A 144,179-nucleotide genomic window follows, 5' to 3' on the forward strand; every position below is an offset into this window, starting at 1 on the left:
AATACGGAGGTAGTCATCCAATTCAAATCTAACTAGATTTTCTGCAATGCAGTCGGTAACTTTTGAGCAGGTGCATTGTTTTGCAAGAACTGAATATCTTTGGAAATTTTACCACGACGTTCCTCCACAAATTTTTCACGAAGTATAGTTGTTTATTCAACTGTCTGAAGACAGGTTAAGACCTCACAAGCGACACTAATAAGGAATCACTCATAAGGCAACTAAGCCAGGAATTAATGGGATAGGATGATCAATTCCTTTTCCTCTCCATTGCATACATCGCTGACTAGGAACGTTAATAAAGAAAACTAATACGCTCCTGTCACAGTTCTACCACAGTCTAAGCATATACAGTCACGAAGCTCAACACGTAGTAAATATGCATCCATAGATAGTTGCTAACCACTAGGATCGCTACTATCGCCTCATTACAGACAATGCGAAATAGTACCTATACAGTCTATTGTTCCTAGTACCCTCAACAACTCAAGCTTCGTGACTGTATATACTAGACTGTGATTCTACCTTGTTCTATAATTATTCCTTCTCAGAAAAACTGATTCGAGGGCTTTTTCTGCCGATTTTGTCGCCAAACGAACACAAGATGCAACTCCATGACGCATATTAGCACAGTCTAGTATATACAGTCACGAAGCTTGAGTTTATCAGGATATTAGGAACAATAGACTGTGCATGTACTATTTCGCATTGTCTGTAATGAGGCGATAGTAGCGATCCTAGTGGTTAGCAACTATCTAGGGATGCAGATTTACTACGTATTTAGCTTCGTGACTGTATATACTAAATTGTGGTATTAAAGTGTCGATGACCGTCCAGATTAGGACAAAAATAAACGCCCTAGACGAGATTAAAACCCACGACCATGACTTTCACCTAGTGATAAAACTATAACTTAGCCGCTACGTGTGATACGGGCGACTTTTCCAAAATGAAAATTACTATCACAATGTAATCCAAATATCAGTTATTTTATTCTTCTGTGTGTTGCTGCGACACTAATAGAACTTGACTGTTGTTTAGGCAAAACACGGACTATACATTACGTCTTCCTCTTCCGTTATGTTTTATTTCATATTCCACCTGAACACGTTAAACAGCAACGTCAGCTGCACTTCCAACTCATGGCAGTAAATGGCGGTAAATCGGTAACACATAGTCATCCCTAATTTTTTAAAATAAATATGTTGCGAACTATGACAAGCCAGTAAAGTAATAATAAGTTTCTTCTCATACGTTTTTTGAAAGAGCACAAAAAGATCGGAAGTCATACCCGAATTATAAATAATCCTAATTTAATTTTGTATGATTTAGTGGGGAGAAACAACAAAATTTATATTTGCTCCATTGATGTTCCATCAAAAGAGGATTATTAAAATTTGTTTAAAGAAGTCAATTGATGATCCAACACATTCGATTTATTACGATTTTAATGCTTTTTAAATTGAACAAATAGATATATATTATTATTGAAATATTATTATAAAAATCCTAAAAAATATAACAAGAATCGCATTTTTTCTTTTTTTTACCAGAGGAATTTGATATGCCCTTTAGTTGAACCTGTTACACAACCATTGGACTAAACCCCTAAACCGCAGTCAGAGTTACGGACCAAAGTTATGCAAGTCCATATTGATAATAAATCCAGACCTAAGTAAATTTAATTTTCATAAATTTAATCAAGTTGTTTACTATTCACGTCCTCCTTTTTCCTTTTCTCTTTTTCTTAGTATAAATACTGTATATGTATTCATTCAAACTCTATATTCTGTTCTTTATTCGATTATCTTTTTATCTTAGCAATTTCTGTTTCAATTGTTGTTGTTTAGTCAACTGTCCGAAGACAGGACTCAACCTCACACGTGATACTAACAAGGTACCACTTATGAGGCAACTAAGTCAGGAGAGAATGGGGTAGGGTGGCCAGTTCCTTTTCCCCTCCATTGCATACATCGCCGACTACTTACATATTACTAGTCAGAATTCAGATGTACACAAATAATTTGTTCTTCCTCTGACATATTGTAAAGTGAGATGTACTGCCTGATAATAGATGTACATATCAGCCAGAACCTCAATAAGAAGCAGTTTTATAATTATTATATTAAATTTTGTAATTTTATTGTACTTTTGTTATACTGTATTTTAATACAAAACTGATATTAAAAGAACTGTTTCTGGACACGAGCTTACTCAGACGAGAGTGCGCAATGTTTATTCTGTGTATTTATTTGTTATTATAGTACATATATACACTACCGGTCAAAAGTTTTCGATCACCTATCACAACTATGGATTTATAGTTAAAACAGGGATTCCGTTTTAAATATTCTATCATATCATAATGATAGAGAGAAAACATATTTATTTTGTTGGTCTACTTAGTTTTTCAGATCTGTTTGTACACTGAAATAAAGTATATAGTTGTTTTCATAGCTGATCGAAAACTTTTGAACCGGTAGTGTACATAATGTTCTGCCCAAGAGTAGGTCTTTCACAACAAACCCAGCATTCTCCAATCTTTCCTACTTTCTGCCTTCCTCTTAGTCTCCGCATATAATCCATATATTTTTTATTTTTTTTTATTTTATTGGGTTATTTTACGACGCTGTATCAACATCTAGGTTATTTAGCGTCTGAATGATATGAAGGTGACAATGCCGGTGAAATGAGTCCGGGGTCTAGCACCAGCATTTGCTCGTATTGGGTTGAGGGAAAACCCCGGAAAAAACCTCAACCAGGTAACTTGCCCCGACCGGGATTCGAACCCGGGCCACCTGGTTTCGCAGCCAGACGCGCTCCACAGGTGTGGACCCATATATCTTAATGTCGTCTATCATCTTATATCTTCTTCTACCCCGAACTCATCTCCCGTTCACCATTCCTTCCAATGCACCCTTCAGAAGGCAGTTTCTTCTCAGTCAGTGACCCAGCCAATTCCTTTTCCTCTTCCTGATCAGTTTCAGCATCATTCTTTCTTCATCCACTCTTTCCAACACAGCTTCATTTCTTATTCTGTCTGTACATTTCACACGCCCCATCCTTCGCCATATCCGCATTTCAAATGCATAATTAAACCCAATACAAACATACTAAAATGATACGAGTACAGTGACAGTCTTCGAATAAGAACGTCACAGTTTCGTTTTCGGGCAAAGGAAAGTGATCTTTTCCTTTGCAGTGACTTCCAGAATCAGTCTGACGGATGCTCAGGCTCTTATCTAATTAATACCAGAGTTGTTTCACGCGAGCAGGGATGAAGCGACAGTAGCGTGATGCTGACAATTCAGCTCCTAGCGCAGAGGATACAAAATGACGGGAACGCTTTAATTCCTGCACATCTTGGACCTTCACGACCTATACGTGGTATATAATTTGTCTGCGTCCATTTTAAAAGAAATACGCTCAGCCGCGGTGCACGCAAAGACTAAGACGCAATTTAACCTACACGAAAGTTGCAACCATAAGTTCGAATCTCAGCTGGATTATGGATGTTTATGCGTTTCGAAAAGATTTTCTGTGCTCTCTTAGAACGAGGAGCCTCGTGACGTGCCCACTATACGTCGTGGGAGTCCTATCACGTAGTTTAGCATCAGTCCAAATGTACAGGTGAATCGTAAGCAATGTAATTAATTTTAGGGAGTTATTCTTTGAGATATTTCAAACAAAAAAGTTTAATACAATTTTGCTCGGTTTCGCTTTCTTTTCTAGATAAAAACTGCTTTATATGAATCATTTCATAGTGCGTTTTGGGAAAACCATTGATTGAATTCCCAATATGCTTAGTCAGTTTAAGAGAGCAGTGTATTATAATAACAAATGATTGAAAGAGTTTCTGTTTTGTCCTTTAAATGTGCAGAAATTTGATCCGAACAAATGTAACATTTAAAAATTCCTTTGCAGAAAGAAAAGTTACATTTGTTCGGATCAAATTTCTGCACATTTAAAGGACAACACTAAAATTCTTTCACTCATGTATTATTATATATCATAATACAGTGCTCTCTTAAATTGACTAAGCATATTGGGATTAAATTAATGGCTTTCCCAAAACACGCTATCAAATGTTTCATGTAAAAAAAATTGATCTCGAAAAGGAAGCAAAAACGAGCAAAATTACATTACACTTTTTTGTTTCAAATATCTCCAAGAATAACCTTCTGAAATTAATGACATTACTTACGATTCATCCTATATATTGAGCCAACCTTCCTTAGCGACCAGAAACGCGTAGCAATAGTAGTAGTAACAATAGTAGCATTAACAGTAGCAGTAGCGGTAACAGTAGCAGTAACAGTAACAGTAGTAATAGCAATAGTAGCAGCAGTAACACAGGAGTACGTTGGCAAAAGTGCAAAACTCTTAATTCCTGAGAACGTTCTCAGGACTTACGAGGTTTTTCACTTTTGCCAAGTAGTATAATGCTTTCAAGCGAATTAGTTAATATGACCCATCTTCGTGGCTAAATATTCTGTAACAGGCGCATGTAATATTTAACTTACCAAAACTAACAGCGACTGAGTCTTAACATTACAACTAGACACATTGCGTAAGTGCGAATGGCTCATGTTGTTTCGGGCAGCTAAAAAGCCGCGACTTTCGTGAACTTAGTCGCATGAAAAGGGGTATAGTACCAGCAACAGTAACAGTAGCAGTAGTAGCAACTGTACAGCTCATGCATTTTGTCAAGACACTGGCGATGTACAGTACGGGAACAACGTTTCTGTGAAGGGGGTAGGAGCAGAAGGGAAGGTCGGGGGTGTCTACATAGTTCAAGGCAAAGAGTAATCCATTCCCCTATAATTCGTAAGTAGACTCATCCGATCTCGTGCGCAGCTCTGTAGGAAGAGTGGGGGAGTATCTTGACAAAATGCATGAGCTGTAACAGCAGTAGAAGCAGTAGCAGTAGTATCAACAGTAGTAGTAGTAGTAGTAGTAGTAGTAGTAGTAGTAGTAGTAGGAGGAGGAGGAGGAGGAGGATGAGGAGGTAAAGAGATATACAGAGTGTAAACGTTACACGTTGCCAAACTTACATAGGCGATACAGCACAATACACTGGTAAAAAAAGTATGATGCTTTGTTCTAATTGTAATCGTTTGCCAGGAAAAAGTAAAACATGATTTCTGTAAATGACATGTTTCTGAAAACGTAGTTAATAGAATACGATTGAGAAACTTATCCGACCAAGACCATGTGATATGCAGTATAGCAGCGGTTCCAAATTATTTTCCTTCAAAGGCCACATAGTCGTTTTGTCTTTTGCATTTTGAGTATGTGGCCCTTGAAGAAAAATGATTTGAAACCGCTGCTATAGGCTACTGTATATCACGTAGCGTAGGTACTCGAACGAATCTTGACAAGAAACAAAAATGAACAACATAAATTAAGCAAAAGAAATTAAGCTCATAGAAAATGTATTACAAAATCAACATGTCTCACTCAATACGAAAGAAAATAAAACTAAAATTTGCTTTTAATTTACAAGTGAAAACATATACAGCTTTGTTTTAAATCCCTTCAATAGTGAAGTACGATAAGGTTCTTCAATTTCAGGACACCTGACTGTATAACACAGTGCAATTGGTTTCTCACGGCAAAAGAGTTAACAACGTACATGATTGCATTAGCTCAACCGACACAACCACAACATGAAATGGCAGGAATTCAAGCAGCGTAAAGTGGCAACGCTACAACCATATGTTGACCAATTATTGCAGCTTTCCCACTTTTACCACTGTGAGTCAAATACAAGAGCCATAAGGTCTTTCCAATGAACGACCAGACCTGAAATATCAGTTGTACGCGCAGTAACACAAGATGAATGCTTTTTATTTCTGTGTTGTTTGGGCAAAGGGAGATAAGTCATAAAAATGAGTTTTGAGATAAATGAAAATTAAACTTCGGATTCTTATTGTACTTAATTTTTTTTACGCAAATAGAACACATCAAATGCTATTCTTTTGATTTTTGCAGACCCATTTGTATAATTTAACTTGTGTATTCATCTGGGGAACAAAATTCCATCTGCACAAAAAAATGACTTAATCCGCTTTATCCGAACACCACAGATTTATTCAAGAAGTTTTCCCCCACTATTCTGTATACAAATTAATTTAATGCATAAAGGATGAACATTAATTACTAATTCAGAGATTTCAAAGTGGATCATTCCTATAATACAAGATATTAAAAAATAACTACCGTAATTTACTATTCACTTTTTTTTTTCTATTTTCTAAACATAAAATGGCAAGTGTACGAGTATGTGAAACTGACTTAACCACTTTGTCGCGCGACTTCACAGTTTGCCCAACGCTTCGTTAGTATCCTTTCATCTCGTTCCTTTATAGATTTTATTAGGTTATTTTACGACGCTAACCACACCTATAGATACATCAACACAGACAAGGAAATTCTACACATCCAACCAAAAGCCAGAAACTAAACACACTAGAACAAGACGAAATATACAGACACACAAAACACATCCAAATGAAATTCTCAACACACAACTCAATTTCAGAACACATACACAATTATCGGCATTATTTTACTGTTATAGATCGAAAGCGACTGCCTAAGATAGTGTGTACATTTCCCCTGGATGGAGCGTGGGAAAGTTTTGTGTTGCGTTGAGTATAAACAGATAACACAGGCTTGAAGGGACGCGACGTCAATGTCAGAGCATTAGTATACAGCTGACTTACATTCAGTGCAGTTCAGCTTAGTTTGTGCTCATATTAGAACAGCAAATCTTCATTTATGATACGTAACTTATATTACGTAGAAATCGCATAAAAAATGTCGTGTTATATTTCCAGCATTCTACATTTCCAACACTTATTGCAGGTTATGAGTTTATTCATAATGTTCTGCTCAAGGGCAGGTCTTTCACTGCAAACCCAGCATTCTCCAATCTTTCCTATTTTCTGTCTTCCTCTTAGTCTCCGCATATGATCCATATATCTATTATTTGATATCTTCTTCTGCTCCGAACTCTTCTCCCTTTCATCATTCCTTCCAGTGTATCCTTCAGTAGGCAGTTACTTCTCAGCCAGTGACTTAGCCAATCCCCTTTTCTCTTCCTGATCAGTTTAAGCCAATAAATTAGATCTGTAATGTGGGTAATGTATAAGTCGCTGGATTTTATTGCCGAAAGCTGATCCTCTGTATCACCGCTACGAGGACTGTTACTTGCCCATGTTTCAATCGGCGCCGTACTAAACGAAACCTGTTTCCAGGCGTACACCCGTAATTACATATGATGTAAAAATTTGAACCGATTAGCAAAACCTAATTAAAATATGGCATAATTTGACAAAACAACCCCAATTAGGCCTATACTTTGATATTTTTCTGTCAGTAGTGTCCTACGACAAGGCATTTAATAAGTCATTCCGGAAGAATTTACTAGGTATATTACTTTTTTCCCCCTGAAAGTGCACCGTATAATATTTCGTAAGTTAAAGTTGTTTTGTATATCGACAGCTTAGGACACAGATATTGTACAGTATGTCCATTTCTGGTCAAAAGTGAGATATGGTGACAATATAATGAGGCTAATCTTCATTCTACACAAGTATTGTATTGAATTGTAGGGCATTATTAATATAACATTTATATTTTGCTGCATTGTTTCTATAAGATGTATGCAACAGGAAACACTTCTGTCAAGGTTTCCCAGAAGTTATAGAAAGTGAACATACATTATTTGTGCTCTAAGCCATCGATATAGGGCCTACATGTGTGTGCACACATGAATCCCACAACGGTATTGTATTTCCATTATAACATTCACATTGTTTAGTGAGAATTTCTCGGTACGTAACTTAATCTGGGCAATGTATGGGAATTTGAGCCCACACGTATAAACTACTAGTCCCTATATGAGACTACTAATACAAACGAGATTTGTTGATTTAGTGCATTTCACATGAGAATGAATTATTACATTACAATTCTGCTAAATTTAAACACGAACAACTGCGTTTCATGTAAATTACATTTCTATAGTTCCAAGAAAAATTGTGTCATACTTAGGCCTACACAATGGCACAATAGAATGAAAATTAAAGAATGATATCGAATGTATTAGGATACATGATAAGATCTACTGGAGAATAAAAAAAACATTGTAGAATTAGTGTGATTATCAAGTAGGCCAAATCCTTCGCCTACAAAACTTTACACAGTCCATAATTTTCTCCGGTGAAAATGAGTATATATTTTCATTCTGATTACAGTTGAAATGAGATTGGATAGAAATATAAGTATGCCTATTTATATGTTTATTATTACTCTAAAGTCTAAAGATATCACTCCTGGGGCGGAGTTATGGGGGAGGCCCCCCCCAAACTTGGCCGAACACTTTTTTTTTTCTATTAACGTTAGAAAATATTGAATTCAAAAGATTTTTCTGGTGTTTGTTTATGATTAAGTTTCTGTGTTTAAATTAGACCATGTGTCTGGACTGTAATATTTATTTTAAATTTCTGAATGTATAAGAATTTCTATAGGCCTACTTCATCTGAGGATTGGAAGCACTGTAATGTTTTTTGTGCGAGATCGTGCGTATTTGCTTGTTTTCCGCACAGAACCAATACGCGGTAAGTGTGAAATACCACATTCAGTATTCCCAACCTAACACACATAACAATTTCCCTCTTCTTACCGCTTAAGCGCCATATTCATTTTACTGCTTTAGGCTTTTTACATATTATTTTTAGAGACGTTTAACATAGTAATAATTACCCATATAAATTGTAAACTTACCACTGCAATTTCACCTAAATTGCAATGTTAATTATTGTTTTTAAATATTTGCAAAAATTAAGTAAAGTCTACTACTCCACGAAACTTATTGCATTCCTGATACAAGTAACATTAAGGAAGCCGTGAAAAAATCAACAAGATTCCAGATGCCGATGTTATTACTGCAATATGTTATATAAATAATATTGTTAAAATATTAAAATGAAAAATAAATCATTACATAACCTTACCGTTTGTTTTAAGTTCGCAGTTATAGACTGGGGGGGGGGGGAAGACAGACGTATATCACGGCCTGCTGGAGTATAGTAAACACAGAAAACATTTTACAGCAACAATGTTGAAGAAAGATATTTTGGTTTCCCGAAGTTGCCGTCATTAAACAGAAACCAACATGGAGATTTCATTGCAACTAATTAGAAATTCGTCTTTCAGGTATGTAATAAACTATCTTCGCACAAAATAATGTACGATACACGAGCGGTATGTTTGTTTTCATGTTCTCGGAAATTAAAAAAGCTCAACTACGTTTCGCTTTTTCAATCTTTTCCTCGAACATGAAAACGTCAACATACCGCTCTTGTAACGTATATTACTATTTTGTAACACCTGTACTTATGAGTTAGAACTCTGCAGGTGTTCCATGCAGCCATTTGAAGAAATATGAATGCACAACACTGAAGAAAAAAGAAAAGTGATCTCAGTTAAACTTACAGACGAGATTAAATAAAATAATTAGAATTCACATTTCATTTGATATCTTGCTCTTTTAAATCAACAGATAAAGTAAATGTAAAACTGGTCCACCGCTGTGGAGTAATGGTTAGCACGTCTGGCCATGAAACGAGCGGTTTGGGCAAGTTACTTGGTTGGGGTTTTTCCTCAACCAATTGAAGCAGAATTGCTGGGTAATTTTCGATGTTAGACCTCGGACTCATTTTGCCATCATTAATTCACATATCAGCATCCATACAATAGCCCAGGTTATGTTCACGGCGTGGCGTGTTATACTTGTACAAGAGCGCAGCCGTTCGGCTACCCAATCATTCACAGAACAGGAGTGGTAAGCACAATAAGCCTCAGGCTGCAGTGTAAGCCTTCGGGTCCCTCTTCCTTACAAAGGAAGAAAACAAGTAAAATTGTCTGTATATTTTGTTACAATTTCACAATACATTTCTTAAATGATCATATTCCGATATATTGTACTAAGGTCAAGCTATAATGGGGGGAGAAGATAAATGATGTTCCCCATAATCTCGTTATCTCGGGATTCTATAGTTTTGCTTTGCCTCCTCCCCCCCCAAGGAAACGGTTCTCTCTCCGCCTATGATATCACTATCAACAGACTCTGCAAAAATCAGATAATTTAATGCGATTCTATCAACTAATTTCACAACAAAGCTATTTTCTAAAAACTGTAGGCTACTTTCTTTTAACTCAAAAATGCACAGCCCACTGATAATTTTATGTAGGCCTCTTCAATTAGGGCTATGTCGAATTAGAAAAGATTCTTACCTCAAACTGTTAATATAGCCTACCTATACAAATATATAGGCTATACACACATATCAGGCATGCCCGTAGGTTTTTCCATATCACGTCAATAGAAGCAAAACGGTTCCTCTATTCCCAATGGCATTTATTTTTAAGAATAAGTAGTAACTATTACGTGTTGATTATCTATCCAATGCACTTGGAAAATTTACAAAGTCGTGAGTATTACAATAACTTACTATGTTTAAAAAAATCTGCGTAATAAGTTACTATATTAAAAAGTAAAAAAGCCCTAACAGTTCATTAGGGGCGGTTCTTCTACTGCCCTCTCTTCTGCGGGCGTCCCTGATACACATTTACTTTATGTAGTAATATAAAAATATATACACATGGAGAGAAGGGAGAGGGTGAGATGAAAAGGGGCACACAGGGAGAGATAAAGCTCTAGAAATATCCTTCAATAATGAGTACAGATAACTTCATAAAGCTTTATACGGTGTTCACCATTCCAGACGACTGGTAAGGTGACCTTACTCCGATTGAATACAAGCACCGTATGAGACAATTTTTCATGAATCTGCAAGATATGATGTAACAGAATAGAGGTAAAGGGTTATTATTCATATTTTGCACCTGAAAAATCGTACTTTTGTTTTCAATTTAGTAGGCCTACTCATCGAACACTTTAAGATCACATATTAATAGGATAGACAGTCCGACATGAAACTGCCAAATAACTTAATAGAAATTATTTTGATGCCGGTATTAGTTACATTGGAAACGTGTATCTATTTGCATCATAACAATATTGTTTCTCTAGACAAGACTGAAGACGCAAACTGTATTTTTTTCCAGCAACAAATGGCAGTAGCATAGCCTATACATCATAATACCGGTACGTACAGAAAATTATGTGACCTTCAAATACTTAACCGGTATATGACGGGAAAAAAATCCTGACACCTTATCCTGGAATAAATCACTTGTCTTTCGGATCTTGAAGGCTCAAAAAATGCATACACGTTTTAATTTCGTAACAATTTAAATTTTCAAAATTATCCTAATCATCGTTATAATAAGAACGTTTCATTAATTTAAATTTGTCGCACATAAGGAAAATAATAATAATACAGTGACACAAAACTTTTCAATCTATTATAGCCTATGATGAAAATGTTTTCATTCATTGCCACGTTCTTCTTGAGTGAAATATAATCTTCATAGGTCTACACATTATTTATATATTCATTCATTCATTCATTCATTCATTCATTCATAATGTTCTGCCCAGAGGGCAGATGGACCAATATTAACTTAAATATTGATCACATGACATATTTCTTTTTACCATATTAAGTAGCTAGCTGGGCGTAAGTAACTTAGTTTCTCACACAAATGTGCAACTAAATTAAAGACGTCTACAATAATTCTGTAATATGGTATCTGCGGCATAATAAACCGCACATTCAAATATACATTCATGAGTGCGGGTGAGATTGTGAATATATATATATATATATATATATATATATATATATATATATATATATATAGGCCTACCTAAATTTAAAGTACACGTTTTCAAGTCTCTTTCGACCACGGATGAAGAGTTCACATAAGTTACATACAATTATAAAAATCATCATTTCAGGTACCCTATAGGCAAATATAAAGGCACAATTTTGCAACTAAATTTGCTGTTAATTTTTCAACTGCATTAGGCTACTAAAAACTTCAAACGTCTTTCCACCATTTAGCATCCAAAGACGATGAATTCTATGCTTCATTACACAGTAGTAAATACTGTACCTTACTTATTACATTACAACACCAACATTAATTATATCCGCAAGTGATAAGATACTATTAGTTATGTCAATGGAGAACACATCAGAAAGCAAGGAACTGTTCCCCCATAATATGAATTCCACACTTAATAGATTAAAGCAAGTTTTGTAACTCCAGATTTCAATAAAAATTACTATTTTATATGTTTTGGTACCTTTTCTTCCAATCAATATCACTATCAGAAGTAGGTTAAAAGAGTAAAATTGCTAGCATCAAAGAGAACAAACTCCATGTTTACTATTTTCATAAATTTGAATTTTTTTACAATAAATTAATAGAATCTTCCTTCTTAAGATTCAATACCTAGCCTAGATGTCTTTAGTAGCCCAAAATATATTAACTCATGTTAAAATTAAATCCATAACAAGAAAGTTGCAATATTTTCTTAATTCACAAAAAAATTAATTTGGTATCCTAAATAATTATAACGTGATATTAAATAGAAGTACGGTAATAGCCTATAGTAAACTAAATGTAAAAGAGAATTATGAGAAAACAATTTCTATAAAATTAACTGTTTCAATTTAAAATTGTGCTTGAATGACAGTGATCAGTGAGTTATTACATGATTAGTCCTTAATGAAATTTGTTGTGGCAAAGCTCCTCTGCCTTCTCGGTAATAGGCTTGTATGATAAAAATTTAAACAACTTTAAAAGTGCTGTAAAATATAGCAATACACTTAAAAGAATGTAAAGTTGCCATCAACAACTTAAAAAATTCTCCATGTTATTCTGCCTCACCTGTCTTCCATACAATATCAAAAGGGTCAATATTTACAAGCATATCTCTTAATTTATTGTCAAGAGATTGGCCTCAACATTTTTTTCTAAAAATGCTTGTTTGATAAAATTATAATTCAACTATATTTCTGTGAAGGCAGGTCATGTGACAAAGTAAGGTTATGAAATATAACCTAAATCTGTCATGCTGTAAATAAAGCAGCTAAATAAGAGATATATAATGCAAATATAAAAACCAAATATTTACCTTCTATACAGACGACATGATCTCGGATTTGTTGAGCAACTAATGCATCTGGTACCAGTTCTATCAGATCATAAATTGCATAGATGGATGGATGAACACTTTCAAAACGTTGAATTTCTTGCCTAATGGCAAGCGAATTGTTAAGAAATGGTTGCAAATGTGGTCTTGTATTCATTGTTCAGTTCACTAATTGCCATCCCATTACTAGATCATCACTTCCTTCAAGACGACATGCTTGTTAATATTTGTTTACAACTGTTGGGAAACACACCTCCCCACACACTATAGTCAATATGGCGTAGAACAGCCTAACCTACACAAAATCTGACACTACAAAATACACACGCCAAACACACTCCGCAACACGTAACACAACAGGGAACATTTTCTCTATATTTAGTATTAGCGACAGACACAATCATCAACGATCTTCGTCATATTTTTCTTTCGAGAGACGGGAACATACCCTCGAGGTAACACCTCCTCTGTCTTGACACCTCACAGTTTGACCGCGTACTTCGCTGCTGTTTTACCGCTGTTTTACGAATGTCGGCAAACTTAGTTCCTATTCTAACTGAAGATGTCAGCATAATGTACATGCACTCTTCTGCCATCTGTGTGGTAAATTTATCCCTATAACGTGTTCTAGCTGCAAGAAGTATCAATACTTACTTACTTTTACGGAACCCGAAAGTTCATTGCCGCCCTCACATAAGCCCGCCATTGGTCGCTATCCTGACCAAGACCAATCCAGTCTCCATCATCACATCCCACCTCCCTCAAATTCATTTTAATATTATCTTCCCATCTACTTCTCGGCCTCCCCAAAGGTCTTTTTCCCTCCGGCCTCCCAACTAACACTCTATATGCATTTCTGAATTCGCCCAGACGTGCTACATGCCCTTCCCATCTCAAACGTCTGGATTTAATGTTCCTAATTATGTCAGGTGAAGAATGCAATGCGTGCAGTTCTGTGTTGTGTAACTTTCTCCATTCTCCTGTAACTTCATCCCTCTTAGCCCCAAATATTTTCCTAAGCACCTTATTCTCAAACACCCGTAACTTCTGTTCCTCTCTCAAAGTGAGAGTCCAAGTTTCACAATCATAAAGAACAATGGGTAATATAATTGTTTTATAAATTCTAACTTTCAGATTTTTTGAGAGCAGACTGGATGATAAAAGCTTCTCAACCGAATAATAACAAGCATTTCCTATATTTATTCTGTGTTTAATTTCCTCCCGAGTATCATTTATATTTGTTACTTTTCCTCCTAGTTATTTGAATTTTTCCACCTCTTCAAAGGATCAATTTCCTATTTTTATATTTCCATTTCGTACAATAAGTGTCAATAAATGACAAAATAATTATAAATTATTATTGTAACATAACATTTAATAATAGTCAAACTCCCAGTGGAGGTACCCCTTAGGATTCAGAAGCATATACTGCCACATCATTTAAAAAAGAACATTATGACATAGAAATTTTATTGAAAAATGATAAAACAAAAACTGAAAAAAAAAAAATTGCATTAAGGAAATATGTAGCAGTGTTGTTGTTGTTGTTGTTTTCTAATGCCAGGCGTTTGACAATAAAGTCATTTGACCTCTTGCACTCCAATATTTTTCAAAGATATTATCATGACCAGCCTCTGAAGCACAGCAGTGTAAATGATGACTTAAAATCTGGCAGGACTTTTTCAGGACGGTTAAAACAATTTCCTAAGTTAAGGACTTGTCCTGAAATTATTGAAAAGTTTGGAATAGCACTACCAGCCCCAATTAGAGGACCAACCATTTATATGTGATGAAGATGATATTATTGGCTCATAAAATGTATTTAATGTCCTTCTTCTGATGTACTTCATCAGGCTACTTACTGCTTCTTTGGAACCTGATGTTGGGGTGTTTTCGGTTGTCCTTAGTATGATGTCTATATGTCTGATGGAGCCATTTGCTGCTGTACAATAATTTCTTCTACCTCCCAAGATTTTGTCTTCAAATCTACAGCTGTTAAAGAATATTAACAACATTTTGTGGGGACACAACACTGTTGAAATGGTCTTAAGAGCAAGCAGTATAAACAACCAGCAATGTGTGGATGTGTTCGAGCAGGCAGTGGTTTTCCGTTAGCAACACCGTTATTCCATTCATTGTTGCTGACATTTCCGTCTGCATTTGGATAAATTTGTTAGTTGTTGAGTTATAAAACTTTCTTATCAGTAAGTTAATGTTATTCCCAGACACTTTGCACTCACATGATAAAAAGAAGGAACACTTTTGGAGCAGATATTATAATTAAGTTTAAGTGAAATATCAAGTGCATGAAATATTATTCACTACATATGCTTTTAAATAATAAAAATATGCACCAATACTTGAAAGAGATGAAGTAATAATAATAATAATAATAATAATAATAATAATAATAATAATAATAATAATAATAATAATAATCATACTTACTTACTGGCTTTTAAGGAACCCGGAGGTTCATTGCCACCCTCACGAAAGCCCGCCATTGGTCCCTATCCTAACCAAGATTAATGCATTCTCTATCATCATATCCCACCTCTCTCAAATCCATATTAATATTATCTTCTCATCTACGTCTCGGCCTCCCTAAAGGTCTTTTTCCCTCCGGCCTCCCAACTAACACTCTATATGCATTTCTGGAGTCGCCCATATGTGCTACATGCCCTGCCCATCTCAAACGTCTGGATTTAATGTTCCTAATTACGTCAGGTGAAGAATACAATGCGTGCAGTTCTGTGTTGTGTAACTTTCTCCATTCTCCTGTAACGTCATCCCTCTTAGCCCCAAATATTTTCCTAAGCACCTTATTCTCAAACGCCCTTAACCTATGTTCCTCTCTCAAAGTGAGAGTCCAAGTTTCACAAACATAAAGAACAACCGGTAATATAACTGTTTTATAAATTCTAACTTTCGGATTTTTTGACAGCAGACTGGATGATAAAAGCTTCTCAACCGAATAATAACAGGCATTTCCCATATTTATTCTGTGTTTAATTTCCTCCATTTATATTTGTTACTGTTGCTCCAAGATATTTGAACTTCTCCACCTCTTCAAAAGATAAATTTCCAATTCTTATATTTCCATTTCGTATAATATTCTGGTCACGAGACATAATCATATACTTTGTCTTTTCGGTATTTACTTCCAAACCTATCTCTTTACTTGCTTCCAGTAAAATTCCCGTATTTTCCCTAATCGTTTGTGGATTTTCTCCTAACATATTCACGTCATCCACATAGACAAGCAGCTGATGTAACCCATTCAATTCCAAACCCTCTCTGTTATCCTGGACTTTCCTAATGGCATACTTTAGAGCAAAGTTAAAAAATAAAGGTGATAGTGCATCTCCTTGCTTTAGCCCACAGTGAATTGGAAAAGCATCTGACAGAAACTGACCTATACGAATACTGCTGTACGTTTCACTGAGACTCATTTTAATTAATCGAACTAGTTTCTTCGGAATACCAAATTCAATAAGAATATCATATAAAACTTCTCTCTTAACCGAGTCATATGCCTTTTTGAAATCTATGAATAACTCATGTACTGTACCCTTATACTCCCATTTTTTCTCCATTATCTGTCGAATACAAAATATCTGGTCAGTAGTAGACAGTAGTAGTAGTAATAATAATAGTAATAATAATAATAATAATAATAATAATAATAATAATAATAATAATAAAATGTTATAAACTCATGAGAATAATACTTGTCATGCTGAATTACTCGAAATGCATACCAGTACCAAAATTATAGAAACAACAATTACACTAGACATATCATTTCGTTGGAAAAATTTCTTTGTCAGCAACTGGGACATTCAGAATTTTGTCTTTCCCACAAATATTAAAGGTAAATTTGAACAGTATCGGTAACAATAGTGAACCTACATAACCAAATAATTTAATCCTTATCTGTATACTAAAATCAAGTTTACATCCCTCTGATTTATGATATAATCAATTCGACAGGAAACTTATATTAATTTTACCAAGGAAAATAAATTTACCTTTGTAGGTTGGTACGGTATCTGCTTGTTACCTTTGGGGAGGCCGAGACGTAGATGGGAGGATAATATTAAAATGGATTTGAGAGGTGGAAGATGATGCTAGGAATTGGATTAATCTTGCTAAGGCTAGGAATCAAAGGTGGACTTATGTGAGGGAGGCAATGAATCTTTGGGTTCTTTAAAAGCCATTCTTCTTCTTCTTATTTGGTATTACAGCCCAGGTGGGCCTTAACCTCCTCTATGGCTCTCTTCCATCCTTCTCTATCCATCGCCAACTCCCTCCAATTCCTTATTCCTAATCTATTCACATCCACTCGTACACAGTTCCACCATCTTGTTCTCGGTCTTCCTCTTAATCTGGTTCCATCTGGGTTGTTATTGAAGACAATCTTCACTTTCCTTGTTGTTTCCATCCTTGTGACGTGTCCCAACCATCTCAGTCTTTGACATCTTATGTGCGCCTCCAAATCCGATTCCTTGTACAGTTCGTATATCTCATTATTATATCTGGCTCTCCATCCATCCACTGTTTCAATTGCTCCGAATATCCTTCTTAAGATTTTCCTCTCAAATACTGCTAGTTGTTTGCATGTATTTTTATTCAGAACCCATGTTTCTGTACCATATGTTATAATGGGTCTTATTAGGGTTTTGTAAATCTTGATTTTGATTTCTCTAGATATTATTTTATTTTTAACAATTGGTAAAAGTGAATAATATGCCCTGTTAGCCAGATTTATTCTTCTTTGTACCTCATTCCTTAGGTCATTATTTGCTGTCAATATTGATCCGAGATATGTAAATTCTTTTACTTTTTCAAACTTATATGTTCCCATTTTAACTTCCTTCACTTGATCATTTTGTCTTTTGGTGACTGACATAAATTTAGATTTCTTTGTATTTATTTTAAATCCCAGCTTCTGAGTTTCCTTATCCAATGCTATCAAGGCTTCTTCAACATCTTGTATCCTTCTTCCGGTGATGATGACATCATCCGCATAGTCTAAAATCTGTTGTGTCTTATTAAAAATAGTTCCATTAATTTGGACTTCTGATTTTATTATTGCAATGTGTAGGGCTATATTAAACAAGAGAGGTGCCAGCCCATCTCCTTGCCTGGTTCCTTTCTCCAATTTAAATTTTTCAGTTGTGATTTAAAAGCCATTTGTAAGTATAAATAGGTATAAGCTTGTTAAATCTCATAGATTCTGCAGTATTCTTCCTGCAGTATCACAATGAAACTCATGCATTCCCTCTAAAAGTTCACATATTGACGCCGATAGAACATTTGCAAGTCACACTGAAATCTTACTATTAACAATTTATTCTGAAAATGTTCACATGTGATACAATGACCACAAAAGGTATTTCCATTTATTTTGCTACTATTTTTAGATTATTTTTAGTTTTTTAGTATGATTTGCTATCCCTACTTAGCAGATACATGTTTTAAATGTAAATATATCTTCCTATGTGGATTGCAAGGAGTTAGTAGTGAAATGCATTGCATAATCTCTCCTACTCAAATCCTATCCATCCCTTCTCGTGGTGCAATCTGTTTTTAACAAACGAGGCTCTGGGGACCAAATCACAGCGGTATAACTGTTCTATAAAAATGGAGGAAATGGCATTTCAGCATGTAGACTTGTCGTGGCATGTATAAGCTTCTCCTGAGTGGTTTACAGAGGATATGAATCCTTCTGACTAGGTCATATGGACTCACTAACCAAAGACAAGTGTGGTCCTCCAAACAGCTGAGTATAGGTGATACAACCGCCATAAATATGATGCCTACATTAAAACGATTACACTTTGCTACCTTACTCTCCTATAGTGGAGGGCAAGAGAGCTAATGGCTTTATTGCTGAGAACTCAACATTAGTTAACAACATCTTCCTATGTCAAATTTTTATACAATTGAAATTACCTTCCTCCATTTTTCTATCTTTCCAGTCACCATCATGTAATCCTATCGCGTCCATCATGCTAATAACATCTTCCTCTTTGGTAACCTGTTTGCATGTCCAAACCACTGTAATTGTTTAGTTTCCACTTCTGTTTACTGCAATTTTGACTTCATAATCCATGTGTTTGCACTGTAAGTTATTAAACATCTTAATAATGCCTCACTTTACTAGCTTATTCTCTTTTGGATTGGGTTTATTATTTCATTTCTTATGTTTGAAATTGAAATTAGAGAATTACCGGTAATAATTTAGGCCTACGTTCTTCGACAGTTCTCACTCTCCTGAACATAATTTAATATCAGAAATCGTTTGCTTTTGGAGATAGCTACATACCTCAAATTCATCTTCTGTCAGATGGAAATCTTATAATGATTCTTCATTTTACGGCTGAAATTCACATTGGCATTTGTCCCTCATTTTTTAAGTAGTGAAAGTAATGATAAAAGAAAATATTTTGTGAATGTAAACAGTGACGCAACCAGAGAGGGTGGGAGGGCTAAAGGGGCTCAAGCCTACATCATTGACTGCTTGTGAGTGAATCAAGAGAATGTTCAAGACATCGGGAGTGGTCAACTCTCGAACGTCAAGCAACCTTGAATCTTGAATCGTCACAGTTGTTTATACTCACAAACCAGATTGAACTTTTATCTGTTTATATACATATAAACAACCAAGTAGCCTATTTGAAACATCATCTCTGCCTTTCAGTGTATAATAATCCGTTCCTCAACCTTTATTTAATTACTAGGCCCTTATTAAAAAGCTAAGATTTTTTTTTTTTTCGTATGTTTGAGGTAAAATGTGCAATCTCAAGTAAAAAAAAATATATATATATATATTAACGTTTTGTTTAATGCTATGTTTTATGTTCCAAATTTATTTGAGAATTTTTGTCTATTTACATAACCATAGGTAATATCTAATAGATCCTGAACATTTTGGTAACTATGATCTGTTTTGTTTCGTCTTTTTGTATCAATGAAATATTTCTAATGTTATTTATTTCAATTATGTATGTTATTCAAAGTTACGAAATCTTTTCATGTCAACCAAATGCTATTTCGAGAACGATGAGCAAGACTCGAAGCACACAAAAGTGAGAGGAGACTCGAAAGATAAATGCAACAAACACAGCAAGCAAGAGCGGCAGTTAGTTTTGTTCATCTCTAATAATTACCAAAGGGAAATAATTTCATATTTCCACTTATTCATGTGTTATCTATTAATTTCATGAAACCCAAAAACACTACATTTAAAAATCAATACTAATGTAAAGATATACTAGGCTGATATTTCGTGTATGTTTTCAATGATAAACAAACAGTTTTTTTACATTATTTAATTTTGCGTATGAAAATTACAACCTTCAGATATAAAAATAATTCACAATTTTTTTTAGTATATCTTTCTTAAAAACCTACATTTGCAATGTCCCTCTAAAAAGGCGAGAAAGTTTCCACTATATTATGTACTCATAAAATATTTTCAGCTATTTTTGTTTGCTTTAAGTATGTTTATAGAAGACAGAATTCCTTGCAAAAAAAAGTATCACTTTCTATATGTGTCATTGTCTACTGTATGGAAACGTCTGTTCAAGACGACTATAACAACATCAACCTTCATGTACTAATAGGATAAAAAAATCAAACAAATAAGAAAATTTTGAACAATATTACAGTCTGAAAGCAATACTCTAAAGAGTATTCAATTCATCTCAAAATAACTACCTACACAACACAGTATTATATTTTAGAGAGCTACAAATGTTACAATGTTCATAATTGAAAGATGGAACATTACAAATTCTGTTCTTTAATATATTACACTTTATCACATTTTCATAAAAATTGTAGGTCTATTACTGAGTAATGCATATGGCAAGAATATCTTGATGTAATGAGCATTACGAACAATCGAAAGAGATAGTAATGGCAACTTCCAATTTACTTTTTATGAGTCTGGTAGAAATCCTTCATGTACACTGATAATGCTTTAACATTATCCACTGTAACAGCATTATACAGTGATGCTCGTATCCCACCAACTGATCTGAAAAATAAAATAAATGGTATGGTAAGTCATTGATAGAACGCTCAAATATGTCTTATTGTCTTGTCATTTATTATCATTTTGCTTTCCACATTTACTGTACTTCCTTTCTTTTATTCACTCACTCACTCACTCACTCACTCACTCACTCACTCACTCACTCACTCACTCACTCACTCACTCACTCACTCACTCACTCACTCACTCACTCACTCAAGTCCAAATATATATGATACCATACAAAAGAGGCATATTTTTATTTTCAAAATCAATGTTTGTGAGCTATATTAAATAATAATAATAATAATAATAATAATAATAATAATAATAATAATAATAATAATAATAATAATAATAATAATAATAATAATAATAATAATAATAACAATAATCCAATTTATTTACAAAATACATAACACGACTTAATAAAAAGTGCTTAAATAGTACTTGGTTAAATGTTTATTCTGATTATTTTATTTAAAAAGTTATTAGAAAAGACACAGTCGCTTTAATTACAAGGCCATATCGCAACTGTCTGCATCTATCAGTTAGTTCCCAGATATGTTGGCTGGCTGGCTGGCTTTTTGAGGACCAGACTTTATGCTCACATTGGTCTCCATTGTCCGCCCTATATTGTGAATTCGATGCTGACAGGCAAGCCATCCTGCCTCAATGCTGACAGAGCCAGATCCCATTCCTAGATGAGTTGAAACTTATGGATATCTTACTTTACAACAATTTGGGTTTAGAAAGGGTAAATCTATCTTTAGTGCAGTATCAGTATGGTACTTAATAATTTTGAAAATAAATGTAAAACAAGACCTCTCTTCTGTGATTTAAGCAAGGTCTTCGCCATAGATTACCTCACATTCGCCTTACAGTTAGGAAAAACCTCAGGGGGAAAAAGCCCAACCAGGTAATCAGCCCAAGCGGGAATCAAACCCATGCCCAAGCGCAACTCCGGATCAGCAGGCAAACACCTCAGCCAACTGAGCTACGCTGGTGGCTTCAAATATTATTGGACTCTGAATGCATTTAAAAGTAAATTTTATGATTGGTTAATAAGAAATCCTTTTTATTCTATTAATAAATTTTTAATGTGTAAAGATACTGTATTATACATTTTGTATTTTTAATTTGTATTTGCCAATTGGTACTTTAGCTTAAAGGCTCAATAAAATGGATATGAATATGAATGTAGGATACAGTGTGATTTTATTTCTTTCGCAACCGGTAGAGAAATAGGAAGTAACAAAATTAAATGTTATTAACATTATAATATTATGACATACCTGTGACCTTTGAGCTGCAACATTCCCAATTTTTGTGCTCCTGCAAGAAACTCCTTCTCCAAGTCATCATTTCCATTTGCTCCTCCTATACGAAATGGGACATTCATCCTACTCCGAACAGCAGTCTTTACAGGACAGTAGTAGAAATTGTTTGAAGTGTCAATGATGTTATATATAATGTTACTCTTCTCAATTGCTTTTTCCTGCATTCCTTTTACACCGCCATTTTTCTTGATCCATTTGAATACTTCACCCATCACGTATATTCTACATGATAGTAAATAAGCACATTAAAGATGTATAAAATTAAAACTATCAATTATAAAATAAGAATTAATTACATGGATAATATTGTATTATTTTCGCAGTAACAAATGGTCTAGCCTACGTGAGTCAGCGAGAAGAAGAAGACAAGAAGCGGAATCAGGTGTGTTTTACGGGAGATCAAGAGAAGGTGCAGTTAATGTTCAGAGAAGACGTCAGGATGCGAAAAGTATGATGGGTGAAGAGATAGTGATTTCGTCACCACAAGGCAGTATTTTATCGTTCACGGGTACATTTAAGGGCCAAAAAAGTTATGATCTTAGAAGTTGGTGCATGAGCGGTAAAAAATAAATAAAAGGTCTGAATGAAATTACAACAGGAAGTTTGGTGATTTAATGTCGTAAATCGTGTTTTAGTGTGATGAAAATGTGTTTAGGGGATCATAGATATTGAGATCAGGTAGGAAGTTATAAAATTGAAAAAAAGATGTTGGGAAATTAAAAAGTGGCTAGTTAATAAATATAGTTACCGATTGAAGTTTACTGTAAAGAAGTAAATCTTCGAAAGTGATGTAGTGAAATTATGAAAGATGATCTTAGCGATAGTATTTACAATTTTCTATGGTTTTTTCTGTGTTGATTGTGGTTAAGAAATTAATGCTCAAACTAAAGTGAACTAGATACTCATGTCAAGATTTAATATGATTATAATGACGTGTATTAGGTAGAAAAAAGATCCCAATGAGTATAACAGGGTGGAGTGTTACGAGTTAGATGTAATGTAGAAAGACGGAATTATGTATAAATTTAGTTAGCAAGATTAGAATGCTGAAAGGAACGTAAGTGTGTAACGAACAGATGGTGGACATTTAAGGTCATTAAGAAGAAATTGACTGTTTGGAGTTGGTTAATAGCGAGAGTAGATGAGTTATTAGTTTAACAGGCTGTCGAGATTGCATGCTAATTGTAGTTATATTAATAGAAAGTTATGGTGAAACCCGTATACATAAGTTGTGGTACACCATAATGTTGATGACAAATAAATATTTATCTATCTATCTATGGTATTATTTCCAAAGGAACTGCCTCAATTATTTAAAAAATTTCGTACACTTTATCTTCAGAAATAGAAAAAGTATTTACGAGCATCATACTGTCAAATTGTAATTATATATATTGTTATTTGCGGGAATGATTAAACACTATTAAACAGACTCTCTTTTCCTCAAGGGACTACGATAATAAACCTTCAATGAGAGGCAGGAATTTCTTTCAGTCTGAGGAAATGACAACACGAGGTGTAGATCGGACTTTTTCCATTGTTTATTTAGCTGTTTGTAAGGACCCCAATAATTAGGATACCTTACTCACCTCAATTTTCATTCATCTGAAGACGAAGAGAGACAATTTTCGGAAAGTCGTTAATTATTTTTTTCGTTACCAGAAATGGAAAAACCAATCTACACCTCTTCTAAACACTCCACCATTGCTTTCTCCTTTATGTAGAGCAATACAGTGAGCATATACTGACTCATGTTAGTTGTAGACAGACGGAGACATAAATGCCAAGTACCCTAATACATACAAAATAGAGCAGATGTATAAACACTACTGTCAACTGTTACTACACTATCCTAAATGTGTGTGCAGCAGGTGGACCAAAACACATTTAAAAATCTAATAGGTATAAGGAAATTTTCGAAGCGATTCACCCGATGTCCTTATCTTGTCTCCTTTCTTTTCATCTGTAAAGAATATTGAAGAATGTAAACTGTTTTCTCTGAACATTCTTCTCTGTGTTGTTATAAAGTTTCATCTGATACACAACGTACTTCATGGATTCATTAGTAAAATGATCTTGCGCCATTGTGTGCAGTCAAAAGATGTGCAGGCAGTTTATTTATAAAAAGGGGCTGCAGAGAATGTAGATGCTGTATCTAGAGTGCATATAATATCCCCTTCACTTCATAATGAGGCGTGACTACACATTCCAATAATTTCGTTGTGGAAGAAAGCGCAGAACACTTTCTCAGATTATATCCAAGAGCACATAATTTCAAAGAGCTAAGACATCTCCGATGCAAGTTTTTTTTTTAATTATCCGCTGCTTTGTAAGCAAGTCTTTGTAGCATTGGATCGGACATAAGCTGAGAGAAACCAGATGGAAAATTAGACAAAACAATACTAAAATAAAATCCTCAAAGAACTAGAATGAAATAAAAGAGCAAGGACGATGTTACAAAGAAGTTACGAAACTGATCAGAAATAGAGTGCAATGATAAATATTCTCAGATGCTACATGCTTCACATAGAACCAAAAGGATTAAGAATAAAAATATATTTGTAAAACTAAGTATTATAAATATCTACAATATGAGCTTATTATGTCCACCGTCCACTGCTGTGGCATAACGGTCACTGCATCTGACTGTGAAACAAGCAGGCCCAGGTTCAAATCCTGGTTGGGGCAAGTTATCTGGTTGCGGTTTTTTCCGGAGTTTTCCCTCAACCAATTGAAACAGAATTGCTGGGTAACTAATGGTGTTGGACCTCGGACTCATTTCGCATTCATTAATTCACATATCATCATCCATACCATAGCCCAGATTCAGTTCACGGCGCAGAGTGATGTACTTGTACAAGAGCGCAGTCGTTCGGTTACCCAATCATGCACAGAATAAAAGTGGCAAGCACAATAAGCCAGTACAACAAAGGATCACTACCGACACAACATAGGACAATTACAAGATAAGAGATATAATACATCAATAATAGATAGATCAACTACTGACCAGATATTTTGTATTCGACAGATAATGGAGAAAAAATGGGAGTATAAGGGTACAGTGCATCAGTTATTCATAGATTTCAAAAAGGCATATGACTCAGTTAAGAGAGAAGTTTTATATGATATTCTTATTGAATTTGGTATTCCCAAGAAACTAGTTCGATTAATTAAAATATGTCTCAGTGAAACATACAGGAGAGTTTGTATAGGTCAGTTTCTGTCAGATGCGTTTCCAATTCACTGTGGGCTAAAGAAAGGAGACACACTATCACCTTTACTTTTTAACTTTGCTCTAGAGTATGCCATTAGGAAAGTCCAGGATAACAGAGAGGGCTTGGAATTGAACGGGTTACATCAGCTGCCTGTCTATGCGGATGACGTGAATATGTTAGGAGAAAATCCATAAACGATTAGGAAAAACACGGGAATTTTACTGGAAGCAAGTAAAGAGATAGGTTTGGAAGTAAATCCCGAAAAGACAAAGTATATGATTATGTCTCGTGACGGGAATATTGTACGAAATGGAATTATAAAAATTGGAAATTTATCTTCTGAAGAGGTGGAGAAGTTCAAATATCTTGGAGCAACAGTAACAAATATAAATGATACTCGGGAGGAAATTAAACACAGAATAAATATGGGAAATGCCTGTTATTATTCGGCTCAGAAGCTTTTATTATCCAGTCTGCTGTCAAAAAATCTGAAAGTTAGAATTTATAAAACAGTTATATTACCAGTTGTTCTTTATGGTTGTGAAACTTGGACTCTCACTTTGAGAGAGGAACATAGGTTAAGGGTGTTTGAGAATAAGGTGCTTAGGAAATTATTTGGGGCTAAGAGGGGTGAAGTTACAGGAGAATGGAGAAAGTTACACAACACAGAACTGCACGCATTGTATTCTTCACCTGACATAATTAGGAACATTAAATCCAGACGTTTGAGATGGGCAGGGCATGTAGCACATATGGGCGAATCCAGAAATGCATATAGAGTGTTAGTTGGGAGGCCGGAAGAAAAAGACCTTTAGGGAGGCTGAGACGTAGAGGGGAAGATAATATTAAAATGGATTTGAGGGAGGTGGGATATGATGATAGAGAATGGATTAATCTTGTTCAGGATAGGGACCAATGGCGGGCTTATGTGAAGACGGCAATGAACCTCTAGGTTCCTTAAAAGCCAGTAAGTAAGTAATACATCCAGTCTTGTGGTATGAGAAAAAATTTTTCATAACCAAGATACATTAGAAATCGAATGTGGAGCACCTGATCAAAAAGCATGTACTCTATCACTGATACATCACGATGGATTAAAACATATTCAAGAACAAAATATTGTTCAGTCACTTGGTTGGTTCTTGGTAGTCATGTCGTCATGTGATTACCGTGCCCAATATAACATCCAAGATTTGACTTTTATGGACAATGAAATTATTAGCGTAGCCTCCTTTACAAAGGAAGTAAAGCCAGATATATATATGGTATGTAAAAGGAGTTTTTCTCTCCGTAACAAACGTGCAGTTAAAATTTGCCAGTTACTTCATTTCCCACGTCAAAATTTAATTCTGCTAGTCATCATCCTCGTCTATGATCCTATCATCAGGAGTAATGAGTTTCGTCATCAAGATGTACACAACTGCAATTCGACTCTGCTAGATTAGTAAAATTTAGAGAAGTCTTAGTTGACCACATCTGAGTGCAATGGTGGACTACTGATCAAGCTATCAATTTTTTACGAACTTCAAATTGAATGAAACACTCACTTTCTGTGTATATTTTCTTCCTTTTTTCTATTCTTTCCTTTCTTCTCACAGTAATACTTTCAAAATAATTAACTAGAAGACAAATATGAATTTGCAAACTTACGCAAAGGTGGGAGGTGTATTATGAAGAGAGTTATCCTTAGCCATTATAGTGTAATCTAATACAATGGGACATGTAGCAGCAGCTTTTCCCAATAGGTCCTCTCGTATAATGACCAATGTCACTCCTGCAGGACCAATGTTCTTCTGGGCTCCAGCATAGATTACTCCAAACTGAAAACAGAAACAATGTCATTGTAATGTAAACAGCACTTAACATTTTCATAACTTTGACAAAAATGGAAATATGTATTGAAACTCCAGGTATAAATTATAATTATCAACTTCTTTTCCAGCTATACTTAGTAATTAGTTTCCATACATTCTGAAAGACATTATTAGGTGCAATTTAACTTATTAAAAAAAAAATTGGAGTCCTTGTTAAGGAAGATACAACTGAAAATTAAGGCACAGAATGAACTTCGGTTTGGTCTCCAGCACTGACTGGAGTGATACTTGTGATGGGGAAGATATGAGGACTTTTCCCAGGGTTCTCCAGTTTCCCTCAGCATTACAAATTTTATTCCACTAACACTCTCCATTTCATCCTAATCTTCTCTTCATTTCACATTATAAATGTATGGCTTTTGGGTAAAGTGTACGAACATAAAGAGCATAAAGATATTACAAAACATATTGTTACAACTGATCTAATTTTCTATAATACTACACTAACACATAGCATACTGTTGTCTTGACTGGTGTACCAAGAATCTTGTTGCACTTATTATAGCATTTGGTACATTTATATCTTGCTGCATAAAAATAAAAATGTCGTTTTATAACTTATAGCTTTGTTTCAAGTAATATGCAAATATTGCGTCTATATAAAAAAAATGTACAAATATTTTTCAGAAGTTATGGTTTCGTCGGAAAAATATTCGTGCCTTAAAAATGAATGGAGATTAAATGTGAACAAGGAGAAACAGTGAATTGGAATGGGTACCAGGTACTTGCCCCAGTAGCAGAGTTATACTGTAAAATGTGCTTATGGCATAAGTTACACTTCCTCCAAATAACCAGGGAAGTGTGACCTACAAGGTTTTAAATAATGAATAAAATCAATAAAAACTCTTATAATTATAGAATATCCCAAAATGTCCTCTATCAGAATTTGAAATTTCTAACTATATTTATGTTGTTGAAAGATGAATTAACCGATTAAACTTAAACTGTCAATTTTTGGGTACATTTACCCTACTTGGCCTTATAAACTATGCCACATTTTAAGTTAAGAACCATATGGGTGACAGTCTATATTTTCACTTCATGTTAAAACTCATTCAAAGATCATTTTTGTATATTTCTAATATGGGAGAGATACAGAATAAAATGTTAAAATTAAAAATATACCTTAGAAACATCAAATGGCCGCGTTAGCATGTTGGAAGACATGTCGGCCACAAGAGGAACATCTTTTGTGTTTGGGATGAAAGGAAACTCCACTCCTGCAACAATGGCAATAAATTAATGCTATTTACAATTATCTAACTTTAATGTATGTTCTTCTTTTAGTTCCTATGAATGGTTTTGTAATATGCTTACATAATTCATATTACTTGCATTATTCAGTATTTTTAAAAAGAAAATACCGAAACTTATTTCTAAAATTATATGAAATACTGAGATAGAACAAACCATGAACAGTCTCGTTGGCACAATAATAGACGTATGAAGCATCAGGACTGAGATTCCATGTACTTTGATCAGGAATATCCGTATAACTGTCAGTTTTAGGCAAAACCATATTGATTTTCCCGTATTTGGTTGCTTCCTTTGCTGCCTTTGCTGACCATGAACCTAAAAAAATTATTTCACATTTCATTGATATTGCATTAGTTGTAATAATATTCTACAGCTAAAAGAACATCCTTAATTAAATAATATTATATGTTTAGTATATGGTATAACACACATATTATTACTATTATTTTAGCCTTTTTTTCCAATTTGATTTAAGCACCCTTTTAAGGAAAAATCCCTATTTACGGAAAAAAAAAGTAATCCCTCAGAGATTCGTTAAAAAAGAGTTCTAATATATTTCAATTAGTCTTACCTGTTACTATATAGTCTGCACTGCCTGTTCGAGAGATGAGATTTAATGGTACAGCAGCAAACTGTCCTGTGCCACCGCCTTGCATAAACAGGATCTTGTAATTTTCTGGAATGTCTCTAGAATTTCCCGATAATAAATAATTATATATAACACCCACATTTGCAAACTAAAGTTATTAAGTACAAAAGTAGGATAACATAAGGTAAAATGAGATAAGAAATGTTTGGATACATGCAAAGAATAGTATAAATTGAACATGTCAATAAAAAGAACTAACATGATGGCATCCTGAGGCTATAGTAAAACATTTCTATGTTTGCCATCACTGGTTCCGTTGTGGGCAACTTAAGCACCTTAAACACATGCAAAACATTGAGTTTTCTTCTTAAAAACACTAATATTTGTGATAACATTACGTACTTAAACTTAAAAAATAATCAAATAATACATACCCAATTAAACTTTAAAAATAATCAAGTAACACACACCCAAATTCTATGCTTTATTAATTTCACAATTTTTAATACAAGAACATTCAAATTATTTCTATTTATAATCCAACCATTTTTAAATTTTCAATATTTTCTTGGTAGACATTCTGTATTAATTAAGTTGGTTTCAATATGTACAATATGTATAAATGAAACAGCCGTTTAATTTAAATGGATATATAGTCCTACCATCGGATCTGTGCCCTCGTAAAATATGCGAACTGAACCTTAATTCCTTTTCAGCCTCTGCAATTCATTTCTCCCCCTGCATTCCTATCTCTCTCTTTTCTATGCCCCTCTCTTTCTCTCCCCCACTACTCACAATTTTGAGCCTTCTTGCGGGACAGTTTATTTGCACTTGCAGTCCAGTGTTGTCAACTCAACATGAATACTGTAGCACGGAGTGGTGAAAGAAATATTATTAAGCAAGTAATAGCATTTTACATAAGTCAATCAGCGTCATTAGAACTACTTAAATTAAATTATGAATAAGCAATATTCAAGAGACATGATACTGTTTGACGGAAGTTTGGCAACATCCCTATTCAGCAAGGTTCGTGGTCTGGTGTTTGACGTAGTGGGAGAGAAACGGGTGGAATGGTGTGAGTAGAGGCGTTAACTTTTCCAAGAACGACGACAGCGCTGAAGGGGCATAGATACGATGGTCCGACAATAGTGAGCAATAATATTGTATGTCTTTCACCTTGTTAACATGTTTCGGCCTGCTATTGGCCATCATCAGAACTGGTTTTCCAAAGTGATATAGTGTTAAAAGTTGTACAATCAAGATGTACAATAACACTGATTAACTGGTCAACACATTTTAGGATTTCACTGTGTCTTTGGGATAAGTTGAAACCTTCTTTTTCTTTCAGTACCTTCCTAAGTATAAGCTATTGAATATTCCAGAAAATTTCAAATTGTTATTTTTATAGTGATCGATTTACATATTCAAGCAACACAGATGATCAACTTATAGAGAATTTCGCTGGTTCCATAACAATGCCAATAACCAATACAGTTGATCATATTATAGGGGTAGTCGAATTCACAGATTTACTCAGTAACTCTGTATGTATTATTATAGTACAAGTTTCACCACTATATCTTTGGAAACAAAGAATAAAGCCACAGAAGTGTTCTGTCAAAGGAGTAACGTACAGAATTTCCTGTGTGGACAGAACTTCTAAACTTGAATCTGGATCAAAATTTTAGAAACAAAAAATGTTTCTGTAGGTTGAGAATGTAAAGGACACCTGAGAGACACTTCGATATAAGGAACAATTTGTTTACACCACAAAACTTATTCGAAAATAACTCATCTCATTTTAATACTACCAATTTTGTCAGATTGATAGATCGAAAGAGAAAATATTTAATTTTTACTGAAAAAAAAAATGAACGGCTTCCTGAAACAATTAATTGCATTCGATGTATACGATATATAGGCCTACCAATTACCATTTTTGGTGCAGTGGCAATACAAGCATTTTTAATTATTTGAGAAGTCAGAACTTAATCAAGATGGGCAACCTTTCCTTTTTTGTATCCGATTCCACTGAAAATATTAACATAGTACATTATAAGTCAAAGCACATATTTCTAATATTAAATATTAGTAGGCCTGCTGGCTGTCACACGATTCAATTTCCATTTATTCAGCAGAGACGCAAAAAAAAAAAAAAACACTAGATAAAATCTCTGAAGATAAAACGTAATAAAACTTCAACTGATTAAAATATATATACATAGCAATGATAGGGAAACTGTGAAGAAATCAAAAAGGAAAAGCTGTGAAATAAATGGCAATGAATATAGTATAAGCACAGTCTAGTATATACAGTCACGAAGCTTGAGTTGTTGAGGGTACTAGGAACAACAGACTGTTCCGGTACTATTTTGCATTGTCTGTGATGAGGCGATAGTAGCATTCCTAGTGGTCAGCAACTATCTATGGATGTATATTTACTACGTATTGAGCTTCGTGACTGTATATATATTAGTCTGTGGTATAAGTAAAATGGGTTGGAAACGTTTTGAAACAAGTTTCAGCTGCATTTGAAACATCTGTGTGGAGTCTGGAGAAGGCTAGAAAGATGGGTACTATTCCAAGTCCTCCTACTGACATTGTCTTTAGTAAAGTGAGTTCTACACCACCACTTTTCTCAATATAGTAACCATCACTATTAGACTCTTAACTCTCCACTTGTATTTTGAATGGGTCATTACAATCAATATACTTACAGAAGTTCTCTAACTGTTTGCTGTGCTCCATCATTGATGCGGGCATAATCTGCAGAACGGTGACTCATTTCCATGACACTGATGTTGGTTGTTCCATAATGTACCACTTCTCTCTGTACATCTTGCATAACCTTAAGCAACACAACACAGGTAGCGTAAATATTAATATTTAGTAAAATGTAAAGCTTACAACTTCACAATACCGGTAGCTTCAGATTCTTCCACGATCATGAACTAACATTACAAACTATCTACTGTTGCTGCTCACATAAACGTCAACAACAGTAGAAAGGCAAAGAGGTTTAGAATTTCCTTTCTTAGTTTAGGTAAGTAAGTAACGTTTTCACTCCTTATATTTAATCATATTCTAAATTAAGAGTTTGTGGTTTGACAAATAACCAATACTGTACTGTCTCCATAACTAATATGTGGATGCATGCCAGCCAATATAGCTAAAGCTGCTTTTTTCCGAGCAGGACATAATAATATATCATTCGTTATACAACAGGATGGTTCAGGAGAAATAGTAAATATTTTAGGGGTTGTAGTATGAACTATTCTGAGTAGAAAAGTTCAAATTAACATATTTGTCCAATTTTCATTAGCTGTGGAGATACAGCTGTTTGAATATTACGCATAACAAGCCTTATCAAGTTAGGTAGACGGAATTTGTATCAAAAGACAGGTTAGTATAAAGTAAAAATAAAAATAGTATTATAACTTTTCTACAATAAATACAGTAATAAAAATATTAATATTATAATATTACAAAGTGATGTCTTATTTCAGGATAAATGTTCAATTTGTGTAAACAAATACCTCAAACTAATAATTATTTTGAAGGGAGGAAAATGTCTGTAACAGTAGCTGTATTTCAAATTTTCCGCTTCAATCATGTCCCAGACTATTTACTCATCCCTATTAATCTTGCATCCCGTTATCTGTTTACTTTAAAGACACGCCCGAGAGTGTAAGGATTAAGCAACTTTAATTGAGTAATCAAATGATAATTATTCTGATAAACAAAGTCATCTGCGAAGCACGCCTATGTCAGTACTGAAAATGGAAGGAAATGGTATGTCCTACCAGTAATTTTCATGCTTATACGTTTTATAAAAGCATGAACAGTGGAGTAAGAAGAAAAAATCTGTGCAGACATTAAGCATTGCAATCTTTAAAGTTACTGGTTCTGGTACAGATAGTAAGCTATATTCATGAAGTTTTTTCAAGTTTTTAATCTGAGGTTTTATTCCTCCATGTTTCAAGTTTCGTTTCAAAATTTATGATAGTAGTGTTGCAGTAAGAATCCAGGATTCATTACCTCCGAACTTCAGACAGATCATTGGGTTACAAGTAAAACACATTAAGTCAAAAATATTACCTCTGAGAAAAAGGTGTTTTGAAAGCTCTTAACAAAACTGAATCCTCAAAATATTATTTTTAATAAGTTGTTTCTCTTTATGTGTATTTCATTTTCCAATTCTAAGTTTATACACATACATTATGTATATTAGATACGCCTTTTTCTCAGAAATAATATTTTTGACTTAATGTGTTTTGCTTGTAAACCAATAAGATGTTCTCTAATAGTACTGCAGCAAGACTACAAATACAGCAATATATTTTGATGTCCCAAAAGTTACATTTTTCCGTAACTTTAAGGGGAGGCAGAGGTGAAATTTTCGAACAAAACTGAAGAAAAAATGACAATTTGGTTTTTTCCATTTTTATTATCTTTATTGTCATATTCCGATGTTAGTTTTTGATATTGTGCCCTTTAAAAGTATGAAATTAAAACCAAGATAACTGTATTACTATATTATTCCCATAATAAACTAATACTTATTATTATTTATATATCTTCTCTGAACATATAAATAAAAAGAAATATTGAAAATTTCTTACAATATGGTGCATGGAGCATTTTATATCAAATGATATAAAGTTTTATAAAATTATTAATATTTGCAGAACTATTGTACTTAGAAAGTTGAAACTTGGTATGTCCATTACTAATAACATACTTGGAATCCATGATCAATTTGAAGCAAATCGGATAAATTTTGTGGATTTTGAAATATTCACCTCTGCCTCCCCTTAACATCTTTTCGTAACAAATCCAATTTACCAGATGGAATTATTTTATATTTAAATTTTTATTTTTGCTCTTAGTTTTTCATGCATAGTGTTCTGCCCAAAAGCAGGTCTTTCACTGCAAACCCAGCATTTTCCAGTCTTTCCTAGTTTCCGCCTTCCTCTTAGTCACCGCATATGATCCACGTATCTTAATGTTGTCTATCATCTTATATCTTCTTCTGCCTCTAATTTTTCTTCCATTAGCCATTCCTTCCAGTGCATCCTTCAGAAGGCAGCTTTTTCTTAGCCAATGACCCAGCCAATGTTTTTTCTCTTCCTGATCAGTTTCGGCATTATTCTTTCTTCTCCAGCTCTTTTTAGCACAGTTTCACTTCTAATTCTGTCTGCCCATTTCATACACTCTATTTTTAAATTCTCATAATTTATTGTATTCTAAAACTGACATTAATCTACATTATACATAGAAGATGCGATTTGGATGTGTCTACTTGCTAATGTAGCTATCCAGGAAGGAAGGGTAATAGGTTCGTCATAACGTCCATTATTTTAAAGGGTCCTTTTTAATATGTTTCCAATGCAATTAAATAAAAGCAAAGACTAAAATGTTAACAATCCAGCCGATTGATTTCTGAGTACCGGCATTTTAATTATCTTCCAAGGGGGCTAGGTGGAATAGCAAATAACAAGTTGGTGTTCCTATGATAATGCTTTGCACTTCTATTATTATTATTATTATTATTATTATTATTATTATTATTATTATTATTATTATTATTATTATTATTAAAACTGTTCTATGATAATTTAAACACCCCCATTATTTTGTATTAAATGAAAACATATTAAGTTTAATTTTTAAATCGTTACTAAATTTCATATTACTAAGTTTTATTCAAATGTAAATTACATTCTACTCTACACCCTTGGCCAAGGGCCGCACCAAAGTAATGTGAGGAAAAGGGGTGCCCATATTCAAACGAATTGAGAGACAGGGAACGCTCCTCAACAGATTTATTTTCAGTTTGAAAGAAGCAGAAATATTGGCGATAGTATTTTTTTTTAATTATTACTTGAAGATGAATTTTATGATGAAGAAATTTTACTTTAATAATAGCCAATTATCCCACTTCCTACGGACTTGTCCCCTTTCCCAACATGAAAGTAACTTAATAAAATTCAACACCGTCTTCACTTAATTTTCTTTTTCCTCTCCAATCGTTCTACATCACTCCTGTAGAACATTTTACATAACATGATAGAAATATTTTCATTCTATTAATACTGGAAAATCAGCCTGGTTACATGACAATGTTTAGTCGATTTAAACGAAGATTTAAACTCTCCGCTGTAACCTTGGCAACCCAATGTAGCGTTACCTCGGACATGAACCGATGGAATGGGTAAACAAGACACGCAAGATGGACGAGAGATGAGAGTGAAACCCGTGTGATCCTCCCAACAGAGGGCACGTGAATGACGCATGGCTAAGGTTTCTCTACCGATAGTCATAATCTCTTATCTAAAACAAAGGAACAAGCGTTCATTGCCAGTAAATTTTTTTATAAAGTTTTCTATAACGTTTATCACTCAATTTATAATATTATACTTTTATAAATATATTTACCTCCTCTGGAAGTTTTGCCGGTCCGGCTCCGAAGTTAATCACAGAAGACGTAGAGTTCACAGCCATTTTATTTTATTTAAAAGTTGCTATAGGAACGAGAAATTCTGTGTAAAAGTACCGACAGAGGCACAGATAGAAAGAAGGATCCCACAACTTCCCGTTCAACTTCTCTACAGAGACAGACGCCTAGCAGAAAAATATCACTTAATTAATACCGCTTGACGCAAAGCGAATGACGTTCAACCTGTTTGCCAGCTTATGCGATTGGTTGGATTACATGGGAAGCGCGAATTACGAAACTGCGGCAAGGAATTGCAGCATCCTTTACAATTTTGTCAACATCTCAAGAACCGACTGATTCGAAACGAAGTAATTTTTTTCAAGTTGGAAACTAGCAAGACAGGATTGAATCAAGAATATGGGTCCCCAGCGAAAGTAATAATTGGGCCTCATGCGTAAAAAATAAAAAATAATAATAATAGCAACAACAATAATAAGAAGGTCCGCCGAGGTAGCTTTGTGATAGCGCGTCTGCCTCCAGACTAGCCGGCCCAGGTTCGATTCCCGGCGGAGTCAGAAATTTTCATGTAAAATTTCTATCTCGGGAGTAAGAGAGATGGCAGTGCACAACTTCTAATCACATCACTAAATTGTGTCCCAATATGACTGGGTTAAATCCCAAATCTCTCCGCATTGCATATGAAGAGAAGACATATGCTACTGTGGATAGTGATCGTCCGTAGGCTGGGGACGTTAAGCCTGGCGGTCCCCTTGGTGCTATTCGACAGAAGTTACGTGCCGGCACCGGTTTCCCCTTCTCCCGTCCTCACCTTCATCATCATCCTCACCCATTCCCTACACTACACTTACACATACACTCAGCCTAGTACACGACATAACTCTTCACAGATACACATCATGCATAACATGGCCCGCCGAAGTGGTGTGGAACTTGAAAATGGGTCACAGTCCTACCATCTATCCGCAGTTTGCGCAAGTGAAGTGGGTTGGCATTAGACACACACACACACACACACACACACACACAATAATAAGAATTTTAAATATCAGGAAGCATTAGACACACATACACACAATAATAAGAATTTTAAATATCAGGAAGCAGTCTAATGATATCTAAAGTGTATCTCCATTGGATATATTTGATTTAAAATAAAGACTCATCAATATCTTTTATTAAAATTACTATCTTATTGTGCATCATTCTCAGAAAAATTTATTCGTAGACAATGAATGTGAATAAAATCCATGCAATAGTTGCGACATAATCTCTCTACATAGACAAACAGATAGACGGTATGCCCAAAACCACTTTTTGGAATCAGGAATGCTTAAAACGTAAATTTCCGCGAAAATCTTGAATTAGATTTCTGGTACATCAAATTTTACTTTTTGTACTTTCTATATTAGGAAAGTAAAGTTTCACATATGAACACAGAAAAGGTCCATCCCAGCTGTACATGGCATACAGAAACGAACTGCTTTAAGTTAAATTTTAACTTCAAAATTGGTTCAGATATGACTAACGTGTCACCAAGTGTAACAGTCAACTTCTTCCCACATAAATATGTACCTGTAATCTTTAGAGTTAAGTTTCATCTTCGAAATCGACTCTACTACGTGATTCTTTTGGAGGTTGTGGGTTCATGCAAGAAAGCAGTGTTAAAACTCCGAAATGTTCTGCAATATTTGTTATGGACATAGCGTTTTTGGGGCTAGATTTCTCCAAGTGCAATGGTTTTCTCTGTGATTCTAGTTCTATTGTTCAATTACGTATTATTTATTTTTATTGAGTACTAAATTAATTACGTCTTCGGGAGTTTAAAACTAGAGGCTGGTTATTAGTTAGCGGACTCTGAGTTCGAACGCCGGTGTTGACTAAAGTAATACTGTACTTGTGATGAACGAGAATGGAGAGGAGTATTCCGAGGGTTTCTACATCTTTCTTCATTTTAAAATGTCATTCTATCAACAGCCTCTCATTCCCCTTACCTTTCTCGCATTTTATTTCACGCCGTGTAACACAAGGCGACCATAATAACACATGAAAATGACCAGCCAGACACTGTATCCTCTGTGCAATATTCATGATCAAGGAGAGAATCCATTCCTCAAACAGGATTTATCTGTAGATCTGGTGACCGTTAGATTTATCTTTGTGGTATATTCAAGGCTGCAAATAACACTCGTTGAACCTCATCCTTTCTCCAGAGGAGTTTGTGTGCACGGCAAACCGTATGGCCGTAGTGATTAGCTCCCCTCCTGAAAAACAAGAATTTAATTACAAAAATGGTTTAGTTGATTTAAACATTATTTTTTCATAAATATATTACAATTCTGTAAAATAACCAGTGAAAAAATAGTTATCACGAATAGGATGTCCACACCTGTGGAGTAACGGTCAACGCGTCTGGCCGCGAAACTAGGTGCTCCTCGTTCGAATCCCGGTTGGGGCAAGTTACCTGGTTGAGGTTTTTCCGGGGTTTTCCCTCAACCCAATACGAGCAAATGCTGGGTAACTTTCGGTGCTGGACCCCGGACTCTTTTCACCGGGTTTATCACCTTCATTTCATTCAGACGCTAAACAACCTAGATGTTGATATAGCGTCGTAAAATAACCCAATAAAATAAAAAAACGAAGAGGACACATGCTTTCTCTGTTCTCATTATACATCTTACGCGTTTCGTAACTAACACATTGCGAGTAATATCATCGTGTTTATAGTTTATTTTCTTGAAATATTGAAAAATCAGTAATTTAATGTGAACTCAGTTAACAACTGAACTGCGACCGAACATGAGCGCTGCTCATTCGGTCTCAAATTTTGTTAATACAACTGTATCTCCTTTTTTATATTGTTTGTATTATTTTATTTCTATTTATCTTGTTTGTTTGTAATTATATTCTCTATTATGTATATTTAAAATTTAAATAAATAAATAAATAAATAAATAAATAAATAAATAAATAAATAAATAAATAAATAAATAAATAAATAAATAAATAACATGAACTTTCGTCCTTTTGATTACACACAAGAGACATTCTGTGTAATAAAAATTAAGACCTTTGACTTCACTTTCAAATTTTGCGGTTTAAATAGATATATTACAGTAATTAATTTAAAAAAATGCATAAAATAGTCAGGCCTATATGTATATTGTAATCATTTGTAATATTATTTTATGTTTACTAAAATTTACATTTAGAAATAATATGAATGTTAAAATATTTAGGCATTTTTCGCTTCATTCACTTAATAATAAATGTGTTTATGAAAAGATAGACTAATCCTATAACAATAAGAAGATCTTCAGTAATGGTAGGGACAAATTTATTTGGCCTGGGGACTTAAGACTCTCACAAAATTCGAAACGAAAAGTGGAAATATTTCTGCATAAGGAAAAAAAGTTTGAATCTATTTTGAGTTCACTGACATTTTTTTTTATTTTTGTTTAAAATAAGAACCTGTTTTTTAAGATAAAAACTGTTATATTTTTCAATTCCGGATAAATTGACTTCAAAATCCGCCCAATACTTCAGGTGAAATTACTGTATACAAGTAAAACGATAGACAAAAATAGGGCATACTCAAAATTGCTTTTCGGTGTCAGGAATGCCGAAAACGTTTAATTAAATGAAAATATCCTTAGACCTATCGAGCTTTTGAATTATCACATTACTATCTTTAATGAGAAAACGAAATAAAATCATTATGTCTCCATTTCATGGACTCTCATTAACATGCAATTTCAAGCTATATTAAATAAAGATTTGTGTCCCTAGTTTATAACAGATCACGACTGTTTTCTTTGACATTTCTTTCAGTTCGCAGAGATAATAAAATTATAGGTCACTCTCACAGAGTATATTCGGCAGCCCAAGGACCATTAATTGAGATTTTAAACTTTTGACGAGCTAATGAGAAAGTATGTACGTACAAATGGTAAAATTATATCAAAGGAATCGGGAGTCTCTCGAAACAACAACTCAATCTTCACGTTTGTCACCACACATTTCTGTCGGAATTCGAACACAGGTTTCGAGTACAGAAAGATGTCGCTTTATTCAATATACCGCTCTGAAGTATGATACTTGAAACAATTACGTATATCATCGCTGCACCTCCAAAATCCGCTATGTGTTTTTAAAAATAATTTGCAGGAGAAAGAAAAATGCACTGTCTCTTTAATTCCCTTGATTTTCAAAGCTACTTTCGGTATAATTCCATCATTATTTTTCTAATGATTGAAATTATACCGAAGGTAGCTTTGAAAATCAAGGAAATTAAAAGTGACAGTGCTTTTTTCTTACTCCTGCAAAATCTTTTTAAAAACACATAGCGGATTTTGGAGGCGCTGCGACGATATACGGCATTAACAACACATGTGTTCATTCTCGTATGATTCCTAGCGAAAGCAGAAATAAAAAAGTAACGTCCATCATATGACTAACTTGACTCTGGCTATGAACTCTTACATGTATAGATAAATAACTTATCTTGAATTTTGCACAACTGGTAGTAGAGATATTAGAAACATCGTAACCTTGAGTGGCTAACAAAATGGAAATAAAATATCTGGTTTCAAACTTATAAACAATATAAAGCTAAGTAATTTAGTATGCTATCTGTAAGATTTCTTTGTTTCTGAAACTATTGGAAAGTAATTTAATAAGTACTAGTCCTAACAAAATTACAAACAGAACGAATCAGAACGGTTATAATAGCTTTCCCTTATATAATGTGGTAAGTAATTTTTTCATAAACAACTTAATGCCATTATGTGATAGTGACGGAATGTTATTTTCTCACTAACGATAAAATAATCTTAAGTATTCAATATAATACAGTACTATATCACATGTAGGCGTATATTACCAAACAAAACGTTATATTTGTCACTATCTTAATATCCAATTTTTAGTTTCTGTATTATCGTAATTATATTTTACACCAGTGTTATTATTATTATTATTATTATTATTATTATTATTATTATTATTTTCGGACCTTTTCCCAAATTGCACGACGAATGACCTCTCGGATTCATCTCGCCAAAATATCAGTTGTCTATCCAACTTCACCGACGCTAGTTAACCTCGTAGTTGATATAACGCTATGTAATCCACTAAAATTGTTCGAATTGTAGCTTTTTTTTCATATTTAACTACTAGGCGAGTAGTATTAGGCCTAATAATAACATTAATAATGGTATATTTTAACTAAGGTATGTTTTCAATTGCAGATAATATTCAGCTTCGAAATTCAACGTGGAAGAGAAATGACCAACAAATTTTTCCTGGAGCCCTCTAGCAGAGACAGGTTTTTTGCACGCCGTAAATCTACGACACTGATCTCCCAAGATTTTATCACTTTTTAAAACACATCACCCTCGGCCGAGTTTGGCTCTGCGGGTCTCGGAACCAACGTGACCGGCTAGACTACTGAGAATGACGTTACTAGACGAGTGTGGTAATGATGGCATTTTATATGGAACACAATAGACTACTGATGTTCTAATGTTCTTGCCTATTTTGACATCCTGTATGTACCCAGTTTTTGTGATATTATAATAGAAATCAGCTTGTCATTCCATAATTTTTTCTGTGTAAATATAAAGACTTGTTCAGTGTTCACAAACATTCTTAATTGTAGAAACAAATTAGTTATACCATGCGATTGGGTGAGATATATACAGGGGCGGATGCAGGATTTTTTTTCGGGGAGGGATTTGAGGAGATAGTAAAAATGGAGTAATGAGAAATAAGTTTATATACTCACAATTTGTTTCCGAGTCACAAACATTTACAAGTTGGCCTGAGTAGCGTAGTCGGTATAGCCTTCTGTGCTCGAAGTTGCGGGTTCTACCCCAACTCAGCTCGATGGCATTTAAGTGTGTTTAAATGCGACAGGCCTCATATCAGTCGATTTACTGGCATGTAAAAGAAGTCCTGAGGGAAAAAATCCCGGCACACCGGCGACGCTGATATAACTTCGGGAATTGCGAGTGTTGTTAAATAAACCATATTTTTTAAATTTTAATATTTACAATGACTGCAATACAAAAACAATGACAGAATGACATTTACAGAAGAAGGCGACGAGGCTTCTTAGACATTTCATCCAGTACTTCATGAGCTTTTCTACATTTTTATGTATCTACATCGAGGCCAGTCCATTTAATCTGTCTGCGCCCATCGTGCTCCTCAAGTAGGCCTAAGTCTTCAAATACCGCAATGTTGAGAACGACTGTTCTGGTGTTGCTGTAGTTACAGGCAACGTGCAGAAAAGTTTCAGCGCCTTGCGAGTGCAGGGAAAAATAATTTAATTGCACCTGTTTAAAGATGATATAAAATCAGTAGGTATTAGGTGAAGATTTTTCTGATCAAGGAAATTTCTTCTCCACATCTTCAATTCATTGAAGAAAGACTCTGGTGATGCATCAACATCATTGGGACATTGATTTACTACAGCCTCAACAGCAGTTTCTAAATCTTCATCTAATGCTTGCACTATGTTTTTAGGCAGCGAAGTTTGTATGGACTTTAGGATTCCCTTATGATTTAAAAACCTGTCCTTGAGCTGACTAATGAAAATAATAGTCTAAGAAGAGAAGGAAAATTAAAAGGCTAAAATACTCTTCATGACTCTCTGTCTTGAAGTAAGAACGCTGTGTTTGTCTTCCTGCAGTTCTTGGAATTTAACATTTTAGCAAAGAGAATTTAAGTGGAAAACTCTCTAATTCACGAATTAAAATTAATATTATTTTTGTTTCTTGTTTTGTATTTTTCTCAAATTTTCGGGAGGGGATATATCCCCTCAATCCCCCCCTTGCATCCGCCCCGGATATATATATATTATTTATTTATTTATTTATTTATCAATTAAAATTGAACATAAGCGAATTTTACATTGATGGCCTCAGGGATCATTAAATATAATAAAATATAAATGTAAATAATATGACTAAATAATAGATTTTATATCTATTTTGAATTTATCGTTGTCATTTTCTTCATTTTCGTCTTGATCTTCACCGACCTAATTGGCCTGTTCCGACTCCAAAAATTGTTCTTTCAGTCCCTTCTTTGGTCATCCAAGATTTCTGTGGTTTGTTGTAGTGATGAGCAATAGTCAATAGTAGCCTACTATCGATACTGTCGATAGTTATGACTTCAACTATCGAAACTATCGATAGTCAAATTGTTTCCAATACTATCGATAGTTGTGACGACTATCGATAGTATCGAAAAATGGGAAGACATAATATTATAAGGATTTCAAACTGGAGCTGGGCAACACGATTCTTTTTCAGCGATTCAATCAAACATTACGAATCGTTTGTAACGATTCATTCACGGTTTGTTCAGAACTCATCCCAGTCTATGATTCCAAGTATTCTTTTGAATCGTAAACGAGAGACTCATACGATTCTTCACTTTGTAATCATGGGTAGAATAAAAGTGTTCCACATATCTGGTATAGATGACAGAGTAGGCCCGGAAAGGATACAGTCCCTTCATAAATTGAGAATTGAGACATTGGATTGTCTCTTCCTGATTGGCTGGAACCAATTTTTATGGCCTCCATTAATCTGCAAAATTATGGAAGATAGTTATCCTCAATTATGATTTATAAACTCAACCTTACTATCAAGTACCTACATTTTTTACATTCACTCCCTATTTAAATACCACGCAAATTTCAGGCATACACTTATTACTTTTCATCAGTTTTGGTGAAAAGTGCATATTTTAATTTAATTTGCATATAACTGCCTATATCCTCTGATTGAGGTTCTGGCTGATATGTATATCTATTATCAGACAGTAGGTCTACATCTCACTTGACGATATGTGTCAGAGGAAGAACAATTGCTGTTTGTATGCATCTGAAGTTTGATTAGTGTAATATGTAGCTAGAGGATGATGTGTGCAATGAAGGGAGAAAGGAACTGGCCACCCTACCCCATTATCCCCTGGTCTAGTTAACTCATAAGTGCTGTCTTCTTGATGTCACTTGTGAGATTCAGACTTCTCTTCGGGAGTTGACTAAACAACATAACTGCCTATTTTGCCATTTTTTTGTTTCCATTGATTTTTACGATGAAACATTAAAAAGTTCCTTGAGATGAGAGGGATGACTGTTACAACCACGCTCAAAGAAATCGCAACTCTTGGAATGGCCAAACATCCTAATATGTTTGGTTGTTAATGCGCTTGATTTGAGCCAGTCCCCAAGAAGAAGAAAAGAAACAACTTATCAGACTACGGATAGCCGACCCTAAAGTTCTAGCGAGTACCTATAAAGGTCATGGCGCCGGTTTGCCTGTCTGCAAGAAAGCCTGGAATTTTTAGTAGTAAGGTAAACTATTCCTTTCTGTCTAAGGTCATTGAAAAACTGGAGCCCAGGGATCTACCTCTCCGTGACTCATTGGCGGTAGTTGAAGATGCAGAGGAAAAGCTGAAAGGATCATAGAGAAATTATCTAAAAAAAAATCTAGCATAATGCCAGAAAAATAGTGGTCTAAGTAATTTGCAGAAAGTGGCATCTGAACTTTGACTGCTGGATCTTACAAAGATATCTCTTTTTAAGTTTGCTCAGTTAATCTACATTCTGTGATGTTGAACGTTCATTTTCAGCATACAGGCTTTTATTAACTAAAAAAAGGCGTCCTATCACAAAAGAAAACTGGGGGGAGGGAGGGACATTACAGTGTATTATCATTTAAACTACGGATAAAGCAGTTGCATTAACAAAAGAGTGAAATTATTTCACACTTGTTATCAGATTTTTTAAAAATAAAAGTACAGTTAGAAGTTATCTGAATATCATTAGAAGTGCATCCCTTAATCAGCTTATTTCTTTTTATTTTAGTGCATATATTTAAGTACTTATTATAAGGTTGTTTAGTGCATCGTTGAATGCATATTTTGACAATATGTAATGCATATAAATCCTTGGTATAGTCATGATCTCAGCCCAATTGAAAATTTGTGAAACATCAATGGAGCAAGAGTATCAACTTTCAGACCTGCAAACAAGAGGGAATGAATGGAGAGAATATAGAAATCTGGAATGGCATTATGTCCCGGGAATGTTTAAAAATAGTCCAAAATAAGCCAAAACGTGTAAAGGAATTTTTGAAGCCTCGGAGAGGAGTCACAAGATATTAAAATACTGATACGAAGCATTTTGTAAAAGTGAATGTTATATAGTCTCTGTTTTAGAAATAAAAAAAATCCAATCAAATACTTACAATCAAATTTATTCTATTTATTTGAAGTGTCTTAAACTTTTGCCTGTGGTGTGATGTTAGAATTATGGCGGGAAGAGGACGTACTTTGAGAGATAACGCTCCCGAATCTAACGTATTATCTCGATGATCTATTTCTGTTTGTTATCATCGTCTACTCAACTATACTGCTGAGCACATTTCTCATATGATCAGCATGACACAATCTTCCGCCACATGCTTAAAAGAACAATACAAAACACAATTATCCTTAGACACTTTCGGGATTCAAACCCCTGGCTGTTGCCTGTAGTTGTAAGCAACGTCAAGGCCACTCCTTATACCACGTGTACACCAAAGCAAGTAGGAATATAAGAAATAAGACAAAGAGAGAGAGGTGACATCTATTTACATGCAAGCAACAGGTGATATTGTAAATAGCCCCAGGATTATTGCTGTCAGCAGAGATTAGTGTGGTGACGTAGTAAATTCAAGTGTTGAGAGTGGACGAACCGAACATCTTCCATTCGTACATCTTATCAGAGAAAAGGATCTATCCCCACCCTGTTACGCCCTGACCTTTGTGTTCCCTATATCGGCTACTGCTGCTGGTGTCGTCCTCGTAGACTTCTGTGGGATATTCGATCAGGAGCTGGCAGGAGGCAATTTCGTGTTTCAAGTCGCTTGCATCAGCAGTACAACATGAAGGCTATAGAGAGATTTGGCGTAAGTAAACACACTTCAAGAATTTCAGTTGCGTACAGAAGCATAAATAAGCCTTTAGCGTTGTCAAGGAAAACGAACATTTTCAGTCGTTTTGTGTTACAATGTTCTTAAAACTTATAGTTCATAGGGAAAGTTGCGGATATTAAAAGAAAGAAACAACTATCATCCTTGCATCTCGTGCTCAAATTCGACGTAGAACCGCAAATCAAAACTAAACGCTCTCTGAAATAATACCATAAGTATTTCGTAAGGGAACTAGACAATTAAACGTTTTCAAGTCAGTCGGATGAGTGGAGCATCATCAAGTTTACACGCCGAATACTTCCGTTTTCCTGCCACCAAATCGTGATCTTATCCGTTTGGAGAATACTAATGCGAATACATTGTCTGTAGATTGTGCCGGGAGTTTTCAACAGTACCGGTTGCCTACTGCCTACTCTAAAAGCAAATAACGCAGAATGTCGGTTTTAGTTTCTGTTTACTGCAATAGTAGTCTAACAATTTTGTTGTGATAGCTACATTCTAAATGACAGGATTATCTGTGAAAACGTTCAAAGCTATGTTTTCGATATAATAATAATAATAATAATAATAATAATAATAATAATAATAATAATAATAATAATAATAATAATGTCTGATTCCAAAATTCTCTAAATTTGTGTTATGCTATGGTTCAGTGGTTACCGTGTTTTTATTGGGTTCAGAGTTCATAGGTTCAATTTTGGCCGAAAGCGATGGATTTTTTTAGGGTTATACAGGTACTGTACTTTCCTAACTTTCATATTCACTTTCTGTCACATTCTAGTTCTTAATCATAAAACGGTTACATAATAATAATAATAATAATAATAATAATAATAATAATAATAATAATAATAATAATAATCACCATCATCATCATTTTCGCCACTAATTTAGACCTGTGTGGTCTGTTTCGACCTTCAAATGAATTTCGTCTACCAGTTTCTCCAAAAATCCCTCCGTAATTCTTCTCCTTTAAAGTTTATAATCTAAAATTTTATGGCGGAGTCAGAATTTCACCATAAATTAGTGAGATATGTTGTAGCCAGTTTATTTACATTTATTTTAATTTTAATTGCAATAATCTAAATGTTTTATATGACTGTACGTTCTTTTTATGATCCAAAAAGCTAGAGACCGATGATTTTCGGAGATCTTCTCTCGTTAAGTTAGTTTGTTTCTATCTTATGTTCCAAATTACGCTTACATAATGTCAGTGATAAACAGATAAGCTCAAATAAAGATATATCTTTAAAACCTTGTGTATATATACGGAGCATCATATTAAACTATACCTGTTATTTAAAGGTAGCATCTAAGTTGACGTATTCACCCTGAATGAATGGTTTCGTAATATCACACATAGAATTTTATTAATGTTTCTTTAAATGCAATGCAAATTAATTTGAATAAAACATTTGTTCAAGTCAGTAAATAACATAGTCTTACGAGTAAATAATGTGGAAGTGTTTACACTTTGTTATCTGGTGACTAATTTCTGATAACGAATTGTCAAGAGAAGAGAATTGGGAAAGGCATCGACCTTGGTATTTTTAAAGAAACCATACCACTATTAAATTTCGGAATAAATTAAGATTTGATAAAACATTGAGAGTCCTTTTCTCTCTAATCATAGGATTGCTTTTAAGTTCATTCGATCCTTCTTTGAAGCTCATTCTGATTTTTCTGGTGATGTTTGATGACGTTCCCTTGACGCAGGATAGCTCAACACTCGATCTTCACTTCGATATAGGTTAGGTTATTTTACGACGCCTTATCAACATCTTAGGTTATTTAGCGTCTGAATGAGATGAAGGTGATAATGCCGGTGAAATGAGTCCGGGATCCAGCACCGATAGTTACCCAGCATTTGCTCATATTGAATTGAGGGAAAACCCCGGAAAGAACCTCAACCAGGTAACTTGCCCCGACCGGGAATCGAACCTGGGCCATCTAGTTTTGCGGCCAGATGCGCTAACGTTACTCCACAGGTGTGGACCTGTTCACTTCGAAGTACACTATTCTTCTATGGGTATGGTATTGATTAGTGGTGAAGATTAATACAAATCCACGATGGGCAATGGATACGGACCTATGGTGCTATCTCCAAAGTTTGACCTTTGCGAGGAATGGCCGATAATTTTTTCCGGGAGCCCTCTCATTATAGAACAGCTTCTCAGAAAGTGTAATAACCAGACAGCGAAATCTCGTTTCCTACACAGCGACAAGATGTAGCAGTGAGTTCAATGACTCCCTACAACTGACGTACACCTAACGTTCAGTATCGAAACCGAAAATCCGCCGTCTTACCAGTGGCAAAGCTCGTAAGAAGCTTTTGAGGCTTAGTCTACCCAACAAATTTGAGTTATTTTATATCAAGTAACAGTGTTCGTTAATAATGATGTATCGTAACACTTGGTTTCACTCCGATCCTTTCATATCTTAACTCATATCAGCCCATGGCTAGGTTGCCTAGGGCGGCAATTTCCAGGGGGGGGGGGGGCAATTTCCCTCTCTTTCTCTTCTTTTTTTCTTTCCTTTATTTATTTTTCCTTTCTTTTTCTTAATTTTCATTTTACAGTGAAATTTGTTTTTAAAACCTTTCTTGGTAAATCTTTTGTGAAGTTTGTTCTTGAACATCTTGTGGAAGTTAGATATTGTTTTGTTATCGCATTGTCGTGACCGTGGCGAGAGTAAAAGGAAAATGTGCAGCTGCATATTTACATTGTAATGCCAGTATCACATTATTATACTATGAAACTGCTTAAATTTAACTGCTTGTATAAACAAGAATACATTGTTGAAAATCAAATTGGATGTGTGTTTATTATATTATCGCTATGAATCTCATCCAGAGAATTGGCGTCTGGAAAGGTTCCCAAAATGCTGGCTGCGTTTCCACGTTGGATGGCTATTCCTATTCGTTGCCGTAGGTAATTGGTGCAGTGAGGGTCTCCAGTAACAGTCACCAAACTTCTGCCAATTTCGGAAACCAGGTCTTTTGCTTCTTTACACTAGGAGCCTAGTGTTTCGACAGCTATGAATAGTAACCAGAACTCTCAGTTACCTTTACAATTCAGTATATCGTCAACAATACCATACTATTTAATCACTTTCCAGCAAGTGGACTATATTTAGTATTATTCGATATGAAAGGTTTATTCCGCAAAGACTTGGAGTTTGTTTTTCAATTTACTTATAATTTCTTACTTGGTATATTATTATTATTATTATTATTATTATTATTATTATTAACTTCGCTCTAGAATATGCCATTAGGAAAGTTCAGGATAATAGACAGGGTTTGGAGTTGAATGGGTTACATCAGCTTCTTGTCTATGCGGATGACGTGAATATGTTAGGAGAAAATCCACAAATTCTAGTTGAAGCAAGTAAAGCGATAAGGTTGGAAGTAAATCCCGAAAAGACTAAGTATATGATTATGTCTCGTGACCAGAAAATATTTGGGGCTAAGAGGGATGAAGTTACAGGAGAATGGAGAAAGTTACACAACACAGAACTGCACGCATTGTATTCTTCACCTGACATAATTAGGAACATTAAATCCAGACGTTTGCGATGGGCAGGACATGTAGCACGTATGGGCGAATCCAGAAATGCATATAGAGTGTTAGTTGGGAGGCCGGAGGGAAAAAGACCTATGGGGAGGCCGAGACGTAGATGGGAAGATAATATTAAAATGGATTTGAGGGAGGTGGGATATGATGGTAGAGACTGGATTAATCTTGCTCAGGATAGGGACCAATGGCGGGCTTATGTGAGGGCGGCAATGAACCTCCGGGTTCCTTAAAAGCCAGTAAGTAAGTAAATAAGTATTATTATATCACCAACAAAACCATTGCTTAAAAATAAACTACAGCTTGCCTTTCAAAAAAATCGATTTTGTTTCAATAATTAATAAGTTTGAATATATTTCTTTGTATCGAGTCTGATGTGCTTCGTCAGATCGACTTTGATGACATCATCAATGCTTTCTCTGTGAAGAAAATGCGTAGGAAATCTTTAATTCACAAGTAAGATGCATGTATTTTGATTCCAATAATTTATTGTTTTCTGAATTGTAACATTTAATTGAAATATAACCGGTATAATAGCTGCTCAAAAACTGTTTGTGAGAGTTGAGGGCGGTAAATTATAGCACTGCCTGGGGGCGGACTATACCTAAATCCAGCTCTGTTAACGACCCACTCAAAGGATTTTTTAAAAATTGTTTCAAATTACAAAATGAATGCATTGCTAAGGTTGGTAACAATTACAGTCCAAAGTTCAACATCTAGATATTAGGCACAATTTCTCTTTTGAATAAATGTTGTCCAGTTTTGGTATAAATTGTCGATTGAATGGTTGCTCCATTTTTGTGAACCACGAAGCGTAGCGTGTAAGGAAGAAATGAAAGTTTTATTTTCAATTTTATCTACTGACTATATATGTTATTGTTAATATGATCACGAGAAGAGTAATGGACAGTTATGCATAATTGTCCAATATTACAAACTCATAGATTGAATACAAAAGTGGCATATATATATATATATATATATATATATATATATATATATATATATATATATATATATATATACCTGGTAGCGAGTAGCGAGGCAAGAACGCGAAGCAGCGTGAGCCACCAGTTGGTGCGCAGCAATTGAGGCAGTTAACATCGGGTTGCGTGATTGGCATCTTTATTAACGAACAATCCACACGGAACGAGTTAATCACTGCGAAGCACCTTTGATCACATCCAAAAACCGACTGAATTGGCACACGGGTGAGGCAGGCTCGCACCCTTACCAGGCAAGGTATACACTGAGCGAAGCTCATGAGGCAGCCTCGCGAAGATGCCTCACTTCGTGAATACGCGGCTTCAGAATGACGATACCAAATGGACGTGGTTCCAGTCCTCATGACAGAAGAAATTTTCTTATGAAATTTCGGCCAGTGTGTGTGGGACCGGTGTCCACACAGCATCATGATGAATTTCGGGAGCAACGGTAGTTGCGAAATCCGGTTACGCAAAACCAACTGCAACGACTGGAGGGGGTCATAGTATTAACGACACGACAGGCTACCTCCATTCTGGTTGGATGATCGTTCACCTCTGCTCAAGCATATAGACGCGAGGCCAGCAGCCGGCTGATCGGTCTTAGCCCTTCATGGGCTGTCGCACCACAGATTATTATTATTATTATTATTATTATTATTATTATTATTATTATTATTATTATTATTATTATTATTATTATTATTATTAAAACTACAGTAGAAGCATAAGGATGTCATCTATGTAGCACGTATGTTAAGGAAACATAGAAAATACCTCTCCGCCTCTTATATAAAAAATGGTTTTTACGCTGACATCTTACCTTCACCTGAGAAACAGTCGTGTGAGTTCACCAGTCCTTCCAGTAGAAAGTGAATGCATTAAGTAAATGATGACTCTATTGTTACCTACTCAGGCATACGATTATGTGAAATGTACATAAATATTCATTCTTAATAATTATCGTACAGCACGATTCTGTTCCATGTTACCGATGCATGATGGCTGTGTCATTCCAACTTTTATTGTTCGATGTAAATTTGAAAGAATATTTATTGTTAAATGTAAATTTTAAATAGAGGTCACTGACTCAGACGCTGCTCGTGGCATAAAACTTGGGAAAGACTCTGGAATACCAAAGTGGGGACATAAAATGAAGTCCTAAGCCGTTAGTTGGACGATTATGTAATTACAATAAATTATACGTACTACCGGTATTTTATTTAATGACGTCTTCAACTGCTGATATTATTCAACTTAAACTTCTGAGGATATTATCGCCGCGGCCTCATGCTTAACATGTCGGCATCATATAATAACGTGCGGTGTGCTTTTAAAACATAATTTTGCCGACCGATTGTTGCTCTGTAGGTTTCACTCTAAGCGTCACGTTGTCACGTCTACTTCCTCGATAAGAATAAGCACTAGTTTGTTATATTGTTAATAATAATAATAATTATTATTATTATTATTATTATTATTATTATTATTATTATTATTATTATTATTTCATAAACGACATTCTTAATTCTTAATAATAACTCTTTAATAATAATTTTTAATCACATACCTTAATGTTCGTCCTCTGCACAAGACATTGCAACCTCGGTTTTAGTCCACGTGGATTAGACAAGTAGGTGTCATTTAATAATGGAAGCAGCTTATTAGTTGCAATATTGAAATTGAGGCGAGTGATTGGAGCGGCGACATAAGAAATTGAAAACAATAATACAATTATATTTCAAAGACCTGCCGAATGTTATGCACGAGGCCGCTCAAAGACCTGCCGAATGTTAACCATGAGATCGCGGTGATAATACCATGCCAGCTACGGGGTCAGGGGTTTCCGGGTTCAAACACGGACTAGGGGCAGTGCCTGATTTAGGCCTAGGCAATCTAGACAGTTGCAATTTCTCTCTCTCTCTCTCTCTCTCTTCCTTTTTTTTACGGTGAAACTTGTTTTTAAAACACTTGTTGGTAAATATTTTCTGAAGTCTGTTCTTGAACACCTTGTGAAAGTTGGATATTGTTTTGTTATCGCATTGTCGCGGTCGCGGCGAGAGTAAAAGGAAAGTGTGTAGCTGCATAGTTATATTGTAATGCCAGTATCACGTTATTATACTATGAAACTGCTTAAATTTAACTACTTGTATAAACAAGAATGCATTATTGAAAATCAAATTGGATGTGTGTTTATTTGTTATAGTTATTTATCGCTATGGATGGTAACCACAACTCTCAGGTACATTTCCAATATAATTATATCGTCAACAATACTATTTAATCACTTTCCAACATGTGCACTACCGGTACCGTACAGTACATAATTCAATATGAAAGGTTTATACCGCAAAGAGTTTGAGTTTATTTTCAATTTATTTTATACTTCCTGACGAAGTAAGAAATACTCGTAATAATCATGTCACCAACAAAACCAATGCTTAAAAATAAACCACAGCCTGGCTTTCACAAATCAATTTTGTTTCAAAAATGAATAAGTTTGAATATGTTTCTTTGCATCGAGTCTGATGTGCTTCTTCAGATCAACTTTGATGACATCATCAATGCTTTCTCTATGAAGAAAGTGCGAGGGAAATCTTTATACTTCACAAGTAAGATGCATGTATTTTGATTCCAGTAATTTATTGTTTTCTGAATTGTAACATGTAATTTAAAACTAATTGAAACTAAATATGGCCTGTGTAATAGCTTCTCATAAATTGTTTGTGGGAGTTGGGGGGCGGCAAATTTTAGCACTGCTTAGGGGCGGCACCTACCTAGATCTGGCCCTGCCTAGGGAGATGAATTTTAAATGGCTATAAAATCATTGTTATGAGTGTTATGACTTGTCCCGGGAGAAAAGTAAAGCTGTAGTTTACGGCACGTTAGAGAACTTTGTTCCTGATACAGGGCTCCAAGCAAAATTTATCGGCCATTTCTCGCCCACGTGGAATTTCGACTCTGAAAAAGTAATGCAGTTGAAAATTTCGCTAAGCAATAGTAATTTATAGTATAAGAGAGTGCCAAGCAGCAATAGACCCACACACACAACGGTACCGTCAAACCGTCTAGAGTCGACCACTTTTTTTCGTACTTTTAACGCTACTTCACAGACAATGCTATCTACTATTTCACTGAAAATGGTATGTTATAGCCCACAACTCAGGGATTGTTTTCTGTTATTTTCATTTTATGAACTTCCACGGTCACTGAGGAAAACAAATTTTAAACGCCGGTCGACTCAACCCTGTACATGGTGTTAGTCGACCACCATATTAAAAATACATGTAAATGAACGTTTGCTCTCATTCCGGTCGTTATCGACCTCCTTTTGGATGCTTTTATTATTATTTACTATATTATTTTTTTTAAGTTATTTGGGATAGAAAAATGCGAATTTTAAACAGTTATTTTAATGTGCATATATTAAATAGGTTAAGGCTCATAAATTTAATAGAAAATATTTAATTAATTAGCAGACATAAAATTACGTCAAACTACACGCAACATTATCACATTATTAATGTACTAATTAATAAAATAGCCCTGAAAAATACAGAAAATACAGTTTCCATCTCCTAATTCATATCATAACCCTGAAAATCAACACCAAATTTTACGAATTCCTCTTCCTCCATAGAAACAGAAGCACTTAGTTTTCGTTCTACCTGAACATAGTCAATAAGATTCACATCCTCCACCTCAGGATATTTGAGCTGGAATTCACCACAATTTCTAACAAAACGAAGTTCAAGTCCTTCTCCTGGAACAAGTTCCTCAATGCAACCGACATAAAATTTAATTGTATTTTTAGTTGGGAACTTAACTAAAAGCCGATCCCCCGGTTTAGGGTCGTCGAAATTGTCATTATCATTGTTATCTTCCTCTTCAACCCATTCATCTGACGAATATTTAGTGGAATGTCGTCCGTCTTCATCACTATCACTGGACTCCTGTTATCCTCTCTGTTTTCTTTTCTTGGCTTCTCTTTTTCTGGTCTCCTCAGTTGAGACAGGATGAGAGATTTCTTCATTTGACTGAGATGTTCCGTCTTCAGTAGGTCTACTGATACTCATAATACTTTTTTCTGGTTCAATCTCAATTTTCCTTTTCCTTTTCTTGGCAGCCAATTATTTTTCATATCTCATGCCCTGGAGCACTTTGATGACCGCTTCTCCCACTATTGCCGGTGTGGACTGAGATTCTGGAGAGACTGTCATACCAGATTGTGGTAGTTTATTAAGGACTCTTTGTGACTCGAATGGATTAATTCCACAGGCCTGCATGATCGACTCTGTACTGGAATACAACTTCAACTTCTGACAACTCTCAATAATATGGAAAAATATTTTTTGTTGTAATATGTTGTTAAGCTTAAAATTCTGATTACAGAAATACAGTTATTTTGCATTGCATTATAGTTAAACAAGGCTAAATTGTTAAAAGTTAGACAGAGTACTTTTTTCTTACTATTTTTGCTATTGGCAACAATGAATTTTACATAATCAAGGACGAAAAATACGTTTGGCACTACCTTGCGAGATTGAAAGGGGAAGTGTTATCAGTCAGCTGGAAGCAAGCAGTGGCGGCTAGTAGGAAATTCTATTGGAATAAACACGTGAAATTAGGAAATGTACACAGTGGTCGAATCTAGACCCCCAGGTCGACTCTAGACGGTTCCACGGTAATGCACATTACGCAACCACCTGTGCTGTTGTAGTCGGGTGACTGCACACGATTCATGACGTCATTTATACTCCGTGTACACTAAACCTCGTACTGGTTACTCTGTGTCCCTAGGCCGAAGCCTGGTTATGAGATCTGAGGTAAAAAGACCTTTGAGGAGGCCGAGACGTAGATGGGAGGATGATATTAAAATGGATTTGAGGGAGTTGGGATATGATAACTAGGAACTGAATTAATCTTGCTCAGGATAGGTAGGGACCGATGGCGGGCTTATGTGAGGGCGGCAATGAACCTCCGGGTTCTGTAAAAGCCATTTGTAAGTAAGCAAGAAAATCATTTTTGCTTGATACGAACCAGATTTCATTTGTAAGTTTAACCCTCAACTGGTATCGCTTTTAAGTGTACATTAAGATATCAAGCAATATGGGTCTATATTGATCCATAGATAACAGTTGAGGGTTAATCTACTTATACTAAAATTCACGAAGGAAATCTTTACATTTGGTTTGGAGAGTATCGTCATTGTACTTTATTTATCTATACTAATAATAAATCTGTAGCCGAAATTTTTCTGGTAATTTTCGATTTTCCAAAAATAATTGGTCCTAACATATATAATTAACCACCCTGAAACCGAAAATCGCTTTTTTGACATTTTTGTTTGTATGTCTGTCTGTCTGTCTGTCTCTGTCTGTCTGTATGTTTGTTACCTTTTCACGCGATAATGGCTGAATGGATTTCGATGAAAATTGGAATATAAATTAAGTTCGTTGTAACTTAGATTTTAGGCTATATGGCATTCAAAATACATTATTTAAAAGAGGGGTTATAAGGGGGCCTGAATTAAATAAATCGAAATATCTCACTTATTATTGATTTTTGTGAAAAATGTTACATAACAAAAGTTTCTTTAAAAAATAATTTGCGATAAGTTTTATTCCTTGAAAAATTTTGATAGGACTGATATTTAATGAGATAAATGAGTTTTAAAATTAAAATAACTGCCATCTAAGGCGGTGTATTGAAATAAAAAACAAATGACTTAGTCTATAAGGGGCCTTGGACAGCAACAATCGAAAGCTATGAAACATAGCCTACAGACAATGTTTCTGTGTTTGTATGAAGTAATATCAGAAGCTAAATTAACCGATTTGTATAATTAATTATTATTTCATCATTGGAAAGTGTAGTTTCTCTGGATGGGCATAATGCTATAATGTTATTACAGTAACTTGTGAGTGAATTGAGGACAGGTAAGATTAAAATAGCTTCTTATGCACAGAAAACTTGATAGGTTATTCTGTATATTCATTTCCTGTATTTCTTACAATAATGTTTATGAACATATTCATTTTTATCTCAGAGAATTAACGAACAACGAGAGTGTATTGATTTAGTATGCAGTAATAGTGCGTTAGCTTAGCAATCCATTATTTTATAATTCAAATTTTAATTATGCTCAATTGAATCGTGTTAAAATACATAAAATACATATGAAATAAATGCAATGCAAAAAAAATTGGGTAATGAGCCAAGCAGATTATGTTGCGCTGTTGTAAAAGTTGTTCCTCCTGAGATTCAAGAGCTCCCACAACAAATTAAAAACTTTCTAATTCGAGTACATCCGTTATTAACACACTTTTTCATAATATAATATAATATAAACATGATAATAAATCTGTAGCCAAAATTTTTCTTTTAATTTTCGCTTTTCCAAAAATAATTGGTAATAAAAATTAAGAAACATGTTAAAGGAATTGTCATTGCACCAAATGAGTGGTCTCTGGATCAAAATGATCGCATTTTAATATTTTAAATACAATTTAAATTAAGTAACATATTAAACGATTTATCCTTCTATCAAACACGAATGTTCCCTGGATTAAATGTCCTATTTTAATTATGTAATTACTTAATATTTATTTCTAACGGGTGCAGTGGAGCGCACGGGTACGGCTAGTTTAAAATAAATACGTTTTATTTTTTTACTAAAATTATGTTACATCATATGCATCCTATTCAGATAAATTGACTCAAATACTGAACATGAAGAAAATGTAACAGCTAGGAGAAATCGCTGTCAATAGATACCATGGCCAAAACCACTTTTTGGTGGTTTTATTTCCGTGAAAATATCGAAATTGATTTTTCTCAGTGTCACAGTATTTCGTCTTTATAGCCTATTCGTATATTAATAAAATAAAAAATCAAGCAATAAGCCTATATAACATTAGCAGATTATGTCAATACTTGTAAATAATATCCAACGTCGTCGACACTTCAGGGAATACCACTGAACTGGACTCAGATTGGAAGCAGTTCTGTTATCTGCAATTAGTCAAGTAAGGAGTGTCAGTGTCAAGGACGTTTCCAGGTCATGACTTTATTGAAGGCGTTGGCGACCTTCCTACAACCTTAAGTACTTAACCAATAATCGTCATCTAGTGTTAAGTTCAAGGCCGTCCAAGAATAAAATAGCAATTACGTGCTTCCTACTTGTTTTACTGACTACATGCAATCCCGTGCACCTAATCCAGAGGCGGAATGGACACTATAAAGTTAGGAAATTCTCAAAGAATGTTAATACTCGTATATGAATTCCTACAATAAGAGGAAGGCGGAAAATAGGGACGATTGGAGAATGCTGAGTTTGCAGTGAAAGAAAGTTCATCATTGATATAAATGCTTCTATCTGTCCTCCTCTTCCTTTTCCTATTTCTGCCCCAGTTAGGTACTGTACGTTCAGTTTTTTTTCAGCTCAAGTGGCTGTTCAGATATGAAACATTTATAGATGTATACATGCACTTGGCGATTTTTGTTTTCTTCCAGTGAAACCCAAATCTTAGAAGAATTTTGCGAAGTATAGTGGTTTTACCTTTAACATTAATTACGCATCTTAACTTGGCATGCACCTTCTTCAGAATTGTCCCCTCCTTTCACTATTGTTTTTCACCCTTAAAATTCTGCATTGAAACAGATGCATTTATCTCGGGAAGCACTGATAAATGTATTAACATTGCCTCTTCAGTTTCGGAAACGGCAGTAAAATTGTCTGGTAACAGATCAGATTAAAGTCAATATTAATTCCTTATGCTTCGCAAACCTAGCAGTTAATTTTTGTTTAACTGTGGGTTCCAGAAATGAGATGAATAAACTAATTTTGTATTATTATTAGATATATGCGAGAATTTATCGTGGTAAATCATTATTTTTATAAACTGAAAATATAATCCAAAAACATTTTCGGAGGGTTGAACCCCAAAACACTCTGTTGGCTACGTCAGTGCTGTGCTGATAATTTCACGTAGGCCCATATAAAATGATTATAAACTAAAAGTAAACCGCTTACATGTAAGAATCTCTTTCTTAACTATAGGACGATAAGACAGGTGAAAATCAACTTTTTTCGCCACTCGATTATACGAGTACGCAAGACACAGACCTTCTGACATCTTTATTTATTTTTTTTTATTTCATTGGTCTATTTTACGACGCTGTATCAACATCTAGGTTATTTAGCGTCTGAATGAAATGAAGGTGATAATGCCGGTGAAATGAGTCCGGGGTCCAGCACCGAAAGTTACCCAGCATTTGCTCATATTGGGTTGAGGGAAAACCCTGGAAAAAACCTCAACCAGGTAACTTGCCCCGACCGGGATTCAAACCCGGGCCACCTGGTTTCGCGGCCAGACGCGCTGACCGTTACTCCACAGGTGTGGACTTCTGACATCTTATTTCAAAGGACGCCAGAGAGCAGCCACTACATAGAGAACTGAATTTAAATTGGATTGAATTTCGGGAGGAGGGTACTACGACCCAAGACCGCGAGTTTTCAAGATTTACCGAGTGTGTAAAAAGTTATACCCGATGAAGTATTATTTTATTTGTTTGTTTGTTTCAGCACCATGGTTACCTAACCATAACCATGACACTAATTCTATCCACATTTAACAATAGCTTCACAAAAATAATAACAACAATACTAATTCTTGTATACGCGATATACTTGCATAAATAGAAATGGAACGTGTGCTTTGTACAAACCCAGTATTGCGCTAATCTCTCTCAAGCTAGGCGCATTCTTAGCCCCACACCACACTGACGAGCTACATTTCGCTGCGTGCCCAGGTTTCGAGCAAGCAACCGCACTCGTCCCTACAGATTGTCTATATGAGGAGCTTATTTTCAAAACGACCCTTGTCCATTCCCATAACTTTGTGGGAAATCACGAAAAACGTTTTTAGGTCTAAAATTTGTAACCAACTAGCCAAAACACATATGAAACCAAAGAGGTTGGGTGCATTTAGAATCAAATAGGAGCATTAGATTATTTTATTTCAAAGCTGAAACTAATATTATGTCGCAATTTTTGTGTTTACAAGATAAATTTTTATTCTAATAGTCACTTTTAACGCAAGATTTTAGTGGTTTGGAGAGCGTTCTGAAACCAAATCACGACAGTTGTATGTAGAGTTATATTTGAAGAATTCATAAACACAAAAAGCTCATTTTCGTTATCAGGTGGACAAGAGACGTTTTGAAAATGAGCTCCTCATATTATCTTTATTCGTAGTTCTGAAAATATTTCTCCATTTACAGTGTAAGCGTGTTAAGGACATTTTCTTGTGTAATTTTACCATACAAATTTATTTGGCTACTAAAATCAATATACTGTAAGTCCACCGCTGTGAAGTAATGGTTTGCACGTCTGGCTATGAAACGAGAGGGCCCGGGTTCAAATCCTGGTTGAGGTTTTTTTCCGGGGTTTATCCTCGAAGCAGAATTGCTAGGTAATTTTCGGCGTTGGATCTCGGACTCATTTCGCCATTATAAATTCACATATCATCACCCACACAATAGCCCAGTTAAATTCACGGTGAGGCGTGCTGTACTTGTACAAGAGCGCGGCTACTCAATCATTCACAAGAATAGGAGTGGTATGCACAATAAACCTCAGACTGCCTTCGGGTCCCAAAAAGAAAACAATATAAACTAGTAACACTTTATATAGAATTATTAATAATACCATGCAAAACACATCGATTAATTTAAATAAATATTTCCCTTAAACTGAATGTTCTTAATTCATATTTTAAGACTTATAGCACTTTACACTACAAACACAGACTTATTTCCGTGTACAGTATGTACTTACAGCAACCTGATCCTTCGATGACATAGCCCAGACTGCACATCCATTTATTACAATTGATTTTACCTAGCTACAGTATATCCATACATTTTTAGTTTTGTTATTCTACTTATTGATCTATTAATTTTTTTTAACTTTTCACTCATAACATCGATTTCCTGCACAATTCGCAATTTTATTACGCAACATTTTTTTGTTTACTTTTCATTCTTTCCAGGTATTTAAACTCTAATACAAAACTCTGTTTTAAATCTTGCAAAATATTTTTTCACACATACACATATATACTGGTACACATATATGTAGACATTATTAGCCTACTCTATTGTAATACAGTACTTACTGTATTGTAAATACAGTATGATGTTGATTGAAATATGTGCATGTTTAGCCGGACAAAATTTTATTGGTACCAGTAATGTGCTTTAAAATGTTATTATTTTGCTCATTATCCTAAAATTGTTCTAAAAAAAAAGCCAGAAATTTTATTGAAAACATTTTCATCCCATATATCTTTAAATTAGCAAATCGTTATACTAAATTCTCAAAGTTTTAAAAAATCAGCAATAAATATGCATCCTTTCACTTTGTCTCACATAATTTAGACCACCACTATTATTATTATTATTATTATTATTATTATTATTATTATTATTATTATTATTATTATTATTATTATATAATTAAAAATGCCTAATCTCAATTTTGAACTCGCACAGCTGAAGGAATTATCATTATTTTCTCTTTTGTTACTGTTAAGTTCTCTCCCAATCAGATACATTGTACACGTTGTTAATTAAATTAATAGAAGTTGCATCAGTCTGCATTAAGCACTGAGTGTTTTAATCAAACGATTGTACGATATAACTACATTACAAAAATCAGAAAAGGAATTCTAACCACTTTTATACCTGACAACTACTTTGAACACAGAAAAAAACTGTTAATTCAGATAAATAGATATAAGAGTCTATCCCTGAATACCTCAAATACCGTATGAAAAACAGTTTATTCCCTAAAACCATGAATGAAACGTTTACTCAAAGACGTTTTATAGTTTACAATGAACGTAACTTTTAGGGAATGTGTGGCAACACTGTAATCAGCTGATCGAGTTACAGCCGACTGCTCACAGTCGAATTAAAATCGAAATTCATAATTACAGGTATGTTTAAATAATTTTATACAGATATTACAATAACACATTTAAAACAAAAGTCTTAAATATTTATATATGATGAGATTATTACAGTTTTTGTGCTAAATATATCTCGAACAGTAATTCTATTGATCGCCTAGTCAGTAACGAAAAAAAATCGCCGTCGTGGGTTTGACCTTCCAAATGTCCTCTTTCTCAGGAAGGAAGGGTGTTGGAAACGTTGTGTAGATCCCATTGTGTATAGAAAAGGTACGTAACTAGAAACATTTGGAGGGTAGGTAGTTGTTCTCATCCCTCGTCGGTTTCAGTATCAGCCGGCCATTTGTAAACATCTGTTCAGTGCGGCAAGGTAAAAGAAAGGTGTGCTGAAAATTTTAATGCTGATTTTTGCACAAGTTCACGAATTTTAGCGCAACGGTTTGTTAATTGAATTGGTAGATAAAACATATTTTAATAAAAATTGTTGACTTTTTAAAAACAAATGAGTAGTTGGCCAAAAAAAGTATTATAAGTATTCTAATTTTATCGTGCTTAAAACACGTACCGTAATTTAGGTCATATTGTTAAAAAAAACTGTCAAAATCCTCTATGAATTAATGTACTTCACGTGATAATTAAAGGATTAAGCTAGCACTTTGCGGATAAGTATATTTTGTGATTTTTTTTTACAAATTTATATTGCAAACATAATTAACACCGTATATAAACTTCCATATCTTAATTTATTTGATTGTCCGTACCAACATTAGCAGCAGTTTTGTTGAAAATTTACATAACATATAACATGAATTATTAGTAAACTGAAATTCAAATGTTAGTTCTTACCTTATTTTTACATTGAAGTCACGATCGGTTATTCATCCCTCAGATTTTTTATAAAGCATAGCTATTGATGACTAATTTTAAATATTTTGATTATAAGAATGTTTGTGATTCTAATTTGAATGACACTTCTGACACTCTTTAAACAAATAAGTACAATGAACTGCTATATTGCACTTACATTTTGAATACCACTAGTTCTTAGTTTACTTTGCATAATTAATTACTGGAGTCTGTTGAGAGCTTGCCGACAAAACAAAACACTGCTGATATTCGTTTAAAACATTAAACCAACCCACGTGACTTTACAAGGAATGAAAGTCTGCTTCATTTGTTTCTAATGAATCTATTGTTACTGCTTGTGATCTTGAATCGTATCTGTATTTTGTATCATTGTTAAATATAAAAGTATATCATACAGTTTGTAAAGCGGAAGAAGAAAGAATAGATTCATTTTAATCTGAATGATGTTTGCTTATTCTAGGGGTACTCAGTTATGGGTAGGTAACATTTGATTTACAATGAAAAAAAGTCTGGCATAGAAATATTGAGGAAAATTTTCTGTATACGGTTATCTCATTGTCAACAATTAACCTAAAATGCTAAAAAGAGCAAATTTGTCTGTTTGTCGAATGTGTGTTATGTTTACGAAGAGGCACTTTTCAGTGCCAATAATTTATTTTATGTGCGAAAAGTTGGAATTTTGGGGGAAGAGGGGAAGAAAGGTAACCGTGTTCTGAAATTTAAAGGAAATATTTCATTATTTTCATTAATAAACTTTGCAGAAGATAAACGTCATTATGAAGTTACTCGATAGAATTTTATGTCAAGAATTTTTAGTCTAAAATATAATTATATTGTTACAGAGATTGTAATAAAATGTACATAGTTTTAAGTGGGTATCCCTATTACATTTTCATGCCTTTATTGGTCGCACGAAATAACCAGAAATTTCATATCGATAAACATAACGTTATTTATTTAACACAGCACATAGGCCTATAGGTGATGAATGAAACTGATATAGCATGCTTGAATTCTAATTTTGAGGGAATCGCATAAAAAGTCCAAATTTTAGTACTCACTCTCTCCTCCGCCTTCAAATGAAATAAGTTATAGCCTGAAATTGTAATTACACATTATGTGACAAACAATTTATCATTAATGAAGAAACGTTTAAGTCTGCATAGTTTAACTTATATAAACTTAATAAAATGACATGACTATATCTAGCAGTGATCCGCCTAATACTTAATAAGTAGCTATACTTGGTTCTATTTTTTAGTCGCCTACTTGTGAAAAGAAATCATTTTGAAAGCATTCTTAATTGCGAATAAAGACTTTAGTTGTCGTGAAAATGACTGGGATATACATATACCTTTATACATAATATAAAAACATTGGGGAAAGATTTGTGTTGTACTTAGCGAATATCATTTTGTAATTCAATTCATTGTCGATCAGTGATGGAAATATGTAAGGTTTAAGTGAAAATTCATGGCAAAAGTTGTCAGTATCTATTTTGATTTATTTTTAAATTAGTAAAATTCTTGTTGAAACAATTTTCAGACCCTATTAATAATTTTCTCAAATTTTAATTTTCAAAATTGCATCATCATTTTCAAGTAGTATCTGCCATGTGTAGCAGACTTACAGTATATTGTGCGTAATATTAATTAAATGATTTCAGAGGCACTTCATAACATTGAAAACGTTCAAATGCAGGTCTGAATTAGATTCCATCACACAGAATATAAGCAAATTGTTGATGTCCATTGTGATGTGCATAGTAATGTTTCTCGCCAGATGTTTCAAGATTGTTCTGGATAATTTTCTCTAATTGGTTAAGATAGTGGTTTCCTCAACTGAAGGTTGCTAACATGCTAATATTAATTGTGGGAACCATACAGAAACTTTGCAAAGACAGATAACTTTTAATTCCTATTAAAGGAGAAGTTGTATTACCTTAAACGTATATGAATAAACGTGGCTCTGATTTTTTAAATAGAAATATATAAAGTAAGATATGTTGAGCGTATAGAAGTGTAATCTTGCAACTCTGATAATCTTTTATCGTCCTAGATAAAATGTTTGTTCATTTACAAGGTGTAAATCGTGAAATTTTATTTCTTGTGAATATCCATAATTTAATATATCATATTATTGTTGCAGTTTAAATAGTGTAAATATGGTGTTATTAATTTTACTTCCATGGTGTAAATTTATACACATAAAACTTACTAACAATATGATATTGTGCCAGATCGTCAATTACTGATGCGATTAAAAAGTTTTCTTATAGATTATTATGTTCAATGTGGGAGGGAGCGTGCACCAGTGTAAAATATCATTACTGCTGGTTATTCAATAGGTTTCAATATAAAGTGACATGTTGTTAAACTATTCCAAGTTTGTATACATGCACAAGTTGTGAAATACCACAGTTTACTCTATACAGCAAAGGAAAGGTAGCAGCACTGATGGCCAGTAGTTGAACCACACTTTAAATTTTCACTGTGTGATTTCAGAGAAAATAATTTGTATTAATATTAATAAAGTAAAGATTAGTTGCATATTTTCTGAGTAGCCCAAATATTTTTGCAAGAAAAATATAATCCTTGTTTCCACATTATGGAATTTACCTTCTATTTATCTGTAGAATGAACTTGATATCGAGTATATCATTTTTAAGATTATTATAACACACTAAATTGTAATAATTCACTTATAAATCGTAACAGTACATTTCATAATTAAAGTCGTTATAATGAAGGTAATAACTATTTTGTACGACAGGTCATACCTATTTCCGAAATGTTAAAACAGAAAAAAATCAACGTGCGTCTACCAGGACGAGACGCCTATGTCTACAAATTCATGTGATAGCAGAATATTTAGATGCAATTGGTGCATTTTCTGTACCTGTATAACATATCATGACGACATGTGTGTCCTAGAATATCACATAAAATAACTTCATGTCAATCACTTTAGTATTTAGCTTGAAACTTGTAGATGTTTAAGCAATGCAGTCGGTATGACTGGTCGAGCACTACTGGCACAAGACACAATATCTATTTTTGAATGCAAGTTGGCAAACTAGAGTTTAGATTGGATCGTATACGTTAGCTAAGTCGAGAGGTCTTGGGCATTTCCTGAGCTCTTCCTGTGGATGTGCCTGTTTCGTGTAGGCGCTCAGGGTTGTTGGTGTGCAAGGTGGAGTACTAGCAAGGGCATTTCAATAACTTTCGCTAAGTTGTTTGGTTTCTCCTCCGAAACCTTTATCCACAATATCAATCTAGTTTGTTTGTTTCATTTTCAAAAGACCGGAACCATGGTGTGGTCTACAATTTATGATAAGGACAAAGACGAGGTAAGAAGAGATGCGTGAATTATTTGTTTTACCCATTTTGGTTAACAGTGTAGACATTTTAATGATTTTGGAATGATATTGTCGTATTGTCTTGCAAGTTTGATTGTTTTACTGTTTTTTTTTTCTTCTTCACAATTTTCTTGGTATTTTTGAGTATACATTTATTTATTTATTTGTAATTATTATGCTTACAAAGTTTGCTTAAGTACTGTATTTTCTGGCACTCATCTTCGTTGTTTATTGTGGTTATTAGATTGTTCCTAGAACAGTAGAAAGCGTAAATAATAGTATTAAATAGTTGTATCTAAATAATTTTATTTTACAAATACATTTCTTACGTCTTCTGTTCATATGTTTAGTCATGGAACTAATGAAGCAATGACATTTTCAAAATTGTTTGACAATTTTAATTTTTAACCTAATTTTTAATTACACAATTTCATTAATTCACTCAATTTTATCAACAAGATTTTTCATTATCTGCACTTATTGTGGAAAATAGCCGACAACAGTAAATTCGTAGCATAAAATACTGGTGTCCAAACTTAGCACCTTCCGCATTACCGTCCAACAGATGGTTGATAATGTCATGTTTGCTGTTAATCAAATTTGTGATGTAGGCACCATTTTGGTTTATAGTGTTGCTATATACTTGTACAAAATCAGCTGTCAGAATATTATAATGATCATTAACTTCTCAAGAATTGGCTACTTGCAGGTAGCTCAAACCATTCTCTTTTCAGTGATAAATTAGTTGCAACATTAGGCAGTTGCGAATAGGGCTTGATTTTCATGTGGTTAGCATGGTACAATACTGCGTCTTCAGATAACGGACAATATTGTACCCTCTGTCAGAAAGAGAATGTTTATTTCCTTCATCTGCACTCTAACCAGATGTTGTGGGTTTAATTCTTCAACTCTTTATTTATGACTATGGATAAATAAGCACCTTGCACAAATTCATTTCTTCGATTTTTCACAGATACGCCATTATGTTAATATACTCGTATTAATTCATTCGTGCCGATCTGTATTTTCATAATTCACTTACGCCGGCCTGGGTGGCGCAAGTGTAGAGGAGCGGAATGTCTCATCGCTTCGTTCGAAGGGTTGTGGGTTCGAGTCCCGCCACTTTGTATATAATAATCCTAAACGGAAGCTATATTTCATGGGACAGCATGATGTAGTTGAAATCCTGCATGTTTGTAGATATAACATTTCTTTTGTTGTTTGATCATCCTGTTTTATATTACAGTAGTTTAAATAAGGTCGCATGCAGGACTTGTTTGTCAAAGTTTAAGCGCTGAAGTTTCCAGGTCCTGGATATGACTAAGTAATATACTTTATATTATAATTTCTTTATGTAATACAGTGGTTCCCAAATTTTCCGTCTGAAGTTATCTTTCGGTCAGTCACTACCACCACCACCGATTCATTTTTAGTAACAAGACGTCATTACTTATACCATCAACAGTCAAAATTAATCAAATAAATTTTGTTTAAATCTAAAGACGGATACTTGATTCGGCATTATTCACTCAAGCAACCTCGTCAGAGTCCTGTTCCGAAACTGTAATTCTTTTGTCGCAGACATTGCCCTCAGTGCACCACGTGAGAGACACTGCATAGCATCGCATGACGATTAATGGAGCAACAGGGGAAACGGGAGTATCCTGCGATTACCTACAACCAAGTACCGTCTGTGTCCAGCACAAATCCCACTTGGACTCCCTAGGTTTCGAATCCGGGTTACCAACGCGGAAAGCAGACACTAGTTTCTTTGGCAAATGGTGCGCTGATCTGATGAAATGTATAGCAGTGGAATTTATATTGTTTCTATTTCAAAACAAAATTTATTGATTCATCTCTTTAAAATAAGAATAGCAAATTAATATCGAGTATAATGTTTCACTCTGCTAACAGAAAAGTAAGAGCATTCCGTATATCCCTTCACCCCCCCCCCCAAAAGAGATGTTAATGAAAATGCTTGTATTACAGTAGAGCATCGATTATCTGAATACCTATCAACCGAAAGAATGGTTATTTAACGGAAAGCGTTCCAGTCGGCAAATTCAAATTTGCGCGCGCGCGCCATATAGAAGTTCTGCTATAGCACTGTTTGCGAGATTTGGCTGCAAAAAAAAAAAGTTTCGGCTCTAAAGCAAACAAAATTTTGGACTTCTTTTCCTAAACTGTAGCCTACTCAACAAATATTCAGTCGAATTTAGTTTTTGAAATTTTACTTTTCTCGAAGTGCTTTATTGGCTTTTCATGCCGAAGTTGAGTCAAGTCTAATTGAAATTCGTGGTATAGGACAATGACTGGAAATTTTCTCGGAGTATTCGTGTTCATCTACTAGTGTTCTGCCATTTCATTATCATTATCATTATCTCAGTTGCAAAATATATTCAATTTCACCTTCACACAGTGCACCGTGGACGAAGTGATTTCCATCCTGACACATGATCCCAAGGTGGGGACAAATTTATTGTTGAGTGATGTTCGTCTCAGGCAACCTCTTATTAAAAAGTTAAGCATACTTTTAAATAAAAATTTAACAAGTCTTAAGGAGATTTCAATAAAAGTTGTAAACTCAAAATATATGTGTATCTTGTAGAACAGTGATTCTCAACTAGTAGGCGCGGCACCCTGGGAATTCGAAGAGCAATTAATAGGGGGTTGCAAACAAAATAATAATAATAATAATAATAATAATAATAATAATAATAATAATAATAATAATAATAATAATAATGTTTGAAAATTTAAACATTCGATTATTTGCGTTAAATAAGAACGTAATTAAATCGCTTTCTTTTTAATTGATACCAAATTTCGCATTACTATGTTCTACAATTCTACTCTAAATCTTACGCAGGGGCCTCGCTAAAATAATAAGGAAAAGAGGGGGTCTTATCATTAAAAACACCGCTTTGGAACACATCTGTGATGTCCTTGTAATGTTCCTTATTTTAATATCCACACTTAACGGAACCAATACATATATCTCAATGCTAAGTTTTTTTCTTTATGCTTATATGAAATAACTTATATTTACATCTGAGAAGTTCAGAATGGCATTTTATTGAAACAATGTGCAAGAAAAGGCCCGCGTTGCATTCCAAATTATATTGACAGCATCTTTAGTCGCGTGTACATTTTACGAAAAGCGCATAGGCCTACTGTCAACAAAGGTAGTCTGAGCTGTTGCTGGCTGTAGGAAAGTCGTTTCATTAAGTTTTGAGATATCAATTGGGCGTTTTAGATTGACGTAACGCATTTTAATTATTCGAATAAAAATAATGAAAATGACCGTTACATTGTTAGTCAACGGTTTCATATAGAATATTGGTTTTCAGGAAGGACTTGCTAATTTTAAACAGGGAATGAATATATTAGGAAAAAAAGGTTTCCTTCATACATTCTTGCGAATCTCCTTGAGTCTTTCAAAGCGGGTATGTACCACAATTTGGGAACCACTGAACAATACTGGTATGAAGTGAACCATTAAACTCCAGACTGTTAATAGCAGAGTTAAGCTTAAATGCATGTTGCAAAGTGAAATTTTTTTTTTGTCCACACCTGTGGAGTAACGGCTAGCGCGTCTGGTTGCGAAACCAGGTGGCCCGGGTTCGATTCCCGGCCGGGGCAAGTTACCTGGTTGAGGGTTTTTCCGGGGGTTTCCCTCAACCCAATATGAGTAAATGTTGGGTAACTTTCGGTGCTGGACCCCGGACTCATTTCACCGGCATTATCACCTTCATCTCATTCAGACGCTACATAACCTAAGGTGTAGATAAAGCGTCGTAAAATAACCTACTAAAAAAAATGAAATTTTAGGAGAGAATGAAATTAAATGATTGCCCTTCGTTTAACACGTGGAATAGGAGGCTGTCATCATAATTTACAATATTGGACTGCACGTCAGCATTATTGTTCCAAATAGCTTTCAGTAAACATTAACATGGTTATTATCAAATTTATTCTAATTAATTTAATGGATTGGACTGCACTGAACTCGAAGTACTCGTATAATCACACGAAGTTCCTTGTACTAAATGTGTTTACTTATATTTCCGAGATAAATTTAGCCTCTATATTGGTGTTTCAATTACTTACAGATGGACACACCATCCAATCGTGTTCCCCGGATGCAGCTGCAAGCTGCAGATGCTTCTTCACATCTGCAACATATGTGTGCCCTCGACATTGATTCTAAAGCTTCCTATATTCGCTTGTCAGGGATTATTTGTACAATTGGTAAGTGATATTGTTATAAATTAATTTATTTCTTATGTTTTAGTGTGAATAATTTTGTAAAAATGACAAATTTCTTTTAATATTTCAATTAATTTTAAACATTTTAAGTACCTTGTAAAATTGTCTGTCTCATATATCTGTTTGTAGAAGAGAAATGTGCATCATTTTAACTTCAAACTCTATTGAAAATTTAGCGTTGAAAATCTGGTAGTATTTAAATTTTATTTTTTCGCTAATTTTTTATGAATTACTAGTAGCCTACTTTATTTTGTGAATTTAAAGTGCTGCCTGTAGAACGAAAAATTTATATTGTATAACATTTTACTTCAGTGAGCATTTTTATTAAGCTTCTGTAGTAGTTATTTACGATAGAAGTATCGTAACAATTCATATTATAATACGAGATTGGAAAGTTGTCAAACGAGACCTCACGCAGAGTTCGATAACTAGTCGAGTATTATAATAAGAAGTTACGATAAGTAGCCTATATCATACACCATTTTATACGCTTTAATAAATTTTTTTTTATAAAAATAATTGTATTTGATTAGTTTTGAACATGTCTTTTGTGGAGAGGCAATTTTATTATTAGTTTTTTCTGCAAGACGTGATTAATTTATGTTTTATTAGTTTTAAACACCATAGATTTTTGTTTATAACAGAAGGACAGCAGCACTAGGAGAAATAAACACCGATTGTTGAAATGGATTCAAACAAGGATTCAGATATTGGAAATGCTGCAGATTTAATTTAATTTAATGTGTGGTTCACATTACGCAACCAGCTAGGTAATAGCAATATCTTTACCCAACTGGTTGCGTAATAGCAGTATCATTACCTGACTAGTTGCGTAATGAATGTGTTTACAACATTTTTATTAGTGATGTGAAGTCCACATTACATAATCAAAATGGATAAATTATTTGAAGTCTGCTGTAGTAAAACATTAAAAATAGTGTGATATTATAGTGAACTGGTGATCATTACCGGTATGGCTTCGTTAAAAATGACAAAATAGTCTTACGAAACTAATCAGGATGTATATATATTTTCTTTTTTGTAGATAACTTAAATGCTATCGCACACACATGCATTTAATGGTTGTCATTCAGTGTGGTGTGTAAAATCCTGATGAAACTTGTTTTTCTTCACATGTTTATTTTATTAAGTAGCTAATAACTTACTATGGTGTGGAAAGGACTTTCTTTACTCTAAAATTCATGTACCTATATAACAAAATACATAACTTTGATTCTCTAATATTAACAAACAATTTAAGTTTCCTTAACACTTAAATGTGGTTATCCTTTCATACTGGTTGGAGAAAAATGTTGAAATGCAGTTTGTGAAAACTTAAGGTAGTCCTTGGTAACTGTCTTTGTCACACAGACGTGTAGGAAACCTAAATGGATATTTACTTAATTATTTGTGATACAAGACTAGAGTTTTTATGTAGAAAGGTTTTAATATACATTTTCAATAAGTAATTAAATATTTATCTTGGAACTCATGAAAAGCATAAAATATTACAAAAAATAATACACTGTTACATTCCTCATTCATTCTTTTTATTAATAATTACGGATCACGATTCCTACTACTTAAATTGAAATATATCGCACACATACATTGTAAATTTAGTGCTATACAGCTTATGCATTTTTATAAAAATGAATTGTAAAGCAACACTGAAAATAAGATTGTGTTAGAATACTTATTGAAAAATTATTCCAGGTCCTGCATCCAGAGACGTGGGAATGTTGGAAAAGATGATGGAAACTGGCATGAACATTGCCAGACTCAACTTCTCACATGGCAGTCACGAGTATCATGGTGAAACCATTGCTAACATCAGGCAAGCTGTTGAGAATTACAGCAAGAAATTGGGTATGAATTATCCTCTGGCTATTGCCTTGGACACCAAGGGCCCTGAGATCCGTACAGGACTTCTTGAAGGGGTAAAATACTTGATTAAGTATATATTTTACATTTATAACATAAAAATAAAGCAAAATGACATAAATAATTAGATGAAAGATTAAAAGTTTCTTGCTTAATAAAAGCTTAATGGCATACTGTGTGGTTTCGTAACAAACTGTTTTTTATGGTGATGGGTTGTTAGCTCTTCGTCCAACTCCCAAGATGGAGGACCATCCCTTATAGACTGTCCATGACTGCTTATTCCATATATATTCCCAGCTACCCTCCATATCTGAAGGCCATCTCCTCTATTCGCATATAGTGTGTTGGGAGCCGAAGGGAAAAAGACTTGTGGGGAGGCCGAGACATAGATGGGAGGATAATATTAAAATGGATTGGAGGAAGGTGGGATATGATGATAGAGACTGGATTAATCTTGAACAGGAGAGGGACTGATGGCAGTCTTATGTGAGGATGGCAATGAACCTCCAGGTTCCTTAAAAGTTGTGAGGCATACTGTATCTAAAAAGTTGTACAGTATTCTTAAAAACAATCTCATTAGGAAGAATATTAATATAACCAAGGATCTTATGTTACTGCAGTGACCATTAGTTACTGCAATGAATGGGAGTTTAATAATAAACAAACAAATAAAGTGATGATAATATTATTAGGTAATGCTGAATTTTTGGTAATAAAGCCATTAACTCTCTTCTTCTCCATTATAGAAGAGCAAAAAGTATAACCGTTTTAATGCAGGCACCATATTTTAATGTTACAGCGATTATATCATCTACACAAAGCCCCCAAACTGTTAGGAGGACCACACCTTTCGTTGGTTAGTGGGTTCATATGACCTAGCTGGGAAGATTGTTAGACAACTCCATCGACCATATCCCCTCTTCACCACTTAGGGCACATATGGATGCCATGGCAGGTCAGCATGCTGAAATGGCATTTCCTCCATTTTTGATGGAATAGTTATACCGTGTGACTCAGTTCCCAGAGCCTCGTTTGTTAATGAAGTTAATTTCCACCATACCTAACTCTTTAACTTTGTTTTGCTGCAGGGTGGATCAGCTGAAGTGGAACTGAAGAAAGGTGATTCAATAAAGCTAACCACTGACAAAGCATATGCTGAGAAGGGATCAGCTCAAACTGTCTATGTTGACTATGAAAACATTACAAAAGTGGTGAAGCAAGGCAATAGGGTATTTGTTGATGATGGACTCATATCACTTGTTGTTAATAATGTCGGTAAGTTCATACATTGTTCTTCATTAAATATCTCGTGATGTAACTTCTGTCTACACTAAAGATGTATGTACACACACGCACACATACACACATGTGATAAACTTACTTCTCTAAACTTAAATTTAGTGTTCATTATTGTTGAGTCACCAGTTCGCCAATAATTATTTTGGTTTACTAACATTATATTAGTTCTGGTTGTTCAGTTTTGTCCAGTAATTAATCTTTTTTTTTTTAAGTTTATAATTTCTCTGGTAATATGGCAGTTTTGAAGAGAATATCGTGTTATCTAGTTTGGTGAATTGTAAATAAAGAACTTTTTGTGAGAATAAATCAGGTTTGAGGAGATACATACCCATAACAATATGCCCAGTTTGGATAAGGCAACATACTAAACACAGTCAAAGCATTATCGTAAATTCTCTATATATGTATATAGGCCATTGTAGTTTGTATAGTTGCGTAACTTGGGCTTATTTATTGCGAGTGATATCTCACAACGTTCTATGTATGTATATTTCCAGCTCCCACTGTGTATGAAGTGCGGTCACTGATAAAGTTTTTGAATGCACAGGGCATAGCGTCGTTGAAATTTATCGTCTGCTGTGCCAGGTCTATGGTCCTAACGTCATGAGCAAGCAGATGGTGCGTTGCTCCACAAGGTCGTCTGTGATGATGGTTGGTCTCCCACTGCGCTCTTTGTCATGCACATTTTGGCATCCTGCTGAAAATTGTCTACAGCAGCAACGCACCATCTGCTTGCTCATGACATTAGGCTCATAAACCTGTCACAGCTAACGATAAATTTCAATCGGTGCTATGCCCTGTGCATTCAAAAACTTTATCACTGACCGCACTTCACATGCAGCAGAAGCTGGAATAGGAACGTCAATCTTCAATCAATGCAACGAAGCTACTGAGAGCACTTGGGAAGTTCCGCTAGCGCATGTGCCATGCCAGGACATTACTCTATCACGTACACGCAGTCACTTCGCGCAACATATGGTTTGCTAGCTGTGGGACGAGTGGGAAAGTTACTTTATGGACGCGCCTTGTAGTTCGAATTTTTAGATTTTAAAAGCTAATATTCAATCTCTAATTATGGTACATTTTACATAATATATTGCCAGTGGTTACATGTGCTGCTTATTTTATAATTAAATTTCTTTAGTAATTTTATTAATTTAATAGGCTAATATAATCAGAAGTATTAGTTTTCTACAATATTACTCACTGTAGTCGCATATGGATTATGATATATAAATTAACAGCAGTGCACTTCATTTCATTCACACATCAACTCTCGCATTTGCTCGGAAAATTAAATCATAAGACATGTGATTTTTACTCTGTCTTGAAATTTCATAATTTATTTTCAGTTTAACAGTTCAGTCTTAAAAATGTTTAATTTGCATACAATATCTATATCTACTTAAAAAAATTTTAAAGAAAGGCAATTTTTTCTGCTTGTATTAAAGAGTATTTCCATGGTTACAGGTATTTATTTTACTGGTAAGTATTGTGTGTTCCTGTAGTGTAAGATAATGATAATAATACATTATTACATTTTCTGCAGGTCCTAACCAGTTGGTGTGCACTGTTGAGAACGGTGGCATGCTAGGAAGCAGGAAGGGTGTGAATCTTCCAGGCGTTCCTGTAGATCTGCCTGCTGTATCTGAGAAAGACAAATCAGACCTCACGTTTGGAGTAGAGCAGGAAGTGGATATGATATTCGCATCTTTCATTCGAGATGCAGCTGCTCTGCAAGAAATTCGAGGAATCTTAGGTTTGTATTTAGTTTGTTTTCATAGAGAGTTTATTATTTGTGAACATGCATTTAATTATTTAAACAACTCAAAACAATTTTCTCTTTTACATTTGATTACGAACACATCCAATCTGATGGTTTGAAGTTACAAGAAAAGAGTTGTAAGAAGTATGTGGCTAGTAAAAATTAACGTAACTGCTCTTTAAGCATTTGAAATTCATAATAGATAAAGAGTCTAGTGAAGTGCTTTGTATGGAGTGTGTCATTCATTGTATGGGGCAGAAACATGAACATTACAACAAAGTGAAGAGAATTAAATAGAAGCATTTGAAATGTGGATATGGAGAAAAACGGAATATGTGAAGTGAACAGAGTAAGAAATGAAGCTGTGTTGGAAAGAGTAGGTGAAGAAAGAATGATACTGAAACTGATCAGAAAGAGGAAAACGAATTGGTGGTTGAGTCATTGGCTGAGAAGAAACTGCCTACTGAAGGAGGCACTGGAAGGAATGGTGAACAGGAGAAGAGTTCAGGGCAGAAGAAGATATCAGATGATAGACGACATTAAGGTATATGGATTATATGAGACGAGGAGGAAGGCATAAAATAGAAAAGATTGAAGAAAGTTGGGTTTGCGGTGAAAGACCTGTCCTTGAGCAGAACAGTGAATGAATGGATCAAGAGTCTTGTTTAATAAGTAATAACATAAATTCATAATAATATACTTCCTTTATTGTAAAAGTACGTTAATGAAACGTAATTTTTTTGTGTTCGTGTAATAAGTAACATTTGCAGTCTTTAAAATGATCAGGATAATTAAAATTATACGGATTCTTTTCATTATGGTGGACTACTTCCATTATTTGGCTGTCGACATAAAAATTGTAAAAAATATTGAACAAACTTTTAATGAGAACTCCTTTCTATTCACTGTAATGGCAAGTATTTACTCGTGGATATGCTTTGTCAAAGTAATGATTGAGTCCTCTTGAACTGATATTCTGAATAGGAAAAATTATACGTTTCTTACAAACTATATTTTTATCGAAAGTGAACATCTTACATGTTGCCACTCTGGCTTCGCATATTTTGCAGAAAAATATTTGACCATTAGTGGAAAATAGGTCTATTCTGTATTCAAAAACCCGAAATCTTAAATTGTCTATTTTAGATGGGTTAATTTTAGACATTTTTAAAATCACATAGAATAAATGCGTACAATGAAACTCGTAACATCTATGAATGACGTAAAATCAAGTAATCAAGTACGGTACCTTCCATTGCATTAAACTATATTCACGTATTGAGTGTGAATATTGATTTGCAAATAAACCCTACCTGAGGCTATCTGAGCAGTACCTATTCTGTGCCAACCCAGTCTTCTGTAAAATTTAGTCGCAGTGACATTGAGTATTTTTCAGTCAGTTGGGTGAAGGGGTATACATGATGAAATTACTTGAACAACTGTGTGATAAAAATATTATCTGGCATTTGAACATTCATGCCTCAACTAAATATCGGTAATATTGTATGCATGTAAAGTACATAAAAAAAGAACAGATCTAAATACATACTAAAAATCAAATGGAAACTTGAAAATGATTAAACATAGACATAAAAAATTATAATCCGAAACTATGTGTAAAACATTTGCAGTCATGCTATAAAAATAATGTTTATGTACACATGGGGATTATCTGCCATGTAACCAATAAAAAGGTTACAAGTCCTCAAAATTGGACTTCAGTAAGCACAATGATTATGAAGATATCTCATTGGCATGGAGGTGCGTAAGAGGGGAAAAGATGAAGACTACAATGATGGCGACAATGACAACGATGATGGTGGCATTATAGTTACAATTTAAAACAAATTTTATGTAAAAACGAATTACACAAGATTTTATTAATGAAGAAGTTTGTAAACTACATTAATTCATATTTTAGAAGTATAGTTTCTCAGAAGATATAAAAGAAATATTTATTAAATTATTTTAATTAATCAATATTTTGTTACTAATGATATGGTTAAACTTGTTAAATAAACAACTTTCACTGCATCACTTGTACTTCGATAATGGCTTAAAGTTCCTGCCAAAACTAGTCTCTAAAGTAAAATATTTGTTAATTTAACAAGTTTAACCACATCATTAGTGACATACAGATGTTAAGTGTAATCTAGAATGAATATTTTGTTCTTCAGGTGAGAAAGGAAAAAAGATTCGTATAATTTCGAAGATTGAAAATCATCAAGGCATGGTGAACCTGGATGAGATTATTGAGGCTTCAGATGGTATTATGGTGGCTCGAGGAGACCTTGGTATCGAAATCCCACCAGAGAAAGTGTTCCTAGCTCAGAAGGCTATGATTGCAAGGTGTAATAAGGTAATTTCATCATTGTAAATTTTATTATTGCTGCATTTCAGTCAATTGTTATATCAAATGTGAAAATGAATTAGAGATATTCAAAGCTGAAGTTTAATTCAGTTCACGGTTGGTTGAAAAACTTGCATATCAACTTCCCATTTCAGGCTCAAATCCAAAATGTGGTGAGCCTAGGTGGAATTTGTGATATACAAAGATGATGTTGGGATAGACTTTTTTTTACTTAATATTACAGATAAATTCTGTAGGACAAATTAATATACCTATAATATTTTTTTTTTTACTGTTGTATCATCACTTTCTCTCCCATGATTTCTCAGTCAAGTCATTATTCAAAGTAGAACCAACTTCATTTGGTGCACTGTGACTCATCTTACGTCAGTAGAATGATCATAATTTTCGAAACATGATTCTCATTGAGGGTTGCCAGGTTTTTGGAATGCCAATAAGGGACAGTCTCGACATTTAGCTGGAGAAAAAAATGTAAAGAACTTCAAACATTCGGGGAATCCATGCAAACCATCTTAGAGCATATACTGGAATGTTAAGACACAGTATAAGGCAAACATGACCATTTCCTTGCACGATTAAAGCATTGCTATTATTAACCATCCGTATATTTAATTATTAAAATTTGGAAGACAAAGTATTGATATCAGAGATTCCTATTTGGAAAATATAATTTTAAAGATTGTTCTACAAAATTAACAAATAGTTGTTCAAATGAAACAGTGGTATAGATCTTTTGGTGAGCATTTGGTATACAGTCCTCTTAAAGTGTATCGAAATTTAAACACAGTCCTTATTTTATAGCATTTTATGTACAAATCTGTGATGAACATTAATGTTTGTTAAATACGGTGTCCGTGACAGTCCTAAGTAGGAGTCATTTTCCTTTTTATCAGTGTACCAACCATTGAAAGAGATAAGCAGTCGTGTAAATTCATGAGCCCTAATGACATCATACCAAACTTCGTTAGATTCAGGCAGAATTATATCACTAAATGTAGGTTAAGGTTCCGAAGAATAATTTAGAATTAACAAACAGGTTTCTTCTTATAATCATCGTGAAATCTAAAATCTCATAAGATTTTCTATTAAAACTCGCTGGAAGCAATGCAGAATCAGAGCTGTCATTGAATTAGATGTCAGTAGGTGGTTGGGTTGTGAGGTAGAAATAGAGGCGAGCACAATATGTATAACATAAAAACTGGGTACTGTACAACAGATATAAAACCCTAAATGTCATATCTGAACCATTATTACAATTAATGCTTGTCAAGATGCGTTAAGACTTCTGAAGGTTGTTGACACTATCGTCTATGCTTATCATATTGCTAAATCGTTTGATAAAAACTATTAAATTTCGTTATTAGTGTAAGTAATGTAAGAATGTACAGCACAGAAATATAATTAAGGAAAATTAGCTTTCGATTAAGACATGTACCAAATTAGTTATTTAAAGTTCAAATCTTGCCCCAACAATAATTCTCCTGTTTCTTGGAGAAACAGTGAGTTCATTTATTGAGCTCCTGAAAATTACAGGAATGTTAAACAGTAGAAGAATACTGACCCTTATTTTACCATTGGTGTTACGTGAAGGGGGAAAAAAAAAAAACTTGAAGAGGTTCTGAAATTCACAATGTCGATTTGATAGGATAGTCTTTTAAGGTTCAATTAAGTCGTTATTTAATGAGAAGAAAGTATAATTCATTATTGGAGAGAGACTTCAATTGTGAAGATTTTAGATATTTTATTTCAGGCATGTATATGCTATCCAGTCAAGATATTAATGAAAATCTATGGTTATAAGTAGACTTATAAATGTTGAAAGAAGTGAACAAAAATTGGTAAAAAAAATGCTGAAGTGGATTGACTGGCAGGGAAGGAGGGATGTCCAGTTTTCTTCAATGAACATTTTCCCCAAAAGATGCCTCTACACAAGATAACAATTGCTTTCTTAAAATTACGTATATAGAATTAATTTTTTCATTATTAATTCAAATTTTAATGACATTGGTTATTGTGTACATGCATCAGGTAGGAAAGCCAGTCATCTGTGCGACACAGATGTTGGAATCAATGGTGAAGAAACCACGTCCTACTCGAGCTGAAGGATCTGATGTAGCAAATGCCATTCTCGATGGTGCTGATTGTGTAATGTTGTCTGGAGAAACAGCTAAGGGCGACTATCCTCTAGAATGTGTCCTAACAATGGCTAATATTTGCAAGGAAGCAGAAGCTGCTATCTGGCAAAAACAGTTGTTCCAGGAACTCAGTACTCAGGTGAGATAAGTAGATTTTACTTCATTACATGTGTATTTTATAGTTATTTATGTAACTAGTGGGACATGAGCATTATTACCGCTCGAATGTGTTCTGCACGAACGAGGTGTAAGCAGAGTTCTGTAATTACATGAGAGCAGTAATTATGATCATCTCACTAGTTGCATACAATATTTCATCCATGTTTATTTAATATGTTTAATGCATTCATGATACGATCGTTTACTGAGTGCGATATGTGAAAGATTACTGCACTCAGTGCTGTAATCAAATGCCATTACCACACTCAGTGCAGTAATCATTTACATGTACTCAGTGCGGTAATGAATGCCAGTACCATGGTGATATAAACGATGAATAAGTATTAATTATCAAACCGATGCGGATAAAATATGTTACTGTATTGATTTAATTGATAACTAGTTTGTAATCTGGAACATTGCTTATTTAATTTTGATGTCAGAGAAATGGAAAACGGGGGAAAAAAATTGAAGATTTTTGTGAGGTTATTTGTTGGTCATTTCTTGGGAATGTTAAAATTAAAAAAATTCAAGATGTACAGCTGAAAACATCATTAAATAAAATGGTACTCCTAATTTATCATGAACGTCTATTTTGCCAGCAGAAAATTCATTACATCACTGTGTCGCGTTTATTTGGTCACTAAACAGAGTTCGAGATTGATGTCTGTGGGAACATAACATTTCACATTGAAAAATTGAATCAGACTATCTTGCACTTTGTGGAACTGGGTAGCAGATACTATTTTCAACATTCATTGCTTATCAAACTATCACCGTAATTGGCTTCAATGACCTTGCTGTTGGGAGATATTTCTTAGGGAAATTGTCAATATTATCGAAGTTACGAAAAGACTTTCCCTATTTTTTCCAGTAGGCCTTGTATCTTTACTTTCCAAAAGTACCTCATTTTTAATTATTTATTATTGAATATATTTACACTTCAGTAATGTAACATAACCTTACAAATTGAATTTGTATTGATGAACATCCTGAGTTTCGTATTAAAAACCCGGATTCAAATCCAGCCAGCAGTAACAGATTAATACAAAAAGATATACCTGAACTTAATATTTTACTGCTTACTTGAAAGGATAGAACTAAAAAAAAAAAAAAAAAAATCGCAATATAGCAAACGTAGAAGCTCCTACTTTAATGCAGACACAAGCTTAAAGATGCATTTTGTTTATCAATTTTTAGTAATTAACATTTTTGTAAATAAGAACATCTCATAACAGAGTCTTACTCTGCGAGTATTTTTGTTTTCAAATAATAGAATAGTTACTCTTGATACAGGGTTGAATTAGGGGAAAATATTAATAAAATATATCACATTCTTCCACATCATTTAGACAGGCAAAATACTGTCAAAAGTCGTAATTTGGAATGGCTTCAATTATTTTATAATATTTTACTGATAATTTGTTACCAGGCAAAGCCTCCAATTGATGCAGCCCACACCATTGCAATTGCTGCAGTGGAAGCATCAGCCAAGTGTCTGGCTGCTGCCATTATTGTTATCACAACATCAGGACGTTCGGCTCATCTGATTTCTAAATATCGTCCAAGATGTCCTATCATTGCTGTGACTCGTTACTCACAAGTTGCTCGACAATGTCATCTCTTCAGGGGTCTTCTACCTCTTCATTACACAGGTAATTAATCATGAAAAGGTTAGAACATTTTTGTATTCATTGTGATGCGAGATTTTTGGGTTTTTGCGCCATATCACAGATTCAGAAACATCCAGTCCTGTAGAATAGCTCTTGGTAATAGATCAAACAGAATATAATTCTTGCATTATAACATTCTGCTTTACTTGTATTGAGCGTAAAATGTAGTTTAGTACATAATCGAATACTCCATTTATTTGTAAAAATTATTTTATACGTGGTGCTGCACTGAAAGCATTACAAAAACCATACTAAGAACTTTTTTCTTCCCAGTGACAGCGCCTTCACCACTAAGATACACTAATCCACCTTGGTAGCTCAGTTGGCAGAGTGCTGGCTTATGTTGACTGTGGACCTTGGTTCGAATCCCGGTGGTGGCACAGTCTCATTTGCAGAGCCAAGGTTCTTGAAGGTTTTCTTTGGGGTTCTTCTGTTTCCCTCTTTCCACAGTCACTCTCCATTAAAATCATTATTTCAGTACGATCTACCCAAAACTGTGTGGTGTGATGTATTGTGACTGGTGTACAGATGGCATCAGTGTGAGGAGGCGTAGTACTGTACATTTTTGAGGGAGTGAAAAAGGCACTACCGGGACTCCATTGGACCTTGAGCCTATATGACTGAATTTACAGATGGTATCACATAGCTTGAATCACAATATCTACAAAGAAAGCAAACGTTCAGACTCAACAATCATTCCCAAATTAAAAGTAGTAAGGTAAATAAGCCTTAGGCCATGGTACTGCTTTCAGGTCCCTGATGTATATACAGAGATATTATCATCATAGGTCCCAGAAAAGAGCGGCTGGCCATGCCCTGCATGGTTTCTACCACACACTAACAGTTTCTCTGCATAATTGACTTCCAGTAGCCATTTGGCATTCATTGTGCTTGGAAGTCTTGTAATGAAACTCTCACTTCTTCAAGTGTACAACGCTAGTGTATAAAGTTTAGTGATTATTGTGTATTTAGGTAATGCCTAGCAACAAATTCTCATTGTGTGAACGTGTGTATATGTACAATACGTACATAAAAGGCAGAAGGTCGTGTGCGAAAACAAGACGAAAATTTCGAATAAAGTTTTCAAACAGACCAGTGCCATCTGTCAAAACAATTAGACGACTCACTAAAAGATTTAAAGAAACAGGCTCAGTGAAGAATCGAAAATAAAGCAGAGAACGTAGTGTTCTTACACGATTGTCAGTTTATTTGTAACAAGATTCCTCCACTGCTCATACAGTTGCCATGTCAATGAGGGAATTGAGGCGTATTTTCAGTACGAGACTAATCAGTAATAATTTGTGGCCTCCAAGCCCAGATATAACACCCTGTGATTTTTATTTATGGGGAACACTAAAAGGTTGGGTTTATAGGAAAAGTCCTCATTCTATAGATGAACTAAAAGACTAATATATACGAGAAGAAATCCAAGCTATCAATGATGTGGAACTTCAGGGTGTTGTTCATTCATTTATCAGAAGAAGTCAGTTGTATGTGGCGGCAAATGGCTGTGAGCATGGTAAGTCCAGATTATTGAACATTTATTGTTAGTACTGTTATATATTAGAGAAGAGCCTAAGAAATGGTTATGCACAGTGGCGGCTCGTGATAAAATATTATGTGTGTTCACAATTTTGTGTTCCAAAATCAAAGAGAATTTGAAATCGTACGTTTTTAGCATAATATGAAATGTCATGATTCCAATGTTTCACTGTCGAAAAAACCCTATATAAATTCAAAACAACATATAATAATAATAATAATAATAATAATAATAATAATAATAATAATAATAATGGAACCTAGTCTTTTTATTTCCAATTTCTCCTGGAAAGCCAGTTTACCCAGTTATTTACTCTTCATAATTACTTCAACAGAGTTCATTGTTTATGTCTGTTAAAAATTAATACATAAAACAATTTACAAAAGCGTGTGTTCAGTAATATACTGTATTTTGATTCACAACACACTGATACACTATAGCCTATACCAGTACTGTAAATCCCATTCGCATAGATTGATTACTATAAATACATGCCAGTAAATATTATTCTTAAATAATATACACCACCATACAGATATTTAAATTCATACCACCATCACATTCAGCCAGCACGTGTTTGAAAGCCAAACTATGCTATATGCCGAAACTGAAGTATAGTAATTCACAAACTACACTGTACACACATCGATAAAGTAAATGTTCCAACAGTGAGATGCTGACACCTGCAGGCTAAAATACAGACTTTTCTCCTCGATATATAGCACGTAAACGATAGGCATCGATGCACCTGCCATCTGTAGGATAGATTCACTGTTCACTTAATGCTTTGTGCTCTTGACGAGTCATAAGCGGCCAGCGAAAGACAATTTTCTCTCGCGCATGCGTGAAATTTCTGTAACCTTCTTGAAAAGAGCACAGCTTGTACGTGAATGGATGTTGCCAAGTTTACATAAGAAGTTTATGCAAGATGCGGGAAGTTTAAAATACTCGATCCTGATATTATACATCCCCACTAGGCCAATACGGTATTAAATAATAAAACTAGTCGTGCATTAATGGAAACAAGGTGTTCACGTGCTCTTGTGCTCTTATTGACGCACCGCCACTTGTTATGCACTCTGCAGAAACCATGCAGGGCGTGGCCAGCCTCTCTTTTCTGGGACCTATGATGATAATAATAAGTCTATATAAGGGGGTTAAATAAAAGAAAAAGTCGATGCTCTTAAAACCACCAATAATTCCCTTGAATTCATTACTATGTAACATGCCAGTATATTATGGTATAATTAGTCATTTAAACTTAACTATGGTGTCTTTATGATCTAAACTTAAGGCTTATTTCTCTGCATGTGAATTATTTGGTCTGATTGTATTTTCCATGTTACAGAGGGTCCTCTGCCAGACTGGTTGAAAGACGTAGATGCAAGAGTTCAGTTCGGTCTCAAGTTTGGTAAGGGGCGAGGCTTCATCAAGGCAGGGGATCCTGTGATAGTTGTGACCGGTTGGAAGCAGGGACCAGGATTTACCAATACAATGCGCATTGTGTATGTATCTGCTGATATCAGAGGAGCTATGATTGGTGCACAAACTGGAGACAGCAAAAACTAACGTTAATTAATTACACAGTTCGTAAGTCTGTTCATAACCGCAGCAGAATATATTACTTTGGCATTATTCTGAAATTTCACGAGACTTTTTAATATTAGTTTCATATTTGTTTATTCGTGTTTTGCTTTCCAAGCTATGATTTTTTGAGTTTATATTTCATTATTTGAATAAATTTTAAAATTCAACGAAGTAAAATGTAAGTTTGTGGAGTCAGCAGATTATGAACAGAGTTAAATATTGAAAAATATTAATACTGATTATTCTGTAATGAAGCTGTTGTTGAGTTATGATCCACAGTCTACCTGAATGATTTAATCTCCTGCCCTCTTCCAAGTGTAACCCAGTTCTACTTCCATTTGCTATAGTATTGCTGTTGTTGGAATGAATCAAGCAAGGTATTGGTACAATACTATTCTGTTTATAAAATAGTTGCCCTAGTTATAAGGACAGCTACTTACAAAGCTTTCAATGCCAATTGTCCATCTATTTGCTACACACATAAATTATCTTCTTCCCTTGAAATATTAGGCCCTATGATCTTAGTTAAATTTTGTTGCGAGATCTGACAGGTTGCTGTAGGAGAAAAAAATAGTGGGGTTTCCACCTCTATAGCATTTCCTCTGTATGTGATGTGGTTATACCACCAATACTCATGTGGCTCATTATTATACTTATGTTTGTGGACAAGTGAGGATATGTTGGAAGTTTGCACCTAGGCAATTCGAATGTAACAATATTTATGACAATATAGAGTTTATTAGTGCAATGAAACAAAATATGTTACAGATTTGTGTAGAACTGTTCTGTTTTTATCTGTTACAGTAATGCGGAATGAACTGCACAAGCCATCACTGCCACATGAAGTACGAAATGAAGCACAGTTAAAACGTAAAGTTGTTAGTGATTAGATCATCGTCTTATTTCAATTCTAGAACTTCTTTTCGTCATGTCATTGTACTTAAAACATTATTTCAGTAATAAGATTACTGTTTTGTTCATATGAAGTACATATAAAGACATGAATTCTGTAACAAAGTTGAGTTACAAAATGTAACAAAAGAAGGTACACATTTACATTCATGAAATGACATTTAATTTAATTAGATTGATTTGAGCTTAAAAACATCAGTATTAATTTCTCCTTGTATGAATTGTAAATGACAATATTGTTGAGATTAAACAGTAAAACTAGAGTTAACTTTAATATTGTATTAACTGAGGTGTAAATAATATATTTTTGTCATTGTGGTTGACATAGAAAGAAATTCATAATTTACATAGAATTCATACAGTGTATTACACTAAAGAAAGTTATTTTTAATGACGTTGTTAAATGAACATGTAGCATTTTACTAGAAGTGTCTTCATGTACTATGCCTATTATGACAGGAATTGTCTCTTTGAAGATGGGCAGTTTGAGTAATCGAGATACTACCTGAGTTTCAACCACATTAAAAGCATAAATACCGAATAAAGCAGAGCTGTAAAGGGTGTATGTAATTATTAATTACATTCTAGTCGGAATTGATGATCAGTCAACTGCTCTGTGAATATTGTACTATAGCTGTGTTGTTGTAGGAGGAAACCAGCAGTATGGTTGTCTCGTTAAAAATGAATGTAATGCTATAAAAATAAAAAAAAGTCTGAGAAGCATTTATGTTCGCATTTTCATTACTTTCTGTATATGTTTTTAATACATAAACTGAGTATTTATAGAATGTATATTTCTCATTATTAGAGATAAGGGTAGTTTAAATCACCAGCGAAAACTTCAAATGTACAGAAATAATATAAGACAATGGAGAGGAAATGTTAACTTTTCTCTTACAAAATGCGAAACTTTTGTACATTGCGACTTAAAAACTCGTTTTTACGCGAATTAAAACAAAATGGTTAAATGTCTATATGAACACCCTACACCCTTAGATGACTTAGTTGCCTCATGAGTGATGATTTATTGGCGTCATTTATGAGATTCCAACTTGTGTTTCTTTTTAAACTCTCGAGTGTACAGATTCATCAATTTATAAAACTCTACACGTAGTGCTACTAGGTTAACAGCAAAACTGCTCTACTTCAATGTGAAATTATCTCCACAACATAGACTCTGAGCTTATTCAAACATGCTGACAAATGAACAAGAATATTTCTAGGAAATATTGAGATGTGTTTTCGGAAAAGACTGATACAGTAAAATGATTTAATTCAATATTTTATTGAAATGTTACAAATCCGATAAAATCCCATGGAATACATAAATATTCAAACTGGAAACAACTTATTGGAACCAATTGTTAAAAATTATACAAATCCAAATGGAGCAAAACAATTAACATTAGAAACGATTAATAGCAAATATCCTTGTGAAACCTGGTTACATATTTACAGTGATGGATCTTTACAAAACGACTATGATGGTGCAGGAGCTGGAGGAATTTGTAAATTTTTCTTGTTCTATAAAGCAGTTGGGAAGGGCTCCACAACTTTGATGGAGAAGTTGAAGCTGTATTTACCTTTCTACCGCAAATAATAAATAAATTTTCCAAAGCTATAATCCTCATTGCTTAAAAGCAGCTACACAAGCTATAGCTAATAATAGTTCACAGAAAACTGTTAACTTCTCAGTGCTGTACCCTGATCAAGCAGCTAAAAAACTAGGCAAGGAAATAGTTCTGCAATGGGTTCCAGCACACTGCAGCATTGCAGGTAATGAATTGGCAGATCAACTGGCTAAGAAAGGGTGCACCCTAAAACAAAAACATATTGCTCAAAAATTATTTATTTCTGTTAAATTCAATAAAAAATTCAAATACAAACAAAAATTTTTAAACAGAATAAAGGAATCAGTTTAAGATAAATCATGGGAACCCCTCTTCTAAAATTTAATCATCCCTGAAGAATCAAGAAATTCAGCAGTGGCAGTCTTCTGCCTGGGCATGATTGTTTGGCAGCCCATTTATATGAGGCGTGCCATAAGAGAAGGGTGAACCCACTAAAGGTCGAATTTTGAGTTTTTTACACCTCCAAATATTTAAGACACATATCTGCAACATAAGCCTGGCAGACATTGGCCAACTCGCCCTTACTACATCGAAATTATCATTGTTTGTAAGGTTGGAGAAACTGCATAGCCTGTGACAGGCTGTACGAGAGTAATATGCCACTCTGCCAGAAGGCACTTGCCATTCATTGCCTCGATGTTGTAACCACACAGACGAGTATAATCGTAGTGAGGAATTACGTGTAGTTATGGCCATTGTAATAGTTTATTATGAGTTATAAGATCGAATTTATCAGTAATAGGTTATCGTATTTAGTACTTAAGGATAGATGGTGCGATATTGTAGTTATAAATATATCTTCCCATCTACGTCTCGGCCTCCCCAAAGGTCTTTTTCCCTCCGGCCTCCCAACTAACACACTATATGCATTTCTGGATTCACCATACGTGCTACATGCCCTGCCCATCTCAAACGTCTGGATTTAATGTTCCTAATTATGTCAGGTGAAGAATACAATGCGTGCAGTTCTGTGTTGTGTAACTTTCTCCATTCTCCTGTAACTTCATCCTTCTTAGCCCCAAATATTTTCCTAAGCCAAGAAATGGATTCGGAACACCTCAAAATCTGTGCTTCAGTGGCTGGCCATGATAATATCTTTGAAAAATATTGGAGTGCAAGAGGTCAAATGACTTTATTGTCAAACGCCTGGCATTAGAAAAGAACAACATATTTTCCTAAGCACCTTATTCTCAAACACTCTTAACCTATGTTCCTCTCTCAAAGTGAGAGTCCAATTTTCACAACCATAAAGAACCAGTAATATAACTGTTTTATAAATTCTAGCTTTCAGATTTTTTGACAGCAGACTGGATAATAAAAGCTTCTCAACTGAATAATAACAGGCATTTCCCATATTTATTCTGTGTTTAATTTCCTCCCGAGTATCATTTATATTTGTTACTGTTGCTCCCAGGTATTTGAATTTTTCCACCTCTTCAAAGGATAAATTTCCAATTTTTATATTTCCATTTCGTACAATATTCTCGTCACGAGACGTAATCATATACTTTGTCTTTTCGGGATTTACTTCCAAACCTATCTCTTTACTTGCTTCAAGTAAAATTCCCGTGTTTTCCCTAATCGTTTGTGGATTTTCTCGTAATATATTCATGTCATCCGCATAGACAAGCAGCTGATGTAACCCGTTCAATTCCAAATGCTCTCTATTATCCTGGACTTTCCTAATGGCATACTCTAGAGCAAAGTTAAAAAGTAAAGGTGATAGTGCATCTCCTTGCTTTAGCCCACAGTGAATTGGAAATGCATCTGACAGAAATTGACAAAGAATGTGTTATACATTTATAAAAGAAAAATGAAATACTATACCAAGTTCTATTATTTAAAAACTAAGCCACACATCCTAAAAACAGAAGCACTATTATTTTACATTATTCTAGTTTAGGAAAGAAATTTACTTTAGAAGCCTATAACAAAGTAGTTTCTTTAATTTGAATATCAGAGTAGTGATTTCCATCATGGACCACAGTTAATTTATATTCCAAGAAAAAAGTAAAGGATTCTCAAGAACTGGTTATGGCTCTCTGTATTTGAGTGCAAGAAGGTAATTAAAATTATAGCAAAAGTGTCAAACGTGCATGCCATGCCATACCAGGTGGGATGGCTTCCAGCACAGACATTTTGCTGAGATAGAAATGTGGAACTCTCGTCTGAATTACTAGACACAGGCAATACGAGAACTTTATTGTTTAGAGTTTTCTTTCATTCTGAGAGATTTGCCAAGAATTGCACTTCTTGACATAATTGCCGTTGATAAAGAAAATAACAGAGCAATTATTATGGATCCTACTGTACGCTTTGAAAGTACATAAAGAAAAGGCGGTTTGCAATTCAATACTTCAGAGATGATCATATTACAAGGACAGATTGAAATGTTTCTGCTTTTCTTTTGAAGCACGTGGAGCAATTCCATATTCTTAGCTGAATTATGGTTGAATGTTGAAGTGTTTGAGATTTTCTTTAAAAACTTGGAAATTTATTATTGTGGACGTAATTAAATATTATGTTCAGATTTTATAAATTCACCTGTACACTTAAATGGCTTTATATTGTAGCTGATTATAAATTATTATCGATATTCAATAAACTTAACTTCACAAAGCTAAGTTCCTACAAAAAAAAAAAAAACTTTTTATGTAGTCTATTTTAGCAAGCCTTAGTATATATTAAAAAGCGATTTATATATACGTTAAAAATGCTGCTAACATGAATTCAAAATAAAATTAGTATGTGAACAAGAGATTTTGTTACACATTAATTTGCATTGTGACTTAGTGATTCTTGCAATGAATAAACATTTAGACATGAAAGTCAGTATGGTATAGGTCATTCGTTATCTCGTGAAACCAAATGTATTTGTGCGCCTTACCTCATAGTAAGAATCATATGGTGAGAGTAAGCAAGCTACTGTCCACCTCTGTGAAGTAACAGAGCGTCTGGCCATGAAACGAGTGGGCCTGGATTCAAATCCTGGTTGGGACAAGTTGAGGTTTTTTTGGGGGGTTTTTCCTCAACCAATTGAAGCAGAATTGCTAGGTAACTTCCAGCGTTGGACCTCGGACTCATTTCGCCATCATTAATTCAATATCAACATCCATACAACAGACCAGGTTAAGTTCACGGTGTGGCATGCTGTACTTACTTACTTACAAATGGCTTTTAAGGAACCCGAAGGTTCATTGCCGCCCTCACATAAGCCCGCCATCGGTCCCTATCCTGTGCAAGACCAATCCAGTCTCCATCATCATACCCCACCTCCCTCAAATCCACCCCAATATTATCCTCCCATCTACGTCTCGGCCTCCCTAAAGGTCTTTTTCCCCTCCGGTCTCCCAACTAACACTCTATATGCATTTCTGGATTCGCCCATATGTGCTACATGCCCTGCCCATCTCAAACGTCTGGATTTTAAGTTCCTAATTATGTCAGGTGAAGAATACAATGCGTGCAGTTCTGTGTTGTGTAACTTTTTGTCCATTCTCCTGTAACTTCATCCCGCTTAGCCCCAAATATTTTCCTAAGCACCTTATTCTCAAACACCCTTAACCTATGTTCCTCTCTCAGAGTGAGAGTCCAAGTTTCATAACCATACAGAAGAACCGGTAATATAACTGTTTTATAAATTCTAACTTTCAGATTTTTGGACAGCAGACTGGATGATAAGAGCTTCTCAACCGAATAATAACACGCATTTCCCATATTTATTCTGCGTTTAATTTCCTCCTGAGTGTCATTTATATTTGTTACTGTTGCTCCAAGATATTTGAATTTTTCCACCTCTTCGAAGGATAAATCTCCAATTTGTATATTTCCATTTCGTACAATATTCTGGTCACGAGACATAATCATATACTTTGTCTTTTCGGGATTTACTTCCAAACTGATCGCTTTACTTGCTTCAAGTAAAATTGCCGAGTTTTCCCTAATCGTTTGTGTATTTTCTCGTAACATATTCACGTCATCTGCATAGACAAGAAGCTGATGTAACCCATTCAATTCCAAACCCTGCCTGTTATCCTGAACTTTCCTAATGGCATATTCTAGAGCCAAGTTAAAAAGTACTTGTACAAAAGCACAGTCATAGCTGCAGTGCAAGCTTTCAGGTCCCTCCTCCGTAAAAAAGAAGAAAGCAAGTTAGCTAGGGAGGGAGAGAGGGAAACTCCTCAGTCCACTTTTTCCTTCCCCTTATGCGCAGGTAGATTTCACGAGATACTGAATGGCCTATATTTGACAGCAGTGGCTTCAGTGGCTGGTCATGATAATATCTTTGAAAAATATTGGAGTGCAAGAGGTCAAATGACTTCATTGTCAAATGCCTGGCATTAGAAAACAACAACAACATATTTGACAGCATACATGGTGACGAAATTCCACAGAAGCAAAAACTTTGAGAGCCTCTACTTAGCAGAAGACAACCATATAGTATGATATTTTCGTGTTAATGTACGAAAGGTAATGGTGCATTAGACAAGCCACGACGAAATCTCTGCCACGCCCTTGAGACCCACCACATGGCTCTTGCCCGTTGTCTTGGAGTTGTGTACATCATTTTCATTACTTTTTGCCTTCTTATCCATTTGTGACGAGGAGACTGTTTGTCTTTATACTTCCGAGCATACAGCTTCATACTGCACAATAAGAGAAAATACAATGAACATCAGGTGCTGAAGGCAAGAAGTGGCAAATTCTTACACCTAATCCAGGAATTGTTCCTCGATTATCACGAAAATCTGCCATTGCAATGTACCAGAAGTTGTGCACTGCCCCCTCTCCTAGTCGCGAGATAAAAATTTTACACGAAAATTTCTGATCATGCTGGGAATCAAACCCAGGTTGGCTAGTCTGGAGACAGGCGTGCTACCACAGAGCTAACTCGGCAGATCCACTAATTTAAAATAAGTTTTATTAGTTTAATGTATAATAGAATAATAAAACTTGCTAACACTTCCCTCACCAACCCAACGAATGGGGAGGGAAGGGAAATAGAATCCATGCTTGTTCCGGGTGACACAGAAAACAGATCCTACCCTAGTTACAACCTTGATCCGTAATACTACTGTATGGAAATACCATCTGCAGGCTAGAAATATCTCTTTCAGGTGGTGTATTTATGCATTAGCAACAGAACAGTTTCACACTGAACTGAAGTAATATCAAGAGACAATACAGTGTAATATATCATATAGTCGTCATCGTTGTTGTTATATGAACATTTAAACTAACTCTGTTCCTCTTCTATAATGGCAACAGTTTGATTATTTTAAGCATAACCTCTTCATAAATATATAATATTTCAATGTAGCGAATAAAAGAATGTCACTAAGGCAAGTGTGTTATTAAAACTAACAAAAGGCTTTGGCTTGGGTTCGAATCCCATCCAGGCTATTTTTTTTTCAGAAGTAAGAAAAATGTCAGGTAACCCATTGGTGGATCATTCAATTCATATTGTCAAAACACCATTTCACTATCACCAATTCCACCAATGCTAAATAACCATGCAGTTAATGCATTGTTGTTAAATGGCTGGTTGGAAAAACAAGTCAATACCGGTATGTATTCGATCTGAAAGTAAAAAGAATCCTGAAATGCTTATGTCTAAGAATTATATTGCTGCAGAAATATTTTTGTGCAAGTATTGTTGTAACAAAATGCAGTTTTGAAAATATAAAAATTACGGTACTTTGCTTAATTAGTACGTACCAATAATGAACAATACATTCCAGTGGTAGGAGGGCATATGCACAGATGAATCCAAAAGCAATGAGATAGAGGACTGGATAAATGTCATCAAGGGCAATGCTGATGAAACTTGTTCCTGCTGGAGGCTCAGGGGTGTCACAGAGTGGCCTTACTTGGAACCACCGTTGACGTTCTCGTTGCATTAGGCCAAACTGGATTAGGCGCATCAACCTAGTAAACAAAATATTGACAAAAATTGTACAATACTCTGAAAATTGATAGGCCCATAGACAGGCTCCTATTTTGTCAACATTTTACAAATTTCTCATATAAATACCGGTACTGTACTAAAATTAAAGGATTGTAATTATAATACCATAGCTGATTTGCTACAGTATTAGCTTTCTAAGCTGGAGGCCCAGAATTCAATCCAGAGGTGATTCTTCTTAGAGGTAGTAGGTTAGTGCTATCCCCTGTAACTTTGTGCTTATGTGGTTGTCACCATTTTATATGCTATTTTATAAATATATTTCTTTTTTTTTTTTTTTTGCAAATTTTAAAGTGACACCTGTAAAAAATAGCTAATTTTAGTGTGATAAAGTTATTTTAGCAGAAGGGTTATTTCTGTATCTGGTGGTGTTACCAGTATTAATGAATCTTATATTAACTAATGTAGCGAAATCCGGTTGCGAATACCAGCTATAACGGCTGGGGGGATCATCGTGCTAACCACACGATACCTCCATTCTGGTTGGATGATCGTCCACCTCTGCTTCGGCATGTGGGCGTGAGGCCAGCAGCCGGCTGGTCGGCCTAGGCCCTTCACGGGCTGTAGCGCCACGGATTATTATTATATTAACTGATATACAGGAGAAATAAAGATGATAGAAGTGCTAAAACAAGAGTGAAACAAAACACTCGTTTTCGCTAGACTAACAAGGGAATGTCAGTGAGCTCATATCAAAATCTATCTTGAAATTTTACTGAAATAATCTACACCTTATACAGGGTATTAAAAAAAGTAACCAATATTTTAGGAGGTGCTAGAATGCATCAAAACAAAAAAATAATGTCTAATAAACATGGGTCCTACAACACACACTTTCTGAGATCTGAACACTTGTTCATAGGAGGTGCTCAATGTGACGTCCATTCATGGCAATGCATTCCTCTGCCCTTCGGCGTAAGGAATCACGCACTCTTTGAAATTTACCTGGTTGTTCTTGAAAACCAAAAGTCTAGGAGATTTAGGTTTGGGGAATGAGCAGGCCAAGGTATGGGGCCTCCCCAATCAATCCAGCGGTCCTGAAATGTCAGGTGTTCACGCACATTGCGGAGAAAATGTGCTGGTGTGCCATCATGCATGAACCACATCTGTAGTCTTTGTTGACATGGCACATACTCCAGCAAGGTAGGCAATATGTTAATAAGAAAGTCCTGATAACGAGCCCCAGTTAATCTCTGTGGTAGCTCATATGGCCCTTAATCTATTGCCAAGAACACCTGCCCATATATTGATTGAGAATCTGTGCTGATGCCTTATTTTTTTCAACTGCATGGAAATTTTCATCAGCCCACACATGCTGATTACGAAAATTCACAACACCATCTCTGCTGAACCCTACTCATATCCGCAACCAAACTTTTGTTTTCAGTAATTCCTTGCGACATATCAGTATTCTATGCCAGGGGTGTCAACTACGGTATGATTAACTGGTAGTCTGCTGTATTGTAGGGCAGAAAATGCATCGCCATAAATGAACGTCACATTGAGCACCTCCTATTAACAAGTGTTCAGATCTCAGAAAGTATGTGTTGTAGGACCCATGTTTATTAGAAATTTTCTTGTTCTGATGCATACTATCACCTCCTAAAATATTGGATACTTTTTTTAACACCCTGTAGAAAGCCCATAGACCAAAAATTAGCTGAGAGTTCAAACTGCAAATTCCGATTTCGAGATATGAATCTATTAAAACACTAGGGGAAAAGCATGGAGTCGACCTGGTTAGCGAGTTGGTATAGTGCTGGCCTTCTATGCCCAAGGTTGTGGGTTCGATCCCTGGCCAGGTCGATGGCATTTAAGTGTGCTTAAATGCGGCAGGCTCATGTCAGTAGATTTACTCCTGCGGAACAAAATTCCAGCACATCCGGCGACACTGATATCAACTCTGCAGTTGCGAGCGTCGTTAAATAAAACATAACATTTTTTTTTAGAAAAGCATGGAGTTTTATTGCTAGGTTTGTGCACCCCTGCCTGGCCTCTTGGCGGTATCACAGCAAGCTGAGCCTCACCGCATTACTGCTGATGAGTGCTCCAATTGCTGCTAAATGGCTGTTTTATCAGGCAACACTGAAGCTTCGATCTCAGAGACTTGCAGTTGAAACTCGCAGCTGAATTTTGGTGTGTGGCATTCTTAAAAGACGTCCCTTTTGTCAGCGAACTTTCAAGATAGGTTTCGATATAAAATCAGTGACAGCTCCCTTGTAAGTTATTGTCAACAGCTTGGACACAAGCGACTGTGCTCAACTTTGTCTTTCTGCGAATTTACACATTCTCTTTCTCAGTCTATATGCCTATCTCTCATTTTTATCTAATTATCTCACATACCATCATCACACAGTATATTCAATCTATGATGTCGTTATTTACTATTCTGAAACTTCTGGTTTTGTTATTTGTAGCATTTTATACATTACTATGAATTGAAAATGTGGTTTGTATTTAAGTTTGCTTGTAATTTTGTTATTTGCCTTACCCATAATTAATTGCCCTTGTATATGGAGATGATACAGGAAGAGCAAAAGCACGTTGATATTCCGGACCCTGCAGCAAAGGGATCTCTCCAACACTACACAAGGCGACCTCTGTTTGATGGCTACTATGTAGGTAAGTATGAGCATCCACTTTATCGGCACAAAATGCTACTTCGCCCTGTGAATACATGAAGTTTTAAAACACTCCTTCAATAGTTTTCATCAGGAATTATCAAATGGTTGTTCCAGTTTACTCTCGCCATCTTCAAGAGAGAGGAATCAACAAACAATTACTCCCTTTACCTAAAGTTTCAATGTTAACGTAAAATCTATAAAATACAATAAATGAAATGAAATAATATTACTATTTTTTTACGTGGTGGAAAGGAAGCGAGAGAAACTCAGAAAACTATGGAAGACAGAAGATCACAGTAGGCCTACCCAAGATCCCAGGAAATATGGAAGAGTAGGCAGCTTAACATATGACGAGAGCAAGAAGATCGAAAAAGAGGTTCAAAATAAAAGTGAAAAGTACAGAACTTTCTACAGGAAAAGCAATATTTCATTTACACTACTGTCTTAATAGCTTCCTTAAAGTCTAAGACTGTATCACTTACATTGTTAGGAATTAAATATTACTGAGACGGTCTTTGACACAGTTCTCGAGTTCTTCAAAGCCTTTGGTTAGGATAAAGAAGAATATTTGCAAAAAAATATTTTAATCAACTCCATAAAAATCATAAATTTTCACATATATGGACAATAATCACTCTACTACTATTTAATTCTACAATAATAAGCTAGCTTTATGTAAACAACTTTAATTTACTCTTCAATAAAAATTATTATTAAATTTGAATTAATTGATCAGTACCCTGTACATGTATTGCATCTCCAAAATGGATCAGCTTCACTTATTGTTAATAAATATGTTGGTTTCTTCTTCTATGTTTCTTTACCTTCACTGTAGATTCTAGACCATCAGCCAGCTCCAAAAATGATGGCGAAACTTCAATCTTGTGCAGTTTTTGGGAAACGGCATTGTCTTCATTCTTTAATATAATTAAAGATACTATTATTTTATTTCGATTATGATATGAAAAGTAAGACATTATACTTTAAAAAAAATATTCAGAAACAGTGGAATACGCAAGGAGCGTAGTATTACCTTGAAATGGGAATGGTAGTAGTGTATGTTGAGAAGTGCAAGACCCATCTTGGAGCCATGTCGCAGTATTCCTTGCAGTGTGCTTGTTACGGAACTTGGAGACGACAGTAGTGAAATGACACTAGCTGAGTAGGCAGTGTATGTTAGCACCGCCAATACAAACAGAACAATGAACATTGTTCTAGCTGCTGATGTAGTAGGATTTCGAGCTGATCCTGTTGTGAATTAACGAACAATTATCACTTAAAGTAAGAACAAAAAACAGACAGAAGAAACCCAATTGGAATATTGTACACATTAACATTTTCAGCATTATTTTATGATTCAGAATCAAGGCTACTTAAATCAAGAGTAAGACACGACCTACAGTAGGTCATCGTCATCATCATCGCCGTCATCATCGTCATCGTCATCGTCATCGTCATCGTCATCGTCATCATCATCATCATCATCATCTTCCTAACAGGTGATAGTCCTAGAGGGACTGTTCCGGTCTACAAAAGCTTTCCCGCCATCTCACTCGACCTGCACTGCGATATGACAGAGTTCATTTCAATGTGCAGATTTACACCAGCCATTTCCTCCTCGTCCTGTCCTGTGATCACTTTGATCACATTTCCGTCCTCTCGCGTATGTGGCACCTAAGAGGTTATGTCCATTTTCGGCTTTCCCTTTCAAAATTTTCTAGAGCTCCTTTAGTGGAGCAACGTAATCCAGAGTGAGACAAGTGGCCAACAGGCTTGGAGCTCACCTATTTAATTTCTTTCAGCCCCAAACCCCTTGCAAGGACGCATTTTGTGTACCTTTTAAAATTTGTCCTCCCAATTCTCCTCTTTCAGTTCAATTCAGTTCTTCACAGGGCAACCCAATGATCTTTTTCCTGTTGGTCTGCAGTTCAAGATCGCTCGAGGAATCCTTGTTCTAGGCATATGCTCGACATGGTGAAGACAGTTGTCTTGATATTAATGGATATACTGCAGTACAGGTTCCATTCCCAATTCTTGTAGGATATCTTCATTTCTTTTATGATCCCATTTAGTGTATCCTGCTGTTCGGTGTATAAACTTTATTTCACTGGCAATAATTCTATTTTCATCGGTTTTTCGTAAGGTCCAAGCTTCCCATAACAGAGGACAGGTCTTGCTGAGGTCTTGTACAGACGAGTGCGGGTATGTTTTTGGATTAAAGAAGGTTTCATTGTATTGTTGATGATGCTTGCAGATTTATTGAATTTAAAATTTTTTTGTGAGATATCTCTAGATGAGGTAGAAAGGAAAGCTTGAAACCAAGATAATTGAATTCATTAACCCTTTCTAAAATGTTACCATTTATAGAAATTTTGCTTCGTACAGGTTCTTTGCTGCAGAATGCCATTATTTTTATTTTTTTTTCCGTTGATATTTCCATACGATATTTATCAGCTATTAATTTTTAACTATAGACTGATCATTGTAAATCATCTTCTAAAGTGCTAGCAAAACCAAATCATCTACAAAAGTCACTAAGTCCAGACACAAATTTCGATTTATAGTTATATGACCATGTCTTGAGTTCCTAAATTCCCATACTATTGCGTTGATATAAATATTAAATAAGCGAGGTAAGAGAGGTCATTCTTGTTTGACATCAGTAAAAATTTCCAATTAATTATAATATATTTTCTTATCAATTTTTATAGAAATGAAAGTTTCTTTGTAGAGATTAAAAATATTTTCAATTGTATGTTGTGGAATATTATAATATACCGTACTAATATTTCTATAAGTTTGTTGCTGTTTACATGATTAAAAGCTTTCTCGAGATCAATAAATGCAATATGTGTTTCTATACTAAATTCCCAATGTTTTTCTATCAAAAGTAGATAGACCTAGACCTAGAAAAAAGTGTTCACCTTATCCAATTCACAATAAAATTGTCGTTTAAGACCTTCTTTTTGCCTCTTTCTACTGCTCACCCTCCTCCCCCATCATCATCATCATCATCATCATCATCATCATCATCATCATTGTCATCATCAACCACCAAAATAGCTTTTCTTCAGCTTCCTTCCGACTCAAATTTTATCTAAATGTGTCACCAATAATTAATTATTGCATTCGCAGCAAACATCGTGTAGCTGTTTGTTAAACATGTTATTTTACATTATTTACACTGACAGTATATTTTGTTTTGTATCTTGTATTGTACAGTATTTTTAATCATGAACGTGTTCAATATCATTGTAATAATTTAAGACTAAATAAATTAACTTGAATTGGCTTAAGAAAAGCTACAGTTTAGTTTGCCCTTCTTGCTTTTGGGTGTCCAATGTTTGCCCCTGCGTCGATTTATAATTTTATCTCGTCTGATTTTATGTAATACTCATCACGTGAAAAAGTTGCAGAAATAATAAAATATTCGAGTGATCAAATATAACAAACATATGAGGAAGGATACAAAAGTACAAATGTTGTTGTTGTTGTTTTCTAATGCCAGGCGTTTGACAATAAAGTCATTTGACCTCTTGCACTCCAATATTTTTCAAAGATATTATCATGACCAGCCACTGAAGCACAGATTTTGAGGTGTTCCGAATCCATTTCTTGGTTTGAGTTGCACAATGGACAGTTAGGGGACTGATATATTCTAATTCTATGCAGGTGTTTGGCCAAACAATCATGGCCTGTTGCCAATCTAAATGCAGCTACAGACGATTTTCGTGGTAAATCGGGAATTAACTGTGGATTTTGATGCAGAGAGTTCCATTTTTTCCCTTGGGATTGTGTTATCAAATTTTGTTTGTTGAAGTCTAAGTATGTAGATTTAATAAATCTTTTTACACAGTAATACGTAGATTTAGTAACAGGTCTGTAAGTAGCAGTGCTGCCCTTCTTTGCTAAAGCATCCGCATTCTCGTTTCCCAGGATTCCACAATGGGATGGTATCCATTGGAATACAATTCTTTTATTGAGTGATATTAATTGAGAGAGCATTTTAGTTATTTCTGCTGTTTGAGATGAAGGTGTGTGTTTAGAGACTAATGATAGAATAGTTGCTTTGGAGTCTGACAATATAACTGCATTCCTAAATTTACTGATGTGGCATAGAAGATTCCTGAGACTTTCACTTATTGCAATGATTTCTCCATCAAAACTTGTTGTTCCATACCCAAGAGATCTATAAAGTGAGAAGAGACAGCACATAACACCTGCACCGGCACCTTGTTCTCTGGAGATCAAGGATCCGTCAGTGTATGAATGAAGCCAGTTTTGTGGAGGGTATCTAATATTAATTGTCTCTAAAGACAATTATTTCAGTATTTCAGTGTTTACTTCTGATTTCAGTATTTCAAATGTTACTGTATGAGACTTGACTTGGCTTATGTTGTGGGAAGAACACCAAATGAGACTAAAACACAAAACTATCCATCAAAATAAATATATTAATGAAAATTGTAAGGAAAGCTAGATACAATAATCAGAAATCAGAAATAATATCAGACAAATGTGTAAAATAAAAAATCAAGGGAGAACGAATGTAATGTGATGATATGAAGTGATAATGTAGCACGAATTACGCCTAACAAGATCGCTAGAACAGTACAACAAAGTTTAGGAAGAAAATGCTCTTAAAGACTAGAAAGACTGAATGCAATGAAATAACAAATGAGAAGTTATAAACTACTAAAAATGATATGAAAAAGCTTTGTACAGTAACTTATCGTTGGCATAATTTCAATATGTTTACACCCTCTGACGACTGTCAGTAATAGTACATTTTCTCCTGTTGTAAAATGAGCAATGAGCACTGCAGAGTAAGTATGATAATGGTGCTGTCACTTCTTTGCATCTAGAGCAGTGGTCGTCAGCACTCGCTGAAATGGGTAACGGATAAGCAGTGCATCGAAATGTGCACCCTCGTGCAAAAGAGAGAGGTAGAAAACATACCCGCCAGCAGCCACAGATGCACGCCAGTGCAATGTCTTATCCGCAGGTGAGAGATGCTAGCCCGAGGGTGCACTGTGCTGACGACTGCTGATCTAGAGCTACAGACTATTTTTTTATCTGGTATCCGCATTCTACCTGTTCACAAAGATAGCTCTACTACAACTGGCATAAAACTCAGTTACTGGTACGTATTCTCAAACCTCTTGATCACATCTACGAGAACACGTCTTGTAAAGTAAATAGTTAAATATTTCTATTCTAAGAAGGAATATCACTGCAGATAAATCCACTGTTCTACTATTGAAAATCACCTTACCTTGTTGACAAACTGCGCCAACTGTGACTAAAAGCACTTCACTAAGCTCCCATTTAGGTTGCACCAATTTGTCACCTGTTCCTGTTGTAGTGACCAATAAACCAAACTCGCGTTTTGGTAGCTGTGATTCACGACGTAGAATGAATGTGAGGGCGACAGTGATAGCCAACAGCAGAGAGCAGAGTGATGCCCACACTCCAACTGAGAAAGGCAGGACGTATATGTTGCGGGCAGCCCTGACAGACTGTACCTTGTAATACAGCGTTGGTCTGTAACACAAATTCTGTGGAATAAACTTAACAATGACCATAATTATTTTAACATTGAGTCAAATAGGTACAGGGCCTTGCTTATGAACAAAGTTTACTAAGTCTAGGAAAATTATTATATATCTACATAATTTCATGAATCTCCACAATCAGAACTACAAAAATAATCACTGTGTCTAGGGAGGAAAAGATGATAATCATGATGATGACACCATTTTTGTGTTATTCAGGGTTGCCAGACGTTCCAGATTTTAAGAAACAGTCTTGTATTTAAGAGAGATGTTCCTGTTCCTTTTAATTTGTTTATGAGGTGCCAATTGCTCCCGTATTTTTGTAATTTGTGCGTTTTTCAGCCAAAGCAAAACATTAAGACTCATTGAATATGTAACAAAATTTCTTAAAACTGTGTACAACATCTTTATAAATTGCTTGATTTCCATAGTTAAAATCTGTTATTTGAATTAAGGGCATTATATTTAGGTAATAAATAGTAACTTACTTTCGATATTGTAAATAGATTGGTGTCGACATTGAAACCTGTCATATTATATTAACCTACATCAGTTCCATAAGAGTATTGTTTTTTTTTTTAACAATTATTAAACAATTTGTAAGGAACGAAGATAAACTGGGTGTTGACAGTAAATGGGCTGCAATTTTGAAGAATATGGGTTAAAGTACCAAATTAGTAATATTTGTTCAAATGCATTTTTAGAAAAGGTTTTTTTAAATTCCTTTAAAGCTTATAAACATAATAAACAAGAGTCCACATGGTTAAATTAAGGAGCTTTGTTGACTTAAATAGACATTTCTCCTATGACATGCAAAGATTTCTTTCAACTATGTTAAGAAAAAACTTTTAAGTAACAAATTCAAATGTTAAATTTGATTCTGTAGATAAACAATAAACATTCTTATGGCTACTGGCTGAATTATTTATATGTTAAGAGTTATTCATGGTGGCCGTGTAACAGTTGGTAGAGCACCTTGCTACGGACTAGAAGGTATTGAGTTCAATTTCATGTGATGTCAAGATTTTTCTGGTTATCAAAACTTCCATAACGATCCTGAGGTCCACTTACCCTCCTGTCAAATTGAGTGCTGGATCTTTCCCAAGGGTGAAAGGCGTTCACTCCAGTGCCAAGGTCACGAAAGCATGGAGATCTACGTCCATGAACCCATGTGTCTTCATCGCATGTAAAGGGATTACGTTTACTTTTTTACCTTTAAGAGTTATTTAATTCTGTCTCTTATTCTGATCTGAGATATCTGGCAGTCCTAGCTATGCTTGGGGACTCTCGGAATCTCCGCAGTTACCAGTACCTGCTCTGAGAAATATTCGCTATGGGTTGTGTGAAGTTTATCTCATGGGAATGAGATGAGATGCAGTAGTTCATTACTTTCTGTATCAGTTATTAGAATGATTATAAAATTATGGATACAAAATTAAATAACAGCAGCTAAAACGGTAGTATCTGAGAAAATCTTCTTCTTGTTAAGTATAAATTTCCTTAGACATTGCAGGATCCCAATCTTATTCTTCCATTTGGAAAATCGAAACTTGTGGTGCTAACTTATTGGGCAGTTGTAGAATTTTTGATAACCTGTAATATGTACGCTTCTCATTAAGTTAGAATTGTTTTAGAAAAAAAAAATAAATGTTTGTATTTGAGAAACCCTTAGATCACATCCTATGCTTAACTATCTCTGAAGTGGATACCAAATCTGTGACTATAAATTTGGACAATTTTTTCCCCAAGGCCAAATGTATAATTTTCATTAATCGTAATAGACCGTTATTGACACAAAAAATGTAACAATTATAGAGAATTATTGTGTCTACTAAGGAAATAAAAAGTACCAGTACTCTCCTTTCATGAATACTATTACTTGTAATATATACCAGTATGTACCGTAAGTGGCAGATATAGTTGAGTTGAGGCGTTAATATGACCCAGTTTAAGTACTTCTATTGAATTATAACATTAAATCTATTATTTATGGTGTTTAAAAAGCGTGTAACAGATATATTGATCAAAATAAAATGTTATTCCTATCTCTCGTTACTTCCAATTGGCACGACACTTTTACAGGATTATACTTATTATACTTCATGCTTAAAATTTTTGTTTAATAATGCTCAAGTTTTATCGATCACTCAAACAAGAATTCGATTATGGAAAGTAATCTTGGTCAGCAGCGCCACTGCATATCAAATACAATAGAGTACATATTTACATATCTAACGCTGAGTGACACTGACAGCCTTTCGTAGGTGGAGGTGACTGAGTCATCTTTTACAATTCGTTTTAGAGACCAGTCCTGAACAAATGATGTCAAGTGGCATGAAGATCATTGTTATTCAAAACGAAAATAAAGAACCGAAATTTATTAAATCCAGAGACATAGAGCTTAAAAATAAACATTATTGTAAAAATATATATCAGCCAAGTATAGCCAATAATAATAATAATAATAATAATAATAATAATAATAATAATAATAATAATAATGATAATAACATTATATATATTATATAATAATAACGTATTATATATATTATATAATAATAATATTAATAATAATGACATATTATTATTATTATTATTATTATTATATAATATATAATAATAATAATAATAATAATAATAATAATAATAATGATAATAACATATTATATATATTATATAATAATAATATTAATAATAATAACATATTATTATTATTAATATTATTATGATATAATATTATTATTATTATTATTATTATTATTATTATTATTATTATTATTATTATTATTATTATTATTATTATTATTATTATTATTATTATATAATTAGATTGAGGTGGGTGGGACATGTGTTGAGAATGGATGCATCAGAACTTTGTAAAATAATTATTCTCACAAACCCTGGAGGTCAAAGGAGATGAGGACGACCACATCTGCGATGGATTGATGGAGTGGAGGAGGATCTTGTAAGACTGGGATACAGAAATTGGAGGACTGTTGCACAGGACAGAGACAGATGGCAACGCCTACTGAGGGAGGCCAGGGCTCATAACGGGCTGTAGTGCCAATGATGATGATGATGATGATTATATAATTATATATATTATTATTATTATTATTATTATTATTATTATTATTACTACTACTACTACTACTACTACTACTATTATTATTATTATTATTATTATTATTATTATTATTATTATTATTACTACTATTAGTGGTTTTGAATAGTAGTTAGCATGTCTGATTGCGAAATTAGTAAACCTGGGATCGAATCATGGTTGGGACAAGTTGTTTGGTTGAAGATTTTTCGTTGAAGATTTTTCTGGGGTTTTGGCTCACTTCATTAAGATCAAATGCTGGGTAACTTTAGTCTCCGTGACCCTCGGCTCATTTTGCCGCCGTTATCGGCCTTATCTTCATCCATTCTATACTCATGTCACACAGGGCGAACAGAATCCAAACTAATGGATGCACCAACCTCAGAACAGTATTCTTCATCATAATCACCAAAAAGTAGGCTAGGCGCAAATGGTTGTACGCCAATATGCGAGGTATTAAAAAAAACTTCATATTGGTGGTGGTAGCAGTAATGGTAAGTGGTGGTAAAGCCAGAGTCATGGGTTCAATTACCACATATGTTTGTTTATTGTCTTTACGAATTTCTGTCTATATGGGTTAGAACCTCTACATCTTGTTCATTGAGCATCAGCCAAATTCGTAAGCTGTAAGATGTCATTTTGAACAAGTGAGAAAATAGTAGGAGTAGAATGAAACTCGAAAGAGGTGTAGGAAGTGTATGTTACATTAATAACACTAGAAAATAATTTTAAAGTTCAGTTATTGTCGTTAAATATGTCACTGCATTCCATGGAAACTTTATCAAGTGCTTGATAAAGAAATTTAGAGAAGGTCCCCAACTTTTATTCCTATGCTCTTGTTTTTCCTCGTGTCAGTTCAATTTGTTTCAACATTATTTTTTAATGTCATTTCATTTATAATCCATAGATTTTACATCAGCATTGAAGCTTCAAGGTGTGCAACAAGACAAGAGTTATACAAAAAAATTATATATATATATATTTTTTTTTTTGGCGATACGAGGTAAGGCATAGTATTCACAATTACTTGACATTTGTCTTATGGTTGAAAAAACCTCGGTAAAAGCCCATCGATGTAATCAGTCCAAGCGGGAATCGAACCCAAACCCAAGTGTAATTCCAGATCAGGAGGCAAGTGTCTCTGCAACTGAACTATGCCGGTGGCTTTACAAATACATACAATACATAACAAGTCAATTAATTCAATTTAAAAGCACAGAAATTCATCAGTTGAGTAGAAGGAATGAGTATGAGGATTTTAAATCTGACATCGTCTTGATATTGGACGAACTCTGAATTATTCTTATGTTATGCATAATAATCTAGGTGTACCTGAATTTCTCAATAGCCATAGTATATTCCGCAAGTCCCACTCTGTCATGTGTCACAAGAATACTAGAAGCACCAATGTCTACTCGGCCACTCATTAGTTGCTGAAGAAGCCATAAATCTGTGGATTTCCTATATCGGCTTCTTGACTCAACAACTTGCAATCTGTTAATGTAAAGAAAAAAGTTCAGTTTTAATTCATAACTAATGACTTCCCAAAAAAAATATTCCTTTCATATAAAAATATTTAAAGAATAATCATTAATGTGAATAATTATATTTTTTGTTATTAATGGAGAAAAATTCGCTTTGGCGTCGAGGGTCGAACCCAGATCTCCCAGTTCTACCCACTGGGCACTTTAACCACTGAACTACGTCGAAGTTCAACCCAACGCACCATACCGCACCAGATCGAAACTTTCTCCTTTGGTTCTTTTTCCTTAGTGGCCTTACTCCATATTCGACTTATACCTATACCTATGTATATTAAGTCAACAGTCATGATACAAGGAGCGCACTCAATTGACTTGGCGGCCGGAATTCCTACAGTATATGCATTGTTAGGTGAATAATCTATGTAGAGATTAATTTTTGGTCCTACAGAATTATCTGTGATGATTATAATTTGTTAGTAACAGAAAGATTTTCTCTGGCACCGAGGCAGTTTAATAATAGATCCAGGATCTGCCTTCTTGTAATAGTTGATGTTTTATCCCAAGATGTCATTATTTATTACCTAGCAACGGCTGCATTAGAGACATTATATGCATACATTCCGTTAAAATTGAATATGTATGCAGTATTATTTGTTTTGTGGTGTGGATGCATGTGTTTCATTCACCTGAAGTCAAGTGTTTCCATCAACAGCTGCAAGAGTGTCCAGTCATACATCTGATGACTCTGTTGAGCAGCAAATGGGCTCTATGGAAGAAGAAATAAAATTTTATTCATTATATACAGTACATGCATACCGTAGTTATACATTTCGTTATTTCAAGACAACTATGACAAGTAAATATAACATACTAAAATTTCTACGTACCATTAAGTGAAATGATAGACCTATAATATACAGTATATTATATCGTAGTTGGGCTATGACAAAAAAATCTATACTAATAATAAATCTGTAACCGAAATTTTTCTGGTAATTTTCGATTTTCCAAAAATAATTGGTCCTAACATATATAATTAACCGCCCTGAAACCGAAAATCGTTTTTTTGAAATTTTTGTTTGTACGTCTGTCTGTCTGTCTGGATGTTTGTTACCTTTTCACGTGATAATGGCTGAACCGATATATATGAAAATTGGAATATAAATTAAGTTTGTTGTAACTTAGAATTTAGGCTATATGACATTCAAAATATTTTGTTTAAAAGGGGGGTTAAAGGGGGCTCGAATTAAATAAATCGAAATATCTCCCTTATTATTAATTTTCATGAAAGATATTACATAACAAAAGTTTCTTTAAACATAATTTCAGATAAGTTTTACTCCATGCAAAATTTTGATAAGACTGATATTTAATGAGATAAATGAGTTTCAAAATTACAATTACAACTCCATATAAGGCGGTGTAATGAAATAAAAAACAAATGACTTCGTCTATAAGGGCCTTGGACAACAACAATCGAAAGCTATGAAACATAGCCTACAGAGAATGTTTCTGTGTTTGTATGAAGTACCGGTAATATCGGAAGCTAAATTAACCGATTTGAATAATTAATTATTATTTCACCATTGGAAAGTGTAGTTTCTCTAGATGGACATAATGCTATAATGTTATTACAGTAACTTCTGAGTGAATTGAGGACAGGTAAGATTAAAATAGCTTCTTATGCACAGAAAACTTGATAGACATTCGTTTCCTGTATTTCCTAAAATAATTTTTATGACTGGATCAAAATGATCGCATTTTAATTTTTTAAATACAATTTAAATTAAGTAACATAATAAACGATTTATCCTTCTATCAAACACGAATGTTTCCTGGATCAAATGTCCTATTTTAATTATGTAATTACTTTATATTTATTTCTAACGGGTGCAGCGGAGCACACGGGTATGGCTAGTTATGAATATATTATAGTCATAGTCATAATTACATAATATTCTATGTTGGTACCGGTACCATACATATGCTCTATAAATATCAGTAAATGAGTTTTGATTATGTGAAATTTACCCTGCTTGAAAAAAATTTTTCAGGAAGTAGAAATGGCGTGTATGATTAGATTAGATCAGATCTTTATTATCCGATAGAATTACAAGCATTCATGACATCGTCAGTACACAAGAAAAATGACATAACATACAATATAATACAAATAAACTTAATTTTAAATAAGCTTCGCATGCAAAACTACAATTCCTTTAAATATAGCTACACTGAAAGTGGAAAATAGTATGGTTTATAGAAGATAGTATATATTACAGTAACAACTTAATACTAAATGACATGCAAAAAAAAAAAAAAAAAATTTTCTTAAATACATAGTTAGCTCGATCTCCAGTCTCCACTGTTCCATCCAGTCTCTTCTCTGTTTCATATCATATCTCAGAATTTGATAGTAGAATGCATGCTAGACTAATTTTGATGCTACACTTGCGAAAGTTTTATTTTTCATTCTTGGATACACTCTTTTAACACTTATATAATCACTGATGAATGTTACTGAACAAGTACCACCAAAATTTATAATATTAACGAAGCGAAGTAGTTATTACTTGTTCAATAACATTCATAGTGAATAATTTTAGTTCCCGCAAGCTTTTGTGTGTGCGTGTGCGTGCGCATGCGTGTGCGCGTGCGTGTGCGTGTGCGTGTACGCGTGTGTGTGTGTGTGTGTGTGTGTGTGTGTGTGCATGCGCGCACGTGCGTGTTTTTTTTGTTTAATGTTTAATACCGTACTAAAATGACAAAAGAAACTAAATAATTGAAATATCTTTACCCTTTGTTAACCCTGTAACATATTTTATTTGTTTTTATTCATTTATTTAAGGAAATTAGACTGTGTAGCTGTTTGGTATAGACGAGAGTGAAAGAAAAGATTTAAATATTAATCACTTTGTTAACTGCTGCATTTCTGAGGTCAATTACAAGCACATTATATAAACCATCCAAACATATTGTATTAATAACTTAGGTTACTGTTACACTCCATAGGCCCTATATGTCTATCTTTGTGTGCGTGAGATCGTGCACACACAAGCACACACACATGACCAACTTCCCATTTATCATAATTGAGAAATAACCAGTACCAGTACTGCAGTAGTCCTATTGGTAGGCTACCGGTATATATTCAATAATAAAATTATGGGCACATGCAGAACAGATGGAAGGTTGTTGAGATGGAAGAAATTCTATACAGTTAACATTAAATATAAACAACAAAACTCATTTTTATAACAATTTATCAATTAAATAAAGTATTCTCTTAAATAATCTTATTCTCTTAATCGTCATTGTTCCTGTAATAACTCCTATATGCAAAATATAAAATTTTTCAGTAAGAAGAGAAAACACATTTATTCATTCTATGGCAGCCGCATATATAGGAGAATGTAAATTCTTACATTTTCGAAACAAATAAATATAATTACACATAGGAGATTTTATTACTTGCTATATCACTATTTAAGTTATTTAATAGAGAAAAAATCTGAAAATCGATAAATATGTTACATAGAAGTTATTGCAGGAACAACGACGATATATGAAATCTAGTTATCTTCTTCATAAATTATACTTACCACTGCCGTAACATTAAGTACTGCTCCTTCAAGATCGTATATTTCATTCGGTTTGAATACACTATGTCTTAGTTTCAAGCCACGTTGCGGACTCCAGTGTCCAGCAATTTCCTTATATTGGTAAGATGAAGTATGAAACTGATATACAGACTTCACACGAATTAAAGGAATTCTAGGAAAACATTCCAAAGATGCTATTGTAATAGTCGGTGTTGTAAAGTTGTAGAAATGTTGTCCTGAAGTAAATGGTATGAAGTGACCAACTTTCCACTTATCATAATTGAGAAATAACCAGTAGATCCCACGGTTATGGAAAACGTTTAAAGACAGAGCCTAGAAAAAGGAAACAAGTTACCGGTACGGGTACTGTATATTTGCTGTAACAGTAAATTACATCTCATACACAATTTGAATGCATATGAGGTGTTAAGAATATAAGAGTACAGCTTCCATATTTTCTTAACTTGGTACCGTAATAAATTTGACTATTACCACCACATTTCAGACCTTTATCGGGAAATCACGCTGATACTAATTTGAAAATAACCTACAGATAAGTAATTCTCAGAGTTGTTCTCTAAGTTGCGACGATAAGGAAAATCTCTAGTCAATGCTCAAAATTGAAGTAACACTATTACAAGCCTTACTCGTATTATTTATAATTATGTCATGAATTATAATTATAATCTCTTGTAATAACAATGGCACACTTGTATTATAAGTACTGTACCCAAACTAGAAACTCTTCAGTAGAATCGCAAGATGTATCCAAAACAGTCCCGATTGGCCCTGCATTTGCAGGAATTGTTAGTGCATTAGTTGCCAGAGTTACATTCTCGTTCCAAGAAGGAGATGAGACCCTCAGACCTCTGTCGGACAGTTGTTTCATAACATTGGAAGTTCCTATAAAAAAAAAATAAAAAAATAAAAAAAAAATAAAATAAAATTAGAAAATGATAATTTATGTTTATTTCCGTTTTCCATAATATGTATGTTGAAAAGCAATCTGCAGAACACAGATATGTTTTGAAAATCACTTTTTATACCATGTAACTTATATTGAAAAATGATTTTCATAAAATGTATTTCTTTAAGAAATATTTACAAAGTATAATCTTCATGTAGCTCGTGTTCAAAGGAAATATTGTAATGTATGTTTTGCTTCCTATGGAAGCATTGCAATATACATATATTGTTGAAATAATTCCATTATTCTCTGTCGTCGAAAGCAGTTCATTGTTGGAAATGAGATCGTTGCTTAGAGAGTGCAGTAAGAATTTTCAAGAGCTTATCAAATAAAGTAATGAGCCAGAAATTATCCTGTCATCAAGAACATTACCTATGGAGATTAAAATACATGTACGTCAAGGTTGAGTATAGGAGACAAAATAATTATTAACATAGTAGATTGTACGCTAATATAATGCATTAGAGGAGAAATGTTTATTGTTTTAAGTCAATTCTAACTCTACCTTCAGGACGCAACAAATTTTAGAAAAACACTTTTAAATAATTCGCCTTGTTGATCTTTAGAGCAATGGACTTGTAATCCTTTGGACCCGAGTTCGATCCCCGATTTATAACTTGTGTTGGGCAAGCCAGTGGTGCAAGTAACATAAGGGTCTTCTCTGGAAGCTTGGCATACCAACAAATCTCCATTATTACAACTCATCACAGGTGTAGCATAAAGGAGCCTCTAATGGCGCATCCTGGGCAACAACTCTGTCGGTAAATTGGTTTACACAACTGGCTTCATAGGGTGAAATGATGAACAGTCAAGTAGCCGCCATTAGTTAAAAAAAAAAAAAAAACTTTTAAGTAATATGAATTAGAAATATGTAGTTTATAAAAATGGTAATTGAATCATTACTATTAATAAAATTCAATTTTGAGAAATACTAACTTCATAAATATTTTGGATAAAAATTTTTAGGAAACATCTGATAATAGAGCCCCTTCAGACGAGATCACTTTTAGAAGTGCTGCTGCTTGTAAATAATGGATTTAAGGGTATATGTACGTGAACGACCACAAATATTATCAGAAAATGCAGGCTCTAAATTTCTAAAATTTTATAAGGAAATGAAATCACAATGGACAAAAATTACAAGGTACCGCAACAAAACTTATTAGAACTTAAATATCTGATAAAAGCGTAAAAAAGGTTACTAATAATATTTTTTAGAATTCACTTTTTACTTTAAATTAAATTTTCCTAAATTTGAAAATGTTGACACATATTATTTCATAACTCCACAACCATTAGAAATGGAATTCTGAAATTTTGTACACTGATTTAATATGCATTTATGCGAATGGTAGACTACAATAATGCCTAATTCTTTGAAAATAGAAAAATTAGGTCACAAAACATTATGTAAATTTTAATATATCTTATATAGGAAAAGTAAGAAATCAACTGTATTAAAATAAACAACTCTCCATTTCTGAGAGTAGTCTACTTTTCAGAAATAAGTTTTTATTACATACAGGAAAAATATTAAAGATGTCAGAGAGACCATAACAATGTTATGGTTACCAAACGATATAACTGCAGATTTTTTTTTTTTTACTTTGATAAAACTGGTTTGAAAAATATTATTATTAACTTTTTAATATTTTTATCAGATATTTAAGTACTAATGAGTCTTATTGTGATACCTTGTAATTTTTGTCCAATTGTGAGTTCATTTTCTTATAAAATATTAGAAATTTAGAGCCTGCATTTTCTGATAATATTTGTGGTAGTTCATGCACATATACCCTTAAATGAAGGCCTTTAGACACAGCCACAGAATAGTGGCCTGCAGATGCTCTGAATGGTTGGCTTCGCCACTGGTGGTGGCCACTATAAGTGGCGCTTCCTGTCGTGATACATAGAATTAAATTGTAGATTTCAGACGGGGCTTCAGCCAGGCCATTATTTAGTGATACATCTGTGGGTCTGCTAATGGACGAATGTTGGGCCACCAATTTTTTACACTGCCACAACAATATACAGCCTATTGTGCTACGGTGTTTTTTTGGTAATTCCTGCTTTGAAGTTCTTGAAATGATTTCTTAAACATGCGAAAATACGAAAAAGAAAAAAAAAACTTTTTATCGTCCTGATGTAAATCATTAAACAAAGTATGAAATAGTCCTCGATTCAGTCTTTCCAAAACCAACCGATGGACCAAGACTCTTCTTCTATTTTTACGTCTATTCTTTCTCTGTACGAGCAAAGTTTCCAAAAATGTATCTTCTTCTATGTCCATGTCTACCGGAAGACTGAAAAATTCTTTACCACAATTTAGTGAATTAAGCAGTGCCACTAATGTGTGTTCCCAGCTCCACTAACGTGCCACTAGTGGTGGTGCTAAGTGGCCTCTTCTGATAATAATGATAATAATAATAATAATAATAATAATAATAATAATAATAATAATAATCGTGGCGCTACAGCCCGTGAAGGGCCTAGACCAACCAGCCGGCTGCTGGCCTCACGCCCACATGACGAAGCAGAGGTGGACGATCATCCAACCAGAATGGAGGTATCGTGTGGTTAGCACGATGATCCCCCCCAGCCGTTATAACTGTCATTCGCAACCGGATTTCGCTACTTATCATAGCTCCCCAAGTGCATCACGATGTTGGGTGGGCACCGGTCCCATACACTGGCCGAAATTTCATGAGAAAATTTCTTCTCCCACGAGGACTCGAACCAGCGCACATTCAGTAACGTGAGTCCTAGGCAGGATGCCTTAGACCGCGACCCCACGGCGCGGGATGGCCTCTTCTGAAGGGGCCCATAAAGTAGTGCTAGAGGATCAATCCCTGAATTCTTTGTTGATGTATGCAAGACCTCTCCAAATATTTTAAACTGTTATTTTATTCTCTCGTTATCTAGAAAACAATTTTCTACCTTCAAAAAATCTCGAATGTATACTTTTTTAAAATTATTTCCTACAATATTTTTACTAATTCCAACAATCCTGACCATTATATCTTTGTTATTGATATCTTTATATAAATTAACTTGTAAATTTACCTATGTAAATCAAATTGATTCTTAAGTTTGTCAAGAGGAATTTCGAGGAAGCAAATGAAACAACAATGACAATGTCGTCATCGACAACTGCAGTAATAATAATAATAATAATAATAATAATAATAATAATAATAATAATAATAATAACAACAATAAACTTGCAGATAAATGACATACCGGTAGGCCTAATGCATCATATTTTGTTAAGGAGCATATAGGTAAATGAGTTGCATCTTGAAGCAGAAACATATTTCTACTGACCTTTGATTGAAGTTCTGGCTGATATGTACAGACCCAAAAACAAAATTTGGGTCACCTAATTTTACTAGGTTCCAAATACAACCCATTGCGCATGTGAAGTAAACAAGGGCGCCTAAATTTATGCTACTTGTGGAGAGTCTTGCGAAGCTTGTTGCCTACATTGAGGACTGCTACCAAGACTCGGCCCACATTTTAATTTCGTATCCGTACATCTATTATTAGGCAGTACATCTCACTTGATGATAGGCTACGTGTCAGAGGAAGAACAACTGTTTGTATACATCTGAAGTCTGATTAGTGTAATAGTAGTTAGTCAGAGATGTACAGTATGCAATGAAAGGAGAAAGATCCTTAACTAGCCACCCTACCCCTTATCAGCTGGCCTAGTTGTCTCATGTGTGATGTCTTATTGGTATCACTTATGAAGTTCCGACCTGTTCAGTTGACTAAACAACACCCTGAAGTGTATTTCTTTCTTCAACGTGATGATAGTTTTCGCACTACTGTAGGCCTATAGTAAAATTTGCTTCTCAATGTAATTATAAAAATAATTTGCTATTACCGGTAATTGATTTAAAAACACAAAAAAAAAAACATACGCAAACAAAACCACATACTTACAAAAAACACACACACACGCACACAAAAACACATACGCACACACAATTTAAACACATGCACGCACACAAAAAACATACATACACACACAACAAAAACACGCGTATATATACGCGCAGACAAAGAACACACGCAGACATAAAACACAAACACACGCACACACAAAAACAAACACACATACAAAAAAAACAAAAACACAAATATTCACACACAAAAATAAAAACACGCATACAAAAAACAAAAACACGCACTCATAAGAAACAAACACGCACGCACACACACAAAAACAAACTCATGCACACACGAAAAACACGCACATACACAAAAACACGTGCATATACAAAAAATACACGCACACACAAAAACACACGGGCACACAAAAAACAAGCAAACAACAAAAAACACACATAAATGAATGCTTACCCAAACCCCAACATACAAGCAGTGTTACTTGTGTTGTATGTCTGCACAGAAAGAAATCTGCTATTAGAGAAACTACATACATATCTGGCTGCTTCATTCTGACTGCCTCCTTTGGCTCATGCTACCTGTTATACACACTTATTGACCGTTACTTGAGTGACAGTCGTGTAGTTGTCTTTGTAACAGATGCAAACTGATATAACCGCTAACAACTTATAAATAAGTAATAAATTCAATTACCTTTATGATGTTAGGTACGTCTATATGTTGAGTTAGATAGGTACTGGTTACCTACACTATACAGATTTTTTGACAATTTTGGAATCATGTATATAGTATATATAGGTGACATTGTATTTCAGAAACATCAAATTATGGACTTTGACTTACACTATATATCACTCACTGTGTCTTACTTCAGCAGCATAAGGAGAATTTTATTATTAACGGAGAAGTATGGAAATATACAGAATTTTGGTTTTAAAATGCATTAAGAGGCATCTTTCTGAAGTCCACACCTGTAGAGTAACGGTCAGGGCGTCTGGCCGCGAAACCAGGTGGCCCGGGTTCGAATCCTGGTTGGGGCAAGTTACCTGGTTGAGGTTTTTTCCGGGGTTTCCCTCAACCCAATACGAGCAAATGCTGGGTAACTTTCGGTGCTGGACCCCAGACTCATTTCATCGGCATTATCACCTTAATTTCATTCAGACGCTAAATAACCTAGATGTTGAGACAGCATCATAAAATAACTCAATAAAAAATCTTTCTGAATTGGCGTTAGCTAGTGTTGCCAGATGTCCCAATAGGGCGAGACATTCCCGATTTTCAGGAAATTTTCCCATATCCCGCTCATACCTATTGTGGAACGCAAAATGGTCCCACTTTGAAGATAATTATTGCCCATTCCTAAGCAGAAATGAAATTCGCGCACGACGCGAAACAAATGCACCACGCACCATGTTCAGACTTGAGGGATATGCAGATTTAAGAGAATACTCTCCTACCACTTTAAGTTTGTATTTTTTTATTTTATATGTTAATCTAAATGTTACTTAACAAACATGTATTTTCTTTTGTTTTTATATCACATTAAATGACACAGTATTGTAAATTGTAACTAATGTAATTATAAATATTCATTAAAATGTCGAAAAAGTAATTCTTAAATTTTCCTACACATATATAGGCTACACTAAATTAAATAATACATTGTTATTACGTCGTTTGTATATCAACTGCAGTAAAATGACTCTCTCTGATATTTTTAAAATCTGACAACCCTAGTGTTAATATTTCAGCATATTCATAATTTTTCGCAATTTTCTTCCATACAGTAATTATAAAATATCACTCACAAATACTTACAAAAGAAGTATCTACTAACAAAAATGTTATACTGTTCACTTATTAATATAACTATTTTTAATAAAATCAAAATCAATTATAAAAACTAAAAACTAATACAATTGCTGTATGGTTGTGAAACTTGGACTCTCACTTAGAGAGAGGGAGAGAGATTAAGGGTGTTTGAGAATAAGGTTCTTAGGAAAATATTTGCGGGTAAGAGGGATGAAGTTATAGAAGAATGGAGAAAGTTACACAACACAGAACTGCACACATTGTATTCTTCACCATTCGTAATTAGAAACATTAAATCCAGAAGTTTGAGATGGGCAGGGCATGTAGCACGTATGGACGAATTCAGGAATGCATATAAGAGGTTAGTTGGGAGGCCGGAGGGAAAAAGACCTTTGGGGATACCGAGACGTAGATGGGAGGATAATATTAAAATGGATTTGAGGTAGGATATGATGACAGAGACTGAATTAATTTTGCACAGGATAGGGACCGATGGCGAGTTATGTGAGGGCTGCAATGAACCTGCGGGTTCCTTACAGCCATGTGTAAGTAAGTAAATACCACTGGTAAATACAATTTATTGCAATTTGAAACATCCGCCATCAACAACCCCACATTCCCACCTATTACGTAATGTTATACGTTATTGGTTCGCGCTTGTTACGATGTTGACATATGTCTCTACTTTTCCTCCAAAGATAATGCATTTGAGAATGGTGTACTTTTTGAGGTTATTGAGGCAGTTGACTGTGAGAAATGCCGATAATTCAAAATAATTAAAAATGGTTACTTTGAGGAAATTTAATAATGAGATGTTTCTATTTCTGTCTTATAAAATTGAACATATTTTAGAAACGAGATTGGAACCAGGGCTGAAACAAACAATCTCTATGGTGTACTATTTATCTAAAACCACTTCCGATTCCGGTGGGTGTCGTCATGGCGGCAGATATTGGAGATATGACAAAACCTCGAGTGGTAATATTGGGAGGTATGCATTGAATTTTGAATATAAATTCTTTGTTATGCAATAATTATTAATATTTTAAGTTAAATTATTTTAAAGTTGTTCAATTCACGTTACCACTTATTTCGTAAATAATTTGTATGTAAATCATTGCTTTCATGTAAGTGAATGCTATTGGTATAATGTTTAATGTGTTCATTATTAACACCTGCACGAGCTCTTAGAAAGAATGAGTCACCCGCATGCCTCAGTCATAAAGAGCTGTGACATTTGTCTACCATATATGAGAGCATATTGTTTGCTAATTGGTACGTGTCGCAGTAGTAAGACTTGTTTGTAGCCTGTAAATATAAATCTCTAATTGGTCTTCAATGCTTTCAGGTAATATTTATGTAATTTAATTTAATGATTTAACAAACAATATATTGATACTTTTCGTTTGCGTTTACAGGTTGTGGTTTCATTGGAAGAAACCTTGTAGAGTACCTGATTGAAAATGACCTCGTATCAGCAGTGCGAGTTGTGGACAAAGTTCCTCCTCAGACTGCATGGCTCAACGAGAAACACCAACACTTATTCAACAATCCCAAAGTCCAATTCAAAAGTGCCAACCTCATAAATCCAGGTATGTTTCAGCCCTTCCTATTGAAACTGTTACAAAATCTAAAATACTTTTCAAGTGTTCTCTTTGCATTCTGACATGATTTTAAGAAAATTGTTTAAGTTGCATTTTACATTCCCTGATACTCACCCTCATGACAGTAGCTGCTGGAAGTGTTGACCATTTTGTGCTGTATAGAGTTCACATCACCTTAAAAAACCATCGTTCACATTCATGAGCTCCACTGCACTGATTTGTCTAATTGCGTCACGAATGTTATCTTTCAGTTGTTCAATTGTGCGAGGATTATTTGCTTAGGGCTACACTCTGATTTTTAGTGTTCCCACACTTCTTGGAGTAAGCTAATATTCCGATTTGTGTACTGTCATGAGGGTGAGTACAAAATTCTGTAATTAATATTTTAATGTTAAATACAACATAATATTATGGTTAGTAAGTATGTATGTAAGTTTTAATTTGCTGAAGCGCTGTTAGCTTAAGGGCCCGGTTGCCGGTGGTCACTTAAGCACTGTGCTGCCCAGCGGCTGACAAATAAACCAGTACTTATCGCTGGAACACACTGTAGAATATATGAAATGAAATTTACAAAAGAAAATAGCTGAATAATTTGGAAGCAAACTCATATTTATTCATTGTAATAATAAATACTGGCATGTAAATTATGCTTTTGAGCTTTTACTTATGGATGTTCTTTCTGCACTATTAACAATGAGAAATTTTCTTATTATTGATACTCTAGATCAGTGGTCGGCATTTTGTGACTTGCGAGTCAACCCCCTTAATACACAAGCAGGATGGCGGGGTAAGGCATGAACTCCCTCCCTTTAGCCATCACTTATTCATTCAGTGTTAAGCAGTTTGGGTGTCCTCCCCCTCCTACCTTCCCCTTTGCTGTGTATTGTTGGCTGCATTTGATACAGTATGTTGTAATTTTTGCCGACTACTGCTCTAGATACTTTTTTTTTTATAACCAACATATTGTTAAACAATCAAAATCATCTACTCCCACTTTCACTTTACATATGTTACAGAATAGTATTTTATTAACAGTAATCTCACTAGAGGCTTCGATTTATCGAGAAAAAATCAAAACTCGAGTGGGATTTGACTACTACATGATTAGAAGAAAGTATATAAAGATTAGAAGAAATAAAGTACTCTAATACAATAAAATATTGACTTACTAAAAATCTATTTCACTAGTGTCAGCTTCACGAAAATATTTGAACGGAGCTGTCATTTTCAGTTGACTGTCTATGCGGGAAACAAATGACGATCGCAAAGCATTTTGATAGTACTGTAAAGAATTTGCAGTTTGAAATGTTGGCAAAGAAAGAAACAAATGCTAGGGAAGTGATAAAATTGTAGCGATAATCCTCGTTTATACTTTTCTTGACTGATATTGGCATTCTGTGCAAGAAATGTGTATAGAACTCTATCTGCTTCAAGGGCGTGTGACCATTAATAGAATTTGCCTTTACTATATCCTGGTAGTTTTTTTCAAAGCTCTGGCCATAAAAATGTTTTTTCTTTTCAAACTAATCTCTATATTTCTACATATAAAAAATTAAAAACGTGCATCAATTAGAAAACAAATAACGAACAAACGAATATGTATTATAATTTATTAAAAAATATGAACATGTTAATGATGAAATGTGTCATTTCAGCATCCTGTCAATCAGCATTGGCTGCGGATGAAGATGGTAGTTGGGATTATGTAGTGAATTGCGCATGTGAAACGAAACCAGGGCAGACTGACCCTGTGTACAAAGAGGGAATTTTTAAGCTTAGTTTAAACTGTGCTACCGAGGCAGCCAAGCTGAATGTCAAGAGATTTGTCGAGGTTTCCAGTGGACATATGTGCTCATCTGATAAGGTAAGTGCAATGCACAGTGTGTGCTCATTGCGTCTGACATGAAATGAATCTAAAGAGGTTTACAGACAATGTTTCCCAATGGAATGAGACATCTTTGATGGCAAAAATGGTGATGAACTTCTCGAGAGTTACAAGAAATATGAATGATTCTGTCTTACATTAGTTGATCCTATATAATTACATAGGCTTGGAACATATATAGTAAAATCTCTTACATACATTTAGTTTATTATTTATATTATTTATTTTTGCAGATGAAATAGTCCTTACATGACTATAACGTGTTAGAATGATGATTTTTATAATTATATTATTTATATTTACATTTATGTTATTTGTATTCATATTCATTTTCCTACATCTTGTACATTTTCGTATATTCATATTCCTGTATTCATATGATATTATTATTATTATTATTATTATTATTATTATTATTATTATTATTATTATTATTGCTTTTATAGTGTACAGATACAACATTAGACATTACACCAATACTTATTCTTTAGTTTAACTTGCTTCATTATTCACTGCCATGTGGCACTAGTTTAGGGTGTAACCTGACTTGCATAGCATTCTGTAGAACTATTCACCTACATAAGTCAAGGGAGTGTCTATATAGGTCTATTTGTTTTGAAATTATCAGTTAGTTTAAACAGATTGCATTGCCTTCATAAGGTGTGGCAATAATCATGCTTGCATTTTTTAATATGAGTATTTAATTTTGAAATTATGCAGATTATAATGTATTGCAATATTACAAAATATTAGCAATTGTTGTGGTCGCAGAGAAAGATGCTATTTATGATGTTTCTAGTAAAGCACATGGAATGTGCAGAGCCAAAGTGCGATGTTGCAACTAAACAGCATTCCCCTTTCCCTCACCCCGACGGCAGACAGCTGAGAATGAACTAGTGGACAGGCAGACAGATAAGTGTAGAAAGGAAGTTAGGGAATATATCTGTGTGGCATCATCATGTCCACTTCGTGGTGCCTGAAAGGCAAGTGACATCTTCAGTTTCAATGGCTAAGTATTCAGGGAGCAGATGGGAATTAAAAAATATACAGTACACAGCTATTAAAAGTTGCTTCTTTCCCCGAGACCATGATAAATTTGATAAAAATATCACATTGCCAGTATCTCTTTATGTGAAAAAATTTTTTTTGGCTAACTATTCTTTCTTCCACTTTTACATAGTCTTCCTAATCCTCCCTTTGCATCCATTAGAACAGGCGTACCCAGCTGGGGCAACTTTAGCTTTCAAGCAAAGTGCGACAGTGATGTAGAATATCTTTTATGTGTATGCCTGCATGGTATTCTGAGATTCTACATCACTGTTGCACTTCGTTTGAAGGTTAGACTGGGCATGTCTGCATTAGACCATTATTTTTAGGGAATATGAACAGCCACTCCTTGTTTGAGCAATGCACTGCGACTTTTCTAGCAGTGTCTACATATTATAGGAAATTGAGATTAACTTTTTATTATAAAATACTTTTGTACAATTTTATCATTTCAAGTAATTGATGTTTCATTTGTTTACATTATTTTTTTTATACTATTGTAATTTATATTTAATCAAATGCAAACCTCACATGTTCAGACATGAACAAAAAAGATTAATTTTTAAGCTCTATAAAATCAATTGTGTCCTTATTTATAATTTTCTAAGACGTGAATAGTGAGAGAATTCCATTTATCAGACACATTTCACTTACAGTAAAACTAAGCATACAAAAAGATTAAACAGAAGAAACACTGTCACTAGAAAATAGGAAGTGGTACAAAGTTACTCTAATAATCCATGTGCACACTATTCCACTGAATTTGTTTCATGCCGACATGTCTAAATGAGAGAAGAGAATATTTCCACAAAAAGTGATCCATAAGTAAACACCACTATAATACACTCAGGGACAAAAAAAAAAACTGGACACTTCTATATTTGCTTGTATTTTGTTGCCAATTATTTCAAAATGAAACAAAACCTATTTAAACAAAATAATGTTTCATTTAGCACCTTATACGACAACATTTGAAAAAAAAAATCTCTGATGAGAAAATTTACAAAAAATTACAAAGGGCGTATAACTATGGCATCGTTTGGTCTAACTGTTTTTTTCATTTTATGGTGCCTTAAACATTAAAAACTCTTTTTAGTAACGGGTATTACCCCCTCTGGCTTGAATAACTGCATCCATAGGTCTTGGCATGCTCTCAATTTGGTTAGCAATGTCTTCTTGAGGAATAAGTTCCCATTCTTTGCCAAGTGCTCACCTCAACTCTTGTAATGATTCTGGTCTCGGTCGTCTATTCTTAACACGCTGTCCCAGCATGTCCCACACGTGTTCAATTGGATTCATGTCTGGACTCCTTGCTGGCCATGGAAGAATATGGATTCCCACTTCTTGGAGATAATCTCCGACCGCATGGGCAATATGCGGCCGTGCATTATCATGCATTAAAACAAAATTATCGCCTAAAAATTGGCCAAATGGCACAACATGATCAGCCAAACATTCATTTATATACCTATCAGCTGTTAGTCTTCCATTTTCAACAAAAACCAATTCTGTACGAGCATCCGTACACACTCCTGCCCAAACCATTACTCCACCACCTCCATACGGCACATTTTCGGAAATGCAACACTGTGAAAATCGTTCTCCCCTCCTTCTCCAAACTCTTTCACGTCCATCAGGTGAGCACAGATTGAAACGGGACTCATCGGTGAACAGAACACAGCTCCACTGTCCATTTCTCCAATCCCTGTGATCATTTGCAAAACGCAGTCGTTCAACTGGATGCATCCTGAGAAGTCTGGGACCAGTTGCAGGTCTACTTGATATCAGTCCACTTGCTTTCAACCTCCTCCTAACTGTTTTGACCGAAATTGAGCGTCCATGCATGTTAACAAATTGCTGGGCTACACTAGTAGATGGCAGGTTGCGCTCCCTAAGAACTCTCAACACCATATACCCTGTCTTCATTTGGATTTGTAGCTCTTGGACGACCCAAACCTGGTCTTCTGGTATATTCTAGGCTCTCTCTATACCGTTTTATGGCATCATGGGTTGTGCTTCTAGCCATATTCATAACATTTGCAATGTAACGTACACTGCGTCCATCATCGTAAAGGGCTACAGCTCGAGCCACATCTTCAGGTCGCATCTTGTTTTAAGACAAATGTTACAACCCCACTTAAACTCAGAAAATGTAAAAATAAAGAAATAACAAATGATAACGATAATGAAGCACAAAATGGTTGAGACAAAATTGTTATAGCTGAGACTCCGAAAGCAAAATTGGAATATTTGGTTGTAATGGCTTGTTTATAAAACAAAAAACAATCAACAAATCAACAATGTATACACGTCTCCATAACAACAGATGGCTACCATAATATTGTATGAGAAGATAATGTTTTGCAAAATACCAGCAAATATTAAAGTGTCCGGTTTTTTTTGTCCCTGAGTGTATTAGGCAGACTGGAAAAATCGTTTTCTGAATATCCCCACCCACCACTTGGTAGGATCAATAATTTTCGTTTCTGAACAAGGAGCCTTCGGATTCATGTCTTTCAAATTTCTCTCAGACTCAAAAATTTTGCTTGAAAAGAAAATGAAGGGAAACTTTTTGTCTGTTAAGAGGTAAAATCTACATAAATGACTTGGCACAAATACATGTAAAATTCGCCATTTGAGAGATAAATAAATATTCAGACTTCGAATACTGCATAGTTAAATAGTTCAAGGAATTTAATCTCTGACTCGTTCATCATGCCTTCCTTCTACCAGTATTGCACAATTTATTTAAGCAGATAAAGCTATTAATGGATGAATACTGTGTAAAAATTATGCTGCAAATGTGTTATTTGAAGTGATGCTGCATATTGTATCAATGTTATAACTATTCGTTTATTCATATTTAATTTCTCACATCAACTGTAGACAGTGTACCTCTTCTAACATTGTAAAAGTGATTACTGCTGTGCTGTTATGATTACCATTCTCACTGTAGTAACTTTCAACTTGAAAGTCTTCTACTAAGGAGTCAAAAACTTGCATATATTACAGTTTTCTTATTTTTGTGTGTGAATTACTCTTTTGTTCAACATTTCTGCAACTCCTGCAATATTACATCAAATCAATTCTATGCTTTCCTATTCTTTGCAACATATCAGTTTCACTCTCCAATAGAGCCATTGATACATATTACAATGCAGAGTTAATGATATAAACTGAAATGCGAGTGTGAGTGTGTCAGCTTTCTTATGTATTCAATGTCGAGATTGCTGACCTCTAACCTAATGTAAATTGGAACTCTTTGCAAAGGTATGTTTGCTTTTTCTTTTCTGCTATGGTATGCTTATGTATTATTGAACATTTTATTTTAGGTTCCTCATAAAGAAGATGGGAAAGTAGATCCATGGACATATATCGCTAAATTTAAGAGACAGGTGGAAGAAGAATTGCATAATATTGCAGGCCTTCGATTTACCGTAGTGAGACCAGCAATTATTTATGGAATTGGGGATCGACATGGCTTAGGTAAGTAAAGTAACCTTGATGTAAAAATCATATAGAAACCTGAATTTATTACAAGAAAAAAATTGAACTGTTTACCTTCTAGAAAGAGAGATGCTTCACTTTGTAAGTTTGTTATAAAATAAACTTTTACTATGCAGTGCAATGCCACGCGAGTAGCCTAGAACAGGTCGCATATCAATGGTCTCTGCGAAACATTCAGTATATATTTCTGCAATAAAAAACATTTTTATTATACTACTAACGAAAATTGATATTTTGTTAAGTAACCTATATCTTACATATTTCAAGTTGAAAATGAACAATATTTTGGGTCACTCTTATGTAAAAAACAAGTTATGAATTGACTATATTTTTTATTGAGTGTGTTAATGTCAAAAGTACAATACATTTCAGAATAATGGTTAACTATGTACAGTAGTGGCAAAAAAACCCTGACTGATGGAATAATCGAATTCCCCGAAATGAGCCACTGCGCATGCCACACCCGCATTCACAAGATAGCGAATAATCTATTGAAATTGTTGTAGTTTCGACTGCTGACGTAGCCCATTTCGAAAGCCATAAGAAAATAAGCTGATAAAATTCATGTTCTGGGAATAATAATTTAATTAATTAGTAAAATATTGGTGCAATCGAAAAGTATTGGGAATAAATTTGAATAAGGAACAAAAAATAGTTTCCTTCCCAGGCAGGATTCGAACCACGAAAGTCTTAGTTACCAGTCTATCGTGCTCTGGAGTGAACAAGGCTCTGAAATCAGCTACAAGGGTCGGTCCGGTTTTTTTTTACCACTACTGTACAGTACATTCCACATTCATGCACTCACCTACACATTAACACAAATGGACAGAATTATGCAATAACGGACAACCAGCAAAATCAATTTTTAGAGATATTTAGGTATTGCAATATGCAAATAACTTCGGAGATTCATTTGAAAGCTTAAGTTGCTGTTGTTGTTGTTTCCTAATGCCAGGCGTTTGACAATAAAGTCATTTGACCTCTTGCACTCCAATATTTTTCAAAGATATTATCATGACCAGCCACTGAAGCACAGATTTTGAGGTGTTCCGAATCCATTTCTTGGTTTGAGTTGCACAATGGGCAGTTAGGGGACTGATATATTCCGATTCTATGCAGGTGTTTGGCCAAACAATCATGGCCTGTTGCCAATCTAAATGCAGCTACAGACGATTTTCGTGGTAAATCGGGAATTAACTGTGGATTTTGATGCAGGGAGTTCCATTTTTTCCCTTGGGATTGAGTTATCAAATTTTGTGCATAGTTAAATAGAAGGAATTTAATCTCTGACTCGTTCATCATGCCTTCCTTCTGTCAGTATTTGCACAATTTATTTAAGCAGATAAGTTAAAGCTATTAATGGATGAATACTGTGTAAAAATTATGCTGCAAATGTGTTATTTGAAGTGATGCTGCATATTGTATCAATGTTGTAACTATTTGTTTATTCATATTTAATTTCTCACATCAGCTGTAGACAGTTTACCTCTTCAAACATTGTAAAACATTAAACAACTTGCATAAATTACACTTACTTTTTAGTCCCCTAACTGTCCATTGTGCAACTCAAACCAAGAAATGGATTCGGAACACCTCAAAATCTGTGCTTCAGTGGCTGGTCATGATAATATCTTTGAAAAATATTGGAGTGCAAGAGGTCAAATGACTTTATTGTCAAACGCCTGGCATTAGAAAATAACAACAATTTATTATTATATATAACAGTGTATCTGTGACAGACATTTGCTTAATTTCAGTTTTCATGAAATCACTTGTGTGGAATGGAATGCTTGAGAAACTGTCGTTATTATGAACAACTATTTGGGTAGATACTGCATACAAAACTATACTATACTAAAAAACATTTTTCAACAATTGAAATTTCGACCTGAAAGTTCATTTTGCTGACATAATTTGTATCTAACTTTGAGTAAAATATTATTGATTTCAGCACCTCGTCTCGTAATTGGTGCAGTATACAAACATCTGGGTGAGATGATGAGGCTTCTATGGGGCAAAGACATGAAGATGAACACAATTCATGTTACTGATCTGTGTCGAGCTATCTGGTATTTGGCATTAAGGGATGATACATTATCTCAAATTTACAATATTGTGGACCGAGGAGATACTACACAAGGAATGATCAGTAATTTGGTATCTGAGATCTTTAACATTAACCATGATTACTATGGTTCTGTACGCTTATCAATGTATAAGGTATGTTTTCGTCAATTAAAAATGAAATCACCTGTTACCTATAATATTCTCAATGAGAAGAATCCCCTCTCCCCCTTATTTTCAAGGGCCATAAGTCCTAGAAAAACATGTGAAAATCCTGAATTATGTTTTTTGAATACAAAGTTTATAATTCATTAACTCATTCATAGTTTTCTGTCCAAGGGCAGGTTTTTCACTGCAAACCCAATATTCTCCAATCCACCTTCCTCTCAGTATCTGTTCCATATGCATCTTCCCTTCCTCTGGACATGAGAGAAATTTTAATGTCAGAAAAATAATTCTTTGAAGGTGGTTATGCAGTTGTGGCCCATAGCTAATCAAAAGTTAGCAAACTGCTTTACGTGATAAAATACATTTCGAGTTTTTCGCAGAAATGTTTCCAGTTTCCCTGATACCGAAAATGTGATCTTGGGAATACCATCTGTTTATGTATAACGATTTCTTCTAAATTATTGGTTGAATTTTCATATTCACTATTTACAAATCAATTTACCTGAGAGTGATAAACATGAAATATAATAATTTTAGTAAAAAATTAATCAGCCTTTATTTTTAAATATAACATTTTTCTCCAATAGCTGGATATGGCAAGTTTAGTAGACGAAGTAAATGACAAGCATCTTGGGCCATGGGCAGAAGCATGTGCTCAAAGTGGAGTGGAAAATACACCACTGACACCATACATTGACCAAGAACTATTGTATAATAAGCACCTGTACCTGGATTTTAGTAAATTAGAGAGCACTGGATTCTCTTGGCAAGTACCACAGATCACCAGAGAGAAACTACAGGAGGTGAGTAGAATAAAATATTTACTTCCATTATGTCCATTCCAGGTCAGTTTGTCCACAGTCATATAGCCCATCTTCATTTGGTACACGGACATTTTGTCCATTAGCATACTACGCGACCAAGGCGGGAACCGTTTTGTTTGGTGGTGCTGCGATTCGTTTCACAATACAGGCCGTGCTGTAAAGTCCGCATCAGATGCAAAATGAAGCACATGCTGAACTGCGCTCTTGTTTCATTATTATTAACACGCTTTATATGTTATATGTTCGTATATACAGTTAACTTTATTGTTTAGTTTTATTTTATCATATGCTTACATAGGAATCTATTTAGAAAAAACACCACAACATCGGTGTTTGTAAAGGAGGGAACATGAATCGAAAGTAACGTAAACTAATGTAGGTACTGTATTTTATACAATACTTCATTTGATATACATTTCTTACCTTAGCATTTTAAAGTGACCGGACTCCTGACATCATATAATGAGGAAAGCACCCGGTATAAAACCATCATTATCATCAGCATGGACTACTATAAGTCGTTGACCTGCACTGCTATTTGTATAAACTCCTGACACGTTTACGTCTTGCTAACTTTTGTGGACAGTGTAATGGGTGTGGAACTATGTTTCGTCTAGGTAAATAACAGGCTACTACATCAGAGCGATCTATTAGATATTTCCTTTTATCTTTACATTTTTTAAATGAAAAACCCATGGATAGTATGAGTTTTCTTAAAGTTTCCTTGCACCCTGTAAAACCTATCCCTCTCTTACAAAATTTATGCAACTCTCCTAATGTTTGAAGCTCTTTGTATAGACTATAATATTTATGAACTTCTGTTCTTATGATACATTTGTCCATGTCGTCTAATTCAACCTTATTTGCAGGAGGTCATCTAACTTTGTTTGGTGTCGATATTTCTACACCCTTGTCCTCACATTCTTTACTTTCCTTTCTGATTCTACTAATTGTTTCTTTATTTAACTTCACATTAGGTGCAGCACGCTCTGTTGTCTTCGACAGAGGTAGGAATAAACCAGTTGTCTTTTATTTATCACAAAACTTTATGGCATTATAAATAATGCTCCGCGCTTGGCTACGAAACACACGTCTCCCTACATGCAGCATTGCGATCAGATTGAAACACTAGGCATTGGATGTGATGACACTCCAGCAGTAAACATACGCAGCGAGCACGGAGTTTCTCATTCTGCCACGAAGGGTCCCGCCTTAGTTGCGTAGTACCTAATTGTTGAATCAATTGTTGTGAATTCAGAAGAGTATATTTATATTCTATTGACAGTGTTTTTTTTTTTTTTTTCAAAATTGTAACAAGAATTTATTAATTTTGTGGTTTGGAGCCTGCATGCTGTTAACGAGTCTCATAGTTAAAGTTGCTTTATTGGTTTTAGGCAAAGTTTTCAAATTAGGGATGGTGGGGTTTTATTCATGTATGCATTTTATATTTTGTGTTTCACTTGTGTTCAATTTGTCTAATTTATTGCTTCCACCTGATGATGATTTCTTGTAAAATCGAAAATATTCGTGGATACTACCAAGAATTATAATGTGATTATTGTAACAAAACTTGTTTTTGCACCAATCTAATAAGTTGTTGACTGAAATTGTAATATAATTTTTCTTATATATTATTCAACTTATCTGAACTTCAACCTCAACATGACTTTTAAAAACTTAGTGAGCCAAAATTGCTTAATAAGGGAAAAATTTTCAGCAAAATTGATCGTTTTATCAGTATGATTATGAAACAAAAAAAATCAGTATGCCTAATAAGTAGAAACACCGTAAAATGGTAAATAAAATACATAAAAGTTGATATATAAAACTACTGTAATTCGTGAAAAAAGTCGGTATTTAAACATGTAAATCATGAAAAAAAAAAAAAAGTTTAATTTAAACATGACAATCACTATTGATCATTGCATTCTGTAGAACTTCAGTAATTTAGTTTTTTCATTAGTATGACATGGCTCCATTCAAATTTAACCCAGAGAGAATTTTTGTGGGCAGAAAAATGCCGACCTTGATGAAGAAACCAATATCAGTAATACTATTTACACTCTAGATCAGCCATTTTCAACCCCTGTGCTGCGAGAAAATTAATATACTGTAGTAAAGGTTGTTATAGTAAATTGGAAGACTAAAAGTGAAAAGAGTAGTAAAAAAGTGAGTCCACAAGAATCAATATTCAGTGTATGAGGCACAAGTCAATATTCAGTAATATTTTCCCTCCTAAAACCCTCAAAATTCCTCCTTGATTCGAAACCATTGGTTAGATTAAATAAGTGTGCCGCGTGATTTTAAATTACACCTTTAGTGTGCTACATGTTGGAAAAGGCTGAAAAACACTGCTCTAGATGGAGAAAAGTGTTATCTGAATATAAAAAACATGTCTGTGTTCATTTGCATATTATAACAGGCTGCTTGGCTGTGAAATTATCAAAATACATTATTCTTTAGTCTTCCTTGCCTACTCTTGCTGAAAATATGGTAATAGTAATATGCGTTACAAGAACGGTATGTTGAAGTTTTCATGTTCAAGGAAAAGTTTGAAAAAGCGAAACATAGTTGAGCTTTTTTAATTTCCGAGAATTGAAAGAAAACATACCGCTCGTGTATCGTACATTATTTTGTGCGAAGATCGTTTATTACATACCTGAAAGAGGAATTTCTAATTAGTTGCAATGAAATCTCCATTTTGGTTTCTGTTCAATGACGGCAAATTTGCAAACCAAAAAATCTATCTTCAACATTGTTGCTTTAAAATGTTTTCTGTGTTTACTATACTCCAGCAGGCCGTGAGATACGTCTGTCTTTTTTTTCCCCCATTCTATGATGAGTCTGGAATCTTGTTGATTTTTTCACGGCTTCCTTAATGTTACTTGCATCACGAATGCAGTAACTTTAGTGGAGATGTAGAGTTTACTTAATTTTTGCAAATATTTAAAAACAATCATTAACAGTGCAATTTAGGTGAAATTGCAGTCGTAAGTTTCCAATTTATAATTATTACTATATTGAACGTCTCTAAAAATAATATGTTAAAAGCCTAAAGCAGTAAAATCAATATGTCACTTAAGCGGTAAGAAGAGGGAAATTGTTGTGTGTTAGGTTGGGAATACTGAATGTGGAATTTTAGACTTTCCGCGGATTGGTTTTGTGCAGAAACCAAGCAAATACGCACGATCTCGCACAAATATCTTTATACGTTTCTTCTTGTTGTGTTAATGTGTAACGAACCTAAGCACTGTGCATGCATGACACAAATTTTCATTTTTCACAGCTGGTCAGTCATGCTTTCCATGTTATAAAACATGAAAGACAAACCCATTAATTTCGTACCTTATTTTGAATGTTTCATTGTCGAAAATAAAATAATGGAATTTCGTGACCAATGAATGTACGATTCAGCGACAAAAAAAATTGCCGAATTCGCAAAGAAAAATGCGAAAAACAAGCAAAATTCGCGACAAATTGTGATCGTAAATAGTGTATACAGAACAAGTTTCATTCATACATAGGTACACAAATTTGAACTCTATTACCCAATTTGAAATTCGTGAAAAAATATTTCTAAAAAAAATTGATGTCCCTACTAATTAGCAGAAATGTTCGGAAAAATTTTCATCATTACTGTTAACAGAGCCAGGAAAAATGCAGCTCTGCTCCTACTGCATAAACTAGCCACAAATTGCATTTGATGTCCAATTGTGGAGATTTAAGGCTGGTTCACAATAAACCGGGAACGGAAACGGCAACAAGAACGAGGATGGAAATATTGTTAAAATAAATGTATTTAAATGTGAAGATTCACAATTAAATATTGTGAACACTCACATTTAAATACATTTTAACATTATTTCTGTTCTCGTTCTCGTTGCCGTCAAAATATTGAAGCTGGTGCAAATTTGAAAAGGTTACATTACATTGCACTGCTTATTTTTATATGCATATATACTATAATGAAACATTTTCTTCTCTTCTGTTCTAGATCATCAAAGATTATATAGCAATGAACCTGTTCCCTCGGTCACTTCTCTTGTGATGATGTGAGCTGAGACGTAGCCTTGTGAGCTGAACTCGACTGTTGGCCTACTATAGTACTTTACTATACCAGCCTGTGATGAAAATGAAACTCTGGGTGATTAATTTTTGTTTTTGTAGTGTGTTACCAAATAATACCACAGTCTTTTTATTAATGATGATTATGGATATTGACTGGAAGCATTTAAAATGTTCACGTTATAAGAAAATATGGTTCTAAGGCTGATTGTATTCTTGTGCAGAGCAAGAAAGATACTGACAAAACTGAAAATGTTTTGTAGACCTTGAATATTCTAGTTCAGAGGTGCCCAACATAAAAGACTAATAACCTAGTTAAAGGATATCAGTAAATTGTACCTATATCTATTTGAACAAATTCTTTAATATCATAAGGGTAACCCCATCTAAGAAGGGTCCAATTTCCTCTTTAAGTGAAATAAGCATTGCATATATAAGGAGATCCCTTATTTACAATCTTCTTTTTTCCCTCTAATTTTCAATTTCCATACAGTTTCTCTTTGATATATAACTCGTATTATTTCTTAGAGAAAGATTGTGTATAATACTGACATATTTGGCTGAGCACACCGTTTTCGAAAAAGACTGACTGTGAAGCGTTGAATTTGTTAATCATGTTGCTTCTTTATTAAAAGCAACAATATTATACCATTACCATGGAAACTATTGAGTACTCGAATTTAACTGAATTTTGTTGTGTGCGTTATCATAGTGTATGGTTCACAATCATTTTCTGTGAAATGATCTAAAAGTGTGGGGTAAATTGATAAAATATTTAGCATAAAAGTTAAATCTGGTCACATTAGGAAGTAACTATTATTTACATAATATATATTGTTCCTTACTATTAAACTATATTTACATGAATAGGAAGTGCAAATTATATTTCCAGTATTTAAAAATGGAGCTCTTCTTAAAATACGATCTTTTTCATAATCTACCACTCAGAGTTGGATTAACAGTCTGTTCTTCCTTTACTCCACTATTGTTTGTGGTTTTTCAGCATCTTGTTTCACAAAAATTCTACTTCAAGTTCTTCTTGATTTTCTTTTTCCTTTTAACAATTGTTCATTCTCGTGTAAATTTATGTCTTTTTTTTTTTTATTCTACACATGAACTTTGAAAATAAAAAAGACTAGGATTAAATTTTTGTAAGTCAACGACTATGCTAGTTGTACTATAATGATGGTAATGGAAAATGGTGATAAATGGAATGCAAATAAGAATACATACACAGAAATTACATTTTTAAGAACTAAGGGTTGTGATCAGAATTAGGAATATATTGACTAAACCAAAAACAACATCTAAATAGAATAAATTCCACACGACCGGTCAGGGTAGCATACAAATATTGACGATCAGGAAGACCAAAAAAGATATGAAAGGATCTGCTGTGAAATCGAACAGGGAAATATCCAAACCCTGAAGTGGAAATGATAATACTTTTAATATCTTCCCAGTATTATTTTTGGGTTGTGTGATTATGTTCTTTAGATTACTTAAGGAGGGTGATGGGTGAAATTTCTATTTTCTACATTTTTCAAGCTACATCCTCGATTTTTTGTACAAAATCACTGTGTGATAGAAAATGATGTAAAGTTTCATTTCTGTGAGTCAAATAGTTTCTGAGTTAAAAATATTCTGAAAAATTTGCATATTTCAAAATAAAATGTGTTACTCAATTTTTGAGAAAAATGTTTGAAATTTTTTTGCAAGGCCACTGGCATATAGGGAAACATCACACATCAATTTTCCTATATCTTTATTACAAAAGGGGGGAAAAATTTTATTACCACTGCATAACTAAAAATAGAAATTTTCCATTGTCACTATAAATATTTGGTTTTTTATTTTAAAAAGTATTCATTTAATCATAAAACTCATGTGCTATTTTGTTACCACAGCATATAGAATATGCAGTAAAAATTTCATGTTCACAGCATCAAAATTGTAAGAGCCTTTACATTTCGAACCTGACGAAATGTGCTGGAGAAAGAAGTGTGAGAAAACAGCTTGCAAAATTTGCATGGAATTGAAGTTCAAGGGTGCAGCCATTATTTTGTATATTGCGTAATTTTTATGCTTTCAAGCACCACAGAACATTGAAACTTGCTCAACTCCCACACATCAAAAACAGTTTTGCATCCAAGAGTTCCTGAACTATAGAACCGTGAGTTCTCTTCTTTTTGAAATATACTATATACAGACTATTCATGCAATAAAGAAAGCTGATATGTTACTTTTGTATATCTCTCTTCCGTTTTTATGTAAAGGTTCAGAAACTTTTGGACTGAGGTGATGCAAAACTTTTTTTTGATGTGTGTATAAATAAGAGGTTGTGGATTCATTTTTTTTTACAAGAAAACGAAAATGCGATTTTTTGACTGAAAATGGCCAAAATGGCCACCCATCATCGCCTCTTAAAATTTGTTTTGACTATAGCAGAAGGCTACAGCATTCAGAGCTGAGCTATAAAATAGAGTATGTTTCTCATCTTACTTTCTCTTTGCATAATCTTTTATAATTGCATCACACAATGCACTGACTTTTTTTTTTTCACTTTAAATTTGAATAATGTGAAGTCACAATAAAAAAAATTGAAGTATGACAACTTGGGGTTATGTAATATTGTTCTTTGCACACCATTAGCCAAATGAGTCGAATATCATCCTTCTACACTTGCAACCTGGGTTCGAATCCCATTGGGCCCAAATAGAATTTGTGGTGGGCAAAGACAGTTCTTAATGATAGGTTACTCTCGTTTCCTATATCAGCATTCCACCATTGCTCCATTAATTATTACTATCATGCTATACAACATAGTTCACATCCCATGATGCATTGATGCCTATGACAGCAAAAAGAACTTCGTTTCATTACGTCACTCCTACATAGAAATGTTTCGGTGAATGATGCAAAGTAGAGTATTCTGTCATACATACATACATACATATACACACATATATTCTTCCTTCACAGTTTAAGATTTTTTATAGAATTTTCAAATATAAGAATTTATTTTCTTAATTATAATAAGCAATGTTTTGATAATCAATGCACAGAAGACATAAGCTTACTGGTCATAATATCTTGATAACTTGTAATTTTTTCATTATGAATTGTCGTTGAAAGAAATATATTATTGCATTTAAAAATGCCATATAGATAATGTAATTAATATTTTTGCAATGTAAATACAGTACAACAAAGTATTTTATGTCTTTATGTTGTAGCTCTTAGTTCTTTGAAGGAATTCGATCTGTTATATGTATAGAATTGATTTTACAACAGATACTTGACTAATACTGGACAGTTCTTTCATGTCGACATCAGTTCAAATCTTGAATTCATGTAAATATGATGTTTAAGGGTGATGGCTAATATTTGAACTATATGTCCCCGAACATATGTGACAAAATCATGTAGTGTGAGCCTTTAGTTACAGAAATATTTCTTTGATTGCTCTTATGTTATATATATATATTTTGTAACAAACTTCACCAACATTTGTGATGTGCATATGCATTGTAAGAATTATATTTAAAAGATTAGTTTGTACTTGACAAATATTGCTATATTTTCTGTTTGTTGGCCATCAAGTGTCATACACTCACTGATGAACATGATGCTATGAAAAGAGCAATTCATAAGACAGTCTGTGCCTATAATACAATTCTATGTTACAAGTGGAATAACTTCAATATAAAAATTTGAAGTCACATTAGCCTCATACTATGCACTTTTATCTACAGGTAATGAAATGCTTATCTGTTCTCCTCTCCTTAATCTTTCTAAAGCTTCAGATCTCTTAAACGAATAACTATGCCTGACAGTTTTACTTAAACTAATGCATAGGCTAGTTATGTAAAATTTGAAAAATAAGGGACAAAATAAGTACTCAGGACTTTCATATCTTTGCACACTTGATTGCGCAGACTACTGGCACTGTCGTAAGTCCCTTTTCTTTCTGTCGTAAGGGTTTGTGAAATCCAAAGCTAGGAATAATTATATTTTCTTAAAAATTAAATCAGCAATAAGATCATCCTCTTTCTTGATCTGTATCAAGTTTAGTTGAGTATTCTAATACATTGGAGTGAAATCTTCATTGTGATTGATTTTAGAATGCGCATTCCAAGTGGTTTGTTAGAAATATCTTATGTGATTAAATCAAAGCCATAAGTTATGTTTTGCAATAGTCACAGTATTCTGTACTCTATATTGTCAACTGATTATCCAGTGGCTATTATCCTGTATCTTTAAAGAGAGAGAATATATTAGATTACTTATTTTAAATGTGTATATTGTTAAAAAGTTACTACACATTCCAGTTATATATTTTACTTGCCAATTATACATTGTTGAACATTGTCTGGTGTTGGTCTATTCCTATGGCAGGATTAAAGATTTTTCATGGTTTTCTCGAGAAATTTTGAGATAGAGTAAGTCACACCCAATACCTCTTGTAGGCTTTCTAATTTATCATAACCTTCTGCTCTTTAAAAAAAAAATAAAATCTTACTTAGCACAAATGTGGTGTGTTTTTGGATGTATTTGTTTGCATTTCATGGCGTTGTGATGCAACACAAAATGTTAAATATATTTTATACAATTTTATTTCTTTAATAGTGTCAAACCATTGTACAGAACCAGAAACGTCTGTATACAAGAGGTAATATACTTGTACAGTAGAAGCCCGATATGACTCTGTCCAATACACCACAGATTCAGATCTAACGCCGTGAAAAATGTGTCCCCTGAGAAAAAACAGGATTTTTAGTAGAATTCTACATTGTAAAGATTCAGTAAATTACTCTCCATTACAGTTTATCATTAACTCTTACTTGAGTTGACAGAGTCCTGTGCCATTTCTAGCCGTCTGTTACTGTAATTCCGCATGATTGAACATTTTGATTCTGAATAGTTTTGTAAAATGCATTTAATTCATAATAGTTTTAAAATGAGTTAAGTGGACAATAAAGAATTGACTCTGCAGACAGCAGCCAATTTTGGCTGTTTTCTCAGAAAGCCTTCTTACATAGTGCTCTATATTTAGGTTCTCATCTCTAATCAACTGGCACCCTAACCCATTGTCTCCTGGCTTAGTTGTCTCATTTGTGATGCCTTATGGTGTCAGGCCTGTCTTCAGACAGTTGACTAAAAAAAAAAATCTCTAATCACTAGTAAATACAGAAGGCAACAACTCTCATCTTCTTGTCAATAGGTGATAGTCTTATACAGTACATTCGTGTAATATTGTGTCTCGAGTTCAGCGCACGTCATGATATCTCAGAAAAAAAAATCGCATTTAGCAAGTGATAAACGGAAATAATTGATTGTGTGAAGAATGGTAGTCGAAGAAAAGTTCATCCCAGATGGAGCAATTAAAGGATAGATTAAATTGAAGGTTAAACTTATAAGTATTGTTGCTCTACAGGACAACTTTTGATATACAGTAGAACCCCGATTATCCGTCCCCCCATTAACCAATTGGCAGATTATCCGACTGTCTTTCTCTAACATCTTTCTTTTTCTACATAGGCCTAAACATATGAAGTACTACTATATGTTATATTAGTTCTTATGTTATTAAAAGCATTTAAGTTACACTTACCTACACAATTTTGTCTACTGTTTGAGTTGCCATACTGTACGACTTCAAGATAAAATGGATTTCATAAGTGTCAAAAGAAAACTTATTGGTATCTAGTATGGAAAAAAAGTGCAAATAATTGAGTGGTTTGGGGAAAGAGAAACTGTGGCTCATCAGAATACGAGACTGATGTTACAACTGTGCGCGATTTAATAAAAATCAAGGATAAAGTGTATAGAATATGTAAATCTAGAAAATGAGACCTCTATTATTCCTATTTTTCCGCTGACAGCCATTACAAGGAGTTTTCTTGCCCCTTAAAAACACGTCCTTGACAACCGAACTTAAATTAGTGAACTTCTGATTCACTACCTAGCATGTTAAACACAAGACTACGAAGGAAATTACGAAAGTTCAAGTATTATTCACTTAATTTATTGAAATATTTTATGGTATGGATTATCTGCTGTTTTCGATTAACTGTTCGTTCCACCCTCTTCATTACCACGGATAGTAGAGGGTCTACTGTACCACGGTTTAGGTATAACACAGGAGTGAAGTATGTCCCCCAAAAACCACGTCATATCAGGCTTTACAGTATTTACCTCATCAGAGTCAATGCATATATGAATTGGTAGAAGATAATAAATAAATAAACGAGGATACAGTATGATCTTCGTAACTACATCCTTTTTTGAGTTCTTTTGGTAGAGGGAGGAGGTATTGAATAAAAATAATATCATTTATGAATACGTGGCAAATGCTCAGACTGATTTTAACGCAGTTTTAAATATTTGTTATAAAGTTTTTATGTTAATAAAATGCATTTATTGTGGTTTTATGTGGGGAGAAAAGGCATATCAAGAATAATAAATACTGTGTATCTGCACATATTTGAGGAGTATTAGAAGTTCCTTGCACTTTGCTGGTAACTGCATCGATAAAAGTCACTTTCCGTTCCATGCTTTACTGTATAATGTGCTAGAAAATAAAAATTAAATTGTGGGTGATAGCCATTGGATGTAAAAAAAAATACACTTATTTGACACAGTGCTTCCCAAATGTAGATACAATTTGCTAGTCTGTTGACTCTCACAACAGAAATGTATAGACTGACACAAGAGTTGTAGAAGTATAAGTGGCCTACACTGTTAATGAGCATAGGTTCATTGACTTGGAATTAAATTTGTGAATAAGCGAGTGAAGGTTGTAAATTAAAATGGTAATGGATTGGTTAACTGTCTAGTCCATTTATATTAAATAAGAGGTACAACAACGAACAATTTCAATGATACGAAAAAATTTCATTATTGCATTGTTATTCTGACTTGATTAAACTGCACTTCTCCATATCATATACTACAAAACTGATAGTGAACTTATATGCTATATGGTGAAACAATAATGGTTCTACTCTGTGAAGAACTCTAGAGAATGGCTCTTGGTTTACAACCTTAATGGTTTGGTGAATTTTTAATCTTGCAACATTTGCTTTAATTGTTGTACGGTGTTTTGTAAGAAATCACGGGTGTGACTTCAATAATGTGAAATGAATCTGTAATTCATACAGTATTGTGTGCTTAGTATTTATCGTGGTACATTACATTTACAGGAAGCAATTCAACTCAATTTGTAAAAAGACTATCCAGTGGTAGAATGCAGATTCGATTCTGTGCACAAGAGATTTTTCTGTTCACCATAATTTCCTGCGTGACGTTTCCTATTTGGCATCTTTTCTCTTGCCCCCAGTGACAACATAGCATCTGTACTTTTGTCTCCTATTGCCAGTATTAAGAGAAAATGAAAATTCTATCTCCCTATTCTCTTTCGGTTGCCATGATCTGTGTGCAGAGCCATGCTTTTTGGTACTAGTGATAAATGAAAAATGATTTTTAGTTGTGGTTAGAAGTATGTACACGTTTAGTGTTAAATGTAGTTCATGTATGACAATATTTTTCAGGGAATTTTCGCGAATTTTAACTTTTCTTGCGAAAGTCTTAAATTGTGCAATAAACACGGAAAATAATGCACTTCTTTTAAATTCCATTTATTTTAAAAGCAAATTATAACTATTTTTTTTTTCATGGAAATACTTAGGACATATTTAAACCTTTTGATTTTCTTTTATTTAGATATGTTGAGATGCATTTTCATGATTAAAAGTATTTCTACTTGACAATTAATACCCTGACCACCTCTTGGGAACATTGTTTTCTTCCTGTATCCTATGAACATAAAACAGGGATTTTTAATGATACTTCATATAATGAGTGTTTGTCAAACAGCTCTGCATATTTCAACACAAAATAGGGAATTTGATGATGTCGTACCCCAGGCAATGAATCTTTGCAAACTATTTTCATTCTATTTGGTAAGTTTAACAGTTTAGGAAGGGTAGTGATGGGGTGAAAATTCGAAGTAAATGAGTCTTTTCATGTGGTGTAATACCATAGCCATGAATTTATTTAAGTGATAATGATATTGCTTGTTTCTAATTATAATCTAATAGTTACAGACGAAGTCTTCAACGAAATAGGAAAATATTGTAACTTGTATGTTGCAATTTGATGATTTCACCAATTTGTAATTAACACTGAATTAAAATTACAATTGTGTTAATTATTTCACTATATCTTACCATACATCCTTCAACTAAATAATGTATCTAGTATTGTAACTATAATAAGCTTACATTAAATCTGCTGGTGATAATAATAATAATAATAATAATAATAATAATAATAATAATGTATACAAATATAGAATATACTTGAGTTATATTTGTATATGTGTTTAAATTAATTTTATTGTCCAAGCAAATTTGGTGACTTCTTCTTATATCAAAGACACACACATACTTTATTTACTTCATTGCGATTACTGCAAAAACTTGATGCTTTATTCAACACGAGAAAACTAATTTTTAAAAATGATATGCTAAATTTTAAGAAAATAAAATTATCACTATAAAAACACGGCTCTGTATATGTGCAGGACATCTTTTTATTTTACATTATATTTACCCTCTGTCATCTCGTTTGAAGCTCTTAGTTCACCATCTTTAAAGTTAAATAATATTTATTCCTAAATATATGATTTGAGAGTTATACAAGATTAAATTTTGTTCACACTTGCTGATGTAATGGTTGTAACTGAACTAAACATATGCTGATATTATATTCTAAATTGTATCAAGAGTTTTGTATGTTTTTTATCTTTCAGTTTAATTTTCCTATATCCTTTGCAAATACTCTTGGAAAGAATTGTAGAGCCAGAGTGCTATACCTCCTTTCATTATTTAGACTAGTGTGTAACATGTGTAATTTAATACTCGGATACGTATAAAAAGCTTCCATTCCATCAGCAATTTGTAATATATTCATTTAAAATCTGTCGAGATATGTAATTTAATTACTCAGAAAAATTTGCTCTATAAATAAACTAATTGCTCAAAAATGAGAAAAATAAATTTGCTATTGCATTTTGTTGTCCATTTATAAATATAGAAGAAATATGCAAGTTGTTTTTAATGGTACATGTAAAGTCAAAGAATAGAGTAAGAATAGCATGTGCAACACAGAATCTGTAAATGCCGGTATTCTTATGTATTTGCATTGAATGCAAATAGTATTATAGTTATTGCTGTTATACAGACACATACACGAAAAATCTCTGCAAAAATAACTAATAAGCAAACATTCTCATGGGGGCAGATAAAGTTGAAATTTTTTCTTCCACCACGTTAATAATGTCAAAAAAGTGCTTATACAAATTTTGGCCACTCAACTGCAATTACAAGGCTGTCCAGAAATGATTTTTCCTGGGGCTGTTTACAGAAAAAAAAACACAATTTCATGGAAAGATTTATTGAAACAGATACAGTAATAATATTGTTGCGCTATTTTTCAACATGTTCCTTACTGGAATTGAGACATTTGTCATACCATGGGATCAATTTTTGTATCATTGTGTCGTAGAAGTCTATCGCCTGGGATCCGAAGTGATATGACAAAATCCTCATTTGTGGTGGGGAATATGTTGAAAAATAGCGCAATAATTGCTCTGTCTGTTCCAATAAATCTTTCCATGAAATTGTGCTTTTTTTTTTTTTTTCTGTAAACGGCCTCGTAATTGCGGTGGAATGGCCAAAGTTTGTATAAGCACTTGTTTTAACGTTAACATGGTGGAAGAAAAAAATTTAACTTTTTTATCTAACCCCATGAGAATGTTTGCTTGTAAGCTCTCTTACACATGGACAGTCATCAATGAATCTACGTTATAAAGCCATTATGTCAATTTGATGAATCTTGTATCTAAGACATGGGATATAATGACATAAAAGTACGTGATATCCTCTCCCCACCCTTTATAGTATCCCATATACTGTGGTCATTATATCTTTATTTAAGATATTTGACTGTCTACTGTACTGAAAATGAAATTAGAAAAATTCTTTAATCTGTTTCAAGATTACATATTTGTCATGATTAGGATATTGTATGAATACTATTCCTTTTCTTTTTAAACTCTTTAATACATACAAGTGCAATAGTTCCATGTACTGTGAATATATAATCATCAAATATATTGAGAGAAGATTGCTGTTTTGCTGACACCTTCAATGTGGTTCATTGGCACCTTTATTACTATTTCACTATAAGTGGACTATACTGTATTGTAATTGCATGATTTATTGCTGACAATATTCCTAATGTAAGCAAAGTGCTTGACAAACCAAATATATACTGTATATAAAGAAAATACTAAAAAAGAATCCAACTCAGTAACTACATTCCATTGAGCAAGAAATTGTAATGATTTTTTGTAAGTCAATCGAAACAGTATCAGTAATGTTATAATATTGACTTTTATACACTTATATTGATTATTATAATAATTATTGCTAAGATGTAGTTAGAATTGTTGATATTTGCTGGAGAAATCATCCTAGATCATAACTGTTATTGTAGATATCAATATCAGGTATGATAATGTACTAGCTGGGAGACTGAGTGACCAATCAAAACCACTGATGTGTTCCCACTTTAGACAAGAGGTGATCTTGAGAAATAATTTGTACTGTAATCAATCACTACCTTTCTTTAGCTCTAATTTCTATGAATATACTTAAAGGAGAACATTTTCTGAGAACCTAAGAAAATAATTATGACTGTCACTATAATTTCATTGTATGTAGTGTTTCCTTGACAGCCCGGGGGGGGGGGGACTTAAATATCTGATTTTTCTTCATACTTTGAACCCTATTAGATGATTCTTTTTTTCGTCAGTTAACTATGCATATTTAAGGTCCTATCTAGCTTCTGTCCAGAACAAATCTTTGCTAAAAAAAAACTCAACAATCAACGGAGATGAAGGCAAGGAAGTTAGCCCAAATCGTGATAGCTGCAATAAAGAACCTACAGCAGCCCGGCAGTTCTACCCTTCGCAAAATAGCAAAGTAGGCCCTACATCTCGGCATGCTTCCTTACAGTTGGGAGCACGCTGATGCAGCAGTTAGTGACAACACTGAAATGTCAGTCACGTCATGTACGTTTTACTGAGGATAATGTACGGCCGCCAGTGCCAACTCCTCGAGTATCTATCCTAAGATAGATCCTCGAGGAGTTGGTGCCGGCCGTTCATTATCAATATCAGATATTTAGGTACTTGTCCCGGACTGTCGGGGAGGTGCTACATACAATGATTTTAAACAGTCTTGGAAAAAAAAATGACAATGTAATAAAATGAGCTATAATAATATGTTTCTTGTATCAACATGAACACTCCAGTAAAGGAGAAGCATTCCAATTTGTTTTACATCACATTATATCTTCATTTTCGGAACTTTCTACTCTGAATCTTTAAATAAAAACCATGTCACCTGTAGAAATATTTGTGTGTTTCAGACTTGTTTTAAATTCTGAATCATAGTCTACCGGTAAGATTTAAGAATATATAGCATCATCTTTGAACAACCATTACATGAAATGGCGCTACTGAACACACTTTCTACCCCTTTTGTGCTTGCTGTAACATAGAATTAATATTGGACCTGTTCTCTGATAAGTGTTAGCTGTATGTTTTTGTGTAATAAAGAATTTATTTTTTCCATGTTAACATTTTGATCATGCGTGATGAATTTACATTGCAAGTATATGAGGAAAATAATTTTAAATGTAAATATCATTTGAAAAATATATCATCTTGACCTGAACTGTGTGTCAACTCTCAAAAAAAAAAAAAAAAAAAAAAAAAAAGATCAAATATGATAAACACAAACATGAAATGAAACCATTATCTTCAGATCACCTCTTGTGCATGAATTGATTTTTCACTGTGCTGTAGGTAAGTGGAAAAATACTCCATGTATATCTTCTCTAAAAGATTTTGACAACATTCTAAGTACATTATAAATTATTTCTCATTTCAAGAGCACTAATGTAAAGTCAAAAAGTAAAGTCAACCCTATGACGGGTCAAATCAGCCTAGAGAGTGGTGAGAGATAAAGGCTCCCTACAGACAATTGGCATTTAATAGGTGTCAGTCCTACATGTCCACCGCCTTTAACCACAAGGAAATGTCACTTTTACTCATTTATATTAGAGGCTGAGAAAAAATCCAATGTCCTGAATGGGAATCGAACCCGCGACTTTCCAGTTTGCAGTGTTATGCCTTAATCACAATGCTACCACTCACCCCACACTAATATAAAATGTAACTTAAATACATTGTAAATTAAAATGTAATTGTTATCTTTATACTGAAATTGTACAACATGTGAGAACAAAAACAAGAGTACCTGCATTTAAAGGACTCCTTCAGTGTTCTATTGTATTATTTCAAGTAATTTTCAAATACAGATCTACAGCACAGTGGTATCCATTATACTAAGCTGTAATTACATGGTACTTAATGAAAAAAAAGTCTTGTTTGTGATGGGTATGGGATGTTTTCTTGTATTTCCTTATTGCTCTTAGTCTTGCATATATTATTAGAATTAAAATAATATAAATACGAATTATCTTGATTGAGCAAAGCAGAACATTCCTAAGAGAGGAATATCAGCATATATTTTGCTTCTTTGGCTGGCCCATTAAATGTTACTTGCTATAGTATTAAGTCTTTTGTAGCTGGTCTAGATTTTCATCTATTTTAAACACAGTGAATACTTAGTGTTATGTATAGCTAAAATTGTAAATATGTTAGTTTCGAAATAAGTTTTATACGATTTTTTGCAATATATTATTGCTGAAAGTAATTTTCAACATGAACTTGTTTGATGAAAACATGTATTGTTCAAGAGTTTTCAAGAAACATTATTTTAATGTGTTCAGGTAGTATAATGAAAGCAAATAAATGTCATGGCATGTACATACAATGAAACCTCTTAAATTTGACCACATATTATGGTCAGCAAGGGATTAAGGGAAGTAGTTGTGTGGGATTGGAGTTTGTATCACTGAAACTTTAACTTTGCCCATTTAAAACAATTGGATCTTGTC

At 34.2% G+C, this 144,179-nt stretch overlaps 4 protein-coding genes across 8 annotated transcripts; 2 read left to right on the top strand and 2 right to left on the bottom strand.

The window, feature by feature from the left end:
• Positions 1–20,143: 20,143 nt before the first annotated feature.
• On the bottom strand, positions 20,144–65,469 carry LOC138694737 (probable phosphoserine aminotransferase). 2 transcript variants are annotated; one of them, XM_069818741.1, is made up of 9 exons: positions 65,209–65,469; positions 37,912–38,181; positions 32,178–32,308; positions 29,443–29,558; positions 29,025–29,186; positions 28,740–28,834; positions 27,391–27,560; positions 22,478–22,744; positions 20,144–21,185 (listed from the first exon to the last, which is right to left on the bottom strand). In XM_069818741.1, exons 3-9 carry the CDS (start codon positions 32,303–32,305, stop codon positions 21,080–21,082), a joined length of 1,044 nt encoding a protein of 347 aa, XP_069674842.1. In that variant the 5' UTR covers positions 32,306–32,308; positions 37,912–38,181; positions 65,209–65,469; the 3' UTR covers positions 20,144–21,079. The 2 variants fall into 2 exon arrangements, with proteins under 2 accessions (XP_069674842.1, XP_069674841.1); XM_069818740.1 differs by lacking the exons at positions 37,912–38,181; positions 65,209–65,469 and adding an exon at positions 35,899–36,127 and having other exon boundaries at positions 20,367–21,185.
• On the top strand, positions 45,731–85,992 carry LOC138694736 (pyruvate kinase-like). Of its 4 annotated transcripts, XM_069818737.1 has the most exons (11): positions 61,623–61,713; positions 65,612–65,659; positions 69,781–69,919; positions 71,654–71,877; positions 72,910–73,096; positions 74,670–74,879; positions 77,063–77,244; positions 79,285–79,530; positions 80,983–81,205; positions 84,115–84,271; positions 85,158–85,992. In XM_069818737.1, exons 2-11 carry the CDS (start codon positions 65,621–65,623, stop codon positions 85,168–85,170), a joined length of 1,620 nt encoding a protein of 539 aa, XP_069674838.1. In that variant the 5' UTR covers positions 61,623–61,713; positions 65,612–65,620; the 3' UTR covers positions 85,171–85,992. The 4 variants fall into 4 exon arrangements, with proteins under 4 accessions (XP_069674839.1, XP_069674840.1, XP_069674838.1 ...); XM_069818738.1 differs by lacking the exons at positions 61,623–61,713; positions 65,612–65,659 and adding an exon at positions 45,731–45,882; XM_069818739.1 differs by lacking the exon at positions 65,612–65,659 and having other exon boundaries at positions 61,600–61,713.
• A 5,244-nt stretch (positions 85,993–91,236) lies between these two features.
• Positions 91,237–105,623, bottom strand: LOC138695317 (glutamate receptor ionotropic, delta-2-like). The gene is made up of 7 exons (XM_069819742.1): positions 105,476–105,623; positions 100,761–101,029; positions 96,519–96,733; positions 96,310–96,402; positions 95,353–95,528; positions 92,615–92,824; positions 91,237–91,542 (listed from the first exon to the last, which is right to left on the bottom strand). Exons 1-7 carry the CDS (start codon positions 105,568–105,570, stop codon positions 91,353–91,355), a joined length of 1,248 nt encoding a protein of 415 aa, XP_069675843.1. The 5' UTR covers positions 105,571–105,623; the 3' UTR covers positions 91,237–91,352.
• Positions 105,624–116,800: 11,177 nt separating this feature from the next.
• LOC138694739 (uncharacterized) lies at positions 116,801–132,201 on the top strand. The gene is made up of 7 exons (XM_069818743.1): positions 116,801–116,911; positions 117,339–117,512; positions 119,180–119,388; positions 123,789–123,942; positions 125,915–126,183; positions 126,783–126,998; positions 131,014–132,201. Exons 1-7 carry the CDS (start codon positions 116,860–116,862, stop codon positions 131,065–131,067), a joined length of 1,128 nt encoding a protein of 375 aa, XP_069674844.1. The 5' UTR covers positions 116,801–116,859; the 3' UTR covers positions 131,068–132,201.
• The last annotated feature ends 11,978 nt before the right edge of the window (positions 132,202–144,179 follow it).

The sequence above is a fragment of the Periplaneta americana genome, chromosome 2 (genome assembly GCF_040183065.1).
Source record: "Periplaneta americana isolate PAMFEO1 chromosome 2, P.americana_PAMFEO1_priV1, whole genome shotgun sequence".
In the NCBI taxonomy this organism is placed as follows: domain Eukaryota; kingdom Metazoa; phylum Arthropoda; class Insecta; order Blattodea; family Blattidae; genus Periplaneta; species Periplaneta americana.

Excerpts from the sequence above, each read along its gene's own strand:
- LOC138694737 (XM_069818740.1), bottom strand. The coding sequence starts at position 35,964 with ATGGCTGTGAACTCTACGTCTTCTGTGATTAACTTCGGAGCCGGACCG. Across the intron at positions 28,835-29,024 it reads TGCCAACGAGACTGTTCATG|GAGTGGAGTTTCCTTTCATC; the intron begins GTTTGTTCTATC and ends CCATTGTTGCAG. Across the intron at positions 22,745-27,390 it reads AATACACCTCCCACCTTTGC|AATATACGTGATGGGTGAAG; the intron begins GTAAGTTTGCAA and ends ACTATCATGTAG.
- LOC138694736 (XM_069818736.1), top strand. The coding sequence starts at position 65,459 with ATGTGCCTGTTTCGTGTAGGCGCTCAGGGTTGTTGGTGTGCAAGGTGG. Across the intron at positions 73,097-74,669 it reads ACTTGTTGTTAATAATGTCG|GTCCTAACCAGTTGGTGTGC; the intron begins GTAAGTTCATAC and ends CATTTTCTGCAG. Across the intron at positions 79,531-80,982 it reads TCCAGGAACTCAGTACTCAG|GCAAAGCCTCCAATTGATGC; the intron begins GTGAGATAAGTA and ends ATTTGTTACCAG.
- LOC138695317 (XM_069819742.1), bottom strand. The coding sequence starts at position 105,570 with ATGAGTGGCCGAGTAGACATTGGTGCTTCTAGTATTCTTGTGACACAT. Across the intron at positions 92,825-95,352 it reads ACAAGGGCAATTAATTATGG|GTTGATGCGCCTAATCCAGT; the intron begins GTAAGGCAAATA and ends TTTGTTTACTAG. Across the intron at positions 91,543-92,614 it reads GAATGTATTGTTCATTATTG|TATGAAGCTGTATGCTCGGA; the intron begins GTACGTACTAAT and ends CTTATTGTGCAG.
- LOC138694739 (XM_069818743.1), top strand. The coding sequence starts at position 116,860 with ATGGCGGCAGATATTGGAGATATGACAAAACCTCGAGTGGTAATATTG. Across the intron at positions 126,184-126,782 it reads TACGCTTATCAATGTATAAG|CTGGATATGGCAAGTTTAGT; the intron begins GTATGTTTTCGT and ends TTTCTCCAATAG. Across the intron at positions 126,999-131,013 it reads CCAGAGAGAAACTACAGGAG|ATCATCAAAGATTATATAGC; the intron begins GTGAGTAGAATA and ends CTTCTGTTCTAG.